The 112,532-nt window shown below is 36.1% G+C and overlaps 3 protein-coding genes, 1 long non-coding RNA gene and 1 pseudogene across 6 annotated transcripts; 4 read left to right on the forward strand and 1 right to left on the reverse strand.

Moving 5' to 3' along the window:
• Positions 1-6,983: 6,983 nt before the first annotated feature.
• LOC122296881 (protein BPS1, chloroplastic-like) lies at positions 6,984-7,919 on the forward strand. The gene has a single exon (XM_043106677.1). The coding sequence runs from the start codon at positions 6,984-6,986 to the stop codon at positions 7,917-7,919; it is 936 nt and encodes a 311-aa protein (XP_042962611.1).
• Positions 7,920-61,525: 53,606 nt separating this feature from the next.
• Positions 61,526-64,060, forward strand: LOC122295962. The gene is made up of 3 exons (XR_006238338.1): positions 61,526-61,772; positions 61,971-62,040; positions 63,360-64,060. It is a non-coding gene; the product is annotated as an uncharacterized LOC122295962 (long non-coding RNA).
• Positions 64,061-89,237: 25,177 nt separating this feature from the next.
• LOC122296139 lies at positions 89,238-95,366 on the forward strand. Its single transcript, XM_043105585.1, has 5 exons — positions 89,238-90,189; positions 91,438-91,590; positions 93,691-93,789; positions 93,928-94,083; positions 94,949-95,366. Exons 1-5 carry the CDS (start codon positions 89,626-89,628, stop codon positions 95,075-95,077), a joined length of 1,101 nt encoding a protein of 366 aa, XP_042961519.1. The 5' UTR covers positions 89,238-89,625; the 3' UTR covers positions 95,078-95,366.
• Positions 95,367-97,483: 2,117 nt separating this feature from the next.
• Positions 97,484-102,373, reverse strand: LOC122296137. 3 transcript variants are annotated; one of them, XM_043105582.1, is made up of 10 exons: positions 102,054-102,371; positions 101,856-101,933; positions 101,095-101,428; positions 100,788-100,984; positions 100,514-100,616; positions 99,805-99,905; positions 99,517-99,688; positions 98,130-98,300; positions 97,899-97,999; positions 97,484-97,749 (listed from the first exon to the last, which is right to left on the reverse strand). In XM_043105582.1, exons 1-10 carry the CDS (start codon positions 102,324-102,326, stop codon positions 97,690-97,692), a joined length of 1,590 nt encoding a protein of 529 aa, XP_042961516.1. In that variant the 5' UTR covers positions 102,327-102,371; the 3' UTR covers positions 97,484-97,689. The 3 variants fall into 3 exon arrangements, with proteins under 3 accessions (XP_042961516.1, XP_042961517.1, XP_042961518.1); XM_043105583.1 differs by having other exon boundaries at positions 100,788-100,978; positions 102,054-102,370; XM_043105584.1 differs by lacking the exons at positions 99,517-99,688; positions 99,805-99,905 and having other exon boundaries at positions 102,054-102,373.
• Positions 102,374-107,171: 4,798 nt separating this feature from the next.
• The window catches only part of LOC122296882, a 6,808-nt pseudogene continuing 1,447 nt past the window's right edge, over positions 107,172-112,532 (forward strand).

The raw sequence follows: 112,532 nt of genomic DNA on the forward strand, positions 1-112,532 counted from the left end.
ATCTGTTTACTTTGATAAGCTTAGTATATTAATTAATAATTTCGATTGTGAATACACTATCTCTTACATTGTATAGTTGTTGCAAATTCGTAGTTCTTTTGGTTCAAACCTTCAAGCAAGTCCGCATTTCTGGGAGAATGGTTTCGCAGTTTTAACTTCCATCTCTGGCTTGGTGATTGAGATGCATTCTTTTGAAAGCTAGCTTCATAGCCCTTATTTATAAAATGTGTCTGTACGAATATCAGTTTTTCATATACATGATTTATGGAAATGCGCAGCATGAAATTCCTAAGTGTAGCATATATATGTGTGTGCGCGCGCGCGCGCATTCTGATCCCTATCTCTGAAGATGAAGAAATTGTAGGCGTGACTGTGTGAGGTGCTGTCGCCTTAAAAAGGCACCTACTCGACTTGGCTTCTTTGATGCGTATAGGGACCCATATGGCTAATATTGGCTTCCACCCCTTGAAAAGAATGCCCACGGCCACCACCATAACCGTTAAAGAAAGGCATGCAGCAAGACAAAGATCTAACCGTACTTTCTACAGACTACGAATTGGGCAGAAAAGAAAAAGAAACACTTTATTATTATGTTTACAATTTTGTCTTAATTGAAATTTAATTTTGAGACAAATGATAATTTTTGGACCACATTTAATTGGTTGGACTTGTTATGCAACAGATGTATATGCAGTAGGAGGCATCTATGCAGTTGGAGGTAGCTAAGCAAAAGGAGTTGGAGGAACCTAAGCGATTAGAATATAACCGTTGGCAGCAATATGAGTTGAAATGACAAAAAATTGAAAATACATGAGTGGATAGACAGAAACCCTAGGCCTAAAGAAATAGAACAGCTGATCATACAAGAGGTAGATCTATGTCGGCCGTTTTAAGATTCTGGAGAAAGTAGGGTCCGTCGCCTATAGAGTTGCTTTGCCAGAATATTTTAGGGATGTTCATGATGTCTTCCACGTATCGTCCCTGAAGAAGAGCTTTGGACAGCAAGAGCCACGCTTCGTCGACCCAGAGGGTATTCAGTTGCAACTGGATCTCACTTATGAAGTTGTTCCGTCGCAGATCATGGATTGGAAGGAGCAACAGTTGAGGTCCAAGACGATACCTTTGGTTAAGGTGGCTTGGGGAGATCCGTTAGCACAAGACTTCTCTTGGGAGCGAGTAGCGGACATGAGGGAGCAGTACCCATACTTGTTTGAGTAATGAAGGTACGTATCTTAATCTTGGTCACAGGTGGTTTATGTGTTTTTATGTGGCTTCTTTAAGTTGGTGGTTGATCTTACAAATTTCGAGGACGAAATTTGTTTTTAAGGGGGGGAGGATGTGATGACCCGCTTTTGAGTGTATTTTCACTGAAGTGTTGTTTTTATTTTAATTAATATATTAGTATTTTTATTTTAATTTATTGCGTTTTAAAATTGGTTTTTATTTGTTTGATGTTGTGTTTTATTTATTTTAGTCGTTTACCGTTTTTAATCTCGTTTCGGCGGATTTGTTTTGTTTTCCCGGAGTGAGGATTGGACCTCATCTCTTTCCTACATTTTTTTTTCCCTTTTTCCTTTTTCCTTTTTCTCTTTTCTTTTTCTTCTTTCTTTTTCTTTTTCTCTTTTTTTCTTTCTTTTCTTTTTCTTCTTCTCCTTCCTCCCGATCGGCCCTCTCCCTCTCTCTCCTCACCCACGCCGTGTAACAGCCCAACCCCCGTCCCACCGCCGTCCGGCCGCCGTACGGCTCACCGCCCCCACCGTTCGACTCCCCTCCCTCCAGCGCACCTCACCACCAATTTCCAGCCCCATCTGGCCGGCCGTTTGGCCGGAAAACGCCCTTAAAGCCTCCACGGTTTTTGGCTCGATCCGCCGCCGTCGCTCCACCTCCGGCCACCATTTCTTCACCACTTCATCACCGGTCCCTTACCGTCCTAACCCACCTATTTTCGGCCTCCAACGACCACCGGAACAGCTCCCACGAGCTAACTTTCCTTTTTGGGAAATCCGGCCTCTCTCCGGCGTTTTCGCCGCCACCCACGGCCAACCACCACTTCCAATAGCTTCACAATCATCCCTAGACCATTCCCTATCAATCCCAAGCCCTGGTTTGTCCCCGTTCAAAAGTGGGTATTTCACAACCCACGACCACAGTGAATTTTCACTGTGACGTTGCTTTTTCTCCGCCGTTTGCAACACCGGGTGTTTTCTAAAATTACCGTATAGCGCTGTAAGTATTTTCCACACTCTACTTTTAGATTTAAATATATTTTACTCTTACAATAAATTATTGCTGCTGGTTGGTTGATTCCGGACTGAGTCCGAGGAGTTCGGGGGTCGGATGGATTGAGGACGGAGTGCTTGGTTTTGTTTGTTTGGGTTGACTTGATTATTTGTGCTATGAGGCGTGAGTTGCATATTGGGTTTATGTGCATATTGTTTTTAATCGGAAAAATCCCGTTTTATTGGCGTAAATGGTTTTTGGGTGCGTGTGTCTCACGAGCCCAAGCCGGGATGGGTTATTATCTCGGTGGAGCTCCTCTGGTCACTCGGGAGTGGATAAAACTGAGTGACATCCCCTGGGTTGTTGCAGGGCGACGACCGGATCGCACGATACGGTAACGCTGTCGTGTCGACTCCGTGGTCCCTAGAGTGGCGGGGACTAGAGGATGGCCTGGCCAGGTACGCGCTGGGCGCGAGTCTGAGCATCACTCGTGTAGGTGTCACATGCGTGGTCGTTACCTGTGGTGTGGCACAGAGCCAGGGTGTGCGGATGATCCCTAGGGGAGATCATGGTGCATGCATAACCGGAATGTTTTTATGGTTTTCGGATGTGGGCCATTTTCTGGGAAAATGGTGATTTGGGCCATTATCTGGGATAATGGCGAGGCTTGGTTTTGAGGATATGTTTTTATGGGCCAAATGGGTTTTTTTGGCGTGCGTGGTAAAAATGTGGTTTTGCGGGGCATGTGCATTGGTTTTTCTTGCATCCATGTTATTTGAGTTCTATGTGTTTTTATCTGGTGGTGTTTGGGTTTTACTTACCTGCGGTACCATTTTTGGTTCCGTAGCTTTTGGTGCAGAGTTCGAGGATGAGGAGGAGGAGGCTGAGCCCGAGGATGCGGCTCCGCCGGGTTGCTGATGTTATGTTTTGTATTTGATTTTAAACTATACCCGTGTTTTGTAATATTTATTTATGTATGTTTTTGAATAGCTTTGTATTAAACAAGAAAAATTCTGGTACTTAGTTATTGGCTTGCTTTTCGCTGTGTATTTCTCGTGCACGTTGTTGCTTTTACACACACTTGGCACACGTCGATAGGATGATGACCCGTGATGTCATCGTCCGGACGTCTCGATTTTCCCGTGTCCGTGCATGGGGATTTGGGGGCGTCACAATATCCATATTAATGAGCCCCAATTAATGTGTTAATATTACATATAAATCTATTCATCAATTTCTTACCATATATACTATTTGATGACTAAACGTGTTATAAAATAACCCTCTTTGTAGTTACAAAAGGTTTAATGTTATTATGATATAATGATCAATAGTTTTATTTTATAAAACTATTCTGTTTGCATTGAAGATAAACCCTCTATTTTATAACCAAACAGAAACGTAGTAATCATAATAACCACAGTTTGATGTTAATCAAAACCCTAGAAACAGCAATATACCAATAGATGACCAGATTACCAATATACACCACGATATTAGACAGTGTGTTATACAGATCAACAGACTGATGAATATCTATCAAGAATATCTCAAGAAAGCCTCAAGAATCAGATATGAACAATAAGAACAATAAAGAATATGAGCAAGGAAAGAACACACCAATATACATTGTTTGACCCTAATGGTCTACATCCACGGCAGGAATGGGCCTCAGAGCTTTTATTGATGAACAATACTTCACAGAGAAGCCTCAGTACACTTAGAGTCACAAATCCCTCACAGAAACCACAAGAAATCACTCTGATTTCTTTTCTCTACAAGGAAACCCCCGAAACCCTAATTCCCCTCTCTGTTCTCTCTCTCATACGCTCTGCCTCTCAAGCGGGCTGATATGTACAGAATGAATCAATTAGGGTTTACACCGTATAGCTTATATATATATATATATATGTTATAAGAGATGCCAACACGTGTAAGCAATCCAGTGGCTCAACTCTTAAACCCTCTAAAGGAAGCACGAGCTTCTCACGTGATTTAATCAGCTCAGTATTAATCAACTTCAACGATCCAGATTTGGCCATTTGTTTATCATCGTTTAATCAAACGCTTCAAGAGAGCACATTCGTAGATTAAATAAAACGTAACAGATAAATGTATTGACATACATATTACAAGACGTATGATGCAGGGGGATACGAGACAGATGATGCTGAGCTGTCAGATTGTACCTTGATGGCGCTGAGATACTATGAGTTGGCAGATCAGCGCAAAGGCAGGAATTGATTGTGATATGTTCCTAATTGGGGCCGTTTTGAGTGCGTTTCAGTTTTTTGGTCATAACTTTGGCTACGGGCGTCGGAATCGCGCATAAGATCCCAATTCAGAAAGCTCTTTTCTGAGCGCATGTTGTCCACATCGAGCATGGCTCCATGTGCCCTTTTTTCGACCTCAAATTCTACTATTTTCCCCTCCAAATCATTAGTTTTAGTTATTTTTTACTATTTATGGTAATATTTCGTTTGTCAGTTAGGAAGACATTTTAAACCCGATTTGGGCCCAATTTTTTGCAGATTGATTATTTTATTTTGAATTTCAATTTGAAGTGATTTTCAAAATTTTGCTATTTTTGGCAAAATTCAGATAAACCCAATTTTTGGCTATACAGTTCGGCTTGTGGACTGATTTTTCACATTGCTTGATTTGATAATATTCAGTTAAACCCTAGAGACTTTTCTCTCTAGTTTTTGGGTGATTTTCTCTATTCTTCGCTGTGAATCATCTGTTGGAACTAGCCTGCAGGATAATCACTATTCTGCCTAGCGTCAGTTGGCATATTGTGTACCCAAATTTGAACAAGAAATTGTAACTAAATTTCAAGTGCTTTTCTATAAGAGTTTTACAATATGATGTATTCCACACGTGCGTGTTAAACATACACACGAATGTACGTATGTGTGTGTGTATATATATATATATGTATGTATTTATGTATATAATGTATACATATCAAGAAGTGTTAAAACATATTGAATTTTCTTAAGGATAGTTCCACGCCTATAGATGATCAGTAATATTTTTGGTAATCCATTGCCTAACTAAAGTTTATCTCTATCCTCTTACTCAAGTCATGTTGTTTGTATGAACCTTTTAAGGATTTGTACAGCCCATAAAGCCTCTTAAAAACCACCCCAATGAAATTTCATCATATATGCTACTCTTTTGACTTGATAGATTTCCATTTATCCATATCAAGGAACACTAAAGAATGCTACAGTCAATACAAATCCATCACCTTCATTTTTTGACAATACTATTTACTTGTCAAAAGTATTTGGAGTGTCCCATTTTGAAGAGTATCATTAGTTCATATAAGCAGCACAAAGTGAGAAAGAGTAATTGGAGATGAAATCATGTAGTCAGACAAAGTGGATAGCTATATGTATAACATAAAGTGTCAAACATATATATAGGATTTTCTTGAGCATAGTAATTTCAATGTAGGTTATGGTGTACAAGATCGAGTTCAAGTTGCTCTCATCATTGGATATAGGCGATTGATGATCCGAGTCAAATATTGCAATATCTTAAATCTTTCTTTTATTGCTTTATTTATTCATCCAATTAGTTTAACTTTTGTTTTCATTTCGATTATTCCCTTTCATGAGTACGTCAATTTATCTCTCACTCTATAGGATATTTTACTTCATACGCACTATATGTAAATAAAGTTCTCAACCATTTGGCTATCTAATTCCTTTTACATAATACCATAAAAAATTAAAAAAATTGATAAATAAATAAATTGCACATGAAAGATTCCAACTTTTTTTTTTTTTGATGGAATGAAAGATTCCAACTTAATTAGGGAGAAGAAGGTACAAGCGGCCAAGCATTCTAAAGACTCTTATGGACTTCCAGCTTTTGTGCAAACGGAAAGCAAGCCTTCCGTACCGCAGATTTTCCATGTCAAAATTCAGATCTTTTATGGAAGGACAAGGAAGAGTCAAATTAAATTCAATAAAAGGAAAATAATTTCTATGGATCTAATATATGAAACCCATAGAGAGAACACAGCCCAGACCTAAATAAATCTTTTAGGATGCAGCTAACCGTTGACCAAACCTGTGGGTTGAAGCGACGTAGAAAAGTGATAGGAAATAATTTCATAAATTGACGTGAGTTGATTTGGTTTTTCAGATTATAAATTATAAAATAAATGTAATAAATTAGATAAAATCACATTAATTTGTAGAATTATTTTTATATAATTCGTGTGTGTGGATATAATAAACTGCTGGCAGAAGGCATGTTAGCCTAGTGGCATTGCACCTTTTAATCTATGGTACTGTGTCATGTCCCGGGGGGAATCTTCCTTTTCCTGTGTACCTTCAAGGTAAGGAAAAAGTTAGGGTGGCAAGCTCCAAAATACATTTCTTTTTTAGACTGACAATGGTGCAAAGCACCTGGTTTTTAGTATTATATGCTATATGTAATTTGACCATTTCCTGTGTCCTTTGATTTGCCTGCAAGGCAACGCGGCGCGGCATGTTGTTCCAAAACCGTGTTTGATTATTATAACTGATATCAAACACAAATAAAAAAGCACCTTTGACCAGCCGCCATTAATGTCCATTGTTTAAAAGAATGTCAAAAGGCTGCTGTTTTTCAAATGAAAGCTTAAGCAACACACGCAACACACGCACAACTTTTGAACTTCCCAAATCTGTTGTATAAATGCAGCACCTTGCACCAAAACCGACCACAAACCAAACTTATAACAAAGCTCATTTTGTGCCTGTAAAATGGTTCTCTTGGTAGAAAAAATCAGTAAGCTCTACTCCAAACTGGAGAATCACCACCACCAAGGCCACAAGCATCACCAATATTCTGAAACCTTATCGGTTTCCCTACAGGCCTTTCAATCTGAGGTCTCGAATTGCTTAAACCAGTTATGGTTAGATTCGAAACCCGGATCAGAAATCCTGTCCTTGCCATGGATTCGACAATGTTTAGCCCTCATTCCCGTCATCAACAAAGCTTTTGCAAAACTTCTTGTGGATATAGACTTCCCTGTTAGTGACTGGGAGGATTCTGCAGTTGAAGAATATCTGAACTACAGCTTGAGTTTGCTGGGACTTTTCAATTCAATTAATTCCTCTCTTGCATGTTTTGAGCATGTTCGGCTTTCGCTAGCTCATGCATTAAGCCTTGTGGAGAATTCTCCTTCCTCAGCGGTAGTCCGTCTGACAGCAATTCAGCAAAGAAGTCCCAACAAGGATTTCAAGAAAGGTGAAACCAAGGAAGAAGGTAAAGGAAATATTTTCTCTGGCAAGCAATGGATTACGCATCAAGCCTTGATAGTCGTGAAGAGTATCGGATTCTGGGTATGTGGGATTGTGTTGTCCGGTTTAAGCAGTGACGGGAAGCCATATTTGGAGATGAGAAAATTGGTGGGTGGGTTGATTTTTTCTTCATTTCTCGAATTGGATTCAAGTATATGTGAGATTGTTATGGAGAAAGGGACTGTCTTAAAGGAGATAAAGGAGCTGAATGATACAGTGACTTCCCTTGTTGCTACCATTGTAAGTGGGAAACACATCGAAGCAGCTGAAGAATTGCAGAGAGAATTGGAGGTGTCTGAAAAACTGTTGGAGGGTTTGCATAAAGATGTGGATCGTCTCTTCTATGAGGTTATAGCGGGCAGAAATAAGTTGCTTAATTGCCTTGGACACCGTTAAGGAATAGAAACATCTGTATTATTTTGTATGTAAAGTTTGTATATAATTGGTTGATTCTGCAATATTCAAGCTATTTATAATTACATCATCTCGGGATTGTTCTTTCTGAGAAACAAACATTTCTTAATCCCAAATTAAACGAACTCGTTACTGAAAATTAAAGGAATAAGCACAATTGAAATTGATCAACATAGATCAACTACTGTACAGCTATATTTAATTCATAGCATTCAGGCATCTATCTTCGGCAGTTTTGCCTTTTAGAACAGAGGACAAAATTCAGGGAAGAAGACTATCAAGTCCAAAGCAACATAATTAGTACCCGAAGTTCTTTTTTTTTTTTTTTTTTTTTTTTTTTTTTTGTACTAAACGAAGAAAAAGTTGGAATCTAGGGTGTTTCAAGATTTCCTAGAAACTATCTAATCTAAAGTAAAGAGACATTATTCATGTTTATAACTAATCGTAAATGGTAACGAGCCTTTAGAAATTTTATTTTGTCATAGTTTCGCTTTAGTGTGGTTAAAAAAAGAGTTTTGCTACATACAAGTAAAGTCGTATATTAATTTACATATTGTAACGGCAAAAATTGGCAAGGATTAGATGACGAAATGATAAGATTTATCTTATTAGTATTTGTTTAAATTTGGATGAATGTAAAATAAGAGATGACTTTATCTTCAAACAACATTGAGCTTATCTAGATATTTATAAGGTTGTTTAGATAAGTTAGTTACATGTATTTCCAATTCATAAGAGTCTGTAATTATCAAGAACCGAAGATGCACACAGATAAGAAACCACAATGAAAAGTTATCGCGAAACGTCAGCAACCCGTCAGGAAACATTCTCGCGACTGTCTCTACCTGTCAGCAGAATTACACTTCAACTAGGACTCTTTCCAGATCTAATATTTAAAGGGATTCAGTTTTGTATCTCTTTAAGGACTTTGAGCCACGAATTTCAGAGAAGAGATTCTGAACATTTGTAAGAGAAAATTCTCTTGAGAATTTTCATGAGGTTTTTCATCTCTTCTTGAGGGTGATCGTATTTTGAGGGAAAAAGGAACATCGATTGGATTTCAGCTTCTGGAGTTCCAGAAGGGAAATCAACATTTGAAGATTGCTAAAGGTTCTGGCTGCTACTGCGGTACAAGACAAACGGGTCGTTTGTCTAGGCAAGTAAGAGAGTCAAATTGCAAAGGTTTTGTAATTGATAATTGCTTGTAATTATTCTTCAAATAATAAGATTTACTTTCCTGGGTTTGGCTACCCCGTAGGGTTTTACCTTTAAAGATTTCTTTAAAGGGTTTCCTTTCGTAACTAATCGTTGTGTCTTGCAAGTTTAATTATTTTTTTTAAAGTATTTGATTTATTTCATAATCTTGAAAATTGAGATCTAACCTATTTGTTCAAAGAAATTGGTAGACAGTTTCGTAGTTTTACAGGGGTACGTTGGGATTTCATATACCAATACTGATTCCTTTATATTCAAAATTTAAATTAGCACTGTTTTCAATAAAATCTACCTTTTAACCAATCACATTAGATTGGTACACATATTAATGCGTAGTTGTGTTTACAACTATATTTTTCCTTAAAAAAATATGATGTAGTTGTTGTGAAAAATACGTAACAAGAGCTAATTTCGACTCCGTTTCGGGTACTTGGTAACAAAATGGAATAGGATTTAAAGTTCGATGTTGGGCAAAAAAATAGAGTGGTGTAAATTTGGTAATTAAATGTAATCCAGAAATGATTATTAAGATAACATTTTAAATAGCAGAAAATCATAATTAGCATAAATAAATAGTAATTTAAACCAAGGATAAGATGAAGATAAAAGACCTTGAGCATAGCATGGATCCAAGCAATGCGTAATGATGATAAACAAGAAGCTGCTGGCGAAGGAGTGTGAGTAGGGCAATGCATCGGCATGAACGAGGTGAGTGAGAGCACGAGCCAGCAAGCTGGTGCAGTTGTGGAGATCACCCTTTTTTATTTCACGGCGATATTACAAAATTTGGCAATTGAGTAATGTTATATACAGTTTTAGGATATGTAAACCCTGCGTACTTCTTTTAAAAAAAGTAGGGTATACCATTTAAAAAATAATTTTTTTATGTGGGTCTCATATTTACCTATTTTTCTCAAAAGGTATACACGAAACTTGCACATTCTATAACTATACATATCATTTCTCTTTATATACTACTAGGTAGGAGTTTACATGCAAGGCACGTATGTCCTGTTGAAAATATTGTTGTAATTTTTATATGAAAATATAAATTTCAAAATGCATATCAATTACAACAAAAAATATAATAATTCAAATCATAGTCATAAATCTATGCAACAAGTTTTATAAATAATTATAATTCTACTTGAAAAAATGAGCGAACAAAAACCATAAAATCACGGAACACATAAAGTAAATTAAGGAACACAAAAATTAGGAACTGTTTTTCTTGTAACGAATTCTCAGACTTTTTCCAATGCATAGGGAGAGCGCGTGACTTGTTTATATATACTAAAACTGCAATGATCAACTAGGTGAGCATTATTTCCATTATTGCGTTATATATATATATGTGTGTGTGTGTGTGTGTGTGTGTGTGTGAGCTAGAGTCAGCATCCAATAAAACTCTAACCTCCAACTCCGAATCCGAACTTTAAAAATTTAAACTCTGATTTTGGCTCCAAATTATGCTAATTTCTATACTAGTTATTGCAAATGAGTCATAATGAAGTTGTAAATAAGGTCAAAATTTGAGATTTCTAGGAAAATACTATACTTAACAGATATTGGTTAGTTTTTAGTACTAGGTTCTTTGAGTAGTTGATTCGATCCTATGGAACCCTCGAGCCTTGGTAGTTCTCTGGCAAGGAACCGCAGTGCCCGAAATGCTAATTGGTCTGCTATATACCCATTTGTACCAATAAGGGTTGTGCGCCCGTGCATCGAGCACATATAGATAGTGAAAATTATAAAGACAACTAGTCAAAGACAAATCTAGTAGTACTAAAGAAGTATAACAATAATCCTTAATACTAATAATATCCAAATGTTACCATCACTTCGTTCCAGATATAATTACACACCATTATAAGATCATCACTTACATCAAAATATAATAACCGACAAAGTACTCATCACCCAACTACAATGAACATCTTAAATTACATACTATAAAACTAAACAAAGATAGGCCTCCATGGTTACGCTTTAGGTTGGGTTGGTCTTTCTCCCTTGAGATAATTCTCTTGGACTACATCTGAATCAAGATCTATGACTTTGAAGAACAAAACCGCAAGTGGGACCATCACAATGAGAGTTCGATGGAACCCTAGTAGGTTAAAACCCATGATAGTACTAAACGTGGAAGACAATCATAATGAATATGCATGCATCATTTCAAGTAAATAAGTTTAAGAATACACATATTTAAAGTATGGCGAGAAATCTCTCTCTAAGCCCATACACATCTATTCCTAAGCATGGAAAGAAATAAGCCTTAATTAAAAAATACATATATTCATAAGCATGACGAGAAATCACCATCTGAGCAAAACTCCTATATTCATAAGCATGGTGAGAAATCACATTCTAAGCAAAATATATACATTCATAAATATCGCCAATTGCCGAGAATCACTCCATTCATTCAATATAGAGAATCTCTCCACTTCAACAGTACATGACTACATTCTTCAAAACCAACGGGGAATCACTCTACCTGTTCGACACAGGGAATCTCTCTATCTAATTAACATGTGGAACACCTCCACCAAAACATCAAAAGGACACTCCACCTGATCAATGCGATGACTCTCCCTACCCACAATATCATTTGAAGCCAATATGGAAATGCCACACCCCGATCCTCACGAGGAATCCCTCTTCCCATATGAAACTTATGGGAACAAGTAGCTCAGGTATGGTATGGGTAATCCTTAACCCAATCTCATGAATATAGAGCACATTAATGAAAGCACGTCACTTTAAGTCACATCGTCTTTAAATCATTTTCTCAAAGTAATCAATAAGCATTTATCCTACTTTTCTAGTATAGTCATGGGAGTGAGCCTACCTGGATAGAATTCTAAATACAAATGGCCGGTCACATTGGAGTGACAATCCCCATATTGACGAAGACTCTAAGCTAAAAGCATCTCCTTGAAGCATTTGGATAGAAAGGAAGAAAAGTGTTGGAGTCCTTTACGATCTCTTAAGTGTGATGTTGAGTATCATCCATTGCCTTTTATACGACAAAACTACCAGTTACAAACCTGACAGAATTTGACGTGTCCTCTAACCTCTGTCTTGCTTGAATAAGAGACATTTGATTTCGGCCATCCATTTGTCCTTTGGACTTGAAGAATGGTAGAGATGGAGTGACTAACATGACAAGATAAGCACGTCTATACAGCCTACCTCGGAACTAAACCCTATGTCCTTCCCTTTATGAGAGTCTCCCACATGGCATTAGGCCATACTTATGAGTTCAGAAGATATGGTCTATTGGATTGTATTCCTCCTTTCAAGGTGTGATCCTATTGTGCCATATGATAAAGCGTAGACCTTGGGTATGACACTTGCTCCCTCAAGGGCCCCTCTCCGTTATCTCGGAGCACTCTCAGCTTTGCATCAAGTTTGTCTATGCTCTATGGCGCCCTCGACCCCCCACGTGTGATTTGATAGGAGTCACAACACTCAGGTGATGGCCACTCGGGTCACACACCCCAACGCCAAGTGCAAGTGTATGCAGACATGCAATATCTGTACGGTTTATAAATGTAGCAAAAAATAATAAGGCAGTCTAAAACTAAGTACCAGAAAAATTAGATACAACCCATCAAAGAAATCCTCCATATGGTTAGTACAGTCATCTAGCTACTTAAAAATAAAATAAAATAAAACAAAAGTCCATTAACTACAACAAAAATAAACCCCATGTCATCACTCCTTAGGTAGGGTCGAAACACCACAATGAGATCTCACAATCTTAGCAAGTAAATCCACAGATTAACAACCAGGTATTACAAGCATGGAAGCATACAAACAAACATGCATAGCAATCACGAGAGATTATCCCAAAATACCTCATTTCGTAACCTTTACCAAAATTGTTTCAATTATAGCCACTCACACCAAAAATTACAATTGTACACAAGTGTTATTCATTTATTATGGTGTATACCATGGTCTCCCCTATGGCCATCTACACATTCTGGCTCCCTTTGTCATTCCATGTATAATGAACGCATGTGACTTTGTAAAAAACAATGCCCAGCTCTGTGCCCAACGCATACTTAACCTGATATGCTCTAGCCCTTGCTAGCAAAGGGCCCACAGAGTAAACCAAGAGCGTTACCATCTTGGTCAAGCCTACTGTTGCCCAGCAGCAGCCCAGGGGATATCACTCAATTTTACACACTTCCGAGTGACTAGAGGAGCCCCACCGAGATAATACATCATCTTGACTTGGGGTCTTGATGTGCAAGCATCCACAAAATATGCTTTTAATCTTTTGATACCAAAAGACAATTTTTCCTGTTTCACAGCATAACCACAAGGCAGAGTACAAATTATTAAAATCATGACAAGCAATAAAAATAAAAATGTAGATGCATGACAATCAGTTATTGGATGGCATGATATAGTACAAACAAACCACATACAATTCATCATACAGACATCACAATTGTCACAGTTTCAACAATTTCATGATTTTCAAACTACATGTGATTCCCAATGCTCCGCCTAACCCTAGGTCGACATTCATCACAAACTACATTAATATAACCCAATGCTCCACAGGGCCTTTGGCCACTTCTCATTCACAACCAGAGTGCAACAAAAATCAGATACTAATTTATTCCACGTTAGTAATTCAAGGATCAATCTAGGAATTTACTTACAATGCGGAATGGAAATCTTAGGATGATCAAGGGTGTTGTCTAAGGGGTCCAGCGAGTGTGCATGCGGGTTGTGTGGTGGCGCGGCGGCACATAGTGACGAAGGCAAATTTGGGCTCGAATGAGAGAGAGAGAGAGAGAGAGAGAGAGAGAGAGAGAGAGAGAGAGAGAGTGAGAGAGAGAGAGAGAGAGAGAGAGAGAGAGAGAGAGAGAGAGAGAGAGTGTGTGTGTGTGTGTGTGTGTGTGTGTGTGTATGTGTGTGTGTGTGTGTGATACCCCATATTTACGAGTATTTTTATTGAAAGATTAATAAAATTATTATAATTATAATAGTGGCTCTCTTGTTTTAAATTTAACGCACTTCTCGTTGGATTATTTTATGATTTCTAGGTTGTGCAATTTATTTTAATGTGCTTTCTTGATATTAATAATTTCTTTGTATTTAAATTATTCTCTAGTCTAAATTATCTTATTGTTGGACTTTAATTATTTTATTTTATTAATGTTTAGTTGTAATGTTTTTACTTGACTTTTATATATTTTTATTGTGCCTTTTTATTTCTTGAACCTTTATTTTTTGATTGGGCTTGTTTTAAGTGGGTTTTTCCTCTGTTTTGGGCCCAACCCATATGCCTTGTGAAGCCCAGCCCGTTGGTCTTCATTTCAGCCCTCTCTCCCTCTTGAACGATGCATTTTGGGTCTGGCCTTAAGGCTTTTATTTCATTTCTTTTCCTTCTTTCCCCAACCGCTGCTGCCTTCTTCTTCTTTCTTCTTCATTTTATTTTCTCTTATTCTCCTTCACCATCAGCTCCTTATCTTTCTTCATTTCCATATCTTTTCTTCTTCTTTTATTTCGGTTTCTTCCCTCTATTTTTGTGCATGGTATCGCTACTCTTCTTCCCTTGCTTCTTCATTTCTTCTTATTTTTATTTTTTGTTGCTTGCTTCTCTGTCCTTGCTGCAAGCCTTCATGCCTCCCTTTCTCTCTGCTTTTCCCTTTGTATTTCTAAAAATTTTAGCGTGTGAGACCCTTGCATTTCCATTTCTTTTCCCCCATTTTTGCGCCCTATTTTTTGGCTCCTTACCATGCCCTTGTTTTCGTCCCAAATCCGTGGGTTGCATTTTCGATTTCTTGGTGATTTATCCCCTTGCTTTTCCTTCTTGTTTTGGTCCTTTTCATGTTCTATTTTTCCCTCTATCGTGCCCTGTTTTGGTCTGAAACTGTGGGGTTCATTTTGGATTCTTATGGATTTTTGGTACTTGTCGTGAGTTGCATCTTCGAGCTACCATACTCTAGATTTATTTCAGTAAATGAGCCCTTGTATTCTAAAAATATCACTTCAAAGATTCCCTTGATTTTGAAACCCATTTTCAGTCCCAAAAATTGTAATTTTTGGTGATTTTGATTTGAGCTCACTTTTGGCATTAAAACGGGTGTTCAGGTGCTTGATCTTTTAGATATAGTCTTTAAGCGCTGTAAGTAATTTCAAATAACTTTTGAGATTTAAATATATTTTGCACTAACAATTCTTTTGTGATTTGGTTGGTTGTACTAGACGTTGAGTCTGAGGATTTTGGGGGTCAGTTGGATTGGAGGATAGAGTTGTTTGTGAAATTAGATTGTGTTCGGTATTTTTATGTCTTATTTGGGTTCATGATATACATTGCATTATGGCATGCATTTCCATGTGAATAAATGAAAACTGAGTTTTCATGTGTAAGATGATTTATGGGTGCGTATTTATCATGACCCCGTGCTGAGATGGGGCATTATTTTGGTGGAGCTCCTCTGGTCACTCGGGAGCATAATATACTGAGTGACGTCCCCTGGGTTGTCCCTGGGTGACTATGGAATCGGACGGAATGGTAACGCTCTCGTGTCGACTATGTAGCCCTTATGCTAGTAGGGGCTAGAGGATGCTTGGCCACGAACACGTTGGGCATAGAACTGGGCATCACTCGTTACAAAGTCACATGTACGGTCGTTATCCATGGTGTGGAGAAGGGAGCAAAGGTGTGCGGATGATTTCTTAGGGAGATCATGGTGCATACGGGTTAAAACTGAATATTTGGTTTTGATAAATGGATTTATGTGAACTATTTTCTGGAAAATTTGTGGATTTTTATACTGGGTCATTTTCTAAAAAAAATGACGGATGTTATTTTTAATGGACTTAGTTTTTGGGCAAAAATAGAATTTTGGCGTGTTTTGGAAATAACTATTTTTGGAAGGAATGATTTTTGGGTCTCGTGCATATTTCATCATATGCATGCATAATTGTTGTTGCATGAATGTATTTTCATCTCTTGAGCTATTTGGTTTATTACTTACTAAGATTCACAATCTGACGGTATTCGACACCCTACGGTATCATTTCATGTTATTGTAGATTTTGATGCAGATGACGAGGTAGAACTTAAGGATGCGGCTCTGCTGGAGGAATGATCTAGGATCACTTTCTGACATATCAGGATTTGTTTCCCGCTTTTGGTTATTGTATTTTGGTTTTATCATGTTTTTATTAGACAACTGTAATACTTTTTGAAACACTTATATTAAAGTGAATTTGTATTTAGCAATTCTAGTATTTAGTTGATTGACTTTAACTTATCCGCTGTTTATTTTGTCTTACACGTGTTGTATATGCACACACTTAGCACTTGTTATTAAGGTGTGTGACCCGTGTTGTCATCATCATAATGCCTCAATTTCTACATGTCCATACTTGAGAGTTGGGGGTGTCACAGGTGGCATCAAACTAGTTTGGCTCTGGGTAAAACCATATGTCTCGTAAGTGCAGTACCAAAATTTTTTTTAAGCTTTAATTTGAAATTGTTTTGAAATTATTTTATAAATAATTATGTTATGTTATTTTATTTGTTTTATTTGATTTTAGGTCATTTTTTTTATTTTAAATTGTTTTACCATGTTTTATTGCATTTGTTTTATTTCGAGTCAAGTGGGGTTAAAGGTTACGCTATGACAGGAAGATGGTAAGACTGAGAAGGCCTATCGATGAACCCAAAGATGATTTGCTACGAGGTGATGGAAACTACGCCATAGCTAGGGCTTTAAATCAAATGACGGAGTTCCTTCAACAGAATTTTTGGCCTCCACAAGGAGATCATAATAGAGCGATGCAAGTCGGGTGCACCTACGAGCGCTTTTTAGCTCATACGACCCCTGTTTTCACTGGTGAAGAGGATCCACTTCGGACTAGAAGGTGGATTGAAGATTTAGAGAGGACGTTTGAGGTTTGTGGTTGTACAGAGGCCCAGCAAGTGTTATATGCGAGTTACTTGCAGCAAGGTGATGCAGCTAATTGGTGGAGGACCAAGAGGGAACTTTTAGTGATGGAATTGGGATATTTTGCTGTTATGTCTTGGCAGCACTTCAAGAAAGAATTTGGTGACCATTTGTTTCTTGTTTTTGTGATGCAATAGAAGGTATGGGAATTTAATAATTTGGTCCAAGGAAATATGTCGGTTGAGCAATATGCTCGAAAATTTATAGAGTTTGGGCGATTTGCGAACCATCTCATAGCCACTAAAGAGGTGCAAGCCAAACGTTTTCATGAAAGGCTACATCGGCAAATTCATAAGCAGGTTTCTTGCCTGCAAATTCAGAGTTTTCAAAGGCTGGTCGAGGTGGCTACCATTGCGGAGCGAGAGATTAGTCTTGAGATGAGCTTCCCTCTGGTTTAGAAGAGATGAAGTTTTGCTGGTGAAGGAAGTAGCTTCGGGTCGCTGTAGAAGTTTGTACAAAGGATTAGGACCCGACCACAAGCAGCCTCCGGTGTGTGTATGGGAGGCCGAGTACTAGTTTGCAGTAGGTGCAATAGAGCCCACAAGGGCAAGTGTTGAGAAAGTGGTGGGACCCAGTGTTTTCGTTGTGGCTAGGTTAGCCATTTGGCTCATCAGTGCCCTAATCAATCTCAGGGAGGTCGTGAAGGTCCTCATGGTGGTAAGGCTAATCAGAGGTAAGTCGTGCAAGCCCGAGTTTACACAGTGACTCCCGGGGATGTTGATGACGAGGCTCCAGATACGCAGGATGCTGGGGTGATTAGAGGTATGGGTCTAATTTAATCTTTGGATTTGATGTTTAGTGTGAGTTGATTTTTATTTTTGGATTTCATTGGTAAATGTGACAATCTGACAGTATTCAACACTCTATGGTATCATTTCATGGTACCGTAGATTTTGATACAGATGACGAGATAGAGCCTGAGAATGTGGCTCCCCTAGAGGAGTGATCTGGGATCACTTTCTCATGTATCGGGATTTGTTTCCCGCTTTTGATTATTGTATTTTGGCTTTATCATGCTTTTATCTTACAACTGTAATACTTTTTAAAATGCTTATATTTAAGTGAATTTGTATTTAATAATTCTGGTACTTAGTTCATTGACTTTAATTTATCCACTGCGTCTTTTGTCTTATACATGTTGTATGTGCACACACTTAGCACTTGTCATTGGGTTGTGTGATTGGTGTTATCATCATCTCGACGCCTCTATTTCTGCATGTCCATACGTGGGAGTTGGGGGCATCACAAAGAGAGAGACAGAGAGAGAGAGAGAGAGAGAGAGAGAGAGAGAGAGAGAGAGAGAGAGAGGTAGCGAGTGGTAGAGACAAGGAAGGTGAGGGCAACAAACATAGAAGCGGAGAGGGAGGAGCCACCTTGGCTGATGTTGGATGATGTGGCATGGTGGGGTAGGCTACGGCATTAAGGGTTTTCAAAGTCAAGTTGATTTTCATGTTTAGATAGAGATTGAGAGATGCGAATGAGAAGTGAGGGAGAGAGGGAGAGTAGATGCTTACTAACGGCGTGTGGGGTCAAGGTGTGGTGGAAGGTGGCCACAGCTTGCTGGATCGACAACGAATAGAGTGATGGAGAGTGTGCGAGAGAGAGAAATAGAAGGGGGGACGAGGCTGCAAAGCTTGTCGACAGTGGAAGGAATAGGTTGGCCATGTACAACATGACTCAAGGTCCGGTGAGGTGAGCAACGATAGCGTAAGGGACAGAGAAGAGAGGGGGGCGGCAATTAGTCTTCCAAAGAGAGGGAGAGAAGAAGAAAAGGGGAAAAAGGAAGAAAGCCTAACCCTAGGGCTTGCTGGTTTGGGCTTATGGGCCTAGGTTTTGAGGTGGGCTTCACACTCTCATTGCTCGCCTTTCACACGGTCAGCACATCCTTTGTTCACCTAGTGTTAAGCAAACCTTCCTTCGCCACCCTGTCTTGTCCCGTATCTACCAGACTCTCTACACTGTGTTGCTCACCTTACCTTTATCTTGGCTGCACATTGCTTACTTAGCTGCCCCTTTGTTGCTAGATGCCTTTTTCTTTGCACTTTTCTTATTTTCGGATTTGAGTTTTTATAAATACAAATGTACTTTTCAACATGTTAAACACAAAACTTCAACAACCCTTTCAACTTGCTTCACTGTTTAATATGCGACCATTAGTTTTGATGCCGAACAGAATTTAGATTAATTCTAGCAGTTAGTTTCAACAGATAATCAAAATAGAGAAGACAAGAGACTTAACCCAAAACACAAAGAAAACATCTTTGAAAATTATTGATTAATAGTAAAATTCAAAGTTATTTTTTGTAACCCACAAGCTAGACTTAAATAGCTACAAATTTTAAAATTATGAAGATTGTTTTAAAAATGGAAAAATCTAAAATATTGTATTAGAAATTAATATATAAATAAATAAGAATCCAACAAAAAATTTGGTCAGAATCAGAATCAGAATCACTTCCAAATTAACTTGAAACCAAATATTTACTAACAAGGCAAGAATAAACATAAATATATAATTTGAGAGAAAGTAACTAATATTGCCCTTAATTTGTTCAAATGAAGAAATTAAATTTTTTTTCCATGTTTGTACAAATTCATCTTCTTAGAGTAGTACTTCAACACAATCAATGTAGAATCTGGACCTAGATACCCAATATCAATTTAGGTTTGCATCAAGTTCGATCTCCGATCTTCTGCTATCTTTAAGGGATTTCTTCCTATGAATGTCATCCTATTCATTGATAGGGACTTACATCCATAACTTCTTCTTATAAAACTTAGATTTGAACATTAAAGTTAATGTGGAGAAGTAAATAAGGAAAGATATATTACATCCATAACTTTGTTCAAATAAAACTTAGATTTGAATATTCGAGTTAATGTGTCGAAGTAAATAAGGAAAATTTGATGTCTTGGATATTTGAGTTAATGAGGAGATTTAAATAAGAAGGACAATAAATAATTAAACAATTAGCGTAGAAAAAGAGACAAATTCTGAGAATTAATGTCCCACGATCGATCACTACAAGAATATTAGGTTTTTGCCGTCAATTACTCTCCGTCCCCATAGCATTTGACGCTAAAAATTAATTTTTGCATTTACCTTGCGCTAATCGCAAATTTCTATGGTTAAAAGTGATTTTCAGAAAAATGAACGGGTGTGAATACTTTGCAACGATACATTTTTATTTGCGACCATTACTTTCGACTCAATAGGTTTATTGGGCGTTTGTATTTCTGTCCATATCGATATTCACACTGATACATATTCTTTTGCGTCTAAGATAAAGTTGTCACAAATTTCCTTCACAAAAAGTTAGATCAGGAAAACGAACCATTTGACTTATTCATTTGCAGCCATATTTGGTCCTTTTGCATCATTGTTTATTTGACACAAAAAGTTAGTAGTGTTGGCAATTAAACACTCTTTTTTTCCCCTCTTTGGCAACGAATCCCTCAAAAAACTTTCCCAGATTTTTTCTTTTCCCCAAATCTGATAAACCAAACAAGCGTCTATCCTCCCAATTTCTAGTGAAGTCATTTTAATTGCTTCATTCTATCTCTTCACCTCATTCCAATATTTTCCCCAAATCATTCCATCGTTGATTTTATTTTGAGAAGCATGATCATAGACATGGCACATCCTCATCAATGGTTCGAAGGATTGTTAATCACAAACATATTGAAATGATTACAGGTAGGCCCATGCAATCAATGTTTTGAATACCGTACCGGATGTCGTACCAGTCAAGGCACTGGAACGAAATATTTCGGTACTGGTACCGTTTTGTGTACCATTTCGGGATAGTCGATATGTAAATAAATTATATATATAAATATATATATAAATTATATTTCAAAATAGTAGTCTATATATGAATAAATTATACATGAATACATACGTACATATAAATTATAAATAGTCCAGTATGAATTGGAGGTCAAAAAATGATATTACAGTTTGGAAAAATGAAAAAAGGAAAAATATAAAGGCCGAAATACCGGCCGGTACAGGCCGAAATAACGGCCCGTATTTTAGTCGGTACGAAACAGGTATCATACCTGTACCGGACCAGTGACCGGTACGGAATGTTCCGGCCATACCGGCCTGTACGATACCAAAAACAATCCATGCAATCGATTTCAGTTCTCTTCTATTTTGGTTTCATTGCTAGAATTTATCTCCCTAGCTTGATCTACACTCTGTGATTAAATCGTGTGTTTGCTTTTCCCATTTTTTGTTCAAGAAAATAGAGCATGCTATTATGAATTAAGCATGAGTTTATGCATTACTTTCACCATGCTCGATCTACTTTGCAAGTTGGAGAATTAATTGAAAAAGCAGTGGTTCTACACAACACTACACCTAGAGGGGGGGTGAATAGGTATAATCTAATTTTTATGGCCTTTTGAATATTAATCAAACAAGCAGTTAATAGATAAATCAAATAACACAAATAATCAACACATGATTTTGTTCACGGAGTGGAAACTCATTTGAAGAACATCTTCAAAATCTAAAACCACTCCGGGTGTAAGACACCACCTCAAATCCACTATAGAAACTTTAGTTTGTTACAACCAATTTAGAGACACTCACAAAACCTTTGTAGTAGCTAAACTTGGCTTGCAACACCACGAGTGACCCACTCGATCTCTACACGCATGTAGTGTCAGAACTCCGACCTTCCTATAGCTTCCCACGAGAACCTCTCGATCTCTGCATCAACGGCAGCTCCGGACTCTTCCGGCCAACAAAAATGTCCACTTCAATGGACTCAAGTAAGAGTTGATTTTGTGTGTTTTGTGGTGGAGAAGTGTTTATCCAACAGAGAATCAACCAAATGGGGGAGAGGTTGCTCTAAGAAGTTCTTGGAGGCCCTTAGGGTTTTTGTTCTGATTCTCCACACATAGAACAGAAGCTAACATGTTCTATTTATGGTTCCCATCAAATGAGGCGTTCAAAACCCTACATTGTAAGTGATCTGGAACATTGGCTCGAGCGAAGTGTCGAGCGAAGGTCGAGCGCCACAATCTGCCAAAGTTCGCTCGAGCGCACCGTCGAGCGAGTATCGAGCGATCGTCTCTACCTGAGTTTGCTCGAGCTCAGTGTCGAGCGAGGGTCGAGCGGTTGAATCTGCCTGAGTTCGCTCGAGCTCAGTGTCGAGCGAGGGTCGAGCGACACTCTCTGCCTGGGTTCGCTCGAGCTCAATGTCGAGCGAGGGTCGAGCGGTTGAATCTGCCTGAGTTCGCTCGAGCTGCATGTCGAGCGAGGGTCGAGCGGTGCAATTTGCCTGAGTTTGCTCGAGCGCTCTGTCGAGCGAGGGTCGAGCGAAGTTGCTTCTTTTGACCAATAATGAGCACACTTCAAGCACACTTCAAGCACACTTCAAGCCTTCCGCAACAACACTTGTTACAACACTATTTTACACAGGTTTTCACAAGAATATGCCAATACGCTCATTTTTCCCTCAACAATCTCCCCCTTTGGCATTTCTGTGACAAAACCTCTAACCTATACATATGACCTAATCCTAGCACACCCAATTAGATCCATATTCTTGAACATGTTGAAATATTTCTGCACACGCTTAGCAAACGGTTAAACATACCCATTCACATATGCACAAAAACGTATTTGCAATTCTCAAATCATAATTCTCAAATCAAATCATAATTAGAAAAGAAATACTTCATTAAGCAACAAATCAGAGATTGAGTTCAAGAAACATTAGTCAAACAATCAGCAGCTAACAAGAGATATAAATCAACAGACATAACCAAAAGCTACTGTTCCCCCAAACAAAAAAAAATGTGTTAGTACAAGTAACACTCCCCCTGAGTTAATATTGTACTACTCCCCCTCAACAATATCTCCCCCTTTTTGTTACAAGAGGCCAAGGGTCTCAATCATCACCATCGGCATCCTCATCATCCTCATTGAGCTGCCTCTCGATGTCGTTGAAGCGTTGAGTCACAAGTTGCTGCAGGTTATCAACTTTCGCGTCAAGGCGAGCTAGATACTCAAGTACCTGTTGAAGACTGGGCTCCGACGAACCGGGGGCTGAGGAAGATGGCTGAGAGCTGGATGGAGCCGAGGTAGATGGCTGAGAACTAGATGGTCGAGAGCTCGAAGGCTGAGAGGAGGGAGCGGGAGGGTGCTCAACACGGATAGGCTGTAGAGTAGTGTGAGCACGACTCAGCTGGACTGTCCTACGACCAATAGGAGCCTTAAGTGCAACTCTAGGCTCCTGAGGATGGAAAGCAACAGATTGGGAGAGAGCTAGTCAGGTGATTAAACACGGTAAGGGCAAACCAGTCCGTGTTTTGGAGGACCGATACGCCTCAACAATAACCCGACACAAAAGACTTCCTAGATCAATGGAGACACCATTGATCAAGGCATACAACAGACGGGCACGGTCAAGACCCACATCACTATTATGACCAGTAGGATCTAAGTTCGTAAGAACAATCCTACTCAGAATGAGGTGATCAGGGGTAAAACGAGCAGTTGAAATAGGGGTTGTCCCTTCCCAACTACTAGGTCGACCACAAAGACTACTAGCAATGACTTGTGGACTGGGAGGAGGTGTCCGTGAGTATGGAAACTCGGGATAGGACACACGAGGGGCATCTAGCAAAGTCGCTATCATGCCCGGAGTGACTCGGAAAACAACATTCCTGAGACTGACTTCACCGGAGTGACTCGGAAAACAACATTCCTGAGACTGACTTCAAACGAGTCATCAACAGATATGTCATGAATATTGGAGTAAAACTCCCTAACCAACTCCACAGAAGGAGTGGGATGACCAGTGGTCAATGCCTGCCACTGACGAGACTAAAAAATGTGGGGAATGATAGTCTCGGTAAGCTCACCTAATGTCACTTCATGCTCGACTATGGGAGTACGATGCAAGAAGTTCTGAGAGTATAACTCTTGGGCTCGGGCACTATGGAATTGGGCTTGAGCGGGTGCAGGGGTGTTTTGGCGAGGACGAACACGTCGAGACATGGTTTCAGCTGTAGACAGAGTCAACGACGTTAGACAAGGCTAAGGCAATGCAAAGATGTGATGAATGCATGCATGCTGACACAACAATGCCAACCAATAATGTAGGACTTGGTGCATGCCCGATGTCACTCTTCATTTTTCAAAACAATAATACATGCCAACCATTTGCAAGCCAATTCATGTGCATGACTCATGTGCATGACACATATGCAATGACAACCCACATGTAAGCCAATGCCAACCCATGTGCATGACTCTTATGCAATGACAATGCCAAGCCATTTACAAGCCAATGCCAACCCATTGGCAAGCGAAAGCCAAACCTCATGCATGACCCATGTGCAAACCAATGCCAATTCTAAACCAAAACACCTTCAAAACATAATGCAATCCTAGTTAAACGATGTCTCAAACCTAGGATAGACATGAAATAGGTATGGGAATAATGCTATGCCAATGCATGATGAGAAAGAGAAAACACAATTCATTTAGGCATTTTATCAAACACTTGGAGTGCATCCAAGTGTGAAACTCGGGCATAAGCCCATGGAATTTCCAAAAACTGCCTAAATACACTCAATCCCAACAATGGCTACACAATAGCCTCAATAAACCAAAAGAAATGGAACAATTTCAAGAAAAACCTTCAAAAACCCCCAATCCGAACACCATATTCAAACTACACGGAAATACCCAAAATAAAATCACCAAATCATGAAAATACAAAAGAGAAAGGGATTTACCTTGGTTTGGAGATGATTTCGGAAGGAAAACTCAAGATTAAATGAAGAAAATTGAGAAAACAAGGAAGAAAATCGCACGGGAGGGAGAAAAGAGGCCACTGTGCTCGAGCGGCGCTGTGTTTTTATAACAGGCGTTCGCTCGAGCGAACTTAAAACCCTCGAGCGGCTGTCGAGCGGAGTCGAACGAGGGTCGAGCGAGACCACCAGAAAATCACATTTTGCCCAATTTTGAAGCACACAACACTCACATGACTTGGACAAATACTGGGAATGTCAATTTTCACACCAAGAGTACATATCAAATGTAGAGAAGCATCATATTCCCATAAAATATGCAGTTTAAAACCAAGTATCACAAGTAATATAGACGTGCGTGTTTAAAGCGGTCCTTGCTCAATCAAGAAATTTCAACCTTAAGGCGTGAGTGGGGTTGGGCTGAACATGAAACCATAAGTGTTTGGGAAGCTCATTCACGACACAGAAAGTCAAACCTAATGCTGCTAGGACCTGAATCTTTCTGTTTAAATACTTGTCTCAGTATGTTCAAGAAAACAGAAAACTTATTCTGTTTTTCACCCTTTTTTTTTATTATATATAATAACTTCACTTTTTCTTTTCTTTTTGAGATACCATATTTTTGCACAAGCGAACCATGATGAGGTCATCTTGCCCGTGGTCAATTCTGTATGAAGGTAGAGCTTCTTACCACTTTTGATTGCCTCCCCAATAAACTCACAAGTGGTGAAATGTCAATTGACCGAGTTTGGAGTGAAGTGTGTGATGCCAGTCACAGATTACACGAGATACTTATGTTCCAAACCTTTGTAAAACATAGATATATGATACAAATCTCAAAAGATACATGCACCTAGATTTTAGAATTAACAACCCCACTATTATATAGCGCAATCATGGAGTGCATGTAGGGGCAGCAATCAATGACAATGAAACTAAACAGCTAACAAATGCAACCCAAACATCAACAACAATAACAAAAAAAAAAATGAAAGTGCATGAAAAACATGTAATGCATGTTATGCATGTTTCGGGCTTATGTCAAAGCACAAACCCCAATAGCCTTTCTAAGAAGTTCAAACCGAAGCTTATCCAAGGGTTTTGTAAAAAGGTCGGCTAGTTGATGTTCGGTGGGAACATACTCAAGGGTCACAACCTTCGTTTCCACAAGCTCCCGAATGAGATGGTGCCTAATGTCAATGTGCTTGGTCCTGGAGTGTTGGACAGGATTTTTTGAAATGTTAATAGCACTGGTATTGTCACAATAGACGCTCATCACTCCTTGGGCAATGCCATAGTCACATAGCATTTGCTTCATCCACAACAATTGCGTGCAACAACTCCCTGCAGCAATGTATTCAGCTTCAGCCGTAGACATGGAAATTGAGTTTTGTTTCTTACTCATCCAGGCTACCAAATTCGTCCCAACATAGAAACACCCACCAGAGGTACTTTTCCTATCATCTGCATTACCTGCCCAATCAGCATCTGAATAGCCTGCAAGTTCAGTGTTAGAGTCTCTAGAATACCAAATCCCATAGTTAATCGTCTCATTCACATAATGAAGTATGCGTTTGACAGCTATCAAATGTGATTCTTTTGGATTGGCTTGAAATCTAGCACACACCCCAACACTAAAGGCAATGTCGGGTCTACTTGCAATGAGATACAGCAAACTCCCAATCATGCTCCTATACAAGGATTGCTCAACATCCTTGCCTGACAGATCAACGCTTAGCTTAACACTAGTGCTCATGGGAGTTCTAGCATGGCTCTTGCCATCTAATCCAAATTTTGTGATAAGATCTTTTGCATATTTGGATTGAGATATGAATAACCCATCATTCAACTGTTTTACTTGGAGTCCCAAGAAAAAGGTTAATTCACCTACCATGCTCATCTCAAATTCATTCTTCGTCTCATCAGCAAACTCAAGAGCCAGAGTGTCAATGGAAGATCCAAAAACAATGTCATCCACATAGATTTGAGCAATTGTTATGTCTTCTACAGCTTTTCTGATGAATAATGTCCTATCAACACTTCCTCTCAAAAACTTGTGGTTCTCCAAATAGGAAGTTAGTCTTTCATACCAAGCTCTGGGAGCCTGTTTTAGGCCATAAAGAGCTTTCTTCAGCCTGTAGACATGACTAGGATATTTTGGATCCTTGAAACCCTTTGGTTGTTCAACATATACTTCTTCTTGGAGAACTCCATTTAGAAAAGCACTCTTGATGTCCATTTGATAGAGCTTGAAGCACATATGACAAGCGATGCTCAACAAAATTCGAATTGACTCAAGTCTGGCAACCGGAGCGAAAGTCTCATCGAAGTCTATACCCTCCATCTGGGCATACCCTTGAGCAGCCAGTCTTGTTTTATTTCGCACAATGATTCCATTCTCATCAGACTTGTTCTTGAAAATCCATTTTGTGCCTACCACATTGTGACTTTCTGGTCTTGGCACCAAATACCACACATTGTTCCTCACAAATTGATTTATTTCATCATGCATAGCATTTAACCAATTCTCGTCACTCAAAGCTTCTTCGACCATTTTTGGCTCAATTTGTGAGATGTAACTTGAGTGAGCCACTTGATTTATCACTTTCCTTCTTAGTTTCATCCCTTCATCTATGTTTCCTATAATATTTTCTTGGGGATGATTCAACTTTACTCTTGAAGAAGGTTCCTTTTGGCTTCTTATCTTTTCATTTGATGCGGACTCCAAGTTTTCCCTTACTGCATCACTATCTTCTCTTTCAGTTCCACTTGGTGAGTGAGATGGCTTATCTTTATTCAATTTCTCTTCAGGAGCATCATTCACTACCACATTTATGGATTCTATTACAGTTCTGGTGTGCAGATTGTAGCATCTATACGCACGACTGTTTCTAGAGTATCCAAGAAAAATCCCTTCATCACTTTTGGGGTCAAACTTAGCTAAGTTTTCCCTGTCTCTCAAAATGTAGCATTGACTTCCAAACACCTTGAAGTACTTCACATTTGGTTTCTTTCCTTTCCACAGTTCATATGGTGTTTTGGAAGTGTTTGGTCTCGGATAGACTCTATTCACAATATGACATGCCGTGTTCACAGCTTCACCCCAAAATGGGTAGGAACATTCTTGCTGTGTATCATGACTCGAGCCATTTCTTGAATCACCCGGTTCTTTCTTTCAACCACTCCATTTTGCTGTGGAGTGATAGGGGCAGAAAATTCTTGACTGATGCCCTCTTCATCACAGAAACTCTCAAGATTTGAATTGTCAAATTCTCTTCCACGATCGCTCCTAATTCTGACTATTACCTTTCCTTGCTCATTTTGAAGCTTCTTGCACAAGATTTTAATCACATTAGGAGCTTCAGCTTTCTCTCTCTGAAATTCCACCCATGAATATCTGGTGAAGTCATCCACCATTACCAGTACGTATCTCTTTCCCCCCAGGCTTTCAGTTCTAGAGGGTCCCATAAGATCTATGTGCAATAACTCCAAAGGTTGTTCAGTTAGGATAGCCGTAGTTTTCTTGTGAGCTGTTCTGACTTGTTTTCCCAATTGACATGACCCACACACAGGAGTCTCCACTTTACCCAGCTCAGGCAATCCTATCACCATATCTTTCTTGGCAATCTTGGACAGATTTTTATGATTCACGTGTCCAAGTCTTTGGTGCCACAGGTCTGTTGCCTCACTCTTAGCACTGTTGCAACTATGTTGAAAATTAGGAGTGATGCCATAACAATTGTCAGATGTCCTCGTTCCCTGCATCATGCAGTTTCCATCATTATCTGACACAATGCATTTTTCTTTTGAAAAGCGAACCTCGGCACCATTGTCACACATTTGACTTATGCTGAGAAGATTTGCTTTTAATCCATCAACAAACAGTATTTCCCTCAAGACGGGTAGTCCAGGTATATCAATTTCACCTTTTCCAACTATATCAGCTTTTCCACCATCTCCAAAAGTTACTGTTCCACACTTGTATTCCTCAACAGTTTTAAACAAACTCCTATCACCTGACATGTGACGTGAGCATCCACTATCAAGGTACCACACATATGTGTCTCTAGTCTTTAGGGCAATGTGTGCCACATGACATGTGTTTCTTTCTCCAGTTCTGACCCACATCTTTCTAACTTTTGGAGAGCCACCCTTTTTGGTAGTTGACAGTTGGTCTAACTTGACATTCAGCATCTCATTTTGCCTAGTTAAGGCCATCACTTGACTCCAAAGATTCAGATGCCCTCTTCTTGGTTGTCTATCTCCATTTTTCATGTGATTCTTCCTAAACTCATAGCAATTTGGTCGGATGTGGCCAGCCCTACCACAATTATGACACACATAGTTTTCTTTGCTATCCCTTTGTCTCCTGAATGAAGAGGTATACTTAGGAGCAGTTATGAGACGTTTACCCCTGTTTGGAGGGTGCACACTTTTGCTTTGAGAAGGTGTATGTTCATACGTGATGTATCTTTTCAGCTTAAAACACTCCGTTACAACATGACCTGTTTTACCACAGTGGTGACAAATAGGTCTTGCATTTCTAGTTCTTGGTTTCACATGAGACAGAACACCCATTTGGACATGAGATTTGCCCTTGTCAAATGGGTTAGTCTTTCCATTGACAGCTGATTCACGAACAAACACAGTCTTCTTCTCATTTTTGTGGGAGACCTTTGAGGTGGTTGCAGTCTCAGATTTTACTGCACCATATCCCAGACCACTCTTGTCACTATGGGGCTTTCCAAAGCTTAGAATTTCATCCAACTTTTGTTTCCGGCTGGAGAAGGATTTCAGCTTTTCCTTCAGCAAGCTTATTTCACTTTCATGAGTTTTTAACTCATCTTCCAAACAAACCTTCTTCATTTTAAAGTGATCAGCTAGAACAATGGCATCAGTTAATTTGCCTTGAAGCTCTTCATTTTCTCTTTTAATGAAGTCTATCTCTTCAATGTGCACTTTGTTGAGTTTCCTCAATTTAACACATTCCTTGTATCTCATAAACTTCTTGCAGCTCATCTTCATATTCAGATTCATTTCCAGACTTGCTTTCATCATCCGACACATTTTCACTGTGTTGACTTTTGCTATCTACCGAGACAGTGAATGCCATGTAATTCAGATTTCTTTTTGGGGAAGAGTTCCCTGATGAATCACTTGACTCCGATTCACTCTCACTTAGGGATGCAATTTTTGCTCTTTCTTTTGCCTTTTTGTAGTTTGGACATTCCAGGCGAATGTGTCCAAAACCATGGCATTCATGACACTGCACACTGGACTGACCCTTGTCTCTATTTGTTCTAGTGTGCTTCTCAAAGTTTCTATCCTTGTTCCCTGAACTTGAGCCTCTGTTGTATCTTTCAAACTTTTTCTTCTCTAGGCTCTGATTCTTTTTATTTCTAGCCACAAACATTTTCCTGAATTTCTTAGCATAGAATGCTATTTCTTTGTCACTCATAGCCAAATCATCGGATGACTCATTTGACTCCTCTCTAACAGTATTGAGGGCTATGGACTTGTGCTTCTTGTCCATTGGAAGAGTATGTTCATATGTTTGGAGGGAGCCCACCAATTCTTCAATTCTCATAGTATCCACATCTTTGCTTTCTCAATAGCCGTAACCTTAGGACGAAATCTCTCAGGAAGAGATCTGAGAACTTTTCTCACAACTCTATTCTCAGGAATTCTGTCCCCTAGATTAAAGCGAGAGTTGACGATATCATTCAGTTTGGCATAGAAAGCATCAAATGTTTCATCATCCTTCATTCTCAACTCTTCAAAACTAGTAGTCAACATTTGAAGCTTAGAATTCTTTACAACCTTGGTACCTTCATGGGTAATCTCAAGAATATCCCAAGCTTCCTTGCAATTTTGACACATTGATATCCTTTTGAATTCTTCCTGGGATACAGCCATAAAGATTGCATTAAGCCCTTTGCTATTCCAACCGCACTCATTTATTTCATCCCTAGAGTAATTTTCCACACCTTTGGGAGTTCGAACTCCGTCAACAAGAACCTCTGGTTCTGTCCAACCATTTGTTATGGAAACCCATACTCGTTCATCCACAGATTTTAAGAATGCTCTCATTCTCACTTTCCAATAAGCATAGTTGTTTCCATCAAAATATGGTGGAGATGTGAGTGATTGAGACCTATCCATTTAGACCACTACAGCAGGATCACACTCAGGAACTAAATCCTAGCGGAGTGAACCCGCTCTGATACCAATTGAAAAAGTAGTGGTTCTACACAACACTACACCTAGAGGGGGGTGAATAGGTGTACTCTAATTTTTATGGCCTTTTGAATATTAATCAAACAAGCAGTTAATAGATAAATCAAATAACACAAATAATCAACACATGATTTTGTTCACGGAGTGGAAACTCATTTGAAGAACATCTTCAAAATCTAAAACCACTCCGGGTGTAAGACACCACCTCAAATCCACTATAGAAACTTTAGTTTCTTACAACCAATTTAGAGACACTCACAAAACCTTTGTAGTAGCTAAACTTGGCTTGCAACACCACGAGTGACCCACTCGATCTCTACACGCATGTAGTGTCGGAACTCTGACCTTCCTATAGCTTCCCACGAGAACCTCTCGATCTCTGCATCAACGGCAACTCCGAACTCTTCCGGCCAACAAAAATGTCCACTTCAATGGACTCAAGTAAGAGTTGATTTTGTGTGTTTTGTGGTGGAGAAGTGTTTATCCAACAGAGAATCAACCAAATGGGGGAGAGGTTGCTCTAAGAAGTTCTTGGAGGCCCTTAGGGTTTTTGTTCTGATTCTCCACAAATAGAACAGAAGCTAACATGTTCTATTTATAGTTCCCATCAAATGAGGCATTCAAAACCCTACATTGTAAGTGATCTGGAACATTGGCTCGAGCGAAGTGTCGAGCGAAGGTCGAGCGCCACAATCTGCCAAAGTTCGCTCGAGCGCACCGTCGAGCGAGTATCGAGCGGTCGTCTCTGCCTGAGTTCGCTCGAGCTCAGTGTCGAGCGAGGGTCGAGCGGTTGAATTTGCCTGAGTTCGCTCGAGATCAATGTCGAGCGAGGGTCGAGCGACACTCTCTGCCTGGGTTCGCTCGAGCTCAATGTCGAGCGAGGGTCGAGCGGTTGAATCTGCCTGAGTTCGCTCGAGCTGCATGTCGAGCGAGGGTCGAGCGGTGCAATCTGCCTGAGTTCGCTCGAGCGCTCTGTCGAGCGAGGGTCGAGCGAAGTTGCTTCTTTTGACCAATAATGAGCACACTTCAAGCACACTTCAAGCCTTCCGCAACAACACTTGTTACAACACTATTTTACACAGGTTTTCACAAGAATATGCCAATACGCTCATTTTTCCCTCAACATTAATGATAAAGTTAGTTGGATGCATTTTTGTTTTTCTCTTTTAATAAGTAGATTACAAAGAGTTGGGCTACCAGTTGTATTCTTATCGAAGCTTTTATTTTACACTTGGCTATCATTATTTTTTTTGGTTTGAAATTGATTTCCTAGCATCCAAGTTTATATTCATGTCAGAAATAATCTACCCTATTGATCTATTCCAGAGTCGATTTGTGCAAATTGAGGACATTTGTTTGTCTATCTTCATCAAAATCTTGAACATTATACTGGCTAAGCTAGTCCATCTGGAATAAGGATATGGGATGTTGTCTACTGTAAGATCTGCCCATATGTGAGTTGTTCACCTTTGCTGTTCTATGCCAAATAAGAGTTTACATTAATTTCGTTGGCTGTAATGGAGGATTTTATTGTCCTTTCTTCAACCTATTACTATTGTTGTTAATAGTTAACATATGTGTATATATATATATATGCACACGTACTATATTAGCATCTCCCATAGCATTATAAATTAAAGTATGATTTGGGCTCTAATTATTCAACTTTTCCCATCTCATTATGTTTTTCAATTTATTCAATTTATATGACTTGGGCACTAAAAGTATGCTTTGATTCTCAATCACAAAAGTTGTTTATTTTTAGTAGTTCTTACTTAATGAGACTTTTAGGTCTGTATTTTATTCAATCTCCAGTGTTATTATTAAGTACTTGGTCATTATGCCAGTTAATGATTTCTTAATATTTATTATACATGTCATCGAGGGGCACAGTGTATTGATAGAATTCGACTCATATAGTAAATTTGATGAAGAACTTATACACTTTCTATATATTGACAACATTAACATAATGAACCAAGGTCAGAGTAATAGATCATGTCCGTTGTTCCACAAGAAAATTTTCCAACTTCAACAATATAGTTTGAAGGTTCATGGGAAATGCTAGAAAGCAAACTCGTTCGACTCGTGGAAAACAAGCTCTCTCATGAAAATAGATACCCACTCGATTAGTGAATGATACCCAACAAAACTCGACTCGACTTGGCTAAGGTTTGCTGGTTTACGCTCTAATCAACTCGATTAAAAATCACTCATATATTGATAAATATTTACATACACTTATGTATATATACACACATATATATACACTTGTATTAGCTAATAATATAAGCATAACACTTTTATAATTAAATATAGAATATATAACCTAATTACTTATATCTATATATTGAATATACTTCATAGCTATATTTTATAATTTGTACAATAATTAGTCATTAGATTTAATAGTTTCATATACTAATATGTGGAAACTACATATGAAATAGATATATAAATATATATATATATATATATATGATATTATATAATGGGTATGTATTAATAATATATGTAGGCAAATAATATATGTATTGATAATTATTTATAAAGTTGTACAAATTCAATATTAAATTTTTTTATCTACTTTATTAATTATTAAATCTTATTCCAAAAACTTATTAGGGTGGCCGACCTTTAATAATCATCTAAAAAAGTGTCAAAAACTAATAGGAATTGTTGAATTTATACACTTAATTTATTCTAATTAACATTAAATATCATGATATTGCCGAATATTCTGATAATTATGTATAAGCCAACTAGCGCCATTTGCCGAATAATTTTGCGCGCCATTTGCCAAAAGAGTAATACTTGTGTAAAGGCGGGAAGAGCATTTTTTCATGGAGGGAAAACATTTGGCTCAAAAGGACTGAAGTGACATTTTACCAAACCGATGAAGGGACTTCTGGCTTGCTACCAAACCGAGGAAGGGATTTCTGGACTGCAGTAAAATTTGGGAACAAGGAAGGGATTTAGCAAGCTAGCCTCAAGTTCAACGTGTGGTGCGCGCAGCAGGCAGACTTCACGATTGACAACATAAAGTATTGTATTTTCTGGGCTTGTTTATGTTTCTTTCGCATTATATATCCTTCGCTATCTAATAGGATTTCGGAAGCAGTTCTGCTATGGTGATAGGAATATAAATGCTCTCATCCACATTTAAAAGCTAACACCTTTAAAAAGTTAAATAACACGATCAACATGTAGGAATTTACTTGCTAAGTAGATAGATGAAGTTGATGAAAAGAAACTATGTGGTAGCTAAGAAACTATGTGGTAGCTGAGAAAGCGTAGGAAAAGAAATAAAGCTAACTTCTGATATTGCTAATAAAACTTTGAGCCAAATCCAGTTGATGAAGTCCAAGTGGACTCTCTTCCTTCCCTTTTTTTTCTCTCTCACTCTCTATTTTGCATTCCTTTTGTGTTCTTGTTCTGTAGATCATATTGGTATTTTTTTTGTGGGCAGCTGAACATCAACATGGTATTGACAAATGAATGTTTAATTTGCTTCTCCTTTATTGGAAACATTGTTGTTTTGTTGAAAAAAAAAACTCTGTATAGGCCCTATTTTTTTATTGTAGGCTAATGAGCACTTTTGTTTCCCATGAAGGTGGATGTAATTAAATCTGAACATTTATTTCCTTACTGCATGGCGAAGCGTACAAGTTTAACGTTTTGGGGAAATTTTAGTTTGGTAGATATCGAAGGAACCTGAATATTTTATAATTATGTTTTCTATGTGCAATTGGGAGCTATATATATATAGAGTTTGTTGTTTGATCTAAAGCTGTGTATAGGTAGTTACTTAAATATTAGTATTCATTTTAATTAAATCACATCATTTGACAACCAGCATTCAAAAAATATTGTAATACACAAAAATATTTTTTAATAGTAGTCGTCGTCTACAAGTTGTACCTCTATCATTTTTCATAGATAAAGCGAAAATGTGTAAACTACATCAAATTCTATTAGACTTGAGAAATATTAAATTCCACAAACTTCAAGTGCTTTTATGTTTTGCATAAATTTGGATTATTACTTCCATACATGCAAGGAAACACGATTTTGTTGGTAGATTGAAGGTGATATTAGGAAATGAAGAGTTGAACTGAATTTAAATTCATTATGATTTGGACAAGATTTTTGCCTAATATATGGGTATGATCTGAATTCTTCTTTAGCTACCATTTTGACCAAGATCTCTAATTGAAGTAGATAGCTTCTTGGATTCATGTTTGTCCCCTGCTCTTGTGGTGTGTGTTTCTTCTTTTACACCATCTTGACAGCGACTTTTTGAGTGGTTAGCATTTCTCACTCATCATCTCATTTAACTTTCCCTGTCCTGCTAAAGTGAACTTGTTGTCCAGATGACTAACACAAGAGGGGGGGTGAATTGAGTTGTATTAAAAAACATTAACAATTATAAATCAAATATACAATATAAAATATAAACAAAATATGAAATAGCAATAAATATAAAGAGTAAGGGTAAGAGAAGCAAACTCAGTATGTTAACGAGGTTCGGCCCCACTGCTTACGTCCTCGCCTCAAGCTACCCCTTGAGGATTCCCAAATTCACTATTCAACCTCCTTCAGGTGGAGATAGAAACCTATTACACCTTTGAACAACACCGCTACAAAGGATCCGTGTAGAACAACCTCTACACTTGCAATCACCTTACACGTGGTGATTCAACTATTCCCTGTGTAGAACACTTTCTACACCCACAAGGGTTATACACACCCTTTTACTAATACAAGAGCTGATAGTGGGTAGGATATCAGAAAACACTCATCAATGAGTGAAATAAGAACAATACAGCGCAAACTATATCTCTCAAAATGAACAAGGGTTAAGGCTCAATGCATAGAGAAGAGAGAATGAAAGCTTTGAATGAATGTTGTATGCTCTTGGTGTTGTAAATGTGAAGCTCTTAAATGATCTATTTGTAGGCATATGAGACTTCATATTCAAATTTTAAAAGATTCACATGTCAAAGACAACATCATTCACTTTTTCAAAAAATTCAAATAAAAGGTTCTTCCTTTTCAATTGTCAAAGACAACATCATTCATTTTTCAAAAACTTCAAATCTAATCTTTTACTTTTGGCATATGACAAAAGGAGCACACTTTCCTTTTCAAAAATTCAAACCTAATCTTTTACTTTTTGTATATGACAAAAGGAGCACACTTTCCTTTTCAAAAAATTCAAACCTAATCTTTTACTTTTTGTATATGACAAAAGGAGCACACTTTACTTTTCAAATTTTTCAAACAAAATCATCTACCTTTTGTATAAGTCTAAAAAAGCATCAATCACTTTTGAAAATATTTAAATAAAACATGCACATGTGAAAGATGACAATCAATCATCTTTAATATTTTCAAAGTTCAACCCTTTAATCAAGGCATGCACATGTAAAAGATGACAATCAATCATCTTTCAAAATTTTCAAATTTAATTTTCAAAAATATTCATGCACATGTGGAAAATGTATTTTAATGCTTTATGATAAAATATTAATTTTGAGCATTAATCCTAATTTCGAATTTTGAAGAGATTTACAACATTACTCTATAACTTTAATGTGAACTTGTTCCCTTCTTGCTCATGCTTGTTTCCTTGATGTGCTTGACTCTATTGTGTAGACAACTTGAGCTTGAGACTTCTTTATTCTTTGAATTCATTTGTTATCATCAAAATTCATGTGTAGATATATAATTACACAAAACTTGAAACCTTGGGTTCAACAATCTCCCCCTTTTTGATGATGACAAATACTTGATAGAACCTGAAGTCTGTATTGATACTTAAGCTCCCCCTGAGAATGTGCGTTAGTTTTTCAAGCAAAAGTATAAATATAATTCCAAGCATATATAACAAGTTTAGCAATTCAAACAATATTAATGTTCTAGTCTAACACTTCTCCCCCTTTTGGCATCATTAAAAAGGATCGGCAGCAAGTAAGTAGACTGAAGAAAACGGTGCGTTAATAGACACTTTAGATAGTTGAAAAAAGAAGCCGTCCGTGACCCGACAAGTGCTGCAAAGCCTCGAGGCCTAACTCTATGAATTTAGTGCGGCTGAAGATTTAAACAATCGCCTGATGTTGTTGACAAATGGGATTGAAGGCTCTAAGTTTCTATAAAAAAATGATCATTTTCATCTATCAGATGCCAAAAAAAATACATCGCTTCTTGACCTGAGTTCTATTTTTCCACAACGATAGAATGGCTAAGCAATTCTCTTCCACTAATGTTCCAGACTTGAATCAGGAACCCTTGACGCATCAATCATCAATCTTCTCTCCTGAGGCCGTCAATACCATGATAGGAGCAGAGAACCGTTTTTCTAGTAAGGCTGATTCTGAGATTATTGCAGAATCAAGAATACTCAGTAGTGAATATGCTGCCTCTGTTACGATCATGTCTCGGAGGTTAATGGCGAGGGTGAGTGAGATTGATCATCTTAACATGAAAATATATGAGTTACGACAGAAGCTTGCTAATAAGAATAGTGAGAATAAAAGGCTAAAGCAAGAAAACCAAGAGTTGAAAAAATTTGCAGATTGGTATGCTCATGATCTGCAACCACGAATAGAGGAACTGGAACGAGAAAGGGTTCAGATACAAGGTCAACATCGGCAGATAACAGCAGAGGTTCATCGTTTACTAGAAAAATAGGGACAATCTACTGTTAATCTCGCTGGCTTAGTAAGAAAACTTTTGACAATGTGTATCCAGCATATCTTGTATTTCTTTTGACTAAATAAGATTTGAAGAGACAATTGTTTATTTTGTTCTTTATGCTATCTCTATAAAATCAGTCTTAAAGTTCATCCGATTTGTATCAAATCTTATTCTCATCTCTATAACTCATCTGCATTCCTTCAACATTCTCGCTTTAAGTTTTCAATTCTTTTCTCAATGGCTCATTCTTCTAACATTCCTTTAGATTCATCCATGAGGTATTCAACACCTCAACCTCCTGTCCTTTCTGCCGCTACCATTTGTGCCATGTTGCAGCAAGAGAATAATAGTTTGGCTAATAAGTCAGACTCCGATGCTATCTACGACTTGGTGAGTCTTGGGACTCGCTACTCATCCTCTATTGTTGCTTTTTCCCAGCGAGTACAAGCCAAAAACCATGAGGTTGAAAGGCTTAAAGAACAAATTGTTGTACTTCAACGAATTGTTCAAGAGTCTCACACAAGGGAAGGAATCATTCGGCAGAAGAATAAACAGTTGAAATCTCTATTAGATTCTTCATTCCGCTTGCCAGTTCCCATGGATAGGGATGACATGATATTGTATGAAGAGAATGAGCGTCTCAAACATGAGGCTAAGAGCCTCAAGTTTATGTAAAAGTATTTAAAAAATATCTTTCTATTTTTATGAACTCTGATCTATCTTTTAAGAGATATTCATAACATGCATCATACCTATTTCTCTTCTAATCATACACAATCTATCTTCCGGTAAAGGTTTTGTGAATATATATGCTAACTGATTGTGTGTGTTTGTGAACTCTAGTACTATATCACCTTTCTGCACATGATCTTGAAGAAAATGATATCTTATTTCAATATGCTTAGTTCTAGAATGTTGTATTGGGTTTTTTGAAAGATTTATAGCACTTGTATTATCACATTTGATTGGAATGTGATTATACATGAGTTTAAAATCTTCAAGTTGTTGCTTCATGTAGAGAACTTGAGCACAACAACTACCCGCAGCAACATATTCTGCCTCAGCAGTAGATAGTGCAACAGAATTTTGTTTTTTACTAAACCAGGAAACTAGTGCATGACCTAAGAAATGGCATGCTCCACTAGTGCTTTGTCGATCTATTTTACAACCAGCATAATCAGCATCTGTGTAGCTGATTAGATCAAAAGATGTGTGTTTAGGGTACCATAACCCTAGGTTAATTGTACCACTAAGATATCTAAGAATGCGCTTAACTGCAATTAAATGTGATTCTTTTGGAGATGATTGAAAGCGTGCACATAAGCACACACTAAACATAATATCTGGTCTACTGGCTGTTAAATATAATAAGCTACCAATCATACCTCGATATATTTTTGAATCAACTGGCTTACCGGATTCATCTTTATCAAGTTTAGTTGATGGGCTCATTGGTGTTCCAATTTCCTTAGTATTTTCCATCCCAAACTTCTTCAGTAATTTCTTAATATATTTTGATTGATTGATGAATGTCCCACTTTTTGCTTGCTTAATTTGCAATCCGAGAAAGAATGTAAGTTCTCTCATCATGCTCATCTCAAATTCTTCCTGCATAGTCTTAGCAAAAACTTGACACATATTTTCATTAGTAACACCGAATATTATATCATCAACATAAATCTGAATAAAAAGAATATCATCATTTTCATATTTAATGAAAAGAGTTGTATCGATTTTTTCTCTTGAAAAACCTTTTTCAACCAAGAAACCACTGAGTCTCTCGTACCAAGCTCTAGGAGCTTGTTTAAGTCCATATAGTGCTTTTGTGAGTTTGAAAACATGATTTGGGGAAATATGATTTTCAAAACCTGGAGGTTGCTCAACATATACCTCTTCATTTATAAAACCATTTAAGAAACCACTTTTAACATCCATTTGAAAAAGTTTGAAATCTTTATTACAAGCATATGCAAGTAGCATTCGAATAGCTTCTAATCTTGCGACAGGTGCATATGTCTCATCATAATCGATTCCTTCTTCTTGATTAAAACCTTGGGCTACAAGTCGAGCTTTATTTCTAGTAATGACTCCGGACTCATCTTTCTTGTTTCTAAAAACCCATTTTGTTCCAATAATAGTATGATTTTTGGGTCTAGGAATAAGTGTCCAAACATCATTTCTTTCAAATTGATTCAACTCTTCTTGCATAGCTAGAATCCAAGATTCATCAAGAAGTGCTTCATCAATATTTTTGGATTCAATCTAAGATAGAAAAGCAGTATGATTGCAAATATTTCTAAGAGATGATCGAGTACTTACACCTCGTGAAGGTTCTCCCAAAATTTGTTCCACTGGATGATCTTTCACAAATTTTCACTGTTTGGTTGCATCTTGTATTAAATTTTGATGATCTTTCCTGATGGCTCCATGTTGAACTTCCTCTATTGTATTCTCTTTGTTGAGATTGAGACTTTCCATGTTATTTATACCTCCTGTTTCTTCATCAATAGATTTCTATTCCCACAATCTTCCCTTTCGAGTTGTCTCCAAATGTCACGTGTCCTTCTTCTTTAGATCTAAGATCAAAGAACTTAGTCTTGTCTCCCGTCATGTGTCTTGAACATCCACTATCTAAAAACCACTTGTTTTTGCTTGTGGATGAATTCATGCATACCTATAAAAACAATTAAAATGATTTTTCTTGGTACCCAAGTTCTTTGGGTCCTTTATTTATTAGTATTAGAAGAAACAAGATTTTTAGGTACCCATATGGCCCTAATAGTCATTGTATGATTTCTTCTAATAGGACAAGTATGATAATTATGACCATTTCTATTACAGACATTGCAAATAGCATGTGACATACATGAAGAACTTGAATGATTATAATAATATCTTTTTTTGACAAAATTATTTTTATGAAAAGAATTTTGAATATTGGTCTTTGATGTAGAAGGATTATCAAAGAAATTTTTATAAGGTTTGTATTTTTGTTTCGGCATATATCTCAAACCTGCCTTGTCAAAAACACATCTTTGACTACCAAGAAGTTTTTCAAAATTTCTTTTTCCATTCGTAAAGTTTTCAACAATATTTTCTAAATCGGTTTTCTTCTTATTCAACTTAAGATTTTCATCTTTCAAAATGATACTTTCTTTTCTTAAAATATCAATTTCGTTTGTTAAAGAAGAATTTTTCTTTTTCAAAGCAGTATATTTGATACCCAATTTTTCAAATTCCTCATAAACCTCTTCTAAAACATTTTGCAATTCTTCATATGAAGGATCTTCAATATTATCAAGATTTGTTACCTCAATGTCATCTTTAGCCATAAGACAAAGATTTGCTGATTCTCCATTACTTGCTTCACTATTTGAGCTACTTGAATCATCATCCCACGTAGCTTTCATTGCTTTCTTGCCCTTGTTTCGATCTTTCTTTAGCAGAGGACAATCTGGCTTGATATGACCAGGCTTATTGCATTTATAATAAATTAAAGTGTCATTTTTACCTGAATCTTTCTTGGAAAACTTTTTGAAGGATTTCCTCGGAGGAGTTTTATTTTTCTTTAAGAACTTATGAATTCTTCTTGTTATCATTGCAACTTCTTCATCTTTGTCTTCATTTTCCTCATCTCCATCACTTTCACTTTCATGAAGAACAGTTTTAAGTGCCAAGCTCTTCTTTGGCTTTGCTTCTTCTTCTCCTCTTTTCAATGTGTACTCATGGGTGACAAGTGACCCGATGAGTTCATTCACTTCGAGCTTCTTGAGGTCTCTAACTTCAAGAATCGCTGTCACTTTTGGTTCCCAGCGTTTTGGTAGAGAGTTGAGAATTTTTCTTACTATTTCCACCTTCGAATAAACTTTGCCAAGAGCTGTCAAACTGTTTATGATGTTAGTAAAACGAGTGTGCATACTAGAAATAGATTCATCATCATTCATCTTAAACATTTCATATTCATGAGTAAGAATATAAATTTTTGATTCCTTGACTTGCGAAGTTCCTTCATAAGTAACTTCCAAGTTATCCCAAATTTCTTTTGTCGTAGCACAAGTCATTATTCTATTAAACTCATTTCCATTAAAAGCATTAAATAATAAATTCATAGCAGTTAAATTCAAAGTATAAAGTCTATCGTCTTCACGATCAAACTCTTCTTCTTCCTTTTTGACCTTTACTCCATCAACTACTTTTGTTGGAATATAAGGTCCATTTACAATACATTTCCAGATTTCTCGACCTTGAGCCTGAAGGAATATTCTCATTCTAACTTTCCAGAATGAGTAATTTTCTCCACAAAAGAGTGGAGGCCGACTGCTAGATTGACCTTCACCAAATGAAGCTGTAATGTTAGCCATAAGATCTTAACTCAAAAGATAGTTAATCTTATAATAGAGCTCTTAGCTCTGATACCAATTGTTGTCCAGATGACTAATACAAGAGGGGGGGTGAATTGAGTTGTATTAAAAAAAATTAACAATTATAAATCAAATATACAATATAAAATATAAACAAAATATGAAATAGCAATAAATATAAAGAGTAAGGGTAAGAGAAGCAAACTCAGTATGTTAACGAGGTTCGGCCCCACTGCCTACGTCCTCGCCTCAAGCTACCCCTTAAAGATTCCCAAATTCACTATTCAACCTCCTTCAGGTGGAGATAGAAACCTATTATACCTTTGAACAACACCGCTACAAAGGATCCGTGTAGAACACCCTCTACACTTGCAATCACCTTACACGTGGTGATTCAACTATTCCCTGTGTAGAACACTTTCTACACCCACAAGGGTTATACACACCCTTTTACTAATACAAGAGCTGATAGTGGGTAGGATATCAGAAAACACTCCTCAATGAGTGAAATAAGAACAATACAGCGCAAACTATATCTTTCAAAATGAACAAGGGTTAAGGCTCAATGCATAGAGAAGAGAGAATGAAAGCTTTGAATGAATGTTGTATGCTCTTGGTGTTGTAAATGTGAAGCTCTTAAATGATCTATTTATAGGCATATGAGACTTCATATTCAAATTTTAAAAGATTCACATGTCAAAGACAACATCATTCACTTTTTCAAAAAATTCAAATAAAAGGTTCTTCCTTTTCAATTGTCAAAGACAACATCATTCATTTTTCAAAAACTTCAAACCTAATCTTTTACTTTTGGCATATGACAAAAGGAGCACACTTTCCTTTTTCAAAAATTCAAACCTAATCTTTTACTTTTTGCATATGACAAAAGGAGCACACTTTCCTTTTCAAAAAATTCAAACCTAATCTTTTACTTTTTGTATATGATAAAAGGAGCACACTTTACTTTTCAAATTTTTCAAACAAAATCATCTACCTTTTGTATAAGTCTTAAAAAGCATCAATAACTTTTGAAAATATTCAAATAAAACATGCACATGTGAAAAATGACAATCAATCATTTTTAATATTTTCACAGTTCAACCCTTTAATCAAGGCATGCACATGTAAAAGATGACAATCAATCATCTTTAATATTTTCAAAGTTCAACCCTTTAATCAAGGCATGCACATGTAAAAGATAACAATCAATCATCTTTCAAAATTTTCAAATTTAATTTTCAAAAATATTCATGCACATGTGGAAAATGTATTTTAATGCTTTATGATAAAATATTAATTTTGAGCATTAATCCTAATTTCGAATTTTGAAGAGATTTACAACATTACTCTATAACTTTAATGTGAACTTGTTCCCTTCTTGCTCATGCTTGTTTCCTTGATGTGCTTGACTCTATTGTGTAGACAACTTGAGCAGTGGAAAGCCCCTAAAGCCTCCCCCTCGTCCACGAACTCCTCTTCTACTTCGCACTATTGTGATCTATCAATCAAGTTTTCTTCTCAATTAGATATGTTGCACGTATACAATTAGTCAAATGTATTTAAAAAGAACGAATAATTTCTGAGATAAACATGCTTGTGCAGGAAACAACTTTTAATCAGCTTCTACCATATTTTTTGTTGAACTTATGCAATATTGCTAATTGTGCTATATTGCTTGGTTGAAGAATACAGCATATCTGAGCCAAAATATATTGCCATCATGTTGTGTTAAAAGATGTTTCAAATTGTTTCTAAGTATTATTCTCAAGTCTATGGAATTTAACTATATAAAGTTTCAGTTCTGTTGAACCCAAGGTTTCAAGTTTTGTGTAATTATATATCTACACATGAATTTTGATGATAACAAATGAATTCAAAGAATAAAGAAGTATAAGGGGGTTATAGAAGATGAGCAATCACCACCAACGACGCATGGACCCAAACTAAGAGACAACAGCCCTTCCTCATTGGATGACTCAACCCAACCACCATACGTTGTCTTTGAAATCGAGTTTCTGGATCGAATGGATTGTACAGGTAGATTGGCATGTCCTTTAATTCTGCATGAGGGCAGATTTACAAAACATTCGAGATTATTTTTTTCCTATATATCCAACATGCTACATGGCCAATTTTTGTTTGTGGATGTCATATATAGTATTGACATGATTTTTTTTTTAAATAAGAATTTTAGTATCTGCGAGTAAGACAAAGGGCTGTGGACGGGCAAAGAGGGCCAAGTTTGACATGTTGCCAAAGCTTGGACCGATTAGTGTGATGATCAAGGATGGGGACACTAAGGTATCATGCAAGAATGCAAGCATGTTTAGTGGAAGAGTGTCATGGATTGTGAAACAATATGCTGACATGAGTTACGAATGTTGAAATGGTGTGCTTGAAGTAGAAAAAGAGTTGTGTAGTTGCATCCATGTAAGGAACAGATTAGTCATGCAATCCAAGGTTTTAATGTGTTATTCATGTAGAAAGTTTGGCTAATCGATATATATTTCTGTTGTGTTTAGGGTGATTTTGTCCTACAATGGGATTAAAAAAACCATCGAAAGGTGGTTACTGATCAACTACGGAGGAGATTTAACTCTTTCCGCCACAAGTTGCATAGAATATACAAAAATTATGGAAGTCATAAAATGGCATTAGCAAAAGGAACTGACTTGGTGGATGAAGCGGTTTGGAGAAAATTATTCATTAAATGAGGGAGTAAAGAGTTCAAGGTAGAGTCAATTTTTCTTATTTAGAAGTTTTAGTTTTCAATTCCTTGCTAAATACAATTAATGCAATTTACTATATAACGTAGTTGTCATTGGAATAAACTTTACCATTTTGGTTTAACCATGTGCAATTAATGATATTTTGGACCAGGCATTGTCATTGTAAAACAAGTTGAATAGGGAACAACTACATACAAACCATACAACAGGAAGTCTTTCGTTCAATTAATCAAAGAGAAGGTATTAGTTCTATGCATATTCCAATTAATTAATAAAATTATATTCGAATAATTACATGGGTTGGTACATATTCAGAAATTTATTAGTTGGTCCTATGGTTGTTTTTGTTCTTGGCTGTTGTAGCGGGAAAATGTCACCAATCTGATTGGTTTTTATGGAGTCGATGGTCGTGGAAGAAGGGAAAGTTTGTGACAGACATGAATGAAGATCTATATGTGTGTAACACGAAACAAACGGCCTCCTTAGGAATTATCTTTTTTTTTTTTTTTTTTTTTGTCTCTAATTAATTGAGTCAGCGTAGATGTGTCCAATGTCCATAGTTTTGTATGATGATGCATGATAAATGGTATGATTAAAATTGCATTTTTGATTATTGTGAAAGAAACAAATGGTGGAGAAGTTGAATTCCATGGAACTGAAGCTCGAACTAAGGAGGCAGTGGCAGCTGTCTTCAAGGAGGTGTTGGGCAAATCACCTGGATATGCCATGGATTTGGGTCGGACGACTGTGTTAGAAACATCAATAACATCAAGAAGTGGTAAGAATGCAGGTGCATTGTCAGAGGATGCTCAACATTATAAGAACAAACTTGAAGCACTAAAAGCACATGTTCAAGAACTTTTGATAAAACAAGACGAGTTCAATAAATTCATGATGAATTCCATATCACAGCAGCAATCGCAATGAGGGTCTCCAAGGGAGACTCAATTTGCTGTCTAACTTAGTTTAGATTTTTTGAATCTTGGGAGACAACGGGATGGCAATATTTTGGTGGTGGGGTAAATATATTATATATGTAAGTGTCTTTGTTTTGGTCATTGATGGTTTGTCTCAAGATCGAAAGGTGATTGGTGGATTGCAAAATTTTGTGATTGACAATGTGAAAATAGACAAATGTGGTTGTAATAAGCATTTTTTTAATGTCATGGTACTAGCTATGGAGTGACAGGTACCTTTTATGTTGAGTGGCCCCACAACTTTCAAAAGGCATGTAGCTACCCAAGCAGTATGCCAAATGCTGTCAACTTAGTTGTGCTGCATGGCTAGTACCATGACATTCAAAAACTGTCTATTGCAACCACATTTGTCTATCTTCACATTGCCAATTACAAAATTATGCAATCCACCAATCACCTTTTGATCTTGAGACAAACCATCCATGACCAAAACAAAGCCACTTACATATATAATATATTTACCCGACCACCAAAGTATTGTCATCCCGTTGTCTCCCAAAATTCAAAAAACCCAAAAATTGGAACATAACCAAAGTTAGACATCAAATTGAGTCTCCCTTGGAGACCCTCCTTGCGATCGCTGCTATGATATTGAATTCATCATGAATTTATTGAACTTGTCTTGTTTTATCAAAAGTTCTTGAACATGTGCTTCTAGTGCTTCAAGTTTGTTCTTATAATACTGAGCATCCTTTGACAATGCCCCGACATTCTCACACTTCTCTCTGTTCTTGATGTCTCTAACACAGTTGTCTGACCCAAGTCACTGGCATATCCAGGTGATTTGCCCAACACCTCCCTAAAAACAAGTGTCGTTGCCTCTTTAGTTCAAGTTTCAGGTTCCATGGAACTCAACTTCTCCACTATTTGTTTTTTTCACAATAATCAAAGATACAGTCATAATCACACCATTAATCATGCATCATTATACAAAACCATGGACACATCTAGGCTAACTCAATTAATTAGAGGAAAAAAAAGATAACTCCTAAGGAGGTTGTTTGTTTCGTGTTACACACATAGAGATCTTCATTCACGTCTGTCACAAACTTTCCCTTCTTCCACGACCATTGGCTCTCTTTGTAAAAATCAACCAGATTGGTGACACTTTCCCCCTACAATAGCCAATAACAAAAACAACCATAGGACCAACTAATAAATTTCTGAATATGTACCAACCCATGTAATTATTAGAATGTAATTTTATTAATTAATTGGAATATACATAGAATTAATACATTCTCTTTGATTAATTGAACGAAAGACTTCCTTCCTGTTGTATGGTTAGTACGTAGTTATTCCCTATTCAACTTGTTTTTCAACGACAATACCTGGTCCAAAATATCATTAATTGCACATGGTTAAACCAAAATGGTAAAGTTTATTCAAATGACAACTACGTTATATAGTGACTTGCATTAATTATATTTAGCAAGGAATTGAAAACTAAAACTTCTAAATAAGAAAAATTGACTTTACCTTGAACTCTTTACTCCGTCATTTAATGCATAATTTTCTCTAAACCGCTTCATCCACCAAGTCGGTTCGTTTTGCTAATGCCAGTTTATGACTTCCATAACTTTTGTATATTTTATATAACTCGTAGTGGAAAGAGTTAAATCTCCTCCATAGGTGGTCAAATGAATGACGATTAGAGTGTGAATGTGTGTGTGTGTGTGTGTGTGTGTGTGAGAGAGAGAGAGAGAGAGAGAGAGAGAGAGAGAGAGAGAGAGATTTTGGAGATCTCCAATCTAGTTTTGCAATAATTGTTACAGAATTTGAGCGAGAGAGCGAGTGTGAAAGTGAGAGAGAAAGGGAGAGATAGAGCTTTGATAATGGATGATTAGAAATGAGAGAGATATATAGAGGCCGGTATAGTGCAATATGTGTTAGGGTTTATAAGAAACGACGCTATTTATAGTTCAATCTTAAGAGTGGCCGGGGAAATAAAGCTTAAAATGTGGATAGTAATAGTTGTTTAGTTTATTCTAATAATAAATGTGGTCATCAACTCATAAACAAGTTTGAGTTTGTTGGAATAATAAATGAGCCATAAACATATATAATATATAACTTACTAGTATAAGACTTTAAGGAAATGTATGCCTCACATGAGAATTTAATCACTATAAAAAAGGGTTTATTTGTAACTAGTTATTTTTTGTAAAAATGATTATTTCTTGCAAAAATAATTATTTCCTATCAAAATGAGTTTGTTTTGTTTGCAAATACTCATTCTCGTCACAAATAATCCATTACAAATGCTCTTTTTTCGTAGTGAATAGTGTGTTTATCACTCTAGCTATGTATATTATCATACAATTCGATCAAAAAAGTTTTTAAAATATCAACAAATAGTTTATATATATCTCAACAAATATGTCTCTTGTAAAAAGAGTCAGATACCAATTATAATATGACAAAATTAGATGATGCATCACATACTAATCGTAATGATGAGTGAACTCATCCTGATGCCCATGAAAATTATGTAAGTATTATATATTATCTGTTTTTAATTAAACATATTTGAATATTTGTGAGGATATTAATTTTTTCTCTTGTGCATAGAAAAAATTGTTGCTCTACGTATTGAATCTGCGTCAGATCAAAATTACTCTACAAGTGATGTTGAAATTCTTACACAAGTTCAGGGTCCACGTTCAGGATATTTAAGGATTTGGGTCACTGTGTAAAGCCTCCTACCTCTTCCTCATCTTCCTAATATGTCTCCAACACCTATAGAGAATTGGAGGAAGCGAGGTCTAAGATCGAGAAATTGAGTACAAGGCATCATGAGTTAAAGACTCAATTGGCGAAATAAGCAAACATAAAGATTACATGAAATAAAAAGAACAACAACAAGAGAAGTTCAGGAGATCAGATATGCAACTCTAAATGTAGATGCTTATACAATAGTTCAGGCCTCTAAGCAAATGATGTACATTATATGTACATATTTTGAGATCTATTTATGTACGAAGAATGCTAATACTACTGTTTTATTTATTTATTTCGCACTTATGAAACTACATTTATGGGTACTAAACAAATTGTAATGTATTTTTTTAAATATTATGTTTGTCTATTTGGTTTTTTATTATTAGGTAAAATAAAATAGTTACTGTTAGAACGACCTAAAACCGTTCAAACAAAATCAGTAAAGCCATTCGAACATTGAACAAAACATTTGAATGTAATCGTTATTAAACGTTTGATCAACACTAGGAACCATTCGAACGAAAGCATCGAACATCAACATTTGAACGTCATCTTATAGCGAATAGTTTGATTGTATCGTAGTCCGATCGCTCAAAACATTTAAATATATTTTACTCGTCGACCATCAAATTTTGTGGTTGAATGTTTTCCCATGCCAATACAGTCGAACGGACTGGTATTGATCCACCACTCACGAAGAAGGTGTTTGACGAACGTAATGTTTGTACCTTTCGAACGTTGTTCTCGAATAAAATTTAATCATCCAAAAAAAATGTTCCGTTCGAACGTGATCGGAATGGTACTTTTAATCATCCAAAATCGTTCTAAAAAATATTTATGGGACAAAAGTTAGTTTCTCGTCCCAAAAAACCTTTTGGGACAATGATATTGGGATGGATTAAATTTGGGATGAAAACCCAGTTTTTTGGGATGAAATATTTCATTCTAGAAAACTTGTTTTGTTGTAGCAGGAGATCATCGAACTACTGGTCACATCTTAAATGACATAACAGATTGAAACTCATAAATGATATCATTGATGCAATTTTGTATTTTTATGCATTGAATTAGTTATAAAGGAAAATTCGTGGAGACTCTTATCCACTTCTTTTGTATTTCTCCTTATAGTTTTAATTAAACATGTGGTGAAAAAAACACACATTTCAACTAGGCTGTTGGTTAGACCCTGTTTATGTTGGGACGAGGCATTGGCCATCATGATCATATGCATATAATTTATTTAGACTTTGGGGTTAAGGATTGCTTAAGCTTTTATTCACTCCAAGGACTGGTTTGGATAGGATTTAGAATATCTCTGAATATTTATGAATAATAGTGAAATAGTTTGTTAATAGTAGTAAAATGGTTTGAATTAAGATATTTTATTGGATTTTGGAAAACAAAAGAGAATAATTCGAATAAAAATATCATAAAGTTCAAAAATCATTTGAATATAATTTTCTGAATATAATTTTTGTTTTGAAATTTAGAAATGTTGTGTTTTAAAAAAAAAAAAAAAGTTGTAATTATTAGATAATAATTAGATAAAAAAGTTGAAGATTTGAAATTGAAAAAATGCTTTGTATTTGAATTATTTTTTTTAGAAGGAAATATCTGAGAACACTTGAAAAAACCTTGTTAGCCAAACAAGAACTAAGACCCAAACGCATTTCTACCTACTATACATTTGACCCTTTTAATTCTTCATAATGTATTTTGTCTTGGTTAAACCATATACAACTCATAAAACTTGTGAATTTGATGTAAGTTTCATTTAGGCTTTGCAAATTGTTTAGCTGTTGATTGCTATGGTCGTAAAGGAGGAGGGATTGCATTGCTTTGGGGGAGAGATGTTAAGCTTTCTATTTTAAATTACTCTCACTATCATATTGATGCTATTGTTGAGACTGATTATATGGGTATCCATAAGTGAATTTAAGGGCTCAAACTTGAGATTTGTTGCAAAGATTATATAGGAAGAATGAGGAGCCTTGCTTAGTGATTGGGGACTTTAATGAGGTAATGAGAAATGGGGAGGCAATCCTAGGCCAGAGTGGCAGATTACAGCTTTCAGAAATGTTGTTAATAAGTGTGAATTAAAGGATTTGGAGTATAGGGGTTAGAAGTTCACATGGAGTTATTGAAGGGGAGGTGTGCACTGTGTTCATGAAAGGTTGGATAGGGCCCTAGTTAATTTATAATGGTGGAATAGATTTCCTTTTGCCTATGTTATACACAGTTTGATTGTATTCTCAGTCCATATTCTTATTTGGGTAATACTGATGGAGAAGGGGGTACTATAAGCCTAAAAAATAGTTCAAGTTTGAATCAATGTGGGTTGGTGAAAAGGCTTGTGAAGACATTATCAAGAGGAGGGGTCTTGTAGGCAGTATATGGATGATGTGATGGGGTTGATAAAGGAGAGTGGGGTTCAGTTAAGTAGTTGGAATAAAAATTCTTTTGGGAATGTCCAAAAACAATTGAACTTGGCTAGACAGAACATATCTTTGTTGCATGATTGTGATCCTTTGGGAGAAGATATGGAGTCTCATAATAGGGCTCATGATGAGGACCAAAAGTGGCTGGAAAAGGAAAGAATTAATGTGGAAGTAGATATCTAAAGTAATGTGGTTAAAAGAAGGTGACTCAAATTCAAGATATTTTCATATGAAGGCTTCTCAGAGGTGTAGAAAGAGTAGTCTAGTGAGAATTAAGGATGGCAATGGGGTTTGGCAAACTGGTGAGCAAAGAGATCAAATTATTATTGGCTGCTTTAAGGACCTTTTCCAAAGTTTAAATCCTATGGGTTCTCTTGATTTTTTGAGGCCACTCGCTGATAAAGTAACAAAATCAATGAACAAAGACCTCTGCAAGGTATACACTGAAGCTGAAGTTTCTGCAACATTGGCACAAATGCATCCTCAAAAACCTCCTGGTCCAAATGGGATGTCACTATTGTTTTATTAGAAATATTGGTATCTAGTGGGTCACTCAGTCACTGGTGCAGTCCTTAATGTCCTTAATTTAGGTGTCTTCCCACTTCTCTTAATCATATGAATATTACTCTCATTCTTAAAAACAAATCTCCTAAAACTGTTGCGGACTATAGGCCCATTTCTTTATGTATTGCGGTCTATAAGTTGATTGTAAAGGTTGTAGCTAATAGATTGAAAGTTGTTTTACCTTCAGTTATTGAGGAGTGTCAAAGTGCATTTGTCCTTGGTCGTTTCATTAATTACTGATAATGTACTTATTGCTTATGAATTGTTTTCTAAAGATTAAAAGGAAATGGAAGAAGGGTTTCATGTCTATAAAATTGGATATGAGTAAAACTTATGATCGTATTTAGTGGAGTTTTATTAGGTCCGCTTTGAATATCATGGGTTTTGAAAGAGCATTTATAGATTTGGTCATGTTCTATGTCAGTTCAATCTCTTTTTCAGTGTTAGTCATCGGGGAGCCAAAAGGACCAATTATGCCAAGTAGAGGATTGAGACAAGGGGAACCTTTGTCTCCTTATCTCTTTCTTCTTTGCACTAAGGGTTTGATTACTTTGCTAAAGGAAGCTGGTATGAGGAAGCATATTTCAGGTATTAAAACTTGTAGAGGGGCCCGAAACATCAATCATCTACTCTTTAGAGATGATAGTGTGATATTTTGTAAGGCTGGGGTGGAAGAAAATAGAATATTACAATTTGTGTTGGACTCTTATGAGAGAGTGTCTAGCCAGAAAATTAATAAAGACAAAACTGCTATAGTGTTTAACAGTAATGTTGGGAAGGAAAAGAGGGAAGAAATTGGTCTGTTGTTGGGGCAATGGAGAGTTTCAACCAAAGTTTTGAATACCGTACCGGTCAAGGTACTAGAATGAAATATTTCGATGCCGGTATTGTTTCATGTACCGTTTCGGAATAGTCGATATATGAATAAATTAAATATATAAATTATAATCCAAAATAATAGTCTATATATGAATAAATTATATATAAATACATATATATAAATTATAAATAGCCTGGTCTGAATTGGGAGTTAAAAAATGAGTTTGCAGTTTGAAAAAATGAAAAAAAATACCGGTCGTACCTAGTACGAAACAGATGTAATACCTGTGCTAGACCAATGGTCGGTACAGAATATACCTTCCGTATCGGTCGGTACGTTATGATATTTAAAACACTGGTTTCAATAGTATGAGAAAGACCTTGGGTTACCTCCAATAGTTGGTAGGTCAAAAAATAGGGCCTTTCAATCCATTTAACAGAGAGTTTGGTAGAAACTTCAATTTTAGAAAGAAAAATTGCTTTCTCAAGGGAGGAAGGAAGTACTATTAAAAGTTGTTGCTCTTTCTATACCTACATATGCAATGAGTTGCTTTCTTTTGCCTAGTAGATTTTGCTCTGATTTAGAGGGACTTGTGGCAAAATTCTTGTGGAGCTAAAAGCAAGAGGAAAGGAAGATCCATTGGGTGAGCTAGAGCAGTATGTGTCAGAGGAAATTGAAAGGGGGTATGGGTTTTAAGGATCTTAGGATTTTCAATCTTGCCCTTCTTGCCAAGCAAGGCTGGAGATTGCTTTAAGATAAATACTCTTTGCTTCATAAATTGATTAAGGTAAGGCATTTTTCAAAATCGAGCTTTTTTTAGGCAGGGTCAGGTCATTGTCCTTCCTACATATGGAGAGACATATGGGAAGCAAAGAAGTCGTTGAGAGATGGGTGTAGATGAAGGATAAGGGATGGGAAATTAGCACAGTTGTGGACTGATGAGTGGATACCTAGACATAAGACCTTACAACAGGAAGGTTATGCAGTTGATGAGGAGAACAAGAAGGTTCTAGTAGAGACTTTGTTTGATGGAACTCATAGATTGTAGAATATGAAGATGCTTAGATCTCTCTTCAATCCAAATTTGGTAATAGTTATCTGTAAAGTGATGATAGGGCCCGAGAATACAACTAATAAATGGATTTGGGAGCATAAAAGAAATGGAAAGTTTTTAGTTAAAAGCTGCTGTCGGTTTATTTCAAAGCATTTGAGGGATGCTGCAGTAGAGGCTTCTGATAGTGGCAGACAGCAGGTGGTATGGAAGGCTTTGTGGAAAATGCCAATCCCAAGTAAGATTAACATTTTTGCTTAGCGAGCATGTAGAGATGGCCTACCAACCAAAGATAATCTTTCGAAGAAAAAAGTGATTTTTGATGGTAAATGCTGTTTTTGTGATTATCCAGTTGAGGATTTAAACCATGCAATGTTTAGTTGCAGTCTACTTCAAGAGTCTTGGAAGCAGTTTGTCCCTAGCTTGGTTATAACCACTGAAATTCCCAACGTACCCCTGTAAAACCACGAAATTGTCTACCAATTTCCTTGAACAAATAAGTTAGATCTCAATTATCAAGATTATGAAACAAATCAAATACTTTAAAATAAATAATCAAACTTGCAAGACACAACGATTGGTTACGAAGGGAAACCCTTTAAAGAACTCTTTAAAGGTAAAACCCTACGGAGCAGCCAAACCCAGGAAACTCAATCTTACTATTTGAAGAACAATTACAAGCAATAATCAATTACAAAACCTTTGCAATTCGACTCTCTTACTTGCCTAAACAAACGACCCGTTTGTCTTCTACCGCAGTAGTAGCCAGAACCTCTGGCGATCTTCAAATGTTGACTTCCCTTCTGGAACTCCAGAGGCTGAAATCCAATCGATATTGCTTCACACTCAAAGCACGATAACACTCAAGAAGATATAAAAAATCCCATGAAAATTCTCAAGTGAATTTTCTCTCATAAATGCTCAGAATCTCCTCTGTAAAATTCGTGGCTTGAAGTCCTTGAAAAGATACAAAACCGAAGCCCTTTAAATAGAAATTCTGGAAAGAGTTCTATTCGCAGTAGGACTCTGCTGACGGTTAGCAACAGACGCAAAAACGTGTTCCGACGGACTGCTAACATTTCGCGATAATATCTTCTGTTATTGACTAAACTCTGTTCAAAAGAGTTCTAGTCGTAGTAGGACTCTGCTGACGGTTAGCAACAGACACGAAAACGTGTTCCGACGGACTGCTAACATTTCGCGATAATATTTTCTGTATTTGACTAAACTCTGTTCAGCTTTCTTCTTGATAAATACCAATCTTCCAGAACTCGATTTTAACCTCAGGGCCTTATCTAAACAACTCCTAAAACTTCTAGATAGACTCAATATTGTTTAGATACAAATCAATACTTATTTTACATTCATCCAAATTTAATCAAATAATGATAAGATAAACCTTATCATTTATCCAAATTTAATCAAATAATGATAAGATAAACCTTATCATTTAGTCATCTAATCCTAGCCAATTTTTGCCTTTACAATCTCCCCCTTTGGCGGATTGGTGACAAAACCAACTTGATGAATGTCTTGCATATACAATCTTCCCTTTGGTGGATCGGTCACAAAACCAACTTGATGAATGTAGTGTGTACCTAAGACAAAAACAACTAGCAGACCAAGATCCCGTGAAAAATATCTTAATACAGTAAAGATAAGAAATGACATAGAACATTCTTTGAAACTAGTCCCAATAATAATCAAAGGTTAGATGTAATGTAAACCGACAAAAAGAAAGTGTTCTAGTCATCATCAATAACCATGTTCAATACTTAGTTCTCCCCCTCAATTAGTCATCATCAATAACCATGTTCAATACTTAGTTCTCCCCCTCAATATTCTACTGCTCCCCTTTTTATTTTCAGCAAATTCATTAAACTCCCACTTACTCAAACTCCCCCTAAACTTCATAATATCAAGATATTCCAATTTTTTTTCTCCCCCTTTTTGTCACTAATCTGACAAGACACAAAATAGAATAAATATCACTTATGTGAGTCAAGATGAAGATACTAAGAAATGATGAACAACTCACATGTGTCTCAATTTTTCATGGATTAAATGCACATGATGTATGAGCATGAATGTATGTTTAAACAATGAGCAAATGATTGAGACAACTTGGTTGAGACAAAAAAAACAAACACTTGGTGGGCATACCATGAAAACTGAATGACAAAGATCAAGAACCCACTCAAAAAACGTCCTCAATACATGCATAGAGTAGATATAACAAAAAAAACCAATTGAGTTTTTTTTTTTAATTTTTTTTTTATAAAAAAAAAAACAAAAGGGCAAGTAACATGCCTAGATGCATCTTAATTCAAACATAGTGTAACTCACAAAACAAATTCACTAGAATACACCCTCTTATTTGCAACAAACACTATGGATGTTCACTTCTCATAAGATCATCAATGTCAAAGTTTATGTGAGTGTGTGAGTGAGTATACTTATAACAAAGCATTTTTATGAACTCCTTTCTTCAATATCTTTTTTTTTTTTTTTTTTTTGATACCTTTGTTCATGAAAGATAGTTTCTTATAGATGCTCACAAGAGTTTGTTGCTTCACCTTAAAAGTCAAACTTTATGATAGGGCCTAGATACATGAGCATCTCCTCTAAACACTAGTTTGTACACCCCCTTTCTGTGTTCATGTTTGTTACTCATCTTTTTCCATAATGATTAGAGCAACGATTTTTTCTATAAGAACTTTAAGGTTGTAGATCCGTGTAGGGTGTTTGTCTTTTTCTGCAATGAATTAACACCGACTTTTTCTGTATGGATCAACTCTTTGTGTTTGGCAAGAGGAGAGCTCTTTATTGATGTACTAGGTTCAACTAGTATTAGTCAATTCAAGGCATGAACTCCCTCTTTGATGAGCATCTCATTAAATGATGTGAATTTTAATTATATAAAAAAAACATACATATAAGTTTCTCACTGCGCATTGAAAATGAACTTTGCCAAGATAATCCATAGGGTTAGTATGCACAGAGTGAATTACATAAAGTAGAGAGATGCATAGGTTCAGGGATTTATTAAGTGAGAACACAAATGCTCAAACTTTGACATATCAAGCATGCACTTTCCTTAAAGAAAAGTTTTGAACCAAACCAGAATTTTTTTTATATTATATTTTTCTTATTTAAAACTGAAAAATAGAAACATAAAACAAAACAGAAAAATAAAATGCATGTCCTAGGCTAATGCAATAATATAACGGATGCAAGAACATGCAAGTAATCCTATCCATTAATGTGACATGGCATCCTCTTTGACCACCCATTTTGCTTTAAATTTTGGCCTATTCTTTTTATCAACATCACTTTGTATGATCTTTTCTTTATTTTGGAAGCAAAAATCTGCTATTTCACCAATTTTGAGACTTAAAAACTTGATTTGTTGACTCATATCACAAACTTGATTCTCTAGACTATTTCCTTTCCTTTTTGGATTTCTTTCACATCCATTTTTCTTCACTTTATTCAAGTTAAAACAATTTAGTCTTATATGACCAACAACACCACAATAATGACAAATAGGAATAAACTTACTTTTGGACTTACCTTGGTTGGGCTTCTTTGTCATTGATCTATCATGTAAGGCTCTTAGAACATGAGTTGTAGTCACGGCCTTCTTTGGAGTTTCCTTATCTTGACTTCCTTTAACAAAAATGATATCTTTTGATGAGGTGGCAGCGGATGATGAGTCTTTAAGTTCCATACCTTGGGAAGTCATATACCCCAAACCCGTGCGATCACAACTAGATTTTTGAATACTCAACATCTCTTCTAATTTTTGTATTGCTGTTTTTTCTTGAACCTTTTCCAACTCTTTTTCTAATGCAATTTTTTGATCCCTTAATCTTGCTATTTCAATATCAGAAATTTGAATGCCTCAAACAAGTTATTTTTCTCACTCTCCATATTAGTGAATTTCTTGTACAGCTTCTTGTTGAGTTTCTTTAATTTGATCACTTCTTCACACACATCATTGTAAGCTTTTTGTAAACCCAACTCATGATCATCTACAACTAGAACAACCTCCGAATCACTATTGCCATCATCACTTTCAGATTTTGTTAGCTCAATATCAGAAAAATCATTAACAACAGTAGAAAAAGCCACAAAAGTATTGTCATAATCAGATGATGAACTTGAAGTTTCAGATTCTGAACTATCACTAAGTATGACATTCAATGCTTTTCCTTTACTTTTCTTGAAATTTGGACATTCAATTCTTATATGACCATAACCAGAACATTCATGACACTTTACTTTATCAGATTTTTCTTTATTCCATTTTTCAAAATAATTTTTCTTTGCAGAAAATTCTCTACCTCTTTTTTTCTTTCCACTATACTTTTTATTAAACATGAATTTTCTGAATTTTCTTACTATAAGATCTATATCCTCATTGTTAAGATTTTCTTCATCAGAAAAATCATCTTGATTTTCTTCTATAGTTTTTAAGGCAATAGACTTACATTTTCTTGCTTGAGGAAGCGAAGATTCATACGTTTGTAAAGAACCTACCAATTCTTCTACCCTTATTGCATCAAGATCTTTACTTTCTTCAAAAGCGATAACTTTGGGTCGAAAACTTTCAGGTAAAGACCTTAGAATCTTCCTCACGATCCTTGAATCCTCCACCTTCTCGCCGAGATTAAACCTGGAATTCACAATATCATTCAGTTTAGCATAAAAATCATTAAAATTTTCGTCTTCCAACACTTTAATCTCTTCAAATTTTGAGGTTAGCATTTGCAATTTCGAATTTTTTACTATTCTTGTGCCTTCATGTGTAACCTCTAAAATATCCCAAACTTCTTTAGCAATCTCACACATGGAAATTCTTTTAAATTCTTCGAAAGATACCGCCATGAAAATAGCGTTAAGTCCTTTGCTATTCACATTGCAATTGCTGATTTCATCTTTTGTCCAAGTATCTATAGATGTCTCAAGTTTAGTCCATCCTCGTTCAACCGAATGCCATACACGTTCATCTAAAGACTTGAGAAAAGCCCTCATACGAACTTTCCAATAAGCATAGTTTTCCCCATCGAAGTATGGTGGAACGTGTGATGACGTCGATATGATCTACAAGGGCACGGATCACACTCGAATGAGTGAACCACGCTCTGATGCCAATTGAAATTCCCAACGTACCCCTGTAAAACCACGAAATTGTCTACCAATTTCCTTGAACAAATAAGTTAGATCTCAATTATCAAGATTATGAAACAAATAACCCTTTAAAGAAATCTTTAAAGGTAAAACCCTACGGGGCAGCCAAACCCAGGAAACTCAATCTTACTATTTGAAGAACAATTACAAGCAATAATCAATTACAAAACCTTTGCAATTCGACTCTCTTACTTGCCTAGACAAATGACCCGTTTGTCTTCTACCGCAGTAGTAGCCAGAACCTCTGGCGATCTTCAAATGTTGACTTCCCTTCTGGAACTCCAGAGGCTGAAATCCAATCGATATTGCTTCACACTCAAAGCACGATCACACTCAAGAAGATATAAAAAATCCCATGAAAATTCTCAAGTGAATTTTCTCTCATAAACGCTCAGAATCTCCTCTGTAAAATTTGTGGCTTGAAGTCCTTGAAAAGATACAAAACCGAATCCCTTTAAATAGAAAGTCTGGAAAGAGTTCTAGTCGCAGTAGGACTCTGCTGACGGTTAGCAACATACGCGAAAACGTGTTCTGACGGACTGCTAACATTTCGCGATAATATCTTCTGTTATTGACTAAACTCTGTTCAAAAGAGTTCTAGTCGTAGTAGGACTCTGCTGACGGTTAGCAACAAACACGAAAATGTGTTCCGATGGACTGCTAACATTTCGCGATAATATTTTCTGTATTTGACTAAACTCTGTTTAGCTTTCTTCTTGATAAATACCAATCTTCCAGAACTCGATTTTAACCTCAGGGCCTTATCTAAACAACTCCTAAAACTTCTAGATAGACTCAATATTGTTTAAATACAAATCAATACTTATTTTACATTCATCCAAATTTAATCAAATAATGATAAGATAAACCTTATCATTTATCCAAATTTAATCAAATAATGATAAGATAAACCTTATCATTTAGTCATCTAATCCTAGCCAATTTTTGCCTTTACAATCTCCCCCTTTGGCGGATTGGTGACAAAACCAACTTGATGAATGTCTTGCATATACAATCTTCCCTTTGGTGGATCGGTCACAAAACCAACTTGATGAATGTAGTGTGTACCTAAGACAAAAACAACTAGCAGACCAAGATCCCGTGAAAAATATCTTAATACAGTAAGGATAAGAAATGACATAGAACATTCTTTGAAACTAGTCCCAATAATAATCAAAGGTTAGATGTAATGTAAACCAACAAAAAAAAAGTGTTCTAGTCATCATCAATAACCATGTTCAATAATTAGTGTTGACTACAAAACAGGTTGCTAAACATGCTCAAGGCATTTTGAAGAGGTTCAAATCTGTAAAGGATCATAATCAAATACAATTGCAGAAGCATCTTAGGTGCTGTCCACCTCTAGTTGAGTTCTTAAAGTTTACTATTGATGCCATGTTTAGCGATCTTAAGAAGGCTGGGATTGGGGTGATTCTCAAGAATTATAAGGGTGAAATTATTATGGCAGCAATTAAGGCCGAAAATGAAGTGGATAATTAGGAAACTATAGAACTTTTGGTTGTTTTTCATGGTATGCAACTATGTGCTGGTATGGGTATAAGAAATTTAATGGTGGAATCAGAATGTCTTTTGCTTGTTGATTCTTTCCAGAAGAATGATATGTCTAATTCTGAAGTTGGAGCTCTCTTTGTTGAAGTTAGAAGGTTGAGGACTTGTTTTGCATCCTCTTCCTTTACACATGTTTATAGAGAGGGAAACTCGACAGCACATAGGCTTGCCTGAAATGCATGTAATGTTGAGAATATTGAAATCTGAGGGGATTGTATTATGGGCTTTCTTTCTCAAGCTATTTGGCTTGATAAATATCTGTAATTGTTATCTTCAATAAAGTTTGGTTTTATATTTATATATATAACTTATAAAACTCAATTTTCTCTTTCTCTACATATAATTAAATCCAAGATAGTCGGGTCTATCTCTAAATCTGTCCATATCATTAGATCACTACCAGCATGTTTGGCTTTTCTTTTAAAAAAGAAAAAATTAAAATTAAAAAGTTTTTCAATATCAATCCAAACATTTTTACTTTTTTTTAAAATTATTTCTTCAAATCATTTTCCTAGATTTTCATGAAAAAGATACAAAAATAAAACAGTTTTCACAAAAACCTAAAACCTAATTTTATGGAAATTATATTCAAATAAATTTTCCTATCTAATAACTTATATTTCTAATCCACACTCACGAAACTGCATAAATTAGGGAGACTTGAATTTCGTATGATGATTGTAGTATTGTTCAAATAATGAATAATCATCTACATAATACCATTTCTTTGTTTCCCCACCGCAAGTCTTTTTCTTTTCCCATTCAGTCCAATTTCTATTAAATGCTTCTCTTTCTCTGTCTCATTAATTGCATTCAAGTTGTTTAATTACCCTTAATTCATGGTAGAGTTAATGTGGATAGTAATAGTTGTTAATTTATTGTAGATCTTCTTCGCTTAATTCTCCATCATTAATTTTGATATTCAATTTTAAGCTTTCACAGTTGATTTTTTTTTTTTTAATTTTTTGATGGAATTACATAATAATATACATAGAGTGATAAATACAGTATTAAATGCTCATGTGGGGGAATACATTGCCTGAAAACCTTATAGAGTAAGTTACATATTGTTTATGGCTCATTTATTATTCGAAACAACTCAGACTTGTTCATGAGTTGATGACCACATTAATTATTAGAGCAAACTCAACAATTATTACTATCCACATTTATTATTTCCCCCACTCTTAAAATTCAACTATAAATAGCGTCATTTCTTATAAACCCTAAGACATTGTACTATCCCAGCCTCTTTATATATATCTCTCTCATTTCTAATGGTCGATTGTCAAATCTCTATCTCTATCTCTTTCTCACTCTCACTCTCCTCCTCTCTCCAATTTTGTAACAATCATTGTGAAACTAGAAGGGGGATCTCCAAAATATCACCGATATGGGCTCTAATCCATGTCATTCATCTTACGATTGCATTATCATGGCGGCACTCCTTTGTTGTCTTCATTATTACGCTTTGTTCGGATCCATACTATGCTCAAGGTATGTGATCTTCCACTTAGTATCGATGCAAATTACATTTGATTATATTAATTATGAGTTCTATTTTGTATTTATTCATTTTCTTTTTGTATTTAGATTTTTTTATTTGAGATAAATAATTTATGGATTGGATTTACCAAATGTGTACCAATTTGTTTTTCCAAATTTTGATTTTTAAACCTAACTATACTTCAACAGCATGTGTATAGAACCAAGCCAAAGTTGGCTCGGACTTAGAGTTACAGTCGGAGACAAATCTATGCTCAAGGTATCTAATCTTCCACTTAGAATCGATGCAAATTACATTTGATTATATTAATTATGAGTTTTGTTTTGTATTTATTCATTTCCTTTTTTATTGAAATTTTTTTATTTGAGCTAAATGATTTATGTATTGGATTTACCAAATGTGTACCATGTTTTTTTTTTTTTCTTTGCCAAATTTCGATTTTTAAGTCCAACTCCACTTCAACACCAAGTCTATAGAACCAAGCCATAGTTGGCTCAGACTCAGAGTTGGAGTCGGAAACAAATCTAGCAATACCAAATTTTGGATGTGACCAAAATAGTTAAATACATTATTTAGATGTTTTGCCAGTGAAGAAATACATCCTATAGGGTTTGAGATTGATGGAGCTTACTCGAGAACAAAAGAACAAATTTCTCTTAATAAAACAAGAGGATAAATAGATTGGATGAATAAATATAGAAAGGAATGAAAGATTGTAGATACTCTATTTGACTTGGATCCTTGCCTCTATCCAATGTTAGTGTAATTGAAACTCTTTTAAGAATACATATACTCTATAGGCTTGAAACTAATTTATGAGTATATTATAATTTATATATATAATAACACTTTAATTTAGGATTCATTAATATGGATATTATACAAGTAATAAAATTTAAGATATCATTTATGACATAATTTAATAGGGGTCCTTGATTGAGGCTATATATATGGGTACACAAACTCTCAAAGGTCATACAAACAGCATGAATTAAGAGAATGGGGATAAATTTTAGTCGGACAATAGATTATCAAAAATGTTATATGGAGAATGGCTTCTCTTTATAGTTTTGTGGTAATCTATTAATTCGATTAAAGTGATGTATTCCACAAATATATATATATATATATATATATATATTTATAGGTTGGAAAATAGATTGCTTTTTCTCTTTATCAAGTAGATCTGTTCCAAGTCGATAGATGATGCAGAGTTATGAGAGTTTCAACAATTCTAATAATTGGATATATAGGTGATCAATGATCCAAGTCAAATTTAACAACTAAATCTTTCTTTTCCTTCATTTATTTATCTTTTATTTCGATCTTTGTGTTTCTTGGAAAATTTGTTTAATTTTGTGGGTAAGCTCCAGCTATCTCACACTCCATAGGGTTTTTTTTTCCTTCACTTGCACAACACTTGAATGGAATCTTTAACTATATATCTAGTGACCCAATTGATTTTTTTATAGTAAATTTTATGATTTTCTTTCACTTGTGACTAGAATTGATATCAACTTTTTCATGCATAATATCTGTCATGGTGCCTCTTGCTGTTTTGTTTGGTTGGGTGAAAGTCCAATGTGAGATCGGAGATAGTATGGCATGATGTGAAGCATATTCCAGAGCATTGGGCTTGTTGCATGTTGTGAAATATGAGACAATTGCTGATGAATTGTATAGAATGATAAAAAAAAAAAAAAATAGAAATTGACACAGATTTAATGCGGTTCGGTGATATGCTTACATCCACAAAGAGTGAACAGCGCAAAATTCACTATCAGTTAATTAGGATTACATAATGTATATTTATACTAATCCTAGACGTACGGATATATTTAAAAAAATTACAAAAATACCCCCATGTATGAGCCATAAACTTCAACATTGTGGCTTAGAGGCGAGGGATTATGCAGGAAGTTCTTCATTTTCTGATATTGATTCAAATACTTTCTCCAGAAACACGCAGACTGCATGCTCGAAAACTTTGAATATTGAACCAAGGCAAAAGGGGTTGGAATAGAGATTCAGGGTTGAGTCAACATGATTCAATTTCCTCCAAAGGTCTCGTTTGAATGATCTCTACTTAGGGCTTTGGCTGCAAAGATGCAATGTATGGGGGCGTATGTAAAATATAGAATTTCTTATAAACATATGCAAAAACAAAAGATGCTGAAGATCATGACTAAAGTCCGAATTAAGCAGTCTAGAAGATTGATATGTGTAAAGTGGTTAAAGATACGTTTGACTTTCTTAATGAAGTCAGTTTTTTTTTTTTTTCCCCTTCTCTGTTTCTATTTTATTTAAAGAGACTTGGCTGCTGTAGGAAATCCGAGTCCTACCTTATATAGAACAAGGAAAAAGAATTTGAAAAAAATGGACAAAGTTTTGAACATGGCTGACTGCAGTTTGGCTAAACAATAGACTAACAAAAGAGAATATCTCAAGGAAGAATTTCTTGAATTTTACAAGCCTTTACAATGCAAATGATTTTTTATTTTTCAACATTCTACAATTTTTAAAGTTTTTACTAAAAACGGACGACATTGTTGTTGTTAATGTAAAAGCTTATTATCATAATAGCAAGTGAAATGGATGAAAACGAAAAGCAAAAAGTTTTCCTTATATATGCAAGATCTCATTATTCCTAATAAGCCAGCATTGATGGGCTAATAAGCATTGAGGAGGGTTTAAATGAGACCTTAAGGGCACCCATTGAAAACGTTTTTGTAAAAACACCTTTGTACACGTTTCCCCATCCTTTGTCATTAATTGCAGATGCTTTATTTAAGGGAAGTTAGCGTCGTGGGACATTAATTCTCAGAATTTCTATCTTTTTCTACTGATCTAATTGTTTTGTATAAAAAAAATAAAAATTGAAATCTAAGTTTTATAACAACAAAGTTATAGATGTAATCTTCCCTATTTACTTCTCCCCATTAAATTCAATATTCAAGTCTAAGTTTTATAAGAAAACGTTATGGATGTAAGTCTATCTGTGAATAGAATGACATTCATAGGAAGAAATCCCATAAAGATAGCCGATGGTAGGAGATCGAACTACCGGTCACATCTTAAACAATGGAGCAAATTGAAAAGGTTGTGGAATTTTTGCCTTTAACATGTTCAAAAGTATGTATGTATTTATATAAACTCAAATCCTAAAACATAAAAAATGGGAAAAGAAAAAGGCATATATTTTGTGAAATTTTCTCCAAAAGAATAATAAGTTCTTTCAAAATTAAATCATCATTATTAGGGTATCCAAGAAATGTAGTTTTGTAAGTAATTCCAGATGGTATACGTTGAAATCACGCCGAACTGGGGGAAGGAATTCCCTCATGCAAGCACAATGTTAGTGACAAAGAGGCAGTTAGGCAAGCAACATGCGGCCAAGGTGGAGGTAAGGTGAGCAACACATTGTAGAGAGTCTGGCAGATGCGGCACAAGACATGGCAATGAAGGAAGGTTCACCTATCAGATGACAAAGCAGGAGCACACCTTAGAAGAAGGAATATCAACCAGCATATATACCATATCATCTAACCTCATAAGTATGTCCTAATTCCATTTGGGAGACTCTCATAAGGGGAAGGTTTAGTTCCAAGGCGGGCTATAGAAACATGCATGCCTTGTCCCATTAGTCACTCGAGTTTCTATCAATCTTCAAGTCCATAGGACAATTGGATTGGCAAAATCAAATGTCTCTCATTCAAGCAAGAAAGAGGTCAAAGGAAATGTCAAGTTCTGCCAAGACTATCTGGTAGTTCTGCCACATAAAATGCAACAAACGATATTCAAGATCCCACTTTAGAGATCCTTAAGGACTCCACTTTTCCTCTTTTCTATCCAAAGGTTTCACAATCAATGAGAGCCTAGAGTTTTTGTCAATATGAGGATTGTCACTCTAGTGCAACCATTAGTATTTAGAATACTATCAAGGTGGGTTAACTCCTCCAACCATACTAGAAAAGTAGGTTAAATGCTTATTGATTACTTTGAGAAAATGATTTAAAGATGATGTAACTTAAAGTGACATGCTTTCAATGTGCTTTGCACTCATAAGATCGGGTTGGAGGCTTTCCGTACAATTCTTGAGCAGCATGTTCCACAAATTTCATATGGGTAAAGGGACTCCATGAGATGATCGGGTTGGGCTGTTTTCGTGTTGGCTTCAAATGATATTGTTGGTTGGGAGTGTCTTCTTGATGATCAGGTGGAGTGTCCTTGTTATGTTTTGGTGGAGGTGATCCATATGTTAACTACATAGAGAGATTCCCTATTGGTTTTGGAGAACATGTTCTTGTACTAGCTGAGTGGAGAGATTCCCCATGTCAAATGGGTGGAGTCATTCCTGACACTTGGTGATATTTATAAATGTATATGTTTTGTTTAGAAGGAGATTTCTTGCCATACTTATGAATATATATTTTTACTTAAGGGTGATTCCTTGCCATGCTTACAATATGTGTGTTCTTAATCTTATTTACATGAAATGATGTGTGCATATTCATTATTATTATCGTGGGTTTTAACCTACTAAAGTTTCATCGAAATCTCATTCACTAGTCCCACTCGAGGTTCATTCTTCAATGCTATTGATCTTGATGCCGATGTAGCCCGGGATAATTACCTCAAGGGAGAAAGACCAGCCCAACCTGAAGCATAACCATCGAGGCCTACCTTCATTTAGTTTTATTGTATGTAAGTTAAGATGTTCATTGTACTTGGGCGATGAGTACTTTGGGTGTAATTATATTTTGGACGAAGTGCTAGTGACATTTGAATATTATTACATATAAAGATTATTGTTATACTTATGTGGTACAAATATATTTAAAGATTATTGTCAAATTTAAACGCAACCTAAAAAAATAAAGTACAAGCTTACTATGGCGGTGTTTGGAGGGGTGGAGCACGTTAGTGGAATTGGTAGGGCATGGTGATAGGGATAGATCTGGGCAAACAAGAGACTCTACAACTAGGAAAAAATAATGGGTGGAAAATCCAACGTAGACAGAGGGTTGAGGGGGGGAAGTTTGTGGTGGATGGTGGTGGTAGGTGGTGGCGCAGAATCCTAACAAAGAGAGATCTAGGATTGGGTAGGGTGGATCTTGTTATGAGTGGAGACAAAATGGTGGACAGTGAATCATGCACCGTTTCCTTCCTTGACATGTTAGGCGCCACTTGCAGACACGCACAGTGTCTGCAGCAAGTGACGCCTCAATTCTTCCGTAAATCACTGCACCGAAAAAAATTGTAGGCGGCTTTCTCCTATAAATAGGAGAGAGCTTAGTTGAGGTGAGTGTGCAGCAGAGAAGTGTAGAGAGAAAATAGAGAGTGTGTGCTGCGTGTAGCGCTGTGCAGAGAAGATACAGGAGAGAGTGGGTGAGCAGAGAGAGTTTACAAGAGAGGTTTTTGTAAAAATAATTTCATAGTGAAATTACAGCAACTGTGGACGTAGACAATTGCCAAACCACGTTAAATTTCATCTCTCCTTTATTTATAATCATCTCTGTGTCAGAACAGCTCCCAACAACTGGTATCAGAGCTCTAGTTCGAGCTGTTTGAAAATTCAAGTTGCTCAAAATCAATTTTTGTCAACTCCAGGGTATTCCTCGCGTCGAGACGAATCCGTTGCCACAAACGGAATCAAAAATAGAGGTCGGACGAGCCTACACACGCCTCTAGAAGATCAGCGCGTGCATCTGCTATAACCCACGCGCCCCACGCGCTCCAGAGGTTGAAGACCCGTGAAGAGCACTCGCCCACGCACCCCCACGCGCTCTAGAGGTTGAAGACGCGCGAAGGACACGCGCCCACGCACCCCCACGCGCCCTACAGAGGTTCAACGCGTGTAATACACACGCCTCACTCTCCCCCACGCGCACACAATACTGTAGCGCGTGTAATACACGCGCCAACTCGCCACCACTCGCACTATACAGCGCGTGCACCCCACGCGCCAGACAGATCAGAACTGTCTATTTTTTCAGATCTTTTTTGGGCTAGATCTAAGCCATTCGGAGTCCGATTTTAACGATCAAATAGTACTTTCCAACTATTTGGATCATTCCGGACTCATCCGTACGGTTGAAATTTTGAGATTCACCATCAGTACATTCGATCTGAACCATTCACGTGTTGCAGATCATTTTGGGCTAGATCACGCCTGTTGGAGTTCCATCACGACGATCAAATAGTGCTAACAAACTATTTGGATCATTCCGGACTCATTTCCAGCTAATTCGAGTGTTTCGGACACAACGGTGATCTTTGTTTGTTTAAATTTGAACTCATTTGTAAAGTTATGGTTGGAGAAGAAGCTAAAGGTGTTGGTATCGAGAAATTTGACGGTACAGACTTTGCCTACTGGAGAATGTAGATAGAGGATTATCTCTATGGGAAGAAACTACATCTTCCACTCCTAGGAAGAAAGCTAGATGACATGAGCAATGAAGATTGGAGTTTCCTTGATAAACAAGTGTTGGGAGTCATTCGACTAACACTGTCAAGATCAGTTGCACATAATGTGGGAAAGGAAAAGACCACAGCAGATTTGATGAAAGCTCTATCAGACATGTACGTGCAGCCATCAGCCAATAACAAAGTACATTTGATGTACAAGCTATTCTACTTAAGAATGGCAGAAGGAACTCCAGTTATTCAGCATCTGAATGAGTTCAACACCATCACCAATCAATTAGCTTCAGTGGGGATTGAATTTGATGATGAAGTACGTGCACTGATTGCTCTAGCTCAATTGCCAACAAGCTGGGAGGCCATGAGAACAGCTGTTAGCAATTCTTATGGCAAAACAAAGATGAAGTATCAAGATATTCGGGACCATATTCTTAGCGAGGAAGTTCGCAGAAGAGATACAGGAGAAGCATCAACTTCCAATTCTGCCTTAAACCTCGAGACGAGAGGTAAATGAGCTAGTAGAAATTCAAATCGAGGCAAGTCAAAGTCCCGAAGAGGCAGAAGTAAATCTAGGTCTGAAAAACAAGTACAGTGCTGGAATTGTGGCAAGATTGGCCACTTCAAAAATAATTGCAAGGAAGTAAAGAAGAAGAATGAGCATGACTCTGTTAATGCCACAACAGAAGATCTCCGAGATGCCTTACTCCTTTCAGTCAACAACCAAATTGAATCTTGGGTATTAGATTCAGGAGCCTCATTCCACACTATAGCACACCGAGAAATCATGCAGAATTATGTCACTGGTGATTTCAGAAAGGTGTACTTAGCAGATGGTGAAGCGTTGGAAATCGAAGGCATGGGAGATGTACCAATCAATCTGCCCAATGGAAGTGCATGGTTGCTACAGAAGGTGCGACATGTTCCCAAGCTCATGAGGAACCTGATTTCTGTAGGACAACTTGATGCTGATGGGCATTCGGTACTATTTACCGGTGGCACGTGGAAGATAACAAAACGAGCTATGGTAGTAGCTCGAGGCACAAAAACAGGTACTCTATACATGACTTCAAGTATTAGAGATACTGTTGCAATTGCTGACGCAAATGCCAACCTATGGCATCAAAGGCTTGGTCACATGAGTGAGAAAGGAATGAAAGTACTATTATCCAAAGGGAAGTTACCAAAGTTGGAATCAACTGATTTCGACATGTGTGAAGGTTGCATTTTTGGGAAGCAGAAAAAGGTTAGCTTCCTGAAAAATGGTAGAACTCCAAAGTCTACAAAGTTGGAGTTGGTACACACAGATTTGTGGGGGCCATCCCCAGTCGCTTCTCTTGGAGGATCGCGATACTATGTTTCCTTTATTGATGACTCAAGCAGGAAAGTATGGGTTTATTTTTTGAAAAATAAATCTGATACATTTGATACTTTCAAGAAGTGGAGAGCCATGGTTGAAAATGAAACAGGCTTAAAGTTAAAATGTCTGAGGTCAGACAATGGAGGAGAATACATCGACGGAGGGTTTAAAGAATTCTGTGCTACAAATGGGATTAGATTTCAGAAGACTATTCCCGGGACACCGCAGCAGAATGGCGTAGCAGAACGCATGAACAAAACTCTCAATGAACGTGCCAGAAGCATGAGGCTGAATTCAAGATTGCTTGAATGTTTTTAGGCTGAAGCAGTTAACACTGCAGCCTATTTGATTAATCGGGGACCTTCAGTTCCCTTAAAGTTCGATCTACCAGAGGAAGTCTAGAGTGGAAAGAAGGTAAATCTTTCCCATTTGAAAGTTTTTGGTTGTTTATCATATGTTCACATAGATTCTACTGATCGTAACAAGTTAGAAGCCAAATTTAGAAAATGTTTTTTCATCGGTTATGGAGATGAAGAATTTGGTTATCGATTTTGGGATGATAAAAATCGCAAAATCATCAGAAGTAGAAATGTGATATTTAATGAGCAGATTCTGTACAAAGCTAAGTCACAAGCTGAACCTGAGAAGCAGCCAAGGAAACTTGAGGTTGTTGACTTTGATGTTACTCGAGTCAACACTGATCAGAACGAGGATCAAAAAAATGATGATACACAGATCGAACAACGTACACCACTCACTATTATTCGAAGATCTTCAAGGACAATCAGGCCACCACAGCGGTTCTCACCATCTCTACACTACATCTTGCTAACAGATAGTGGTGAACCGGAAAGTTATGATGAAGCTCTACGAATTGAAGATTTGATCAAGTGGGAGAAAGTCATGCAAGATGAGATGAAGTCATTGATGTCAAATCAGACATGGGAGCTAACTAAGCTTCCAAAAGGCAAGAAGGCTTTGCACAACGAATGGGTGTACAGAATTAAGGAAGAGCACAATGGTAGCAAGCGCTACAAAGCCAGAATGGTCGTAAAGGGGTTTCAACAAAATGAAGGTGTCGACTACACAGACATTTTCTCTCCAGTTGTAAAATTGACCACGATCAGGCTAGTGTTGGCAATTGTGGCTGCAGAGAATCTACATCTTGAGCAATTAGATGTGAAGACTGCATTCCTTCATGGTGATTTGGAAAAAGACATCTATATGCACCAGCCACAAGGATTCTCAGTGGGAAAAGAGAATCTAGTTTGTAAACTAAAGAAGAGCTTGTATGGCCTAAAACAAGCTCCACGACAATGGTACCGAAAGTTTGACAATTTCATGTGCAATAATGGATTTACAAGACTGCAGGCTAACCATTATTGCTATATGAAGAACTTTGACAACTCTTATATTATCCTACTGTTGTATGTGGATGATATGCTCGTTGCAGGGTCAAGCATCGAGGAGATCAATAAACTTAAGAAGCAGTTGTCAAAGCGGTTTGAGATGAAGGATTTGGGTGCTGCAAAACAAATCCTTGGTATGAGAATTATTAGAGACAGGACTAATGATTCTCTTAAACTCTCTCAGGAGGAGTATGTGAGGAAGGTGCTCAGAAAGTTTAACATGAACAAGGCGAAACCAGTGAGCACACCCTTAGCTAGTCACTTTCGACTAACTAAGGATCAGTCGCCAAAGACGGAGAAAGAGCAAGAATGCATGAACAGAATACCCTATGCACCTGCTATTGGTAGTCTTATGTATGCCATGGTCTGTACAAGGCCAGATATTGCACAAGCAGTGGGAGCTATGAGTAGGTACATGAGTAATCCAGGAAAGCAGTATTGGGAAGCAGTCAAGTGGATTTTAAGATATCTACAAGGCTCTTCAGATAAGTCACTATGCTTTACAAAAGCATGTTTAAAACTACAGGGATATGTAGATGCTGATTTAGCAGGTGACGTTGACAGCAAAAAAAGTACTACTGGATTTGTGTATACGCTGGGTGGTACAGCTGTATCGTGGGCTTCTAAGTTACAGAAGATTGTTGCTTTCTCAACTACAAAAGCGGAATACGTTGCTATAACTGAAGCAGGGAAGGAAATGGTTTGGTTGCAGTCATTCTTGGAGGAATTGGGAAAGAAGAATGAAAAAGGTATTCTGCACAGTGATAGTCAGAGTGCTATTTTTCTTGCAAAGAATCCAACCTTTCATTCCAAAACAAAACACATACAGTTGCGATACCATTTTATCCGATCTCTTCTCGATAGTGGACAACTGATACTTGAGAAGATTCGAGGAGCAGAGAACCCAGCAGACATGTTTATAAAAGTAGTTACTGCTGACAAATTGAAGCTGTGTATAGCTTCAGTTGGCCTTCGTACTTAAAGGTATGACTTGAAGTTGCTGTAATGGTCGCTATAAAGATATGTAGACTCATTTGTCTCCAAGTGGGAGATTGTTATGAGTGGAGACAAAACGGTGAACAGTGAATCATGCACCGTTTCCTTCCTTGACATGTTAGGCGCCACTTGCAGACACGCACAGTGTCTGCAGCAAGTGACGCCTCAATTCTTCCGTAAATCACTGCACCAAAAAAAATTGTAGGCGGCTTTCTCCTATAAATAGGAGAGAGCTCAGTTGAGGTGAGTGTGCAGCAGAAAATTGTAGAGAGAAAACAGAGAGTGTGTGCTGCATGTAGCGCTGTGCAGAGAAGATACATGAGAGAGTGGGTGAGCAGAGAGAGTTTACAAGAGAGGTTTTTGTAAAAATAATTTCATAGTGAAATTACAGTAGCTGTGGACGTAGGCAATTACCGAACCACGTTAAATTTCATCTCTCCTTTATTTATAATCATCTCTGTGTCAGAACAGCTCCCAACAGATCTAAGAGTAGGGGAGAGAACGAGTTGAAGTGGAAAGGGTGTGGGGGTGGTCAAGTGACATCTAGTGAGCTCTAGAGGGTGATGGAGGATCCAGCGGCATGCTACAGAATCCTAGGTAAAATTCTCCTAAGCTACGTAGGATGGAAAATAGAGAGGGGATAAGAGGTCTAGGGGTTGAGGACGAGATTGAGAGGAAGAGGAGGGAGGGCACGAGATGGGTTTTGGAAGGGTAGAAGTCTATTCTATTTATAGGCTGAGAGATCCACCCATGACAAGCACAACCCATGACTGTGATGGGGACTCCGTGCAGTGCGCAGGTTGTAATAGGGGGAACGGGTACTTGACCTATGCGTGTGTGTGTGTAAGAGAGATGAGACAAATAATGGCCACATGGCTGAGAGGAGACATTCGCAGCACTGATGAACTCAGCTCAGACTGGGGGATGAGGGAGGTGGTCAAAAGGTGACAAAGGGGAACGAAATGGCACGAAGACGTAGAGCCAGGTGGTTTTTAAGAAGCCATATGGGCTATACAAATCCTTAAAAAGTTCATACAAACAACATGACTTGAGTAAGAAGATAGAGATAAACTTTAGTTAGGCAATGGATTACCAAAAATATTATATTGAGAATGAATCCTGACCGCCTTATAGTTTTCAAATAATCCACTAGTATGATTAAAGTGATGTATTCCACACATGCACACACAGTACTACACAACATGGAAAATGGACTGGTTATTGTTTTAATTAAGCGTAGTTCCCGATGAATGATAAAGTCTTGCAAGTGTGATATAGGAGATTAGAGATCCAAGTTGAATGCAGCATCTTCCATATTTCATTTCCACTATTTATTTATTGATGAGTTCAATCTTGTTCTTCTTTTTTGGAAACCTATTTATTTTTGTTGTAGGTCTAATATCTGTCTCTCACTTATAGTTTTGTTTCATCATTGGGACAACATTTACATAAATTACCCTAACTATTTGGTGGGCGTCCAATCTTTTTTTTCTTTTTTCTTTTTTTCTTTTTTCTTTCTTGAGGGTTTTTTTTTTTTTTTTTTTTTTTGGTTTATTTTACTTTTGATTGGAATGGGCATGAACCTTTTCATGACTACATATGCTCGTAGTAATTAGTAAGAAGCTGGGAAAGTAAATAAGTGTGTGGAGGATCCTCTTGAACCTTATGTGTGAATTAGGAGAGACTTAAATTTTTGTATAATACAATTATGATAAAACATGACATCAGGCCATTAGGCTCTTGGCATATAGACTGTGAGATTGATAAAACTTACTCAGAGAAGAAAACATAAATTTCATATACTATAAATTTGATGAATAAATAAAGAAAGAAAAGAAATATTTCATATACTATATTTGACTCGATCGGAGCCTTGCCCATGTCCAATGTTAGAGTATATATATATACACACACGTGTGTATGTTTAACGTGTGGAATACATTATAATATCCTAAAACTCTTCTAGAAAATTGGGTACTCAAAATACATTTAGAATACGTCGTTAAATAGCATGGTAAGAAAATGAATTGATGAATTGATTTATATATAATAACACATTAATTGGGGCTTATTTAATATGGGTGCCCTTAAGGTTTTATTTAATTAAACCTCTTAATGCTCATGATTATTAATACTTATTACTAATGAGATCTTGCAAATATAGGAAAACTTTCTGAATTTCATTTTCATCCATTTCACTTCCTATATATTATGATAATATTGAGCTTTTTCAAGAACAATTATGACAAAAAAATCCTTCTAAATATTATTTATGCCATAAATGTCCGTACGTTTTTAGTAAAAACTTAACGAATTGTAGAATGTTGATACGATCTCTATATACGTACGTACTCTATTTGAAAATAGAAAATCAATTACATTGTAAAGGCTTGTAATGCCAAATCAATATATCTTTAAATCTCTTTTGTTATAATATTGTGAAATTCAAGAAATTCTTCCTTCAGATCTCTTTGTTTTTTTTTTCGATAAAGAGATATATTATTGCAGATCTCTTTTGTAAGTCCCATATTGTTCAAAACGAATTCCTTAAGAAAATGAGATTCCCTTAAAAAAAAAAAAAACATTTGTGTAAATTACTAAATTCTATTTTACATACGCCCCCCATACATTTGCAGCAAAAAACCCATATGCATGGAGATTCTAAAAATTATCGAAGTCTTACAGGAAAAAATCTTTTGAATACAGCAGGGATCATTCAAAAGAGAACTTGGGAGGAAGATGAATCATGTGGACAGGCATCCCAGAATCTCTTTTAATCCAAGCCCTTATGCCTTGGCCGTGATCTGTACTGTTATTAATTCTTGCCTTTGGTTCATTCAAAGTTGTCGAGCATGTCCGGGTTTCTTGAGAGAGTAAGAGAATCAATATAAAAAAATGAAGAACTTCCTTCAAAATCCCGGCCTCGTCTCTCAGCCACAAAAAATCCATCGCTTTGGAATATGCTTCACGTGATCGTGCCATACTATCTCGCTTTGGAGTTTCACGCAACCAAACAAAACGGCTACATCAGGCACCGTCGCAGACATTATTCATGAAAAAGTTGATGTCGATTCCAATCACAAGTTAATGAAAATCATAATAGTTACTGTGAAAAAACCAACTGGGGCGCTATATAGTTGAAGAAAGTGCTATGCAGGTGAAGAAAAAAATACCCTATAAATGGAGTGTAAGTGAGATAGATGGAGCTTACCCACAAAATTAAACAAATTTCTCAAGAGACACAAGATCGAAGTAAAAGATAAATAACTGAAGGACAAGAAAATCATTGATCGCCTATAGATCCAATTATAAGAGTTGTTGAAACTCTCATAATACTGTATCATCTATCGACTTGGAGCTCTGCTTGATAAAGAGAACAATCTATTTGCCACTCTATGTAGATATATATTTGTACTGGAATACATCACTTTAATCGAATCAATGGATTACCAGAAAACTATAAAGAGAACCCATTCTCTGGATAACATTTTTGATAATCCATTGTCCGACTAAAGTTTATCTCCATTCTCTCAATTCATGTTGTTTGTATGACCTTTGAGAGTTTGTGTACCCATATAGCCTCTATCAAGGACCCCTATTAAATTATGTCATAAATGATATCTTAAATTTTATTAATTGTATAATATCCAAATTGGATTTTTTTTAGCCAAATAGAGTATCTAAAATCTTCTTTTCTTTCTTTATTTATTTACCCAATCTATTTTGCCTCCTGTTTTATTATGAGAATTTTTTTTTTTTTGTTCTCTGAGTAAGTTTTATCGATCTCACACACTATATGATGTATTTCTTCACTGGTAAAATATTTAAATAACGTTTTTAACTATTTGGTCACATCCAAGATTTAATTGGTTAGATTCAAAATAACATCTAGACCCCTACTCTAATGTTCGGTTTTGTAACTAAAAATTTTGATACGAGAATTTTGAGTTTTAAGACGATTTTAATATTATTATTATTTTGGAAATTAAAAAACTTAAGAAAAAGTTGAATTATTTATTATATTTTGTATTGAAATTTGAAAAAATTGTAATGATAAGATGAGAATTTTGAATTTGAGATAAAAATTTTATGGTGCCAAACCAAACCTAACTCTAAGTCCCAGCCAACTTTTGCATGGTGTGTTGAAGTGGAGTTGGACTTAAAATTCGAAATTTGGCCAAAACAAATAACAAACAGTACACATTTGCTAAATCCAATCCATAAATCATTTAACTCAAATAAAAAATTCAATAAAAAAAAAAGGAAATGAATGAACACAAAACAAAACTCATAATTAATACAATCAAATGTAATTTGCATCGACACTAAGTTGAAGATCAAAGACCTGGAGAATGGTGCGAATCCAAATAGATATAAAGATGAAGAGGACAAAGGAGTGCGGGCAAGATAATGTAGTCTTTAGATGAATGACGTCAATGAGAGTCCATGCGAATGCAATTTTGGAGATCCCAACTATAGTTTCCCAATGAATGTTATAGAATGTCAAGATCAGGTGAGAGATATAGAGATTTGACTGTTGACAATGAGAAATGAGAGATAATAAGAGAGATATATAGAGGTCGGGACCGTGAAATAAGTGCTAGGGTTTATATGAAACTGCGCTATTTATAGTTCAATTTTAGGAGGGGGAAAATAAAGCCTTAAATGTGGATAATAATTAAGGGTGTAAATCGGTCCGGTCCTAGAGGATGATGGGCTAGTACTTTAGATCTATCATTTTTTTGGATTGGATCAAACCAATCATCCGAAGTGGACTGGACCAGACGGTCCAATTGGTCCATTTGGTCTATCTCAGTTATTTTGTTTATTTTGGTTCATCTTTTTTTTTTTTTTTGCAAATAAATTAATAACAAAATATTTAAATTACCAAAATTAAAAGTGAATTATTAATGTGGATTATGTAACTAACTCATTAAAAAAATATTTAATTATAATTATAATTATAGTTACTACTTACTAACCTAAATGTTAATACGCATCATTGTTAATAATGTCCTATATTAAAAAATTATATACTAGCTAGCTGTTGGTTTATTCGTACATGCTTAACTTATTGCACACTAGTTTAGTCTAACTAGTCTTGTTACATAATTTTAGCTTTTCTTGTATAATTCCACCAAGGCTACTCTGTAACATTGTTATATATGGAATACAATACACCTCTCTATCTCATCCTGCGAGATAGAGTTTCTCAAAATTCTTCAAACTTAACCTCTACTTCATGACAATAATTATAAAAAACAACGAGAGTTTAATATGTTTATAATCAAAATTCTCTTTTTTTATGATAATGATCTATATGTTTTCAAAATACCTTTGTAATTCTCTTTTTTCTATTTTTTTTTTTACAATAATGATCTACATGTTTTTGTCATTTCTTCTGTGATAGACATCAAATAATTCGAAATTTCTTTGTTATGTTTCACTTGTCTGTTAATCATTTTATGTTGTATTAAGAAATTACGAAGAAAAATGGTAAAAATATGATGAATAGTATTTTTAGTAACTATTTAGAGGGTTAATTAAACTTTGCCCCCTTCAACTATCACTCAATTTACAATATACTCTCAAAACTATTGATTGCATCAAAGTGGACCCTCTTACTTCCAAAACGTACCAATCCCCCCCTTTCGTCTACAATGAGCGTTAAATGGAACGGAGGACTTACCCACGTGCTTCTCACATGCACATCCTTCAATGTAAAGACAAAATCACCCCTCACTCCATCGGCTTCCATTTCTCCAAACTGAACTTCATATCTAAAAAACCCCAAACTCCTTGGCCAAAATGACTTGTTTTATTAATGCTCGAAAACGGTTTCGTTTCAAAGTGAAGAACGTCTGGCTCTGGCTTGAAACCATTGGGCGCAATGGAGAAATAAGCTGGGGCAGACTGCAGATGGAGTGAGGCGAGGATGAACCCTAGCAAAGCTGCCGACCACGACGTCGACGTCCTCTTCGAGCTGTTAGCAAGTCCATTGCAGAGGAATTTGGTAGAGCTCTCATTCAAATTGCTTTCTCAATCACAATAAATCCATTACTTGTATTGACAACAAATCTTTGGCCTTGAGGTAGCTAAAGAATGCTAGAAATGATTGTATGTTGTTAGGTGAAAAAATTATTCGAGTTTATTGTAGCTCAAGAATGCTTTAAATGACTGTACATTTTAGCTTAACAATGTTCCAGTTTATTTGCCATGATTTTGATTCAATACCATGCTTAGACAATGTTCCAGTTTAGTTTGTTAGGATTCTTTTCTCCTTTGGTATAAAGTTGTAGTAGTCTGTAAAGAACGGTATCGATTCAATTCTATAGAGCAAAAAGCTTTTGGCTCATCAACCTCTATTTTCTTAGGTTTCATACTCATAATCTTGACATATTTTAACAAGTTGTGAAAGATGTCCATTGGTTCATCTAGCACGAGTTGGGGTGGTAAAGCACCACTAGATGGCCCATTTTGCCATTGCAAACTATGGGCACGTCTAAGAGTGTCAACTACGGATGATAACTACAAAAGGAAGTTATGGAGATACCCTTATTGGACTCCTGGTTGTCAACATGGGGGTGGAGACAGGTTTTGTACATTTTTTGATTGGGTAGATGATGATTTTTGCTCCACATGAGGAGATGTCATAGGCCAGCTACGAGATAGACTCCAAATACGGAGTCGTGAGTTCAAAATTGAGAAGTTTGAATTGGAAGCAAACTTAGTGATGGAGAGGGAGTGCAGGGAGCATATCCAAGAGGTATGCAATAAGTTGAAAGAAAAATCTACATAATTGGAGGCTAACTCAGTGATGGAGAGGGAGCGCAGGGAGCATATCCAAAATTTTTTGTATAAGGAGAAGGAAAAATCTAAAGACTTGCGCAAAAAATACAATAATTGCATATGGTGTGGTATCACTGTAATTGTTCTGGTTGTTATTGTTATCTACATGAAAATGTCCCATCATCTTGATGAAAGTCGCCATTACTTGATGATAGCGTAGGATTAGTTAATGTAAATTTTTGGATGTCTATTGACTCTGGTTGTTGTTTTGAATTTGATTGTTGTATTAGACATCACTTGTTGTATGTAATTTGGTTATGGAGTAAATTTTGTGGCAACAACTTACTGTGTTAATAATAATTAATAATAATGTCACCTTACATAGGTAAATCCCTCCATTGGTTCACCTGCTAGGTTGTCGTTTGGCCAACATCTTTACACGACCCACAAGAGCTTTCAATTGATTAGTTTGGCTTGGAGGACTTGTTTGCCATTCTGGCTGTAAAAGCGACTCCGGTGGAGCATCCTTAGTTTGCATAGATGGGGTTGTTAGCTGTGAAGGCTGTGAAGGCTCTGACATTTGAGGTTGTGAAATGACCTAGTAGCAAATTTAAATGTAAATTAACATTCTCAATATTTTTAACATATATGTAAATGAATACTGTATAGTAAATAAGGAACGTGTAGCCACTAACTTGTTCATATGCATTTTTGGAAGTAGCTTGAAATTCTGCAGCAAAAGTGAAGGAGGGTGTGCCTGTGTTCCCACGCGGACATTTTCTTATGTTGTGACCAACTTGCTTACATCTCGAACATGTCATATGCATACCAGTTTTCCTCAACTTGTTTGCTCCTTGCTGATCGCCCTAATTTTTTTTCGATATTTCTTTGGCCTCTCGGGTTGTTCCTAACCTCAAGGGTAGTGAGTTTCTCGTATGTGGTAGTGAGCCATTGATCCTCACTAGGCATAGGGTAAATTAAAGGCTCGTATGCTACCCTTCACATCTGTGCACTATAGTAATGGTGCACATTAGGGTCTTGGTCAGAATACACAATACATGTGTATGCATGAGGGCATGAAATACCTGTCATGTCCCATCTCAGACATGAGCAGGTCCTCTTTTCCAAATCAACCACATATTGCCTACCAGCATTGTTAACTTCAAACTAACCACATCCGACATATGTTGGAGTACAATAGATGGACAGGTCATGCATAAGTTCAAGTTTCGCAACTATCCAAGGTGTGATTGTATTCTCCCATTTACCAATTACTTCCCTTTTCAACTGATACGCCTCATCAGTTTCTTCCGTATGGTCTCCACCATAGTCACAATTGGCTTATCTTGTGCTTGCAGAATATACACGTTGAAATATTAACTGAGATTATTCACTACCAGTTCAGACTTTGGAAATGTGTTAAACCATGCTTTAGACCATTGTGATGGGTCTATGACAACTAAACCATGTTCAAACTTTGGAAATGTGTTAAACCAAAAAGGACTAAGGGCTTTCAGTTCCTCCATAGCACTCTACAAGTCCTTTTTGGTTTATGTTGTGGCTACCTACCATAATTTCTCCTTCAGAGCCACACCCCTGTGGCTAGCATCTCAAAAATTGGCATATAAATGCCTGATACATATACGACTGTCATTATAAGGCACCAACTCCTCCATTGCTGGCTTTAAACCCTACAAAAAATATTTCACAAGTGGCTCATTTAATAGGTTTTAGTTAATAGAATATATTGAAAGATTTACAAAATTACCTTTTGTCTATCACTAATAAATGTCCACCCGCCTTCAGGTTGCTGTCCAAGATCGGATATAAGTGTCTCAATAAACCATTCCCAACTATCTTTTAATTCTGCCTCCACAATGGCCATGGCAATGGGGTACATGTTATCATTTGCATCCCTACCCACAACACATAGAAGCTGCCCCTTAAATGGTCCTTTTAAGAAACAACCATCCAAACCAATCAATGGTCTACAACTAGCCTTAAGACCCTCTCTACATGCTGTCAATCCTACGTACATCCTTTGAAAAATAGTAGGTAACTCAGGAGCTATTCGTTCCACCCTAATTAACAAACAACTACCTTGGTTCCTTTGTTTCAGGTCACAATAGTCCCATATCTTGGCATACTATTCTCTATGGCTACCAAATATGGTAAACTAAGCCTTCGCTCGAGCACAATACAACTTCATTTTAGGAATTTCCACTCCCCACTTTCTCTTAATCTCATCAGCAAGTGCATTGATAGGCACATTAGGTTGGGTTAAAAACAGTGGCATCATCTTCGATACAATCCAAGATGATGTGACAATGGGGTTCTTATAACTCCTACTACAATCATGTCTTGGATTCATAGACTTTATATGGAAAGTTTGTTACCCTCTAATCAAAGACCCATAAACCCAGTAAGGACATTTAGGTATATTGCAGACAACAGTAACCCTATCCTCATTATTCTTTGCAAACTCTATAAACTTACCAATATTTAGGTTCAATCTCCGTATTGTCTCTCTAAACTGTGCTGTAGATCCAAATTTCATTCCAAGAGAAATTTTTGGCTTCTCCTAGTCAACAGCTTGAAACTCAGAGAACTTAGAATCACGATGTCCTTCATCGCAACTTGGAATAGGAGATTGAAGAACATCACTTGGTGCCATATCAGATAAGTTACCTGCTAATTGTGAAAAGTAAGCACTGTTTAGCATGTCATGAAAAATAAACACTAAAATTCTCCACAAGAAAATAGAATAGTATTTTATACCTATGTCATCCTCCTCTGGCCACCTTGGACCACATCTGTCCTGGCCTATTCCAAGTGGAAGACTCCTCCATTCATCCTCCTCATCCTCAGCATCTGAATGAGATTGTGGCTCTTTATCATCAACTGTCACTAGAGACTCAACACTTTTGCTCCTTGGTTGTACAGGCTTTGACCTCGATGTTCCCATTGTGTTGACATCAATATCATACAACTCATTCTCACTACTCAACACTTCTTTCCAAAATGGATCATTAAGTCCAAGGCGACGTGCTTCTGCTTCCTCCTCATCCCCCTCATCCTCTCTCACATCCTCCTCGACGTGATGATCATGCAAAAAAGACTGGTGTACTAAAGTTCGAGAATGAGACACAAGATACAAATAAACCACTTGTTGACCCTGAAGCGTAGACACCATAGACAGCACATAATGGTCAGATGTAAACAATTTAAGACCATTGTGCATCCCCAAGCCAGGCTGTGTATAGTAAACTAGGTCACCTGGATTGTAACCATACTTGGTCACAATCGTCTGTATCTCAATCCATGATAGCTCATCCTCATCATATGGTTCATGGTACACATTAGTCTTACCCCCAATATATTCTCCATTCTACATCCTATCAATTACCCCACCATGATGGACTTGAAATAACAAATTCCTCGTAGACATCCTACAAAATATTGTCCATTAAATTAGTCACGGACCATACTCAATTATTAGACCAACCATAAAGTAAACTTCATTCCAACTATTGGACCAAACAAATAAATTTGAAACTTCTCCTATGCAAGGTAACACCTCTGTGGTCCCTCTGTCACAACCCAACAACAAAGACAATAATAACACAAACATGTTATTGTGTTCTCAAACTGTGACAACATTGGACCCACCCACATGCAACATTGGACACGGACATCCTCAAAACTGAGTAATTTGTCATTCCAAATTACTCAATTTCACACAAAAAACATATAAATTCGATTATGACATAGATGGACTCATTTTGAGATGGACTCACCTCTACGGCACCCACTGCTTGAAGAAGACAGAAACCAACTCGATGAAGATGAATGAAAATATTTGATGAAGCCACTCAGATTGGTGCGAAGCTGAACGAAACACCAATGTGAACAGCAATCAATTGATGGCCAGTGGTTTCGAGTTAAAGTTTTTGAATTTTGGATTTGGGGTTTTTTGAATATGAAGTTCAGTTTGGAGAAATGGAAGCCGATGGAGTGAGGGGTGATTTTGTCTTTGCATTAAAGGACGTGCATGTGAGAAGCACGTGGGTGAGTCTTCCGTTCTATTTAACGCTCAATTTAGACAGAAGGGGGGGGATTGGTACATTTTGAAAGTAAGAGGGTCCACTTTAATGCAATCAATAGTTTCAGGAACACATTGTGAATTGAATGATAGTTGGAGGGGGCAAAGTGTAATTAGCCCAACTATTTATTTATTTGCACTGAAAATCTAGGAAATAAGCAAATTTCACAAAACAGATCGATGCTTTTTCTTTTCACTTTTTGATTTTAGGATTTGAGTTTTTATGAATACATATATATTTATAGTAATACTACATACAATCGTAGAATGCGCAAGTACAATCGCTCCGAAAAAGAAGGGGATTCACTATTAAAAAATTAATTTTTTTCATATAGGTCTTGTATTTACTCACTTTTTTCAAAAAAAATTATGCGGCGTTTATGCACTTCATGACTATAAATAATATTTCTCCTTTTTTTTTAATATTTTAAAGGCAAAAGCTCAACAACCTTTTCTATCAAATTAGTTACAAAAAATAAAGAAATGCATTGACATGATATCGTTTATGAGTTTCAATTTGCTCCGCTATTTAAGATGTGATCATAAGTTCGATCTCCTACGATTGGCTATCTTTTTGGGATTTCTTCCTGAGAATGTATTCTTATAATTCCTACCATTTGCATTGATAGGGACTTTAATCCATAACTTTTTGGTTATAAAATCTAGATTTGAATATTGGAGAAGTAATTAAGGAAGATTACAACCACAACTTTTTGGTTATAACTTAGATTAATTCAATATTGGAGTTAATGTGGAGAAGTAAATAAGGAAGATGGTAATTAATTAGAAAATCTAGAGTTGGATATTTGAGTTAATGAGGAGAATTAAATAAGGAAGGCACTAAATAAACAGACATATATATAAGTATAAAAAAAGACATAAATCTTGAGAATTAGTGCCACAACATGCATTAACCTCCCTTAAATGGAACAAATCAAATGCAATTAATGAGAGAAGATAAATGATACTTGTAGTCATGAGTATGTAAATATCGTGCAATCACTTAAAAAAAATGAATAAATACAAGAGTAACATGAAAGAGAAATTAATTTTTTAAAAGTAAATCCCACTCTTTTTTAAAATCATATATGACACTTTTACACTCTATGACTATATATAGCATTACTCAAGAGAGAAACGTGAACCAGAACAATTTTGTTAATGGGTGCCCTTAAGGTTTCATTTAAACCCAGCCCCATCAATGCTTTTTACCATTAGTAATGAGATTGAGCAAACAAAGGAAAACTTAATTTCTTTCTTCGTTTTTCATCCATTTCGTGTATTATTATGATAATATTGAGCTTGTGCAAGAAAAATTATGACAAAAGATATCCTTATAAATAGTATTTATGGGGTAAATGTCTGTTTTTAGTAAAATTTTCAGGAATTCTAGAACATTGATATGACAAGTTTCACTCGGAATATCATAATACGGTCATTCAGTTGAAGATTTACCGACTAATTAGTATAGGGTGCGTAAACAGTTGGTACCTAGCATCTATTTGTTCTCTCTCTCTCTCTCTCTCTCTCTCTCTCTATATATATATATTCTATTTGAAAAAAAAATCATTTACATTGTAAAGGTAAGTATTCATAAGACCTAGTTTAGAAAGCAAAATCTTCACCACCAACTCATTTCAATATTTAAACATTATAAATATAAATATTTTTTAATTTCAAATTTTTAAACTTTTTATTTAATTATTACTTAATCATTATAATTTTTTTAAATTTTCAAACAAAACATAAAAAACAATTCAATTTTTTTAAAAACAAAAGTAATATCTTAATTTTATAATATTTTTATTCAACTTTTTTTCTTTCATTTTTCAAAATCTCAAAAAATATATGAACTCAAATCATTTCATTATTATTCAAAACTATTGTATTATTATTTACGGATTATCTTATCTCACTATCCAAACGAACTATAAGTGAATATATATATATATATATAATCTCTTTTGTTATATTGAGAAGTCCATCATGAAGTTCTTCCTCGAGCTGTCTTTTGTTAGTCCCTTGTTAGCCAACGTGCAGTCAGCCATTTCTTAAACGCATGCCCATTGTTTTCAAATTCTTTCCCTTGTTCAACAATTGTGACTTGAATTTAATTCTTACAAAGCCAAGTCTCTTCAAATGAAATATATAAGAAAAGAAAATACTTGAAAGAAAGTCAAAACGTACTTTAACTGATGTGCACATATCAATTTACTAGACTACGTGCTTTGAAATTTGGTGATCTTTAGTAGGCGTAGGCAAAAACTTAGGCTGCTCCAACAACTCCGATTCCAACTTTGACAAATTCGAAAAATTTGAAATCGGAATTTAGAGCAAAGCAAGACTCCGGACTACCAACTCCGACTCCGGTAGATATATTAAAATTTCAACCTTGAATTTGTATTTTCTAGACATCATTTTATTTTTTATTTTTTTAATAAAAAACGTGGTACCATGCATGTAGTAGTGCTACGTTAATTAGACAAAAATGAGTGGTATAATTGAGGCAATATGGAAGCAATACTCTTTGCAGTTTACTCCCTAAAAGACTGACTTTGTGAGATTTGGAGTCACATGAAGGATTTATAATAATAAATAACTACGAGGATGACAATGATAATAATAATTAGTTACACAATATCCTCACGTGATGTTATTACGTCCAAAAGTCAGAAAGAGGAGTAAAATATCCAACAACTACATATGCTGAAACATTATTCAAAGATTGTTATGGGCCACTGCCTTGGACCGTTGAATCCCAGCAACCGAAATGGGAGAATCTTGCCCGATGTTACCAATACAAACTTTGTCAAAGTCACTGCCAAACTTCCCTTCTCATATAAATGAGGACTTTTCAATCAGATCTTATCACGAGGATTCTAGTTTATTGGATTAGAACAATTTTGACTGAGATAATGTCCTTATAAACAAGAAGATAACTAATTAAGCCTTTAAGCTTTTAGAACAAGTAGTAATTTCACATGATATCAAACTAGAAGTTTTGAGTTCGAATCTTGATTCTACACTCTATCTTATTTATTTAAATATTCCACGTATTGGACCAACTATTGAGGGGGAAATGTTAAGATATAAAATAAATAATAAATCTATCTCTTCTCATTAGCTTAAATTTTTGAGATAAATAGTGATTTCACAGTTTGGTTATGAAAAATGTTAAAAATATTTGAGAATTTTAAGAATTTTCTTTAGATTAAGTTTTGAGAAAGGAAAAAAAAATGACTGAAGCTTATTAATATTTTAATATTTGATTTGAAAGAGAATTTAATTTTAAACTTCTCTTACAAATCAAATTCAGCTGTCTCAATCGTCTGAAAGATCTATATAAATTTACAACGACCTATAATGATTTTTACTAAAATTATTCTTGAACCAAACTCGTTAAGCAAAACCCAACACAAGACATATTTCTTTAAATTATTAGATTTAGTTCTTTAGATAATGGTGAATTAAATACATCAAATTGTCCACATGCATACACAATTGATAAAATCTTGTGTCATGAAAATTAGGTATATTTGATTGTCAATCATATGTTTGATAGTAATAATCTCTTGACTTAGAAGTTAAAACTCAATGTGTTGGAAATTTCTGATAATTAGAGTTATAATTAGGTTTCATATTTGGACCATTTACAACATGCCATAGTACATGATCAACATCATGACATGATCCAATGGTCCACATGAGATTTCTGTGAGCAAGACTAAATTGCAGAAATACCTTGTTTCTTTTTTGGGGGTTTTGGATTGTTCTTAATTTCTGAATGCAGAGCTATCCCCTTAGCATCATCCAAGAATATATCTTCCACTCAGCAGCCACCCAATTAATTTTACACCTTTTTTTTGACAATTCAAATATTGAGTAGTCCAACTCCAGAGGTCCCATGAACATCCTGCCAAAGAACAGAGGCAGGTTCCTTGACTTTTTGCTTTTCTCTTTTAATTTTTTTTAACCCATTTTGGTTTAAAAAACATTAAAACAAACTACTTCTTTATGGTTTGGGTCTTGTTACTGTGTCACTCGGTCTCGTTTGTTATTATAAAAGAGACGAGTTAAATAAAATATTATTAAAATATTTTTTTAATATTATTTTTATTTTAAAATTTAAAAAAATTAATTTTTTATTTTATTTTATGTAAAAATTGAAGATAAAATAAAATAAAAATAAATATGAAAACAAACCAACTTGCATTTTTCTTGAGCACCTTTTTGCTTTTCACCAAACAAAAAATTCAGCAAAGCTGACATTTTTGTTATGGTTTTGAGTACATTTTTCTCATGTGTTGGTCCTCTGGTTGACTAACAAAGCTGGCATTTTGTCACCACTCGCTGCAAAATTTGGAAAAGAATAATGAAAGTTGAAGTCTTGCTTTCCAAGGTTACTGAATGGACAATAATTAGCTTTCTTTCTTTCTTTCTTTCTTTCTTTTCTTTCTTTTTTTTTTATTTTTTTATTTTTTTTAATTTGTCAATCTCACCTATATAATGTATGTGACATAATAACAACTTCACATGGGTTTGAATTTTATTATTTTTAATTTATTTATTAATTTTAAATGTTATTTTGCTTCATGGGATATTATTTATTTGTTTATTACTATTATTCAGACGGCATATAAAATAAAGACAAAAACCATTATTAATGCAAATCTTCCTTCTGATCTAAAGTGGAATAATTTCTACCTAAGCTAATAATTAATTATTCTTTTTAGGCTATAGAGCACAAAGCCAAAGACAAAGCCACAGCATGGACCCACCACAGGAAATTAGGGCTTTTCACATGATTGAGATTATTTAGCCAAGTAGGGTGTTAAAATACAATCTTTGTTTGATAGCAGTTTTCAAGTTATTAAAAAAGAGATATTCTATTTATAATCTTAAATATGAGATTGTGTATGTAGTTTTATTAATAAATAAGGATAAAAAGAAAAAAATATTATTTAAAAAAAATTCTATATATTATACTACTATTATATTTATATTATATTAAATAAGATGCGACATATTTATCACTAAATCATTTATTATATGTTTCTTTATAATTAAATGGTGATAAATGCGTCATATCATTTATAGTAAGATGTAAGTAGGATAGGAGTGTGATGTATAGCATTACTTTTTTAAAAAGAATATTATTGTAATTTTAGAATTTCTTTAAGAAAAAAGAGTAATATTATACACCATACTACCATCTTACTTACATCTCACTATATATGATGTGACGTATTTATCACCATTTGATAATAAATAAATATTTAATAAATGATCATTCAATAATGATAAATGTACTGCATCTTATTTAGTGAGATGTAAGTAGTATAGTTAGTATGGTAGTATAATGTATAGAATTTTTTAATTATAAATTAATACCATAGAAAAGTTAAAAAAATCCTAAAATAAAAGAAAATGCTAGGACTACATAAAACAAATGGCTTAATGTTATAACTGCATATATGAACTTGGTAGATGACTATTTAGTTACCATTTCTTATAATTCTAACCCATTCATGTATCAACTATTAGAATTCCTAAATTCATAAATGCATATTGTTAATTCATGTATCACTATTTCATATTCTTTATCCTCTTATGCCTAGAAAAGAGTGTCTTGAATATTATTTATACAACAAGAAAAAATTAAAAGTGAATAATATTGAACTCAAGAAAGGAAGTTAAAATTTTAATCTTACTATTCTCTTGCTACTTTTCATTAATTTCACAACACTTACAAATTGTTATTCTAGAATAATAAATAATATCAATTTTTTTTTTATAAGAAACATAACTTTCATTAATACACAAAAAAGATTACATTACTCCAGCGATAAAGTTCGGAATACAATCCCACCATATATTAATATTATAAAAAGAGAGGGAGAAAAAGAGTTTGTTTAATTTGTATTTTCTTTATTAAAAGAAATACTCTGATTATAAAAAAATTATATAAAAATAATCTTATAAATTGATGCAGCTTAATGTGTTTTGTTAGATTATAAAATTAATTTTATTATAAAATATATTTAATAGATCATATTAAATTATATAAATTTATAAAATTATATTCATGTGATTTTTTTTTAACTGTATCAGTATTCATGCAATAAAAGAAATTTAGCAGTCACGTTTCTCATTTTGAGATTTCTTTTCTAAAATTTTGGCATTTTGCAGCTATAAATGCATTTTACAAAACAATTAATATTCCTCCATTTCGTAGACCGTTCACTGTTCACGTGCCTCGAATGGCTGCGCAGATAGGGGAGAGAAGAATAGATTAATTGAGTCCTTGAAAAGCAAAAGAAAAGAAAAAGAAAAAGAAAAAGAAAGCAAAAGTTAAAATTATTCACAGATTGCAGAGCTACTCTCTGAGACTCCACTGTTGGATTGATGATGGCACATCGGCATCTACCCACGATTCCTGCAAAGAAGATAATGCAGACCCACCGAACAAACCCCATAAAACACCAAAAAGAGAGGAAAACAAATAGAAAAAATTAGAAAAGACACTTCCTCTACTGTTTCAAATCCTAAGGAGGAAAAAGAAAAAGAAAAATAAAACTTACCCACAAAATCTATTCTATTCCCTGCAATAACTCAAGTCTCTCCCGTCTCCCTCTCATCTCTATAGAAATTGATTTCTCACGTTCCATAGCCCATTATTCCTATTACTCTCTCAACTTCTCCTTCCCATTGATCCAGAAAAACGCGTATTTTCTTTCTCTTTCCCTCTCAGCGACTGTGTAGGAATCATGCCTGTTATTGCAGAGGCCTCTTCAGGGGCAGAGCAAATGAAATATAGGAAACCCAGAAGCCAATTCCACCATCCCATTTCGGAGATGGATCCTCCCATTCAAGACTCGCAAATCCCTTCCATTATCCAATCCATTGGCTCCAAATCTACCATCTCCTCCCTCCTCCTCTCCAGCCCCGCCGCCACCACAAGCGAAACCACACCCACCACGAATAGCAACAGCAAGAAAAAGAAGAACTTTTCCTCAGCAACGTTTATGGGCATGGGGTGCAAAGCCTCGGCGTCTCATCAGGTGTCGGTTCCAGCGATGATTCGGGGCTCCGCGGACTGGGAGGGTAAGAAGAGCAGGAAGAAGAAGAGGAACAAAAGTAAGGACAAGGACAGTAATAAGAGCCATCAGGGAGGTGTGTTGGATGGGTCTAATTCTATAAATTGTATGGATGCGCAAGATGTTTGGTGTGGACCCGGGATTGGGTTTTCGGCGGAGGATTGCGCGGTGGCGCGGAGGAACGCTTCCTCTGGGAGAGGCAAGATTGATGGGGAGAAGATGACTCATAGGGAGGTACTAGTCTTTTTTCTTTTTCTTTTTTTCAGTTATCTTCATTGCTTTTCTTCTCTCTCCTTTTGTTACTTGTGGGTGTCGATGCTGAAATTACCTAATATTACAGTACATGCATTTTTGTGATTCGTCGTCCTTTTCTTTTTCTTTTCTGGGTGGGTACTGGATTTGAGTCATTTTCTTGAGTTGATTTTTTACGTAGAAATGGCTATTTGTTGAGTGCTCTGTCTGGGTTTGCTGCGTAAAGGGTGGTCTTCATTACTATGCGGTTCAAACATTTTCTTGATTTATCTGTATGCACAAGTTTTGCTTTCTGTTTGGTTCACAAATGAAAGAACATAAGCTTAAGAAATTAATGGAGCAAAAATAAGATCCTTGTGAGTTGGAGCCAAACTTATCTAAGAGAAGAAAAGAAAGGAAAAGACCGAAAAAATAGAATGACTGGAGAGAAAATAGAGGAATGTGTACACAAGACTTAAAATAAACAGCTTGGCGCGCTGCTTTGCTGTGGATTCCATAATTTTCTAATCGCTTTGCTATTTTTTATTAGTTTTACTTTGTTGTCAATATGGAATGCGTTGTGCCATTCGTTAATGCCATCCTCGTTCTTCTCATAAATGTTTCGATACTTAACGACTATTTTGGTTTGGAAATAAATTCTGTGGCCGCCTATTTGTTAGTGAAGCATTTCAGCAAGGCTTTCTTGAAATCTTCAATGGGGAATTTATTTTTATTCTTTTTTATTCATGTTGAATTTTTAATATTTTCTGGCGTGTATTACTCATGTGCATGAAAACTTCTCTGCTTTGGTTTATGGAACTTTTGTGACTTTTTTGAGTTTGTGAGGATTTATTTCTTTCCTTTCCCTGCTTATCCAAAACATAAAAAATTCTTGCCTTGCCCCATATTTAATTGCTGCTGCGTGCCTTATGGAACTAAGTCACTATGTTAATTTATTTAGTTTGTAGTTTGTACTTTTGTATCAATGTGTGAGTGCATAAACTTCCATAGTGTCGCTAATTGTATTATTTAATGATGTTATCACTGTGGATCCTGCATTTTGAGGTCACCACCTTAGTAGAATCCCATACGAAATTCTAAAAGGTGGTTCAGTTAGAGGAGCGCTTTCTCTTCCTTTATACATAAGTTGATTCATTAATGTGGATATATGCTCACTTTTTATCAGATTGGTTTTTTTTAAGTTTGCTATATTGGTTTTGCTTGATTGGCTCTTCATCTATCTTTTGGCAGCGTCCCTATTTATCAAGGCGAGCAGTGATCCCTGAACCTATATCATTTCTGGATTCTGACCCTGACTACATCTCTACACTCCCCAGATCGGAGGTATATGGAACTAGGTATTACCGCCATGCTCGTCACCCTTCTCCCGATGGCCTTGCTGAGGTTTGTTCATGCTCTCTTTGTTCTGGATATGTATTTGTTGGATATGCTGTATATTGTTTATCTGTTCAACCTATCACACGGACACTCTCTAGCCTTACTGTTTCAGTTGTTGCTGGTGAAATTTTGACTGTTATTTCAAAGTTAGTTATAGGAAACGAAACAAGGGTCATCCCACCCTCTACCATGGCTCAAAAGATAATAAAAAAGGAATAACAGAAGAAAATAGGATGAAAGGAAAAATATTCGAACTATTATATATTCGAACTATTGGTAATGTGGACCTTTATGATCCCCCATACGGGATGATGATAATATAAATAATTTGGAGTAAGAAAAAGATAAGGCTTGAGGGGTTAGGCCACCTACTTATCCCCTTTTTTTCCTGTTATTTTTTAAAGTCAACGCTAAAACTTGTTAGAGTGAACTTGGTTATGGCATAGATTCTATTCAAGCTTTGTTTAGGAATTGATTCTAAACACGTGGTTTTTTATTATTTTGAGAGAGAGAGAGAGAGAGCTATTATAATATACTAGTATCACAAGTGATAGAATGGTCTTGATAAACTGATGATACTATTGTATTATTAGCGTCTTTTTCTACTATATTTGAATAACATATTGAAAAGATTATACCAATTTGCTTTCTGAATGAATTTAACTTATTTTCTTAATGTATCTCATATATTAAAAATAAATTTATTAATATCCTTAATGTTGAGTTGACTTTTTTATTTTTGTCTTCAGTAGACACTTGGGTCTTATGGTGGTTTTTTAAATGGTAATGCTGCTGGAAAAGCAATAAACAGAAGGATTTTCCACGGATATATATTAATTCATTATATTGCTCTTTCCGCTACATTGGTTATTGGCATATGTTAAATATTCAGAGCTAAAATTTGAAAACATATTGCATTGCTGGCTGTTAATAAGTATTATTGTGTTTTAATCAAGGTATTATCTACAATTTATGATACACCTTGCTACATCTAACATCTGATGTTAGTACACGTATATTTTAGTTTTCAGTAGTTTTTACAGAAAGTAGAAATTTATCTCTAACCCAATACCAAACATGAAGTAGAACCATCTTGTTTTGTTAAATGGTAGTATGTCCTATTACTGTAGAGAGCTTGACTCCTTGAAATTCTGTAAGCAGTTTGAGATGCTAAAGGTTTAATATACCCCATATATTCATTATTTATTTGGGATTGAATTTATGTATACATCATTTACATTAACCATTGCTTGTCCATAGAATTAAAAGATGGATAAATTTTGCTTCATAAGTAGGTTTCATGTCTAGGTTCTTTGGGTCCTTCATGAGAAATAATGGACTTAATTTCAATATAGTTCTGTTCAGTAAACAAATTTGCAGAACAAGATGTTGTAGAAGCATACTATCAGAAGTCAAGGAAAATGATATATTTCAGTGAGCAATATATCTTTTATAGTGAATAATGTCATTCTGGGGTCATTTAAAATGGTCTGGGAGAAGTACATAATTGTTACCATAATCTGTGGATATTTGTTGTGCTTGTTTAAAATTGTTGATAAACAACTTTACCCAATAGAATCAGGTTAAGGATATGCTCTCCTTAAAGTATGATTTTGGAGCTTCATCAGTAGTCTTTTAATGTGATGCTGAAACTGAAAGTAACAGACATTATATACATACTATTTGATATTGGTTTATGGCACTGTCAGAAATAGGTTGGATGCTATATCCGGTCCTTCTGTTGAATATAATGATGAATGTTAGTTTTTGGTTGGAGATTATAAATGGATTGGTTTATAAGCAATCCTAATCTCGTGGATCTTATTATGGCATCTATATATCATGCCTTTTTAAGTATCTATTTATACCAATGTATCTTACAGATGAGGGCTGTCCACAATGGATTTACACAGAAGTCGTCACTCTTTATAGAGTAGTGATATAAATTAATGTCTTCATACATTTTGGTGAAGTAACACATTTTTAAAGGAAGGCTTCGCGTTAGATGTAATTGTACTGTACTTATCCAAAAAACAAAAGATGTATTATATTTTAGCCAAGATCATGTTGTATTTAAGCTGCATTTGAATTTGCTGGCTGATGCAGATTATGATGCTCCAGAATAGTCTACTAATGGGGGGAAGATTAGATGCACATGATCGATATAGAGATTGGAGACTTGATGTGGATACTATGTCATATGAGGTTTGTTGTTTCTACCCATAGCCTGCATCTTCAATGTATAGTCTTCACACGTCTTCTTAGATCTCCTTATGTTATTTATATGTGTAACATGATCTTGTGCATTATCTGATAATTCCCTCGTTTGTGTATGGCAAGCAGGAATTGCTCGAGCTTGGTGAGAGAATTGGTCATGTGAGCACTGGGTTGAAAGAAGAAGAAATAGGCCGTTGCCTCAGGAAAATTAAACTCTCACTTGCAAATGATCTGTCACCACATTTGTCTAAGCAAGCAGAGAGGAAGTGCTGCATTTGCCAGGTGTGTTGTAACAACTTTTTGCCTGGTGCTTGCAAACTCGTTGTCCTCCATCGAATCTGCCTTAAATCTTAGAGTGGGCTACAGTGGATTCACTGGGAAAACAATGGAATGCTCACATTTGAGTTACCATTCATAATGAACAGTGCAATGAGCAGCAACTTAAATGCGAGCATTCCCTTTTTTTCTCTGTGAATACGTCTGTTTTCCTATCAATTTACTAAGTGCATGTTTGGTATTGCAGTAGGTAATATAGCTTTTAGTTTTAGGACTTTTAGTTGTAGAGCTTGAGTAATAAGCTCTACTATTAAAAAAGATATTTACCTATTGGTAACCATATGTCTAGAGCACTTTCATACATGTTACATTTATTTGAAAACAACATAAAGTGTTTTTTGAGGTAGAAATGACATAAAAGGTCATTTGATTTTTTAAAGATTGTGACCATATCCTTGATAGAAATCAAATCTCATAATCAAATAACAATGAAAATAATCTAATAGGATTTTTAGGAATTGAAATGAAAAAAAGATGCATAAGTGAAATAGCAATACAATTACGGTCAATATTTATTGGGCAAAGGGCAAAGCTGTAATTATTATCTAAAAGTTGTATGGGTATTTTTGCCCATTGACAGTCATTTTTAAAATTTGAACTACATTCCGCATTTAACTAGAAAGCACGTTTGAAGAAAAACAATAAAAATGCTTTTTCTGAAACATATTTTTAGCCTTTTTTAGATTAATAAGTATTTTATAACAATCAAACAGCCCCTTTTATCATAAAAGCACTTTTGAAGCTATTTAAGCACTTTTTACGACCTCTAACGCAACTCCAAAAAGGCTCTAAATCTTCTTTGTGCATACAGGAGGAATATGAAGCAGATGATGAGATGGGCAAACTGGATTGTGGACACAGCTACCATATACAATGTATAAAACAGTGGCTCACACAGAAAAAAGCTTGCCCTGTCTGCAAGGCTGAAGTGCTTGCTTGATGCTAAGATTGGTGGCAGGCATTTTTGGGGCGTCTTCACTGCTGGTCTTTGTCGGACACTGCTTTTCTTTTACCCATTTACTCTATGTATAGATTTCATTTCATCCAATACATGGTCAAGAAATGATTCTTTGGTGTGAAGCTTCAGCCCATCTTTGCTTGTGTTGATACAAATGGCCTCTGTGGCAATCTGGCAGATCCATGTTAATTAAAATTATTTTGAATGCAAAGGCACTGGTAATATCATACATTACGGATTGTTCTTTTCTGGGAATATATTCAATTTGTTAGATGCTTGAGTTGCAAGTGCTTTTATGCTGAATTCTGTTTCCAGGTCATTGAATGCAACCAGTTGTTTTTTTACTGGTTTAACCTGCCTGCATCATCCCGAGCCTGTATTGTCTATCTCCCACATTGTCTACAAGTTCCTTGACTTCTTATTTGAGAGGTTGCCGCTCCGGAGTCTAAAAGATCTTCCTGTATAATTTTGTTTTTACACATTTGGAAAGGGAGGGTTTCAAACTCCAGACTTTCATTTTGAAGACCGGGGCAATGTCAAGCGGGCCATTGGCCTTTGCCTCTTCCCGTGTAATATTTACATTATATAATACATGAGATATTTAGGACATTTTATGATATAAATTCATCACTATAGAATCTTTAAGGAAAATAAAATAAAAAATAACTTTTAAGGAAAATAAAATAAAAAAAGAATCTGTAAAGAGAAAAGGTAAGTAGTACTATGACTGGTATCTATACCAGAAGCTGCAACTGAAAATAGAAAAGAACTAGAGATGAACCAATGCTGCAAATGCAACACGCTCTTTCACATTGTTTTTGATCATGTAGAACTGAGATCTTATTTTATTTGAATTCAATTGTTATATCTGTAATCTTTGTGAAGGATTTTAGGGAGAGAAAATTCTCTCCGTACACCTAAAGACTTCTCACGAGGAAAAGTGAAAATTTTCCATCTTGTGAAGCTTGAGGTATCTAAATCTAGAGTGGGATGGGGCATTCGAAATTTGTAGTTATAGAATCTAAGGAGTTTGAGGTTTTTAGGGATGGGTTGCAAGTGTTCATTATCGAGAGAGGGAGAAGAGTGGTAACGGAACTGTGTTTAGGTCTGAACACGGTTCAATGGTTCATTAGAGCCATGGAAGATTGTTTGAAAAGTAGGAGAAAGGTGTTATATTCTGCCCATCAGGAAGGAGGTAGGGTATATACTGCGTAGAGGTGTTCCAACTTCAGGGACGGGTACTTGGAGGTGGTGGCGTATGGTGGAGGTGGCCATAGAAGCTCTGTTTGTATATTCTAGAGGACAGAGATGGTAGGGGATGGAGGATATTGATGGAGGTTTTGAGGGAGGTGGGAAGAGGCCCTACTTTCCCACCACCACCACCACTAGAGAAGGCCTTGCAACCTGCTTCTCGATCGTATAGGGAGGCCCTTCAACAGAGGCCCTGCAACTAGCTTTCCAATTTCAGTATGGGGGAGAACTCGAGAGATAGGGTACGTCTGCTGAGAACAGAGCCAATTGCAACAGTTGCCCAGAGCAAAGTAGGAGATGGTAGAGGAAATGCTGGCCTTAATATGGAAATGGAGGAAGGCATGCTACAGGAGCTGAAGGCACAAGTCAATGCCATGCAGGAAAGAATTGCGTGGCTTATCAGGTGGGCTGAAGAAAAACGAGACCTGGGCCTGAGCCTGGGCCATGCTCCAGATCTACCTGTGGGTCAAGGCTCAGATAAAGTGGATGGGCTGAAAGGCAAAGGGCTGGATCTCGGCCCAAGCCCGAGAAAGAAATGGGTGGATACGGGGCGGAGGCTACCCATTGCACCCGATATTTCGGCCACACCGAAATCTAACTTTTCGGAGCCGATACTTGGGCCAAGGGTGACGAAATCAACCCAAAAAATTTCGGTGGACTCGAGGCTTTATCATAATAGCATGGTGCTGTATATGCAGAAATAATGGTGAAATGGCAGACCATTTACTTTTACATTATGAGTTTGCTAGGGAAATCTAGAATTATTTTTTCAGCATAATGGATATAGCATGGATCATGCCGGAAAGAGTGATAGAATTACTTGCAAGTTAGAGAGGAATCGGGGGGACACCATAGATTGCAACTGTATGGAAAATGACTCCTCTTTTTATTCTTTGGTGTATTTAAAGTGACAAAAATGATAGACTTTTTGAGAATCAGGAACGTTCCCTAGAAGAGTTTAGAAGGTTTTTTGGAAGATACTATTTATATGGGCCATCGCTCTAGAGCTGAATGGTCTCAGTTTCTAAGATTTCCTTGTATCAGTTACTAGATCCTAAATAGGTATATTCACATGTATACTGAATTCCAGTGTACCTAGACTATTATGCTTATTAATAAAATTTCTTATTACTTATCAAAAAAAAATTGTTATATCTTTTCAATTGTCGTATGATGTTTACTTTACAACAAGGTACATAATGGGACTAAATACAACAACGTATACAATCTTCCTCTATAACTATGAAGGGACCTCCTTTCTTTGGGAATTTTCTTTCAGTTTCACTTCTATATGGACAAAAGAATTGAACCAAATCTCAAGTAGAGAAAACAAAATGAGGAAATCAAATCTTGTCATGGCGACTGAGAAATTCAATAATGCACGGATACACTTGATCGGCTACCTGTGACAAAAAATGAAAGGGTGGGGGAACCAGTCATAACTCATTAACACGAATAAATTAACTGATCAAACCCCATCTCGCATAATCAATCCTATAATTTCCATTAAACACAAATATTTATCAACCTAGAATGTAAATAGGTTACATACCAAACGACCTCCGACTAGATCATAGTGACCATAATGTGGACCTCCAGGTTCTCCTAAAACTTTGTAAGCAACCAAATCTTCAGAAATCAGCTTCACAGTCTCTGTTTCATTTGTATGACTTATTATAAGGATACAGATAAAAGGAGAGAAAATAAAAACCAAAAAAGGGAAAGGAAATTAATTGAAAACTGGCAGCCCCGTATAGGAGCAAATATATGAACTAAATTCTACCATAGACAGCTTCGGGTGGACAAATTAGATCTTGGTCTCCTGCAAGTGCTAAAATAGGGACATTGGTTTTGCGTAAATGATCCTTGTAGAAGAAAGTTCCACTCCTGTCACGTAAACCACCCTTTTGGAAGGCTGTTGTCAGCTGCGATAGAACTTTGGCAGGTACTGTACCTGAAAATTACATCAGATTGTCAATCAACCAACAGTCCCATATTAGGGAGGGAAAGAAATTGCACAGGCACAGGCAATGTTGACGTAGAGATGATACTGAAAGTGGTGCAAGGAGAAATTAGTAACTTCATTATGCCAAATTTAAGCTAAAATGGTCCTTCGAAGGTGCACAAACTCATTGTGCAAGAACAGCAAAAAGGGACATGATATAGAGAAATTGTAAGTTCCTGCTATGTCCTCTGACCAAAGATTTTATGGAGAAACGAAGAAAAGTTTGTCAGCTTACAGTGTGGATCAAGAGAACGAACAGCTTCCTGGTTTTGGGTGCGATTCTCAGGGACAGCCCATCATGTGGACCAAGCAAACAGAAAATACTCAAAAAGTTGAAGTATTCCATGCAGCAAGAAAATATCTTTGTTCAGAAAGTTAGAGTGGCAGGTTAGATGTCTCCCTTCATGGAGCCCTACCCTCCCATGGATTAAACCAATTTCCCCTCAGGCATAGAAAGGAAAAACAGGGAGAAAGGATCATGCCAACAATCATGTTCCAATTGACTGCAAGAATTGCATTTCGGACATTTTGTGCCCATGATAGAGCATAACATCATGGCTGTTACCTAGAAAGAACTATAACAACAGTACCTACCTAAACTCGTCTCAAAAGAAGATGCCTCACCAATCGATTAAATATTCTTTTGGCAATTAAAAGCATGAATCATGTAATAATGTCATGGCAATGTAACAGCCAAATATCACATTTAAGCATAGCGGCATTTCTAACTAGGAAAACATTAAATATCAAAGGAGAAATTACACTTTGCACCTGCATACTACCACCATTTTGAAATATGCACCACAAATGACAAGCTACGCAAAATCTTTTTTGAAAGAAAACAGGATTCACTTCGCACACTAAACAACCAAATTCTGGCAATTGGCATCCTTGGTTAAGATCTGACCATTAAGATTGTGACACGTGCTCTTTTTATCAATGTTGACGTCCAGATCTTAATCGTGGGTGTAAATTGATAAAACTCGGTAGCTTACCAGTTTTGATGGTATTGTATGCAATTTGCTTCTTCTTTTTTTTTTTTTTTTTTTTTCCCTTAAAAAGGGGAGAGTTTAAAAGTGCTGAAAATTCATAGTAAATTTCAAAATGCACTCTGATGCGGAGCAGTTATGCAATTTGTCGGTAGAATATACAAAATTGTACTTACAAAAGTTGTTTGTAACAAGCTTTTCAAACAACTTTGGATGCATCATATCCTGGGCTGAAATTTGAGGATTTAACCAAGACAAAACATAAGGAGGACGAGAAGCAAGAGGATGGGCAGCAGAAAGCAGTCCCCCAATTGGAACAGGAACTTTTAGAGCCTCTGCAGGGTCGGCCTGTATAACACAGCGAATCAATATCAGCTTCTCCTGGTATTTGGTTTATATTGATCTATTTCTCCAAGCAAAACAGTGACAAGGTATTTAAAGCAATGGCCTGTCATATCACTTGCCAGAGGCAAAAGTAATTTGAGTGATGATTTTGAAGACGTGTAGTCAAGTGAAGAAGCCAAAGTAGCAACCGATGCCAGCCCAGAATCCCTTCCTTCAAAGCCTTATGAAACAACACATTTTATCATACAAGAGAAAATATAGTCAGGAAACAGTATGCCACTGCAGAACCAAATTTGAGAATCTTTATATTTTATTTAAACAAGAAAAAAATTATGAGCTGATATGTCTCTCAACAAAACCTGTTTGACATGTATAACTTAATTTTAAAGATGTGACACTGCAAAAGAGTCGCTAGATGAAAGATACAAACTCACACCAAAAACATGTAAATATATAAGCAAATAATAAATGCCATCAACTAATGATGTTATTTAAGTAAGAAAAAGTTCGATAAAAATAAACAGAAATAAGCTATTCCTGAATCAGACACATGCAAACACCGGCAGACTTGCACTCGTGACTCTTAGCATCACACAAAACAATGGCTGTCTTTAAAGACTAAACAGATATATGTGCAAGGGTACTCTTATATATAGTGAGAGAGAGAGAGAGAGAGAGAGAGAGAGAGAGAGAGAGAGAGAAGTACAGAAATTAAAGGCATAATTGATAGAGACTAAATAAAATTATCAAAAAAGATAAAAAAAAGTCATGCAATCAAGGTAGGTAACTAACGTCAGAACAAAATGACAAGTTTAGTTGTCAACTTACAGCATCGAGACAGCATCGAATAAAGCAAGATACCCCCCATTGAGTGACCAATTGCAAGCAACTTTCCATCCTTTGGTTTGCAATGATTCTTTATGTACTCCATCTAAGATGACAGGAACTAAAAATTCAGACAGTCGTTCAACTAGTTTTATTTATAAATATAAGGTATAATGGTGATAGAAAAATGAGATTTCAAGGTAGATGATGATCTGAAATTATCCTATAAGCAAATGGTAAGATCTGAATCATTTGCAATGAAGGGATGTCACCTCACCACAGCAGGCACATCCTCTTCCAAGTAGTGATCAAAGTCCCAATCGTAGTTTACGATCAGGTCCAGTTGCATCTGTAATTCATCTAATGTTGTAGAAAAACGCTCTCGGAAGTCCAAAAACTGTGTTGGAACTGGCACTTGACTTTCTTCAATGACATTTGCAAGCCATTCACTCAAGTCCCTAAATTGTCCTGCTTCAAGAGAATATGCAAGCTTAGTCCCATCCCATCAGAGTCTATATAATGAGGATAGACTAAAAAATTCTAAACTTTGATTGGATCAGTTAATATAAATTTTGTTAACTAACCTTCATTTAAAAAGTCCGAAAGTTTCTCTGATAAACGCAAGAAAGTTTCCCTAAATTTAGTAACTAAATTCACGTCATTTGATTTAGACACAGTCCTTTTAGTTTTCCCATTGACAAAAGTGATGTCAGAATCAGCAAAAGCACCAGAGTCATAGGTACAATGTCTATCTGAAGGAAGAACATCCACTCCATGCTTAACCGAGGAATCTCTTATGGCATTGAGAGGCTGCTTAATTTCCCCAAAGTCCATTCCACGTGTGCTCAGCCCAGCACCACGAACTTCAAGAATCCATGTATCAAATCCTTGGCCAGACATGTAGCGTGCAAAAGAGGACTGCAAACAATTGACATACATCACCATTAAGACCTCATACTGTGGTAATGGAGAGATTAGATATCAATGATTTATAGTCATCTAAAGACCACAAAACCCTAATACGGAAGCCCTAAAAAAAGTCAAAATATGAAAACCGTCAGCTATCCAATAAATATACAAGCTGCTCCAGTTCTGAGTGAAATACAAAACTAAGAAAAGAAGCATGCTGCTCCTACATAAATTCATATTGTGTGTGATAAAATTGAGTGTACATCTGAATATTTGAAAAAATAAAATAAAAGGTTATAGAAACAGGTAGGTAATTTATACAACCTGGTGATGGAACTTCATAAGCTCAAAATCATAAATACTTTTTTGCTTTTCAAAAACCAAGAGCCAACCCAAAAATCCTTTCTTTAAAATGAAAAGTAAAAAATAGACTAACCTCAGGGGAGAGATCATATCCAATAGCATTGGTCCCAACCCCAGACAATAGCAACAGGGGGTGATTCCTCGGCCGCGCCTGTATAGATATATAGCCAAATTATATTTCATAGCCGAAGAATTCGCTTATACGAATTCAAATATCAAGCACAAAATACAAGAAGAAAAAATGGAAGAGAGAGAGAGACAGAGAGAAAACCTGATGAGAAGGAAGGTAGCGCCAGAGAGCGAGGGTCCAATCAGAGTTGGGAACAGAGACATAGTGTAACTCGTCGGCGGTACAGATCGACGGCTTCGAATCGTTCTTCTTCCTCTTCTCCACAGCGACGCCATATAACGACGTCGGCCTCACCGGCGGGAGGAGAGAATTCGGTACCCGATGATGCTCGGGTATTCGCCTTCTCCGGTCGGGATAGAAGCATAATACGTTGGCGGTCCGGGACAGGGCAAGATCCGAATAGGAAACGGACATTTTCAAAAATCTGAGTAGACAGGAAATGGGTACAAACTAGGAACTGTTTCGGTTGTGGTCCATTAAAGTCAATATGTCATGTGCTCATCCATATCCATTCGTGTTCACAATTTCCTCCCTAATGGATAATTATTGGACTTTGTTACATACAGTTGGTGTACAATCGGCTGTACGGAATAAATAAAAAAAAATTATAAAAATTTTTTTTTATATTTAAGGGGACCTACATGAATTATAAAAAGTTATAAAAATATTTTTTTTTCATGTAGGTCCCGTATTAATTTTTTTTACAGCCGACTGCACACCGACTGCATCTGCCGACTGTAAAAAGTATTTCTCATAATTATTTGCAGGTGATTCAAACATGCCACGTAATGTTATCATCTCACAACAACATACATACATACATACTAAACAAAAAAAAAAAAAAAAAAAACGGCAAAACCGTTGAGCATTCATTACTTTTATTGCAAATTGTAGAAGAGCTATAAATAAAATGTGAGGCTCTATGATCAAAGCAAATAGATAAGTAAATTTTTAGTTATAAATAGATTAGATAAAAATAAATTTATAACTTGACGTGATTTGATATGATATATTAAATTATAAAATATGTTTTATTATAAAATAGATCTAACAAATCACATAAAATTAATATAAAACATAGTACAAATGGTGGAAATTAGGATTTCTTGGGTGAGGAGTGCGGGTTGAGAAGGCTTAGGGGTCTTATTAGAATGAATAAGTTTGGTATTCCTTATGTTAGACATTAAATTATATTGGGGCTTTGATAGAAATTTTTTGATGTAATTATGATTGTTCCTCCCTGAGAGTGAGAGTTTTTTTTTATTAATAAATAGAGTTGCCATCCTTTTTTCCTGCAAAAAAAAGAAAGAAAAAGAAAACATGAAATACTGTACGTCAATTAGTATAATCTCTTTATGACTAATCACACGAATGGTTGGACAGCCAATATTGTATTGGAAATCTAAGAAGAAGCAACTTGGAGCAAAGCAATGGTGGGTAATGACAACCAAACACCACACCACGGTGGTGTTTGGTTCTTATACTTCATATTTCATGATGATTTAGTATAGTACAGTATGCAAAAGTTTGAATTTCTTGTAAGAGTACTGTTATATCTTCAAAATAATTACATAAAATAATCTTATAAATTGACATTAGTTCATCTGATCTATTAGATTTACTTTATACTATAAATAACTTTATCATCTGACGAATCACATTAAGTCACATCAGTTTGTATAATTATTTTTGTATAATTTATTTGTGGTTAGAGTATTTCCCCTCTTGTAATTAAAAGTGCAGTAAGTTAAGGAAAGAATAACTATGTAATCTTGATTGACAATCCCTAAACTGTTGAGATGAGTTGAGTTCTTTATGAATAGTAGTGACTTGAGATGATGGAATAAGTTTTATGGGGCCCACTTAAGATAGGTTTAGATGCATTTAGATGTTAAAATGAGTTTATGTCTTTGATAAAGCAAAACTGAAATTTTAACAATTTAAAACTTAAAAGTTAAAAAAAAAAAAACTCGGAAGTTTTAAAAGTTTAAAATTAATTTTCAATATTACAAAAAAGTAAGGAAAAAAATGAAAATAAAGTTAAAATAAAATAAAATCAGAACAAGTAGACTGTAACTTATAATATATATATATATATATATATATTTAAAACAAAATAATCATCGAAAATACAAAAAGAAGAAGAACAAAATTTTAGATTTCTTCGACCTTTCATGTTTATGTTTTACAGTTTTTTAATGAGTCCCGTGTCACCACATTGACACATGATCAAGAGACATGGTAAGGAGTGGTATAAAGTAGCATTTTTCAAGGTCTCTTATTTTGTCAGCTTGGAGAATAGTGAGGATTCGTGTTCTCGTCTTTTACTTAATTATGGTTGTTGATCTATTCAATGCTAATCAAAAGGAACATTCCAATTAATAATTTTAAATTCAGGATCTAAATGGTTTTCTGGATGTTTATGTAAGAGTTTTATTTAAACTCTATGTCCCACACACCCATCTTAATAGAATTTAAAATAGCTCAAGTCTATCAGATTAAAGATGAGTGATAACGGGATAACAGAAATCCTAAGAGATAAGATTAAAACTTTATCTCTAATTATAGTCAGATACAAACTCTTAGATTTCTTGATGGTCAGAAATCTATAAATAGCACTGAGGGATTAAAGGGTTCTCACCTACAACATTAGAGTGCCTTTTGCCATCGTGAGACACTTGGGAGGTGAAGTTGCTAGGGTGATCCTTCTCTCATAGTCAGATTTAATTCTTCATCAAACTGATGGAGAAAGGTACGCATTTATTTATTACTGTTTATTATTGTAGATCATATAAAATCGAAGATCCGTTTATTAATGTTCATGTTAAAATATTTAACATGTAGTATCAGAGTTTCAGGTTATAGATTTTTATGATCTCAATAAAATATTCAGTGAATATATAGTTTCATGTATTGTGATTTTATCGTATCGGAAAAGATTAAAAATACTGTATTTACCATTTGAGCGAGAACGATACACTGACACTTCATTAAAGCACTTCGGTTTTCATTAAAGCAAGAACGATGCTATACTGTATTCACTTTCCTCGTGTATTGTTTGAAGTATTACATGTTTTTTTTTGGATTTCATGAACTATATTTGCTGTTTATCTGAGATGGGAAAAGAAGGAGTTGAGGAAAGACCACCGTGTGGGTCGGCAGTGTACGGCATAAGGGGCTGTGACGCCCCGAATGGTTAATTAAAAAAAAAAAAAAAAAAAAAATTGAAGGAGAGGCGGGCACCGTGAGGAGGCTGAGATCCTCCCGCCAGTGTCTCTATAACGATGGTAGAGGACTTTCAAACCCTCTGGCCACAGTTCTCTTTAAAAAAAAAAAAAAAAAAAAAAAAAGGGAGAGGGTGGACCTCGGCGGCGGGTGGGGGCTGGGGATGCCTTGCCGTTCTCCTCCTCGCCGGCGAGAACCACCGTGAATTGCTATCAGTAGATGTGCTGCGTAGTTGAGGGAAGAAGAACTCCCTGCTGCGGCGCTGGTTCTTATCTGAGGAGCAAATCCGTTTTAGCACTTTAGGTTTTCATGTTATAGACTAAAAGCTGTGGGCTGTGGGCTGTGGGCTGAGGGCTGAGGGCTGAAGCCCAATATTTTTCATTAAACTGTTTTATGTTATAAGACTTTCTATTTGGGTTGTGGGTCAACTGGGCTTGACCCAGTCCAAGATAAAAGAAAACAAACGGGCCAATAGGTGGCCCAGCCCAATAATAGAACAAAAAAAAAAAAAAAAAAAAAAAAAACGGGGGAGGTGAGACGGGCCTGTACAGTACCTCCGGCCCAAGTCAACATATCCAATTGACTTGGTCTCGGACCGGATTGCTGAACCGGTCCGGTTCAGACCCGGACCGGACCAGTCAGATTAAAATATTAAAATATTATTATTTTAATATTAAAAAAAAAAAAATTCCGAATTTTATTTATTTATTTATTTATATATACATGTTATTATTGTTATTTACATGTATGAAAATTTTATTATTGATAAATTTATATGCATGTTATTATTATTAAATACATGTATTAAATTTTATTAAATGTTATATGCATGATATTATTGTTAAATACATGTATTAAATTTTATTAAATGTCATGTGCATGTTATTATTACATACATAAAATACATGTATGAATTGGCTCTTATTATCATGCTATATATAATTATTTATCCAATATGGACAAGTGATTTTCATCAAAATTAAAGAAAAACTTGGTTGCCCAAAGGTACAAGATTTTCTTCAATTTAGGTGAACAATCATTTAAATTCCATAGTAAGGTGGATATGATAGAGTGAACAATTTTGTGTGTCAAGATCTATTCCCAAAGGAGAATCTTGATGATACTACTAGTTCATCTATCAAATTAAGGTTGGAGTGAACACTTTGTGTATCAAGATCTACTCCCAAAGAAGGGTTTTGATGACACTACTAGTTCATCCATCAAAAGAAAAGTTGGAGGGAACAATTTGTATGTCAGAGTTTACTCCCAAAGGAGAATTCTGATGATACACTTAGTTCATCCACAGAATTTAATATTGGTGAGAACACTTTGTGTATTAAGATCTACTCCCAAAGGAGGGTTTTGATGACACTACTAGTTCATCCATAATTATTTAAATTCTGATTATTGTTTATAAGTGTCTAACTCAAAGCATTATGTGATGAATATTTTCTTGCAGTAAATGTACCGACATCATTACATTCACAAACTTCATCAGTTCCTGTTTTGAATGGCTCTAATTTTTCTGAGTGGGTTGAGCGAGTCAGATTCACCTTAGGGGTCCTTGACCTGGACTCATCCCTTACAAGTCCAAAACCACCACCCATCACTGAAGAGAGTAACAGGGATGAGAAAGAGTCATTTAAACAGTGGGAGAAATCAAATAGGCTGAGTCTGATGTTCATGAAAATGACCATATCTGAAAATATTAAAAATTCACTCCCTAGTGTTGAGGATGCCCAAAGTTTTTTGAAAAATACTGAGGAGAGATTTAAGTCTGCAGATAAGTCTTTAGCAGGAACACTGATGGCTAGACTTACCACCATGAAATATGATGGAGCCAAAGGAATGCAAGAGCATATCCTTGAAATGACAAATATTGCTGCTAGATTACAAACCCTGGGAATGAAAGTAGAGGAGTCCTTTATTGTTCAGTTTATTCTGAACTCATTGCCAGCTCAGTATGGTCCATTCCAGATGCATTATAATTCTATTAAGGATAAATGAAATGTGAATGAGCTGGCAAGCATGGTAGTTCAGGAGGAAGTAAGACTGAAACAACAAGGGCATTACTCTGCTAATTTTGTGACCAAAGAAGCTGGAAAGAAAAAGCACCATTATAGTAAAAAGAAACGAATTGGACCACCAAGAGGAAAGGAGCCTGGAAATGTTAATCAGGTTCAACATAGTAGTACCAAATGCTACTGGTGTGGGAAAAATGGACACATGAAATCTGAGTGTCAGGAACGTAAGGCTTGGTTTGAAAAGAAGGGTAAGCCTCTTGCCCTTGTATGTTTTGAATCAAACCTTGTAAATGTTCCTACTAATTCTTGGTGGCTAGATTCAGGTGCTAATGTTCATGTTTCTATAACCATGCAGGGATACCTTACAAGCCAAACACCAAGCCCCAGTGAGCGATTCATTTTTATGGGAAATGAGAATAAGGCTGAAGTTTTGGCCATAGGGACTTTTCGTTTAGTTTTGAGTACTGGTCATTGTTTAGACCTTCATAACACAGTTTTTGTGCCTTCTGTGAGGCGTAATTTAATTTCCCTTTCTAGATTGGACTCTGATGGTTATTCCTTTTCATTTCACAATGGTAGTTTCAATTTGTTCAGAGACTATTTATCTATTGGTTCTGGGTTTCTTTCCGATGGTCTTTATCGACTTTGTCTCGATAATACATTTATTCATAATACCTATACCCATAACCATGAAATGTGTATTGGAACTAAAAGAAACATGATGAATGAACATTCTTATGACTTGTGGCATAAGAGATTGGGGCACATCTCCAAAGAAAGGTTAGAGAGATTAGTAAAAGAAGGGATACTTCCGCATTTAGATTTTACTAATCTTGAAGTATGTGTGGATTGCATTAAAGGAAAGCAAACCAAACATACTAAGAAAGGTGCCACAAGAAGTAAAGAGCTTCTTGAAATAATTCACACAGATATATGTGGACCATTCTCCACTGAATGTTTTGGTGGAGAAAAGTATTTTATCACCTTTATAGATGATTTTTCACGGTTTGGATATATCTATCTGCTACATGAGAAATCTCAAGCTGTTTCAGTACTTGAGGTATTTCTCATGGAGGTGGAAAGGCAGTTAGATAGAAAGGTGAAAATCATCAGGTCGGATCGAGGTGGAGAATACTATGGAAAGTATGACGAATCGGGTCGTAACCCTGGCCCATTCGCCAAACTTCTAGAACAACGTGGCATTGTTGCACAGTACACGATGCCAGGGACGCCACAGCAGAACGGTGTTGCTGAAAGGCGTAATCGGACTTTATTGGATATGGTCAGAAGTATGGTAAGTAATTCTACCTTACCCAAATCATTGTGGGGTGAAGCCATTAAGACGGCAACTTATATCTTAAACCGGGTTCCTAGTAAGTCAGTTCCAAAAACTCCTTTCGAGCTATGGACTGGTAGGAAACCAAGTTTAAGACACATGCATGTTTGGGGTTGCCCAGCAGAAGCGAGACTTTACAACCCACATGAAAAGAAATTGGATCCTAGAACAGTAAGTGGGTACTTTATTGGCTACCCAGAGAGATCCAAAGGGTATAGGTTTTACTGTCCTAATCACAGTCCGAGAATAGTGGAAACAGGAAATGCCAAATTCATTGAACTTGGCGAAATCAGTGGAAAAATAGAACCTAGAGATGTGATCATTGAGGAAGTACGAGTAGATGTCCCCATACCTACATCCTCAGAAAAGATAATGGTTCCTCTAATAGATCATCACAATGATACATTGGAACAAGAAAATGATCACCCATCTCAGAATGATAATATCACTGATGAACCAAGTTCGGAGTTACCAGAACAGATAGTCTTACGCAGATCTCAGAGAGATCGGAGACCTGCTATTTCAGCAGACTATGTGGTATATCTCCAAGAATCTGAATTTGACATTGGGACAAGTGAAGATCCACTAACGTTTTCACAAGCTATAGAGAGATGTGATTCTAGTAAATGGATCGATGCCATGAAAGAAGAGTTGAAATCCATGGATCAAAATCAAGTTTGGGATCTCGTTGAGTTGCCTAAAGGATGTAAAAGAGTCGGGTGTAAATGGGTCTTTAAGACCAAACGCGACTCTAAAGGCAACGTCGAACGACATAAGGCCAGACTTGTTGCTAAGGGTTTCACCCAAAAAGAAGGCATTGATTACAAAGAGACCTTTTCTCCAGTATCTAAAAAAGACTCTTTCAGAATCATTATGGCATTGGTGGCTCATTTTGATTTAGAGTTACACCAGATGGATGTGAAAACAACTTTTCTAAATGGAAGTTTGGATGAAGTGGTCTACATGGAGCAGCCAGAGGGCTACTCAGAAAAGGGCAAAGATCACCTAGTATGTAAGCTTAAGAAATCAATATACGGGCTTAAACAAGCTTCCCGACAATGGTACTTAAAGTTCAATGATACCATTACTGCCTTTGGATTTAAAGAAAACATCGTTGATCGATGTATATACCTAAAGGTCAGTGGGAGCAAGTTTATATTTTTGATCCTGTATGTTGATGATATCTTGTTGGCTAGTAGTGATCTTGGCTTACTTTATGAAACCAAGGGTTTTCTATCTAAGAACTTTGAAATGAAAGATATGGGTGAGGCATCCTTTGTGATCGGAATTGAAATCCTCCGGGATCGAAAACAAGGACTGTTGGGATTGTCTCAGAAAAATTACATAGAAAGAGTTCTTGAGAGATTTGGCATGAAAAGTTGCTCATCACTTGATACTCCGATATCAAAAGGTGATAAGTTTAGCCTATCACAATGTCCTAAAACTGAGTGGGAGCGTAAAGAGATGGCAAAAATCCCCTATGCTTCGGTTGTGGGGAGCTTGATATATGTACAGATTTGCACGAGGCCAGACATCAGTTTTGCAGTTGGCATGCTTGGGCGTTACCAGAGTAACCCAGGGATGTCTCATTGGAAAGCAGCAAAGAGGGTATTGCGATATCTACAAGGAACTAAGGATTACCAGCTTACCTTTAGGAGAACTGACAACTTAGAGGTAATTGGATACTCAGACTCTGATTTTGCCGGTTGTTCTGATAGTAGGAAATCTACTTCTGGATATGTTTTCCTACTAGCCGGTGGAGCGATCTCATGGAAAAGTATGAAGCAAACTATCACTGCTTCATCAACAATGGAGGCTGAGTTTGTGGCATGCTTTGAGGCCACAGTGCATGGTTTATGGCTGAGGAACTTTATCTCAGGGCTTGGAGTTGTTGACTCTATAGAAAGGCCGCTGAGAATTTATTGTGACAATTCCTCTGCAGTATTTTTCTCCAAAAATGATAGGTATTCTAAAGGTGCTAAACACATGGAGCTCAAATACCTAAGTGTCAAGGAGGAAGTACAGAAACAGACAGTGTCCATAGAACATATTAGTACTACGCTTATGATAGCAGACCCATTAACAAAGGGTCTAGTAGCGAAACAGTTTAAAGAACATGTTGACAGAATGGGTCTTATGATGTAAACATGTTATTGAGCTCGTAGATCTTTTATTTTGTTTTGGACACTTAATGATATCTATTATGGTTGTTTTGTTTCTGTTTTCTTGTCTTTCCAATTCTTTGTACATTGTATGGTTTGGAAGAATGGTGACAAGATAATGTCTGCAACAGACATGAATTGGAACCCAAGGCATTACGGTATTAGCCTTAATTATCCCAATTAAAGATCATGTAAAATTGGTTGCTGGTGTTGTGGTACATGGAAGGGAATTTGTTGATTATATAACAAAGGACCGCCATGACTCGCATCAGTAGTTGATTTAACATTGATATTACAGAACTCATGTAACGTACTTTGAGCTATGAAAGTTTCAGGAAATGAATTTGCGCAGTATGGTTAATTTCCTGTAATAAACCCATGAACGGAAAATATTATTTTATGGGCGTATGGGCCAAGTGGGAGAATGTAAGAGTTTTATTTAAACTCTATGTCCCACACACCCATCTTAATAGAATTTGAAATAGCTCAAGTCTATCAGATTAAAGATGAGTGATAACGGGATAACAGAAATCCTAAGAGATAAGATTAAAACTCTATCTCTAATTATAGTCAGATACAAACTCTTAGATTTCTTGATGGTCAGAAATCTATAAATAGCACTGAGGGATTAAAGGGTTCTCACCTACAACATTAGAGTGCCTTTTGCCATCGTGAGACACTTGGGAGGTGAAGTTGCTAGGGTGATCCTTCTCTCATAGTCAGATTTAATTCTTCATCAAACTGATGGAGAAAGGTACGCATTTATTTATTACTGTTTATTATTGTAGATCATATAAAATCGAAGATCCGTTTATTAATGTTCATGTTAAAATATTTAACAGTTTATATTTCAGTTATACTCCATCTCGTTTTGTTTCCCGGGAAATGTCATGTTTGGCAAGGATTTTTATTCCTATTTTTGTGATCTAATTTGCCTTAGAAAGCTTTATCCTTGTCAACCAGACATCACTATCTTAATCCTCTCTGGTCTATTTAAGAACCTTCACTTGCATTATCATTTCATAAGCAGTTTGTTCTTACTCTTATTTCTACATCCACCAGCATCATTGTTTCCATATTGCTTCTGATCAGCAATGTCCACTGTGGGATTGTGTGTGGTAGCATTGCTTCTAATCTGCATTACTCACTCGATATTCAAGCGGAGGAGCCCCAAGATTGATGGAATCCTCGCTCCTGGTTCCATGGGCCTCCCTCTCAATGGAGAGACCCTTCAGTTGATAATTCCAAGCTATTCCTTAGATGTTTCCCCATTCATCAAAAAGAAATTGCAAAGGTACATGCAGTTTCACCATTAATCATTCCAGTACTGCTTTAAATGACAAAAAACTGACCTTTGTTTGTGAACAAAATTGTTCAGATATGGGCCAGTGTTTCGAACCAGCGTTGCAGGTCAGCCTGTCGTGGTTTCGGCAGACCCCGAATTCAACCATTTCATCCTACAGCAAGAAGGGAAGTTGGTTGAATCATGTTACTTGGATTTGTTTGCAAAGGTCTTTAAACCAGGTGAGAATAGGCCAGATGGTGCCTACATTCACAAGTACATGAGAAATTTAGCTTTGGGCCACTTTGGTGCTGAGAGTCTCAGAACAATGTTGCTATCTCATTTGGAAGAATTGGTTACCGATACACTACGGACTTGGTCAAGCCAGGAATCTATAGAAGTGAAACGCGCTGCTGCAGCTGTAAACTTCTTTCTCGTTACTTCCTATGCTAAATTGCAAAGGTTTATTTATATAAATGTAATATGCATGTTCTTTAGCCATGACTGAAACATCTCACTTTGGTTACAAAAAACAGATGGCTCTTCATTTTGGTGCAAAGCAGATGTTTAGTTATGACCCTGAAGAGTCTT

This window comes from Carya illinoinensis, chromosome 15 (assembly GCF_018687715.1).
Source record: "Carya illinoinensis cultivar Pawnee chromosome 15, C.illinoinensisPawnee_v1, whole genome shotgun sequence".
Lineage (NCBI taxonomy): Eukaryota > Viridiplantae > Streptophyta > Magnoliopsida > Fagales > Juglandaceae > Carya > Carya illinoinensis.

Coding starts and splice junctions, on each gene's coding strand:
- LOC122296139 (XM_043105585.1), top strand. CDS start 89,626: ATGCCTGTTATTGCAGAGGCCTCTTCAGGGGCAGAGCAAATGAAATAT. Junction 91,591..93,690: donor CTCCCGATGGCCTTGCTGAG/GTTTGTTCATGC, acceptor TGGCTGATGCAG/ATTATGATGCTCCAGAATAG. Junction 94,084..94,948: donor GGAAGTGCTGCATTTGCCAG/GTGTGTTGTAAC, acceptor TTGTGCATACAG/GAGGAATATGAAGCAGATGA.
- LOC122296881 (XM_043106677.1), top strand. CDS start 6,984: ATGGTTCTCTTGGTAGAAAAAATCAGTAAGCTCTACTCCAAACTGGAG.
- LOC122296137 (XM_043105582.1), bottom strand. CDS start 102,326: ATGTCCGTTTCCTATTCGGATCTTGCCCTGTCCCGGACCGCCAACGTA. Junction 101,934..102,053: donor GCTACCTTCCTTCTCATCAG/GTTTTCTCTCTG, acceptor ATATCTATACAG/GCGCGGCCGAGGAATCACCC. Junction 97,750..97,898: donor ATCTAGTCGGAGGTCGTTTG/GTATGTAACCTA, acceptor TTTTTGTCACAG/GTAGCCGATCAAGTGTATCC.